Below are 144,179 nucleotides of genomic sequence, written 5' to 3' on the forward strand. Positions count from 1 at the left end.
GTGTGGATATGTTGGGTCTGGCCCTGCTGCCAATCCCATGCTCTGGATAAGCCAGGAGGGCTCCCGGTTGATCAACATCTTGCGCATGTGTGCTCATGCCCGGAACCCTCTATTCCCTCTGCCTGGAAAGCCCTTCCCTCCTGATCCAGTTCGTGAACTCGGGCTCATCCGGCCTTGTCCAAGTCAAATGCCTCCTCCCTTCTGGATTCACTGAGCCAAAACTGAGCACCCCTTTCTTGGCCCCAGGAAGTGTTTGGCTTATACTTCCAGTTTTGCTCATTTCATCGCCTTGCACGGGGATCGACTTGCTTTCGCCTTTCTTACCCTCTAGCGTCTGTGGGTTTCGAGGCGGGTGTGGTGTGCTGGTCAGCATGTGATCCTCACTCCACTCTGGCCTCGGCTCACCCCGAGTCAGCAGATGGCCTTGATCATAGCAACAAATGTTGGCTGAAAATGAAAAAAAGTGAAACTCCTCATTTGGGTTTATAGAAACAACTCCCTCCTCCAGGTGTAGCCGTTTCTCCCTTGGCTTCTCACTCCCGGGTTCTTGAGATTTAGAGGCACTGCTGGTCCCACTAATGGGACTCGAGTGGGCTCATCGGGTGGGGAAAATCAAAGGAGGCTCTAATCTAGAGCCCCGCCCTGGAAATGCAGTGAGTGGGTGAAGTAGTGGCCCCGACAAGCTTTGTCCAAGTCGTAATCCCCGGAACCTGTGAATTTCACTTTATTTGGAAACAGGGTCTTTTCAGATGTAATTAAGGTAAGGATGTTGAGGTGTGATCATCCTAGACTTGGGTGCATCCTAAATATAATGACAGACGTCCTTATAAGAGACAGAAAAGGAGAAGACACACACACAGCCGCAGGTGTGAAGGTCGTGTGAAGACAGAGGCAGAAACTGGAGTAATGCTGTCACCAGCTTAGAAATGCCAGGAGCAGCCAGAAGCCGGGTGAGGGAGGCTCCTTTGCTGGAGCCTCCAGAGGGAGGCCTCCCTGCTGGCACCTTGATTTCAGACTCTGGCCTCCAGAACTGGGGGAGAAAAAATATATGTTGTTTTAAGCCAGCAAGCTCGTGGTAAGTTGTTGTGGCAACCCTAGGAAATTAACCTAGATTTGCCAGTCTTCAAGGATCCCATATATGAACATAACACAAGCCAGCTGAGATATGATAGGAAAGCTCAGTGGAATTGTAGTCCTAGGCTTGTCGTGAAGAATCAAAACCCCAGGGGGCTTTGGGAACATTTCCAACTATTCAGACAGAGCGGTGCTGTCGTTTCTATTTGCGTGTTTTGGAAATAATTTAAAGAATTATTGAAATAGTGAAATAATCCCAATTAAATAAGATGTCATTTTCACCCACCAAATTGACAAATATGAACAGAGAATGTAATACCTCGTACTTACAGGATGTGGGAAAAAAGTAAAATTTTATATTCACTGTAGGGGTTCTAAATTTCCTGAATGTGTCAAAGGATAGAGAAGAAACTTAAAAGGTACATATTCTTTGACCATTTAGTTCTGTTTCTCTGAATTTATGCTAAAGATATAAATAAAAATTAAATTCAATGTTATTCATTATAGCATTATATGTAATAGTGGAACATTAGAAACAACTTGTATCTTGAGACTGGACTGGTTAAATATGTATTTGTATACATGAACAAAAATGGAAAAGTGCAGTCTTCAAATTTAGGTTCTAGAGACATTTCTTGAGGAAATGTTTGTGACAAAATGATAAGCAGAAAAAGTACGATACATCCCATTATTCAATATGATCTGATTTACCTAAAATATATGCATAGGAAAAAGACTGCAAGTTTTGTGGTTATTTCTGAGTATTGAGATTGAAGCTGGTTTTTGTTTGTTCCATACCTATTTTTGAGAAAACTCTAAAAAAAAAAAAAACAGGTAGTGTTTTGGTAACCAAGAGAAACAGTAAATAGAACTTTAAATAGTGCTTGAAGTTTTAGATTTTATTATGATCTTTTAGGGGTTATAGTTGATCTCCCTTTAGACAAAAGTGCCTATGCTCAGAATTCCAAAAGGCACTTTGAATTAAAAAAAAAATGATTCACATGTGGGGAACTGAATCCTAGCTTAAACCTGTACAGCTGTCACTTGACCCAGTTGGAAAGACACAAAAAGCCTCACGCAAAACATAGCAGACATGTCCACGGTCTCTGGTCCCTCCCGTTCTGCACAGAGTGGTTCCTGGCAGAACAGAGAAGTTCCTCTGCTGCCCTTGGAGGCATATGGAGTCAGTGCCCACCAGGCTTGGGCTACAGCCCTGCCTTTACAGCTCACCTGGATCTAAGTCTTCCCTTTGCTGGCTATTCAGAGGAAGCTCTACTTCCAACCTGCCACTGCAGGAGGGGGCAAGGCCAGCAGGTGGGACCTGGAGCCAAGCAAGAATTCATTTTCTTGGCCTTTGTCGTAGCCTGGCCTGAGCCTAGGGCTGGGGTGGCCAGATCATGGGGGCCCTGGGGCTCCTAATCCTCTGTTCCTCTGCACCTGCTCCCTAGGAGCACTTGTGCTGTGCTCTCAGAGTGACCAGATGTCCCAGTTTACCCAGGGGCAGTCCTAGGGTAATCATGACCCTAGTATAATAATTAACAGTGTCCCCTCTGACTCTGCAATTTGGATGACGAATTAAATCATGATACAAAGAACAATACTAATTACTACCATTAATTGAGCACACACTATGTGCCAAACACCTTACACACAGATTTAGTTCATTCTTCCAACTGTCTCATCACTAGACTCTAGTGGATATCTCACAGTCACCTCTAGTCAGTGTGTCCCCAGCTAACCCCGTCCTGCTCCCTTACCCTCCCACCCTGCTCCTCTTCCTGGGTCTTCTCTGCCGGCACACGGCACCACCACGTTCCCGGGCGCCCAAGCTGGTAAAATGATGTCATCCTTGATGACTTCCTTCCTTCCACTGCTAATCAGCCCCCAGGTCCCAGTGATTCTGTCTCCTTAATATCATGCTGTACTCTAGCCACACCAACCTTTCGAATTTCATCTCTAGTGACTTTAACCTTCAACCACAGGGCTCTGGCACATGCTATTCCCTTGCCTCCTTCTGCACAATTAACTCCTACAAATAATGGCTTTCAGCTCAGTCAACTCAATCTCTGATTCTGGAAGAGTTATCCTGTTAAATAGACCACATCACACTTTATATTCCTTTCATGACCTTTGTGTGTTTATTTGGATACCGTCAGTGGCCCCCACTACATTGTGAGCTTGTGAAAGGGGGAACTGTGTCTATCTTGTTCTCTGTAGAATCCTTGGGGCTAAACACCGCATCTGGCAAATGACAGGTTCTCAGGAAGTATTTATTGAAAGAATACATGCTTGCATGTGTCCATTTTTCTCTGTTCCTTTGTGCCTGCTGCTGTCCAGGTGCCTGGCTCTAGGCAGTGGCCTCTAGTGGATCTTCAATGGCTCCCTACCGTTCCTGGGCTAAGTAGGGCCCAAATTCTTAAACAGAGGCCTTTTGTTCTGGCTCAGCTCTCTATGGATGGGCCAGCTATCTCCCATCTGTGACTCTCAGCATAGGAATACACGTTTTCATCCCATCCATACCTGGCTAACTCCTCTTTCAGATCTCAGCTTGAAGGTCATGTTTCCTGGGAGGGCTCCATGCTCAGGTGGGGTCAGACACCATCTCATGCTCTCACGGCCCTCTCTGCTTACTCCACCCCCGGGTAGTCACAGGGTATTGGCTCTTATTTTTGTTCTCCATCAGACTCTTCAGGTCTGGTGCATTCAAGGTGTATTCAGGTTTCCAGCACAGTCTTTATGACATGTGAGGAAATCAAAAAACATTTGTGCAATGAGTGAATTTTCCCTGTTTTAAAGATAAGAAATTCCCAGTGAAGAAAGGGGAAGCCCCTTGATGAATACACAAGTTCAAACCCAGGACAGTATCATACTGTAATGGGCTGAATTGTGTCCCTCCCACCCCAATCCTTCAAATTCCTATGTTGAAATGCTAACCCCCAGGGCCTCAGAATATGACTGTGTTTGGAGATAAGGCCTTTAAAGAGGTGGTTAAGTTAAAGTGGGGTTGTTGGGATGGGCTCTAATCCAATATAATTCGTGTCTTTATAAAACGAGATTAGGACACTGATACACACAGAGGGAAGACCGTGTGGCTAGCGGTGAGAGGACAGCTGTCTGTAAGGCAAAAAGACAGCCTCAGAGGGAACCAGTCCTGCTGACACCTTGATCTGAGACTTCCAGCCTCTACACTTGTGAGAAAATAAATTAAGCCACTTAGTCTGTGGTATTTTGTTATGGCAGCCCTAACAGACTAATGTTCATGCCTACAAACTTTCCCTACTATGCCACATTTTCATTGTTTAGAGCAGAAAAATTCTGTGAATCACATATGCAATTTAAAATGTTAATATATAAATTTAAAAAAAGCAGGAATTTAATTTCGTATCTTTTATTTCATCTAATAAATACAAAATATGATCATTTTAACATGCAATCTAACATGCAAGACATTATTAGTAGAATGTTTTACATTCCTTTTTTCATACTAAGTCTTTGGAATCCGGTGTGTATTTTATATTTATAGCACATATCATGCAGATTAGCTGCATTCAGTTGCTTAATAGCCACACGGGACCACCGTATTGGACATCACAGGTGTAGATAATCCCTTCCTTTCTATACATCAACTTTATTGTGATAATATGTGATCATTGTAAACAATTCAAAAAAGTTCAGCCTGTCTGCTTGGGTGTCTGCTTGGGAATGTCATTCCTGGAAATTTCTTCTTTGCTTTGATGAGAGTGAGTCTAATAGGTGGGTGAGCTGTTCTTCAAAGGATTAAGTTATTTGGGTGTTTTGGCCATTACTTTCCTGCCTTGCATTAGATTGTGAACAATTGATTCAAAATATGCTGTGCTTCCAAAGAAGGCCTCTTTGCCTCTCATCCCCTCAAAACCACGCGTCTCCTGGCTCGGTTGGAAATCCTAAGGCAACGGGATGGCACAGTGGGCATTCATCCTTCACACGGGCCACTGCCTGGGTCTAGTGTGGATGATTGCTGCTGCTGAATTTGGACCAAACACTTGTCTGGCCCAGGGCAGGTCTGGTCACTCCAGATCATTCCCAGCTGCTGGTTCCTGACTCATGGAACTGAGTACTTTTGTGACTCTGAAGGGTAACTGTGGGCAGGGTACCCACCATGCTACCTTGAAACACCTTGCTGAGCTTTCCTTTGTGCTGGACCAGAACACACCCCACAGACGCAGTTCAGCGACTGCAAAGAGCAGAGACTCAGGGCATCAGGTAGTTATCCCCAGACCTACGAGCTGTCCCTGTGCTGTTCCTGAGGGCATACGTCAGCATGCTGCGGCTCAGTGGCAGACAGCGTTCTATGCATCACAGACCTGCTTTTGAATCCTGCTCTGACAGGTGCTAACTCTATGATTTTGAAGGCTGCATTCACTTCTCTAGGCCTCATCTGTTAAATAAGAATATATACAATAATGCCTATTTTACTGGGCTTTGCAATATAGTTCTGATAGTTTACAACTCCTTAGGGCTTATGAACCATACAACGCTTAGTGTATTGCCTGTATGTAGGAAGCTGTCAGCAAAGGAAAAGAACCAGGCACGCAGTCCATGTCAGACAGCACAGGACTTTTCCTTTGCTGAGTGGGTCCTTAAGTTGAAAATGGCAGAAAACCATTGTATTAACTTAGTACAATCCTGTCCTGAGGGGAGGATTGATTACAAGGGCCCAGGGCTGTTTTACACAAGGCAGCCTGGCCTCTGGGAGGGACAGGGACCACTTGGGGAGCACTTTGGGACCTGGGGAGCACCCTCTCTCTGTCTCCCATCTCTGCTCCCATGCCTCTTGCCTCCTCTTTCTGCGGATCAGCCACATGGTGGGTGTGCAGTGTGTCTGCAAAGCAAAGCACCGCAGGTTCTCTAGAAATCAGCTGGACAACTTCCAGTATAAATGGCAACTGGCTAGCTGAGCTGTCCCTGGCACCTCCGCTCTTCCTTTCCGATTAACTTCTCTAAGGAAGACATAGAAACAACACAGCCTGAACATCGTGAAAGTGGACACACTTTCTCCTTATCCCCCTCTTTGCATTGGCTTAGAGACACAACACCTGCAGCAACTAAAATACTGCACAAGCCCCTCTCATGTCTGTGAGCGGCGCTTCTGAAGTCGGCCACCTCTTGCTACTCTCTGTATTTTTTGGAGATTCTATTCTTTATAAAATGATAGGGTAGAAAGTTGGTGCCATACCACATGGATCCTGGGAGGAATAGAAGTTGTGTAGACGAGGATAACAACAAAGAGAAACTGGGTAGCAGGGTCTGTTAGACACTATAGATTTTAATGAATTCTGTTGGCTTCAAATGTTGGGGCAGAAGGCAGTGGAAGGCGGAGGACATTCCACCTCAGGAGAGCAGAAGGCTGAAAAAATGCATAACAATTTAAATCCCTTCCCCTAACACACAAATAAATACTAAATTCTCTGTGTAATTGTAGGGTCAAGAAGTTTAAAACATCTTCTCTCAAAGAAAATACCAGGCTTATGCATTTTCACTGGTGAATTCTTCCAATATTTAAGGAACAAATGACACTAATCTTACACAAACTCTTCCAGAAAATAGAGGAGGAAACACTTCTCAGTTTTTTTTATGATACTCATTTATGAAATCATAATACCAAAACAAAATCTGAAAGACATTGCAAAAAGAGGAAAAAAGGAAGGAAGGAGGGAGGGAAGGAGAGAGAAAAGGAAGGAAGGAAGGGAGGGAGGGAGGGAGGGAGGGGGCAGGGAGGGAGGGAGGGAATTACTGACTAAAGGCAAAACTAATCTATGGTGAAAAAAAAATAGGAATAGTGACTGGCTCAGCCAGGAGGGGATGGGCATTGGCGAGGGGCATGAGGGAATTTTCTGGGATGATGCAATGTTTATATCTTGATAGAGGTTTGCGTACACAAGGATGCATTTGTCAAAACTTGGCAAATATACAGTTAAGATTTGTGTCTTCATTATATGTAAATTTTATCTCAGAAGAAAAAATCTAAACAAATATTGAGCTCTAGTTAATTATATGTATTTTGAAATGTTTAGGGACATGTGTATTGTACATGCAATTTAATTTCAAGTACATCAAAAAAAATCAAGATGGACTGATGGATGGATAGATGGACAGATACATAATAAAGTAAGTAAAGTGTTAATGGTAGAGTCTATACAAGGGCTCACTATAACATTCTTTCAACTTTTTGTATATCTGAAACTTTGTTATAAAATGTTGGGAAAAGTTAAAATCCAAATCTGCACTAACTGAGAAATATGAAACAAAAAGGACAAATAGAAAGACAACTGTATATTAAGTTGGAAAGATTATATGTTGCAATACTGTTAGTCACATGAATTCATATATTTAACATAGTTTGGAATTTTGACTTTCAATGTGATTCTGAATGACATTAGGATATAATGTAATTATAAGAAAAAGAAGTAAGAATGTTATTAAAATGTATTTTATGTTTTAGCAGTTAAAACAATATGGCATTATGCCCCAATACAGTGCCATGGAATACAAAGGATAGTCTTGAATCACAGTGTAGAATGCCTATGAGCTTAAGAGAAGATGAAAGAAAAGTTAATTATTTGGAAAGGGATGAATTTTTCAATAAATGTTGGAATGAAATCAAATTAGAATGTAGTTCACATCATCTCTCAAATTAAATTATAGATGGATTAAAGAGTTAATTTTGAAAAATGCAGGCAGTTTTTTCTTTGCATGGTTAGAGACCCAAATTTAACTTACCATAGCATTGTGAAAAATTGGGATTGCTGATAAAAAAAACTAAAATAATGTATAGTAAATTTTTAACTGATTTTCAGATGGTGAAAGATCTCCTAAGCCCAATAGCAAGGGGGGAAACTCAAAGGATAAGAACAATGTATTTGAACATTTTAAAAAGAGAATTTCTGTGTCTTTAAAAATATAAGCAACAATAAAGAAAAAGTCAAAATTGGGAAAACACTGGCAATAACTATAGCAGAAAGGATTACTATCTTTAATAGACATTGGGATCTTTCAAAATCATGAAAAAAAAAAGAAAAACCTAAAGAAAAATGGTCACGGGACTTGCACATGTGATTTGCTGAAGCCTATGAGGCAATATTCTACTTAATTTTTCTTTGAACGTGGAACTGCTCTAAAAACATAGGATCTATTGAAAGAATTCTCTAAAAGGCAATAAACTTGCAAAAATCCCTCCTTATTACTGAAATTTTATGTCAAATGAAAGGTACAATTTTGTTTCACATTGACAGAGATAGAAAAGCACTTTGAGATACTTTCATTAAATGTGTTTCCCTTGCTTTGCTGCTAAGGATGGTGCTGTGGTGAGAATTCTCAAATGTCTGTGCAAATTTCTGATTATTTCCTTAGTATAGTTGTGTGTGTGTTGATGGTGTTTTATTGATGCTGTTTATTTAAGTTCTTTGGCAAGCAAGTAATATTTCATTATATAAGTATCTTTAAGATGTTTGAAATGGTACCTAATACATTAAAAGACTGCCACATGCAAAAGACAGAAGATGCATGAAAATATAAATAGTGGGTATCACTGAATGATATGATTATGGAGGTTTTCTATTGTCTTCCTATGGTTTTTCTTAATTTCCTAACAATCTAAGAAAAATAATTTAAAAAACATAAGAGATACTCAGGTCACTGATTTCAATTGGCTTCTATTTCAGCACTTGGTATAGTGCCCAGCACATAGTAGGTACCTGATATACTTTTAAAAACAGCTTATTGAGATATAATTCACATACTGCACAATTCAGTGATTTCTCAGTCCACTCACAGTTATGTGCAGCCAATCTCACAGTTAATCTGAGAACATTTTCATCACCTCAAAAAGGAACCCTGTACGTACACTTCAAATATCACTCCCCTTGCTCCCCAGCCCTTAGCAACCATTGATTTACTTTCCATCTCTGGAGAAATGCCTATTATGATCATTACACATAAATGGAATGATATAATCTTTTGTGTTTGGCTTCTTTCACTTACCATAATGTTTTTAAAGTTCATCCATGTTGTGGCACGTCCCAGTATTTCATTCCTTTATTTTAATGGCTGAATAGTAGCCCATTGTATGGATATGCCACACTTTGTTCACTTTGTTTATCCATCAGCACTTGATGGTTGTTCGGTTGTTTTCACCTTTTGGCTATTATGAATAATTATGCTATAAATGCTTGTGTAAAAGTTTTTTTTGTGTGGACATATGTGCGTACTTCTCTTGGTTATGTATCTAGGAGTGGCTGACTTGTTGCAATCAAGGCTATGGAAGTAGATGTGAAGGGGTGTCTCACTGTGGTTTTGATTTGCATTTCCCTAATGACTAATGAGGTTGCACGTTTTTTCATGGGCTTACTGGCCATTTGTGTATCTTCTCTGTAGTAATGTCTATGCAAATCTTTTGCCCATTTTTAAAATTGGGTTATTTGTCTTTTTATGATTGGGTTTTAAGGGTTCTTTTATGTTCTAGTACAAGTACCTTATCAGATATTTGATTTGAAAATATTTTCTTATTCTGTGGGTTGCCTTTCCGCTTCTGTGATAATGTCTTTAGAAGCACAAAAGTTTCTAATTTTGATGAAGTTTAATTTATGTACTTTTCTCTTTTGTTGCTGGTGCTTTTGGAAAATGGGAGTCCTCCAACTGTGTCCTTTTTCAAGATTTTTTCCTGGCTATTCTGGGAACCTTGCAATTACATGTGGATTTTAGAATTGGTTTGTCAAGTTCTATGAAGAAGCTAGTTGGGATTCTAATAAAGATTGCTTTGAATCTATTGCTCAGTTTGGGGATTATCACCATCTTAACAGTATTAAATCTTCCAATCCATGAACATGGAATGTTTTTCCAAATCTATAGGCTTCTTTCAGCAATATTTTACAGTTTTCAGAGTACAAGTTTGGCATGTCTTTTGTTAAATTTATTCCTAAGTGTATTATTCTTTATGCAAATAGATTATAAATAGAATTGTTTTTAAAATTTTATTTTTGGATTGTTCATCAAAGTGTACAGAAATACAGTTGATTTTTGTATATTGACTTTGTATTCCTCAACCTTGCACAACTCATTTATTAGTTCTAATAGTTTTTGTGGCTTTATTAAGATTTTCTCTATATAAGATGATGACACCTATGAACACAGATAGTTTTACTTCTTCCTTCCCAATCTGAATTATCTTTATTTCTTTCCTTCCCTTATTGCCTTGGCTAGAACTTCTAGTACAGTATTGAATAAAAGTGCTGAAGGTGGACATCCTTATCTCGTTCCTGATCTTAGGGGAAAAGTATCTAGTATTTCACCATCAAGTATGATCTTACTTGTGGGTTTTCATAGATGCACTTTATTATGTTAAAGAAGTCCCCTTCTGTTCCTAGTTTGTTAAGTTTTTTTTTTTATCATGCAAGGGTGTTCGATTTTGCCAAATATTTTTTTCTGTACCTATTGAGAGGGTCATGTGGTTTTTGTTTTTTTTATTCTATTGATGATAGTATATTATTACATTAACTGATTTTCAGATGTTATCAATACACTTTTGTTGAATGTGTGTTATGCTAAGAGGTACATTTGGAAATGAAATTGAACCCCCTATGTGGTCTCAGGGGTACAGGCTGCCTGTGGCTGTTTTTTGAGGAGGGCTGCCCTACCCCAGTCTACACAAGCCCTTCCTTAGTTCTCTTTTCAGTGCCGACGCAGGGCCATGAACCAGTCAAGTCCAAACTTAACACCTTCAGTCAGGTAGACATGTTTCAGATTAATTAGGGGCCTCAGTCAATTTAGCTCGTAGGCTGTAATTATAAGCACCTAAGACCTGCAATTTCTCTTTTAATTAAAATAAACAATGTGGAGGGACTGACATCACATTAGGGCAACCAGTGTGCAAGGCATAGGTAATTACACCAAAGCTGAGCCTCTCGCTGTGAAGAAGTCCGTTGGGACCCACGGTGGCGCCCTGGGCCTGGCCATCCTGGTGAGTGCTAATTACCTGCTGCCAGCCACAGCTCAAACCGGACGGGTGGGTTGGTTGTAGTGATGACGTTAGAACATGCTCCTTTCAAGTTGGAACAGAGCTGTGACCTCTGGGGCATCTGTGTGTGTATGTGTGTTACATATGTTATGTCTCTCTAAATGCACTTGCCTATATTGTACCTCCACGCACATATGCAATGAGATGAAAAACTCTTATTTTAACTGCTGGTTTTAGAAATGCTCTTGGGGAGGGAGTTAACCCTTCTTACAAAAGCAATGGTTCACTTGGAGAAGGTAAAACGTATCTTAACTGCTGAACCTTAGAAATGACAGGTATTTGGGGATGGGGTAGCAGGGAAAAGGGAAGTGGTAAGAAAGAGTGGAAAGGAGCAGGGCCTTGAACATGGCAGGAGGTTAAAGTCTGAGAAAAAGGTGGCCAGCGAGAAACAGTGGCCCGAGTGGTTCAAGGACATGTAAGAACTAGATATGTAATACCTAGTTTAAAATGGTGTGCACTGTATGCTGTAAACTCCCTCTGACATTGCAAACCTTCAGTAAAATCATCAGGACACACCCATGCTTTATATAGGTGACTTTTTTTGGGTGGGAATGAAGATCAAGGAAGAAAGATTTAATTCTACATTTGAGTAGGGTGCAAGAGGTCATATGTGAGAAAGTGAATCCAGAAGAACAGGGAGCCAGAAGAGACCAAAAGTTGTGAGTCTCTGGGACTTTTCAGAAATTTTGTTCTGGTATTTGGACTTCCCAAAGCATATAGGAGAAAAGTATACATTTCTTTTAGAAAATAAATCTCATCATGGTAATGCTACCATTTGAAACCTTCCAATGGCTTCCATTGCCTTCATGATAAAATATAAACTTAGTTAAATGACCCCCCAAAATGTCCAGTCATAATCCCTGAAATCCATAAATGTTTTAATTTTTTTATAGGTATTTTGTTCCTCTCGCTTTTGTTTTTTTCTCTAAAAGAATCTTTGCAAGATGTGATTCAATTAAGGATATGGAGATAGGAGATTATCCTGGATTATCTTGAAGGGCTGTAAACACAGTCACATGCTTCCTTATTAGAGGAGGGAGAGGGAGATGATACCCACACTCACAGAAGACGAGAACGCGGACGGAGGAGGAGAAGCAATGCGACTGTGGAGGCAGAGGCTGGAGCGATGCGGTGGAGCTCAAGGAATGCCAGATGCCATCAGGAGTTGGAAGAGGTAAGGAATGGATTTTCCTCTAGAGTCCCTGGAGGGAGTGAAGCCTTGCTAACACTGGTGTTTACCCAATAAAGCTGATTTTGGATTTCTGGCCTCTAGAACTGTGAAGGAATAAATTACTGTTGTTTTAAGCTACCTGGTTTGGAAAACTAAATAAATGGCTTCACCAGAGCCTTCTGGAGCTGGCCCATGCCTTTCTCTCTAACTGGCCACCTGCTAGTCTCTAGGTCTTCATCTCCGACGCACTTCTCCAAACACACACACTCCACACTCCAGTCGTACCTTGTATGTGCCAAACTCCCCACCTGGAACACGCTTCCAGTCTCCACCAACCCTGAGAGATGGGGCATGCTAGACATTTACTGTTGAGGAGACTGAGCATGCAGGCAGGACCATGCTCCCCAGAGCAGTGCTAAGCAGGTCTCTGAGTTGGTGCCCTCCCTGGGCTCCACGATAGTTCCATCTTGCTCACTTTATCTTGTTGAGGCTCCATGTCAGTGTAGGTTGGGAAACCCCAGCTGTCTCACCTTTGACCTTACCAAGTATCTTCAGATTGATACCTTCTTGAGCATAGTGGAATGAATGTCAGCTTTGGTATAGGACAGACTCCATCACAAGGCTGTCTTTGCTGCTTACCTGCTGTGTGACATTGTGGAAATTGGCTTTCTGAAGCTCAGTTCTCTCTTCTGCAAAATGGGGCTTACAGATGTGAGCTTTGAGGATTGTTGATGTCTTTAACATGTGTTTATGGAGCCCCACTCTATGTGGACCAGCTTGGGTCCACACCTTCGTGATTTACTTAGGATATATATCAGGGACAGTAAAATGAGTCCTGGAGCAGGTACCTTCTCCCCAGAGGTTCCCTTTTCTCTAGGAGGCCAAATCTGGTTCTTGAGCCCATTTCTTAAGGAAATTCACCCAGGGGGCAGTTTGGGCCCCAAAGGAGGCAAAGCAGGCAGGGTGTGCGGCCGAGTATGCAGGCAGTGGCTTGGTTTGGGAGCAGCCTTTACCTCCCACTCATGCCATAGCCCAGACTCCAAAGGCTGGGAGGCAGCATCCCGTGCAGAAAGGAGGGTTTGTAAGTACTGCAGGAAGGTGGGTGTAATAAATGAGGTCTGGATCTTTTTCTTGGACCCATAATACATAACAGAGGGCAGAAGGGAGTGCACATGAGTTCTGAATAGGCACATCCATGTGTAAATGCATGCATTCACAATCCACCCGAGGAGCCACCACATCTGCAGACATACATGGGCACATGGCTCTGTGTACACTCACTCATGAGGTGCATTCTTTATTGCATTCTTGTTTGTTATTTCAGAATCATATTATGTCCTCTTCCCATAAATGGACGTTTGGAAAAAATGATGAGGAAATTAAGGCTCAGAGACGTGAGTTCCTTCATCAAGGTCACACAGCCTTCATGTGGTGGAATCAAGCTTAAGGTCCAAGATTCTAAAATGTTGCCACCAAATCAGGCTGCCTTTTTACACACACACACACACACACACACACACACACACACACACACACACACACACCCATTTACCCAGCAAGTCATCACAGTGGGACAGTTTTGAGCATGGACTCCAGTCAAATTCTAGCTTTGCCACATTTTAATTATGTGACCTTGAGCAAGTAATTTTACCTTTGCAAGCCTCAGTTTCCTCATCTGTACAATGGGGATACTAATATAATTTGTTTCACAGGGCTGTAGTGAACATTAAATGGGATAATGAATGTAGGGTTCATGGCATCTTGCCCATCATGTAGCAAGTGCTCAATAAATGCTTATTTTTACTATGTGGCAGGCACCTCACTGGGCACTGGGGATCCTCACCAAATCAAGTGGCTTTTTTAGGAATTCAACTGAAATATTGCTTTAAATATTACTTGAAAGGCTGTAAACTGCTCAGCAGGCAACGGTTCTGAAAAGGCTTAAGGACAGAGCCCCTTAGTGTTGTTGAAATCCCCTCCAGGATCTGCTGTTAGGGGATCCTTTTCTATCTACCACCCCCACTCCATACCCATACCCAGCTCGCTTCCAGGTCTGGGCAGCCTTGGAGAAATGAGCTGCATGGCACACAGGGCAGGCTCCTCGCCAGCACATGGACAAGAGGGCCAGTCCTTGCTCATCTCATCCCAGAATCTGTACAAGCTGCTACAAGCTCACAGAGGGCAGGAGACAGCAGCGACCCAGATGCTTCTGTGGTTTGTCTGGACAGAATGTCTCCTTTGCCAGGATTGAGCTGTCTGTTCCCTGGGGCTGCATCCAGGTCTGAGGAACCAGGATCTGCCATGCTAGGCAGCCTATGCCCCTGTCCTGTCCTACAAGCTCCCCTCTAGCCCCAGCCTCCAGAGGAAGGTTATCACTGCTCATGGTGGCAATCTGAGCTCCTTTACACCCACAAAGGGGTTTTATGATAACCCCTACCTCACTGGGTTGTCACGAAAATTAGGTGAGATAATGCATGAAACGTGTGTTTTTTTTGCACATAAAAAGTGCCTTGAAAGTATATTATTACTGTCATTGTCACGGTTACTGACACCACCATCATCATTATCACTTAGATCCTGAAGGCAGCTACCCTGGGATTAGATCCAGTCACTAGGCAAGTGACACCAGGCTAGTAATAGTTTTGCCTCAGTTTCTTTTCATGCAAATGGGCTGCTCTTTTTGAAGCTTCCTCCCTCCAACCTCATTAAAAAATCTCAGAATCTCTTGATGAACAATTTTAATAGCTACCCTTGGGAAGTTGGGCATGTGACCTTATTTCTTTTAACTCATGTTTCCTTATCAAATGAATGAGGCAAATATAAGAATTCAGTCACAGTGCAATTGAGAGGATCAGAGAAAGACAACAAATGGAAATTGCCTTGCATACTGCCTAGCCTGCAGTAGGTGTTCATAAATGTCTGCACTGGGTCAACAGGCCCACCTTCTGTGATTGTTAGCAGCAGGCTGGGAAGGTCAGTGTGTTTGCCCAAGCACTGTGAAAGCGGAAGCAGAAAGACGTCTCGTCTTTACCTGTCTTTCCACAGCTGGCCTTTGATTACCTTTTGGTCTACGAGGGGGAGCTCTGTAGAGCGGGTCCTGGTTTTCTTAGACTCTTGGGAAGTTTCCTCAATCTCTTTTGTGGGAAACTCCTTCTCAAGTCATGTGTAACTGATGGTGCTTTCCAGAATTCCATACTTCGCCAATTTTTCTTTTTACGAAGACATTTCTTGCATTTGTGATGCTCACTCACCTCTCTGTCCTAGCCATCCCCAAGGCATCATCTGCGGGCCTGAGCTAACTCTTGAACTCTGGACCTAAATATCCAACTATCTGCTGAAAACCTGTTCTTGGACGTACCAGAGGAAACTCACACCTGACACTCCCAAACTTGACTCACCGTCTTCTCCTTAAGCCTGCTCCATCCTCCGTCTTCTATGCCTCAGTGATGGCACTACCATCCACAGATCTGTCCAAGTCAGAAGTCTACGGATCATCCTGTACTCTTTCGCCTTGTATTACATACAGACTGTTTGTTCTTCCTCCCTCCTTCCCTTCCTTCTTCCTGTCCACTTAGTAAGAATTTCTGTATTTATTGAGTATCTGCTGCTGTGTGTCCATCACTGCACTAGTTGTTGAGCTGCTAGGTCATTAAGTCCTTGTAATAGTACCCCTAAATGTTTAAGAATGGGGATATCCTGCATCTCAGTTGCAAATGACAGAATATATACCTAGGAAGAAAATATATTGAGTAGCTCCCAGAACTAATGGGCAAGATGGAGAAACTGGCTTGAGGTTAAGCTTCTAAGCATCCAAAACCATGTTGAAAATATGGCTTAATGGTGAAACGGCCACTTCCATTGCTGAAGCTGTCACTGTATACTAAATACCAGAAACCTGACTTAATTGCAAACCACTGCTGTTCCCAGCACCCATGTGGCCCCTGGGCTGGCAATTTGATTTGGCAGCCTTGCTGCCCTAAAAGCTGAACTACACTAGCAAAACTACACGTGAACCCCAGACAGAGCCAGGCCTCTTCCCAACTGGAGCACCTAACCGATGAAGGCTGATCATGTCCTTGTGGCATAGTGTCATGGGAGTCTAGAAATTATTTGAGTTCTAACTTCTGCCTTAGAGATAGGAACTTAATATGTCAAATTTCCCCCAAATTGCAAAAGACTGAAAAAAGTGACGGGAAGAACCTCATGAAAAAATGACTAACTTCTAGCATAGGGCTTTATCTTGTCCCTCCATTATCACTGCTGCCGCCCCAGGCCCACTTCATCATCTCTCACCCATCTCACCCTGGCCAGTCCTCTCTCTGGCTGTTGGAGCATTTTTATCTGGCACTGTCTGATCAGTGTCTTTCTTTGGCTCCTCACTGTCCTAGCACTTTGGCAACCCAGTGGGGTCCTTCACCATCTGTCCTTTATATAGTTCCTAGACCTCATCCTCTGAAAACTGTAACAGCCATTAGATGACAGTTTCTTGATAAGGTTTAGAGAATGGTAACTCCGTTTATGGACCTAACATAACATAGAGTCCCCATGGAGGGTGGGGGAGATCCTGTTGTCTGGGGCGCATAAGGTACATACCTGTGGCTGGCCTGGAGGTGACTTAAATGAGGGCTTTTCGAACTTCCTCCACTGGGCGGAAGTCTCAACTCGAGGTTTAGCAAATCTGGATGGTGATCCACTGAGCAGGGCCCCTCCTAATGCCCCTGAGGCTTTGGAGAATGGAGTCTGTTTCCTTCTCCCTCTCATTCATGTCTTAACTCTCTAGCTGGGCCCTGGCACTCCCCCGACCCCCAAGCCAGCCTGATGTAATTGCACCTGACCAGCCAGGAAGGCAGTGAGACACGAGGGGACAGGTGGGGAGAGGGACTGGAGAGAGCTCATCACCTGCTAAGCATGGGCCACCAACCTAAATTAGGAGAGGATGAATAATTGTTTCATGACCCGAGTCATGATTACAGAGTGTGATCTCACCCTCCACAACAGCAGAGTCAGAGCAGCAGGGAAATGTCCAAAAGATGAGCTTTCCTTGTATTAACAAGGGGAGAATGTGAGGTCAGAGGGAGCCATGTGCCGGCTGCCATTCTGCAGGGAGTGACATGTGTCAGGTTTACTGGGTTTGGAACAGCCACACCAGTCAGCCCAGGCTCTGCAGGCCCTCTCACCCTGCCCTGCCCAGACTTGGTCAATCCTTGATCCATGGCAACCAGGCCTGGAAGTGCATTCTGAACCTCAGCCCTGCTCTGGATGTTTTCCTTATTCCTCAGCCTCTCAGGCCTGGTGTGTGTATTCCTGCAATGCTTATACCCCCTATGCTTTAGACTATGTGTGTGCCTTTTCTTCAGCTTAGCTTCTGCCTCAGTTTCCCCACCCAGTTCTTTTCTGACTTAGGTCTGTGATAAAATCTAACTAGAGTCCTTACACTCTCAGGCTGTCCAATGGATCGTTTTAAAGAATGAGTCATATTTCTTCTTAGGTCCTATTCTGATGTTGCAGATGTTTTTTTCTGTTCCTTATAAACTTTTACAGTTTTAGCAGTTAGGTTGTGATCAGTTATTAAGTTAATTTTATATGTGTGGTGTGAGGCAAGGACCAAGATTCCTCTTCTTTTTATTTATTTATTTATTTTGCCTGTACGTCCAAATATTCCAGCACTATTTCTCATCAGATTACCTTAGCATATCGGTCAAGTCAACTGGCCATATACATGTGGGTTTATTTCTAAATCCCCCACTGTGTTCATTGATCTATATGTCTGACCTTACTTTGATACTACACTGTCCAGATCACAGTAGCTTTTAGTAAATCTTGAAATCAGGTTGTGTGACTGTTCCAAAATGTTCTTTTATAAAATTGTTTTGGACCTTCTGGGCCCTTTGCATGTCCACATACATTTTAGAATCAGTTGTCAATCTCTTTGGAAAAAAACCTGTTGGGATTTTGATTGGGATTATATTGAAATTATAGATCAGTTAGGGGTAAATTCCCATTTGGACAATTCTGACCCTCCCAATCCAGGAACATGTTTTCCTGTTTATTTCTTTATTTTCTTTCAGCAAAGCTTTAAAATGTTAACTGTACAGTTCTTGTACATATTTTGTTAAATTCATCCCTAAGTATTTCACAGTAGTAAAATTTATCCCTAAGTAGTTTATGATGATATTGTAAACGGCAGCTCCCAGTTCTTTGCTGATGGTACATAGAAATGCAATTGATTTCTGTATTTTGACTGTGTATGCTGTCATCTTGCTAAACTCAGTTCTACCAGCATTTTTTACAGATTCTTTAGTATTGTCTCCATTTCTTCACCTATCACCTGGGGATAATGTGAGTGTTCCTATATCACAGGGCTGTTGTGGAGACTGAATAAGATAATACACTTAGAGGATTGTCCCAATTCCTGGCACATATTAAACAATAGTAACAAAACTGATAATACCTTTAATCTTTACTACAGACAAAACGAATCTGGGCTGTTACACGTAGATTAGGGGTTACTCTTGGGAGGCCACAGCGACCAGAAAACCATGGGGTGGTGGCTTCTGGGATGCCAGGTGTATTCTGTCTCTTGATTTGGTTGCTGGTTACACAGATGTGTTTGGATGTGAAAACCAGTGAGCTACGTCCTTATATCTGTGCATTTTTCTTCATTACACTTCAACAAAAAGTAAAATCACTGTCAAGGGACTAAAGGTTCTGAGCTCTCATGGTGAATCTGCCTCTTGACACGGCTTCTCCTGTTTAAGCCCGTGAGCTGATGTTCCTCTCATCCCCATTTATAGAAGACGACACAGAGTCGCCGAAAGATGGAGCCGCTTGTTCAAGCTCACAGAGTGTGTAGTAAAGGTTGGTGTCACTCGGTTCTTGCCCCTTAGCCACTACACCGTAGGGCCGCCTTGAGTTAGAATATGGTTGGAAGGCAGGTAAAACCCTTAGTTCCTGGACTGAGGTGTGGCTGATGGATTTGCCTTCCCCGGGCCACACGGTTCTGGGCAGTGCAGTGGGGCAGGGGCCCACGGGGGCCTGGGAAGACCCTGCCCGGCCAGCTGGTCTTCCTCACGGCTGAGCTGGTGGCTCAGAACCCCTCCTCTTCTCCCCCTCCCCCACCACACAAACACTGCATAATTGCCTGGGTTGGACCGGTGGACAGGGGGCAGGCAAGGGGACGTTTATTTTTCATTAAAGGGTCAGAATGAGATTATGGGAGGTGGTGCCAGCAGGGGGGAGCTGCCTCAGAAAATGTGCTGACTGGCCCAACCTTATCAGGCCGAAACACATGTTTCTGGTAGCTTCTGCCACTTATCCTAGCCTCACTTTCTTTGGCCTAAAGTATTAATATTGCCAGTCTTGCCAGGGCTCTAGAGATGATGGCATGAGCTATTGGGGGTGGGGTGGGGGGTGGGAGTGAGAGAAGCAGGAAACCGGAGTTCATGTTTTCCTTCTTTCACTCAGAAGGTAGATTTGAGCAAACCTCTTATACCTCCCTGGGCCTCAGTTTCTTCATCTGAAAGTGGGGACACATTGCTTATGGTGTAGGGCTGTCAAGCAGAGCCAACTTTGTGATAGATATTAAGCACCCAGAGAAGCCCGGGGCACACTAAATGCTCAAGGAAACTCACAGTGTTGTTAAACTATAAAATATTGTTAAAGCAGTTTTGCCCTTCTCCCAGTCCTGCATCACCATGTTGCCTGTCCCTTGTGAGATGGCTCTTGGCTGTTCCCTTCCAGAAAGCTCACTTGGGCACTTTGCACAGACCCATACCACGTCTACACAGCCTATAATATGTGAGTGAGATGCAGAAGTTGTTTCTTCTGTGGGCAAAGTGGTGACAAACAGCCTCCCTGACTGAATTGGGCAGGCATCAGGATCTCTATCGCTCACCCGACCCTGCACCCCAGGATCCAGTCCTGTCCAAGATGGCAGCCGTCTTGCTGGCCACCACTGTGCTAGATGTAGGAAGGGCGAAAAAGAGAGACAGGAAGGATCTCTACTCACAGCTGGGACTTTGCTCTCATTCTTCCTTGGGTGATGAAGGCCAGGAGAACACCGAGGGCTGGGTGTGGGGCTTCAAATGGCCCCCTTGGCCCAACACTCTTAGTGAAGCTAAATCTCTAAGTCCACAAATAAAGTGAGAATGGACTGCCAAGTGGACGCCAACCTCCAATTTTCTGCTCTCTCCTTGGTGACACATGTAGATAGGCTGAAGCAGGCTGGGTCCATACCTGGACCTGCCCTCTTCTTCTCATGATCCCTCACAGGTCATGCCTCCTCTCAACTCCATGTCTTTGCACCTGCAGTTCTTTAGCTCATTCTACTTGGGACATGCTTCCATTTTCCACTTCCCTCCCATGTTGTCTAATGGAATGTCTCAAGGTGGACACATTCCTCCATTCCCTGACCCCGCTGGTCTAGCTCAAACACCTCTTCTCTGTGACTCTGTGGCCCCTCCACTTCATCATAGTAGAATGCACTGTAAGTCCTGGATGCTTGTATCTCCTCTCCCGTTAGACTACCAACTCTCATTTATTATTATACCCCCAGTATCTGACACAAGGTAGGTGATCAACAAATACTTGTTATATGAGTGAATGTCCAATGTGGACAGTCAAAGCATGCTTTCATATATAAGATTTGAGGCACCGAACTCAGATATCCTTAAGTACAAACTGGAGAGACTCTGCATTTTAGGACTTTAGGAAGACAAGAATGATAGCAGAGAATACTGAGCCCATATTCTAGAATGAGAAACCTTGATGGATAACTTGAGGATATAGAGTAGAAAAAGCTATGTAAGATATACTATGGGATAGTATGTGACCTCCCATTTCACCTTCACTATGTACCTGGTGAAAATTCAAGACTAGGAACAGCTAAGAGAATGGGTTACATCCGGTTCTTCTTGGAGATACATCTGACTTCCTTCTGAAGAGATGTTGTTCTTCTATGTGTTGCTGCTTGCAGAAAATTTTCAGCTTCTGTTTATGTTCTTGTCCCAAATTTCTTTTATGGGCCATCAGTGATAATCCTCAATATTCCTAAGGAGCTTTACCTCCTCTAATATACCCTGGAAAATGCCTACCCTGGCTTTTTATTTAATGGAATCCATCCCTCTGCTCAGAACTACACCTATGACTCATAACTTGGACTTCTAAACTCCCTGTGGTCCATCTATGATTAGAGTTGTTATAGAAAAGTAATGATGGGATGTTCTAGTCTGCTAACCTCTCTGGTAGGAAAATTAACCTGAAGGTTTGAGCTGAAAATGGATTTCCCTACTGGGTGGGAAATCGGCCTCCCTGGTATTCAGGGAACTCCTTTAACTGTTCTCCTTTCCCACACTCACGTGGAGGCTGATTCTAATTATTTACATACTCTTGGCCTTCTTCTTCCTTATGTCTGTGGCAAGTAGTCTGATTGGCTGATAGGCATTCATTCTACCAGGTTGACAAATCCTGAACTATGTGCTAAGGATAGTAAGGCAAGACTCCAGATATTGTTTTTGAGTTTAAAGTCCAGAAAGAAAAAATTTAAATTAATAAGAATAAATGGGAGTTGATTTAATGGAGAATAAAGAAAATGGAAATCCAGGAAGCAGGTGCAAAGGAACTGCGGTGTAAAAGTACCTGACATATTGGATCTAGTAGACACTCAAAGGGCAGAACTCTGGGGAACCTGGGATAAGTGATGGCTGAAAGGCTGAAAGTCAGACTGGGGCCGGGGTCTTGAATACTCTGCCATGGGTCTTGTACATGGAACAGAGCCCTGAGAGCTGTGCATGAGAAGGCGAGAAGCAGGGCAAGACCAGAGACAGGGATGTCAAAGGGGGAGCTGAGAAAATGCCCACCCAGTGACAGCTGTCAGGGAGGATTGTCACTACACAAGCTAGTTTCAAGGAAGGTCACTTTTGCAAAAACAAGTTTGGATTCCCTCTTTGAGTTTCTTTCTCATGATCATTGAATAACCCCCAAAAGCCTGCCCAGCAGTCACTTAATGCATATTAAATTCACAGTCTTTTGGCCTTAGGGAGGAAGGGACCACAGTCTATGGGGTCCCATGGAAGGTGATAATATTCACCTTTTCTCTACCCTAGTAAGATAGGCAGAGAAATCCTATCCTACTAGGACTGTGCCTCATTCCAGGAGCTTCTGAATGAGCTTCAGGAACTGCAGACCCTTTGGTTTCTGAACTAGGCCAGTGGCACCTAGTTGCATGGGCAGAGAAACTCTGAAAATGTTCTGCTCATTAAGATATTTTAATCAAACTCAGAAAATTGAGTCACACTGATGTGGTTACCTGGGTTTCTACCGACCTTGAGTAAAATCCTTCTAATCTGGTGGCCTCAGTTTCTCCACCTGAAAATACAGAAAACAAAAGGAAGTCTAAGGGCCTTCTATCGTTATTTGTCTGGGAGTTCTAAGCTCAAGACTCCTAGACTCGCCCCCCACAGGGCTGGTAACTGGCAGCCTGACTCTCATGAGCAACCCACCGGCATTGGCTTACCGTGCTGCTGAAGTCAACTTTGGGCCAGCTCACTGGCGATGTGCATATTTGTTGACTAAGGGGGCATACAAGTTAGGCTCTAGAGAGCTTTTAGGCAGAGATTTTATAAATGTGATGAGGATACAGGCTGTACTTTCACTCATCACTGGAAAAGAAAACAAGGAATAGGGTTATATGCAGATAGTTGATTATGAAAACTTGGCCAGGGAACTGGGTGTGGCTTCCAATACTCAGGAGATGGACATTTACCCTTGGGTATCTTTCATTTTAATTCCTGATTTTCACTTTGTAATCATTCCTTAAATTTCAGTGTTTCCTGGATTCTCTCTTAGTTCCCATCCATTCCGGAATCCTCCCTATGGGCTCCAACTCAGTGGAGACCCTTTCCAGGCCGGACTTTACTCCTGACTTTTGAATGTGTTCCCCATTTTGGGAGCCTCCTCTTCTATGTCCTGCAGCTCCTTGAACTTGACGAGTCCCAGCTTGAATTGATCCTCTTTCTTGCCTGACTTGCTTCTCTTCCTCTGTTCCCTGTTTCAGGAATGACACCATTCCCCACCCAGTCACCATGGCTACAACCTGGCAGTCATTCTGGGCTCTTCCCCAACCCTCACGTTCTGCTTTCTTGTCCCTGAAATGCAGCTAGAGTCTCCCCTGCTCTCTCCTACCAGTGCCTCCTTGCCCAAGTTCAGTTCTGACTCCCTTCATCTCCTACTGGATAACTACAGTAGCCTCCTTCCATTTAGTTTCTCACCCACCAGTCACCTTCTCTTCTACTTTGACTTTCCCTCTGCTGCTACAGGGATTTCCTGAAGACCCAGTCTGGCCATGTTTCTCTCATGCTTGAGATACTATATAAGGTTTTCATGGTTTATAGAATAAAGTTCAAGTTTCCTAGTCTGACATGAACTCTGCTGCGAGAGACCGTCTGATGTTTCCTGGGTACACCTTGTTTTTTCAAAGCTCTCTGCTTTTCCACATGTTGATCCTGTGGCTTGGTTTGCCCGTCCTCCAAATGACCTTGTTGATCTTTGATCCCTGTTGACCTCTCAAGCCTTCTCACTCTCTGTCTACCTCTGTGCCACTTTTGCTGTTGGCACCCAAGGTAGTCACCTCATCCCCAAACAGCCTCCGGGGGTAGGTATGTCAATCTACTCGAAGGCTTTTGAGGGGGCCAATGAACCTCTCACCAATGGCTTCTCTTGCATCTGATGGGTGTGTGATGGGCTCTTCTGGGTTGGTCCTAAACCATGTGGACAGGGGATGGGCATTTCTTGTGTGGATGGGGCCCCTCATCTGTGCTCTCTGCTCGTGCTTGTGAGCAGAAGGCAGTCCATGTGGTCAATACTGACAGAAGTCATGTTCTAGAAATGCAGTGATTATGGCTGAAAGAGTTCCAGATATGATTGGATGATGTGATTTTTCCACCTGTGGGTTTTAACATTCCAAATTTTATGAATTTGACATAACTGGAAAATGAATGATCGTTCACATTTTTTCTGCATATTCTGGGTAAGCCTGGCATTTGTGATCTTCATCAATGAAGCTTAGTAACAACCTTTGAGTCATTGGAAGCCAGTATTCATTAAGTGGCACAATTGATGAGGCAGCAGGTGGGTAATGATGTAACCAGCATTAACAAATTCTATTAGGGATCTGCAAAGGCATAGGGATCTATACTGTCTCCAAATAAGCAGCTTCTGAAATGCCACGTCATTGGGAGGAAATGCAGCATTCCTAGTTTATTTATCATGGTGGGAGATTTATAACTAGCCAGAAGTGGTGTATTTGACAGTAAAGAACACAAAGAGATGATTCCTAGACATGAATAGGAAAAGACTGTGCCTGGACCCTAAGAAAAACTTTACACGCACTATTGGATAATAAACAAGTACATAATTACCTCTTCTTTACCCATTAGTCTAAGTCTTCACTGATAAATCACTATGCCTCATGTGGGCCTATGAATTTTAAAATATATTTTTAATTCAATTGATTATTTGTCAGGCCCCACACAAACAATTTGCTCAGGGCCCCACACGTTCTAAGGATGGATCTGTTCTAGAGGATGACTTTATATATATTTTGAAATGTCCCTGGCTCCCCAGAGGGAACATCATGTGCCACATAGTCTTTATTTTATATTGGACTATCTCAGAGAGCTCTCCAAATGTGGTGGATATCTGTCCATCTGTTTTTAAGTGATGTGATAGCAGGAATTCAGACACACAGACAAAACCCTTATGTTCACTGAAGGGAAAACGCCCAAGATAAACTCAATAAAGGCAGGTCCACAAGGGACCTCCACAAAGATACCCACCTGTGTAGCTCTAAGATGGCAAGTAGCTATAATTATCCTAATTCTACAGATAAAGCTCACACTGTTAATGAGAGATGTAGGTGGGATTCAAGTCCTTGTGAATCTGATTCCAGCATCCATGTTATTTCCATTGTATAATCCTGATATGGATGAACTAGAAAGAAATGTGGTTCCATAGGGTCACCTCTGATGGGTTTGTGTTTTCAAAACACAAATACTAAGAAAAGCCACACAGCCAAACACCTGGGGAAATGGCCTGTGTTTGTAAGAACTGTGTCCGAAAGGCTAAACTTCAGAAGAGCTAAGGCCTTTGCAAAACCACTGAAAATTAAGAAAAGGGTTTTTACTATGCTGTTTGGAGACAGATGGCAGGGAAGAAAGGAGTGTCCACAGTGTAGCTAGGATGGTGCAGTGTTGACAGTTATCAGAGAGAATTGAGAGAGCTGCTCAATTCATCAAGGCAAAAGCCTTTAATCTGGAAAGATTGAAATTCAAGATAAGAGAAAGGCAAAAGGCACACCTCACTGCTCTTAATTAATTCAAGTCTCCAATCCCACATGAATTACAGCCCAGGGTCCTGAAAGGACTTGCAGAAGTTTTTGTGCAATCCCTGTCAGTCTTATTTGAAGAACAGTGGAGGGAGGGAGATGCCAGAAGACTGGGAATGGGCACGTCTTGTCTTGATTTTCAAAACCTGGGTTCTAGAAATTATGGGCTGGAAGCCAGTCTCTGGCAATGAACTAGAAGTGATTATTTAACTGGTGTAAGGGTTATGTGCACTCAGAAGAGGAAGTGGGACTCAGTTTGGAGCCATCATAGATTTACAAAGAATTAGTAATTCTAAAACATCATTATTGCTCTCTTGGAAACTAAGCTTCCTGGATTAGTGCTGTGAATTGTTGTTATCAATTTTCATCTCTCCACCATTTGGACTAATTTGGGGAAGTTCTCTCTTTAATGGGTCTTGGTGAGATGTGTAACCTGTCAACCATTAAACTGAAGCTGTCACATGCTCAATTTCCCAGCTTCCCTTGCAGTGAGGACACTGGCAGAATCATTTATCCAGGCTGATCTCCAAGGAGGTCTCCAGTGACAAGGTATGGCCGGCAGAATAATGGCCCTCTAAAGATGTCCACATCCTAATCCCTAAGAACTGTAAATATGTTAGGTCACATGGCAAAGGGAAATTAAGGTTGCGGGTAGAATTAAAGGTGCTAATGAATGGTTGGTCAAGCTGATCAAGTTGTCTAGGATGCTCCAGGTGGGACTAATGTAATCACATGGGTCCTTAAAAATGGAAGGAGGAGGCAGAAGAGCCAGAGGAGGGGATGTGATGATGGAAGTAGGGTCCAAGAGATACTATATTGCTAGGATTTGAAGGTGGAGAAACGGGCCATGAGCTAAGGATTGTGGATGGTTTTTAGCGGCTGAATAAAGCAAGGAAACATTCTCCTTTACAGCCTCCAGGAGGAAGGAAGCCCTGTCCAAACCACAATTTCAGCCTATTGATATCTGTTTTGAATGTCTTACCTACAGAACTGTAAGAAAATAAATTTTTGTTGCTTAAGCCATTAAGTTTGTTACAGCAGCAACAGGAAACTCATGTGCACTCTATGTGTCTCTGCAATTGACTCTTCTAATGGTGCACTTTCTTAATGACATAGATGGCTAGTTTTCAGTGTAGACAGGGCAGAGTCCTAAGGTTCCAAGAGGGTGCCTTACGGGCTACCAAGAAGAGGAGTTGGGAAGGGAATGACAGAGAGAATGGGACTCTGGGACACCCTACCCATGCTACCATCAGAGCAATATTTCTATTGCTTTTCTCTATTTTGAATACTGGGATTCTAGGAAAAATTTTTGAAAGCCATCATTGACATCATAGTAAAGGTATTAATTATGATAACAAAAGATAATATTTTGCATGTTTACATAGACCAGGCACCATGCTTAGTAGTTTATATATATTATTTAGTCCTCATAATAGTTGTAAGAAGTAGGTATCATCTTTGCAGATGGGGAAACTGAGCCTCAGAGAAGTTAGTCACTCAACCAACTTGTAAGTGGCACAGATGGTACTTTAACTTGGGTGGTCTGAATCTAGAACTGGCTGTCTTAGGCAAATGGATCTAACATTTGATTGAAAAGAGCTATTTGAAGTATTGTACTGATGATATAGTTCAGAATCTAAACTTACTTTGTATGGTAGAAGATATTTGTTTCGGAAAGAGACAAAATCCTGCATTTGGGATCAAAATTGCAATAACATCAAAGCATAGGTATTTCAAGGGAATTAATCAGTTATTTGAAGGTTTGTTTGCAATGGGAAGAAGATCCCCACCTTCTGTGTGTATTACAAATATAAGATTCTAGACCCTATGATAAAAAAGTCCTTTACACAACAGAATGGGCTGCCTTGTTATTGCCAGCTCCCTGTCATTGGTAAACAGCCAGGAAAAGATTGCATTTGTGGTGGTGAGGAATTGATCTAAGGTCCCTTTAAAATGTAAGATTTAAAAATTTAAGGGTTATTGTGCTTAGGGCCAAATGTTAGGAAGTCTTAATGCTTAGCTTAAGTAACCCCAGCTTCCCTAGACTGACCAGGCAAAGGAAATCATAGACTGATATATTCTACTTCAGCAGGAGACACCCAACCAATGGAACTTGGATTTTATCCTAGAGGAAAAGGGAATCTGTAGCAAGTGCTTAAGCAGCAACCCGATATGAACAGATTTGCATTTTTGAGGGGCAAGTATAAGAGAGGAGGCAAAATTGGATCAGCAAGAGCAGCTATTAAAAAGCCCTAAGTGAGAGAAACATATTTCTAGGCCAGAGCAGACAGTCAGAAGACATGGGCTAAGAAGGGAGAGGAGAGGGTGGAGTACAGGACAACACCCAGGGGAGAGCTGGGCTGGGTGGAGCTGTCCAGAACGGGCGGTGCTAGTGCCTGCAGGCTGCAGGTACTCCAGGGCACAGAGAAGGACCACAGGGAAGATTGTTGGGGAGGAGCCCCGTGGGAAATGGGTCATAGACTTGATTGACTCCACAAATGGGTTAGTCAGAAGTGGGTCAGGAGCCGGAGTGGGTCTAGCCTCAAGACAGGCAGAGCCTTATAATCCCTACCCAGCCTGTGATTTGGGGACCAGGTGAGGACAAACAGGAACTCGGCCATAGCATAAGCCTGCCTCTGAGTGGGATGTGGGCTTCTGGGTGGGCTGGATGCAGCTGAGAGATGCTGCCTGGTTGTTAATCCCACTGACCAGGAGTCCCACACCACTACCACCCTACTCCTCAATGAATGTATTTACCAGACATGAAGGAAAAAACACAATTCTGGGAGATTATAGTTCTTTCCAGAAAGCACTCCCCAGCCACCACCTACCTCCCTGTGGCCTTCAGACTAAACCAGTTCACTCTCTCCAGGAATCCAAACACCTCCACCTGTTACTCTAGGACACTCATGTTCCCCACAGCTAGTGATTTAATCTGTTAGTCTTTTAACTCTATGTCATTGACACTCTAGCTCTCCTTTCCCACACATGAAACTGTCTGGGCCTCAGTTTCTTTGTCTGCAAAATGAAGGTATTAGTAATAACCTTTACTATATTGAGAGATATTGTATACAAAATTCTTAGTACATAGTGCGCACTCACTATGAGATAGTTGTTGCCAGAGATAAGACAATAAAAAAAAATAATGAGGAGCCTACTTTTCACTGGATCAGGTGATACCGACAAGCTATGACCAGACTTTGTGGGGAGGAGAACTGGGAGAAGACAGAGGCATAAACATGGAAGCAATATCAGGAGCACAGGGAACCATAGTCAAGAGGGGGCAGGGTAATAGTTTAGAGTGTTCGAAGGCCAGAGGATAAGGGGTGGCCTATGACCACATGTCCAGATGCACCTGCTCATATGTCTTCTGGCCGCTGAGTCTGATACCCAGGTAATCTAAGTGCTGGACTCAGGACAAGTCAGCATAGATGTGTATGTCTAAGTGACTCTCTACAGTCACCTGGAGAGTCTGGAAAACCCAGTTCCATTTCTAGATTTTGCCACTTACACACCATGTGACTCTGTACCATCCGCTTCCCCTCTCTCCATGTAAATGTCTTCAGCTGTAAAATTAAGGGGCTTGGTCATGTTGTCGCAATGGTCCTTCTTAACTCTGACATTCTGGGACACTCTAATTGAGCATTCTTCTTGTCAAATAAATAAGTCAAAGAGAATGTCAGTTGTTGATGACCTTCTCTGAGGGCCTACAATATGCCAGGTCATGGATTAGGCATTTTTATATTCATAGATGGATTTTATTTTTATCAAGGGGTTTATTATAATCAAGGGATTCTGAGACCTACATTGATAACATTAACAGCATACCATCACCTCTATTTCTTTTCATGTCTTATTGCATTGGTTGAATAGTATCACCTTCCTATTGCTCTTAAAACTTCTTAACATTGATTTCCATTTTCTTTCTACCTCAAGTTGCCTCAGGAAACTCCCCTCTTGATTCTATCTACCATTCTTCTTTTGTTTGTGATATTCCCAGGGGGACAGGTCTTACCTGTTCAATATGTCACAACACATTTCTCGGCATTGTCAGGCTGTTGGTAGTGCCATAATTCTGGGTGTTTTGAATCAGTTTCCTGTTAGTACACAGAAGACTGGAATCAGGAATAACTCTCATGGGGTGATGCTGACAAAATCGGATTGGAGACAGAGATCATTCAAGCAGGCTGGGATCCAGCAGACAGTAACAATAATAATAGTTAACATTACTTGAGCATACATTCCAGGCACTGGTTAACCCAATGGTTCTCAAGCAGGAATGATGTCAGGGAACTCTTGGCAATGTCCAGAGATACTTTTAGTTGTCACAACTGAGGGGGAAGTGTGCTACTGGCATCTAGTGGGTGGAGGCTAGGAATTCTACTAAATGTCCTTTAGTGCACAGAATACCCCCACACAACAAAGAATTATTCAGCCTGAAATTGCTCTAGTGCTGAGGTTGAGAAATTTTAGGCTGAACCCTCCATGTACATTATCTCATTTATTCATCAAACCAACCATATGAAGCAGATGCTATTATTATTATTATTATTATTATCCCTATTTATAGTTGGGGAAACCGCAGATTAGACACATGAAGCAATTTGCCCAAGTTTGCCAAGCTAGAACGTGACAGAGCTAGGCTATGAGCCCAAGTTTGGCTGACTCCAAACCCTGTGCATTTGATTACTTTGTTGGGAACTAAAAATTTGGGCCAGATGAGCATGTAGGTCAGGACAAGGAGTATGGTCCAGAGACTGATTCTCAGAGGTATCTGAGGAGCCCGGGGCCCCCTGAGGCCCAGTAAGCACTGAGTCTTGCTGCCATTGCAAGAGAACCAGCAAGCCCAGCTCCTGCCTGCTGGGGGCAGGTCTCCTGGGCTCCTTGGATCAACCTGGGGAGCTGTTCTTGATTCTTCTCATTTGTGACAGGGAAGGCAGAGATACCATACCAGTAACCTCAGCATCATGGTCCCACGGCAGTGACCTCTGCAGCTTTCGACTCAAGTGTAGGGAGGAGGCTGGCTGACAGCTGGTGGCACATGCTCACAGCCAAGTGAGAGATGTGACAACTGGCCAGAAGTCAGGTCTCCTCCTCCGATTTTATCTGCAAACACACTCAGAATATCAGTGTAGCAGGGAGTTGACAGATGCATGGATGCGGGCCTGGCACATAGTAGGCCCCTGATAATGAGTGAATGAATAAATCAAGTGGGTGAATGAATACATCTATGAGGTCAAACCCTGGAATACAGTGAAAGGGCTGGGCATAGGTCAAAGAGGGGAAGGCAAAGCTAGGTCCGTGGGGTGAGGCTTTGGTGGATGGGATAGTGCCAAGTCCTCCAAAGGAGCCAGCAGAGCAGCTGCTGGAGTGGCGTTTTCTAGAACTTAAGCCACAGGAGACTGTGGGCACGTCTGACTCCAAGCACCTTAGGGGCTTGACTACTTTTTGAACTGCATCACTGGAATGCTTTGGCAGCCAGGCCTTAAATTCAGTGACCTACAGACCCGGGAGCAGCCGAGCCTGGAGCATCCCCCCCAGAACCTCCCCTGGGTAAGGACTGAGGGTATAGATGCACTGAGGAATTTAGTTTATTGTTCTTGAGGTGGAAATGATTCGCAGTATTCTGGTTTCCCCTTTCTAGGTCTTTTTGAATACTATATTTATCCAGACAAACTGCCTTCATGGAATCCGAGAAACCAGCTCAAGGCACATAAGGGATCTTTGTTGTTTTTTTCCTCTTTGGAGGAAAGGGGAGGAGGGGACAAGGGGAGAAAAGGAACCGAAATTCACTGATGGTTTATTTTGGGTTGAGTGCTTTTCATGGTTACATTAGGGAGGTGGCAGAGTGCCTGCCTCAAAGCATGGTGCCAGGCAGACCTGGGTCACCAGAGATTTGGGTAGCTGTCCTAACCTCCTGAAACCTCAGTTTACTCATTGGTAAAATGGGGGCAATATTTGCACCTACTTTCTAGAGTTGTGATGAAGATTTAATGACATAATTTGCAAGATGTTCTTAGCCTAGCAGCTGCCACAGAATAAGTGCTCACTTATCAACCTGCATTATTGATACTTAAAATTTGTCACTCCCATCCACCCTGGAAGGTGGGACTTATTGTGTCTATTTTACATGTGAGAAAGCCAAAGCTTGGGGGGGTGGTTATCATGGTGTACCTTTGCTCTCCATTCCCCTGGCAAGTCTGCCGATTTCCGAGGCCAGCTCAGGTAAGTCCTCTGTCTGTGTAAGCCAGGAGCCTCGACTTACCCTCAACTTCGACTGCAGCGTAGGCTGAGCACCTGGGCAGAGTCAACAGCCCCACCACACCATGGGTCCATGAGGACAGGCTCTGAGCCCAGAGGGTCCTTCTCTGCTGTGATACCAGTGCTGAGCAGAAGGCTTGGTACATGATGAAAGCTGAGCACATCAGCTGACTGATAGGTAACTAAAGGTCATTTGGCTCAGTGGTCTGAAGCTGGTTTTGTTTCTTTCTCATAGTGTGTGTGTGTGTGTGTGTGTGTGTGTGTGTGTGTGCGTGTTCTTTCTTGAGAGTGATGAATAAAGTGGGTGGCTGGTACATCCTTTAGATGTTAGTGGGTCTCTTCTCTTTTGCATAGTGACAATGGTTAACCTGGCCTAGTTTCCTTCTCCTGGCTGCCCACCTCTCTCCACCAATTTCTACACAACCTAAGATTTCCAAAGAGAGGAAGTAAATGTGTCATCTTTCTACAAGGGATTGGGAGTCAATCATGCACTTCTTCAAGGGATTGGGAGTCAATCATGCACTTCTTTGGTACAGACATAGGTAAATCACAACAGATCTTTGCAAGTTACAGGGATGCAATGGCTGATTTCAGCATAGGGTTCTGAATCTCTCAACTCTATTTCCTTCCTTCACTTTTTACTCCTAGCTCATCCAATTCTCCCATATCCCAGAAGGATTGCTAAAAAAGGGGCCTTGGCCAGCTCATGGTTGGTGAGCCCAACTGCATAGACTAGCTATTCCACTTACCTGCACAGATGTGGTAGGAACAGTTCTATTGAGTCAGAGTGGCATCTACCTTTATTCTGATCAAACACACGTCTTTCTTTTATAATTTTTAATAATGTCATTCATCTTTCTACTGACTCATTTGACCAACTTTTATTGAGCATACTATTTTAGATGCTGGAGATACACAGAAAATAAGGCAGATGGAGTCTCTGCTTTCATGCAGACTGCTCTCCAGCTGGGGGGACGAACATGCAAACAAAGTAATTTTCAGTGACATTAGGAAAGGAGCTGTTAAGGAGGGACATTTGAGGGGAGAGCGATGGATGAGCCAGACCCATCTGGGTAGCAAAAGGCTGGCTGGCGGTTGTGGGAGCATCCACAAACAGGTCCTGGGCATGCAGACTTGAGGGACAGAAAGGAGGCTAGTCTCCCAGCTCCGGAAGCAAGGGGTCAAGGGGCAGGAGACGGCATTGTGGAGACCATAGAGGTTGGATTGTACAGGCTGTGGTGTATTTTGTTCTAAGTGCACTGGCAAATCACTGAAGGTTTTAAAGCAGGAGAATGATCTGCCCTGATGTGTCACCTAAAAAGGTCACTCTGGTACGCACACACAGTGGAATATTATTCACCATAAAAAAAAATCTTGCCATTTGCAGCAACATGGATGGATCTACAGGGTATTATGCTCAGTGAAATAAGCCAGGAGGAGAAAGACAAAGACCATATGATTTCAGTTATTTGTGGAATATAAAAACAAAGTAAAGCAGAATGAACAAAGCAGCAATAGACTCATAGACACCGAGAAGTGATTGGTGGTTACCATGGCGGAGGGTTGGGGTTGGTGGGTAGGAGGTTGAGGGGGACAAAGGGACACAAAAATTCCCAATCATAATGTAAGTCGGCCATGGGGATAGTAGTAAAGCATGCGGAACATAGTCAATGATTCTGTAACATCTTCCTATGTTGACAGACAGTAGCTGTAGGATTTTATAATAAGGATAACTGTTGAAACAATGTGTTGTACACTTGAAACTAATTTAAGATTGTATATCAACTATACTTCATTTAAAAAAAAGACACCAGTAAGAACATGACAATGCAGGCAACAGTTTGGGAGAAAATATTCACAACACATGTATCTGATAAAGGACCTGAGTCCAGGATATGTAAAGAATGGTGACAAGGTCAATAATAAAAAGATAACCAATTTAAAAACTGGGCAAAAAACTTGAAAATACATTTCACAAAGTAATTAATATACAAGTGGCCACGAAGCTTATGAAAAGGTGTGATGCAAATTAAAAGCATGAGATACTATTCACTACACATTCCCAAGAAAAGCAAAAATTAAAGACAGGAACAATATCAGGTACTGGGTCAGAAATGAGCAACTGGGCCTCTTGCTCTGTGCTGGGAGGCGTATGAAGTGTACACCCCTCTGAACAGTTGTTTGCTTGCTCCTTATAAAGGTAAGCATGCAGCTATCCTATGCCTAGCGGTTCCACGCCTGGCTATTTCCCCAAGAGAAATAAAAACATACACACAGAAAAGAATGGAAATGTTTCAGAGTAGTTTTTTATTCATAACAGTCCCAAACTGAAACAACATGAATGTCACCAACAGGTGAATGGATAAACAAATCGTGATAGTCACACAACAGACTCCTACTCAGCAATAAAAGGAACATGCTTTGATTCATCCAACTGCGTGGATGAATTTCAAAAATATTGCGTTGAACCAAAGAAGTCAGACACACACAAAAAACTTAGTGTGTGATTAATCTGAAGTTCTTCAGTGGCCAAAATGATCTATGAGGGCTGAATTAAGAGCAGTGTTTGCCGTTGGGGAGTGGGGACCGATGGGGAAACTCACTGGGGTGCGGCAGTTTGGCATCTTGTTGGGATGTTGGCTTCCCAGGTACACACATTTGTTAAACCTCATGAAACTCTTTGCTTCAGATACCTGTGCCTTTTTTTTTTTTTTTTTTTACTGTTTGTAACTTTTACCTCAAGCAAAAGAACAAATACTGGTTAACACACATACACACAAGATCACTCTGGCTACTGTGTGGGAAAGGGATTGTTGGAGGGCCAAGCGTAGAAGTAAGGAGGGACTGAGGCCTGGCCCGAGATGGCCATCGCCTCTCTCAAGCCTTTCTTCTCTGTGCCTATGTGGGTGACAGATGTCCCATGCCCAGAGGGATTCTATGATTAGTTCTGTCATCCATTGCTCACCATAGCTACCACTATGGGTATTTCCCAAACCTAAGAAGAGCAAACAGAGTATTTCTCTGCATTAAACAATCTGTAAGTGTTATTTCTCTTCTCTTTTGAGATTTTTTTTTATTTCTTTGCCAACTTAATCATTGATCAGTGGTTGGCATGTTGAGGAAGAAGAGGCGGCAGGGCTTGGTGGTGGTTGGGTCTGGGGGAAGCCAGAGAAGCAGGTGGGGAGAATTCCAAGTTCCCTTGCTTGAATGGTGGGGAGCTGGCAGTGATGCAACAATGACTTATTATTTCATGAAGTTCCTTGTTTCTGTATTTTATAAAATAAATCAGAAAGGCATTGTTGTAAATTGCTTTTCACTCCTCCTGTATCTTGATCCTTTTGAAATGGATCTTTGAAGTTTCTACCAACAAAAGATGGAGTCTGTTTCCTCACCCTCATCCCAATTCTTTGAATTGGGACTGGCCTGTGACTGGCTCTGAACAGCACAAGTGGGGATTGTGATGGCAGGCCAGGTTCAAGACAGGCCTTGTGGGCTGGGACATTCTCTCAGAACCTTGCCCAGCCATCATGTGAACAAGGCTAGCCTGCCAGATGAGGAGAGACCCTGTGGAGCAGAATAAGTTTTCCTCTGAGGCTATCCTAGACCAGCCAGCCCTCAGCTGACAAGCGTCTGGCTGAAGATCCCAGTGGCTGAGCCCAGCCAAGGGGAGCTGCCCAACTGAGACCAGCCCAAGTTGCTACCCACAGAGTCCTGAGCTAGAAAAATGACTCTTGTTTTAAGCCACTAAGCTCTTGGGTGGCCTGTTGGACAGCGAAAGTGAAATGGTAGTTATTTATGAAGTAGATGTAAAGGTAAAATCAGCCTGGGAGGTGTGTGCTGCCATCACTACGTAAGCTTGACTGTGGGTGCCCCTGGGGATTAAATTAGAATGAGAAAGCCTCCCGAGAAACCTTCTCATAAAGTTCTCAGAATATTTTGTTCAAGGAACCATTCAAGTGTTTATTTTTCCCAGAAAATTAATTTCTCCTCCTTGATGACCTTAGTCCTTAATCCTGTCACAATGGGGATGTGCTATATTTGAAGACACATAGGTGACCAACTGTCCTGGTTTGTTTGAGACTCTCCTGGTTCTGGCCCTGAACGTGCCCCATCCTGGGAAACCCTGCAGTCTCAGGCAAACCGGGACCATGGGTCACCCTGCGTCCACCTGTTGCTTTGCTGTTCGCAGGTCAGCTGCACACTCTTTCACCTGCTGGCTTCTGATGGCAGCTAGGCTGTACTGTTGCCCATTCTATGTCCAGTGGACCAGAGGTCCAGCAAGTGTGAAGTGCCCACTCAGGATCCCCCACCTGGGGAGAGGAGTTGAACCCCAGGCAGCCTCATGCTCATACCTGGGTCTATTCCTTCACACCCGCTGTTTTGGGGCAGTTCCACCAATGCTATGACAGGGCCGTGAAGTAAGGGGCTGCATCTCAGACACATGCTGGCACCAACACCTCTCCATTTTGATCCTTTACAGACATATCCTTTAAGGAGAGAAGAGCCCGTGGCTTACTCTGAAGCTCGCTGTTTGTGGAGAGGTGACTCAGGCCACTGCCAAGCCTGACCAGCCCTCTGAGGCCAGAAGAGCTGCCCCGTCAGATCCACAAATGGCAGTGCAGATGAGATTCTGTTCCAGAGAAAGACTTCAGAGAAGCCAGAAGAAGATGAGGCAGGGGAGAGGGTAGGGACAGGAATAGAGAACCGGTTTCATCACTTTCAGAAACCTTGATGATGCTTTATCGTGAACTCTTTGTTTTTTTTTTTTAAATGTATTTTTTCATACATTCAGAATTCCAAACTGCCGAAAATTTCCTTCCATGATGAGTCGCATTCAGAACAAAAACGTGCGGCCTGATTTGTCTTTCCATGAAATCAAAGGCACTGTTCTGAAGAGACTGCGTTTGCCACACAAAGGTAGCAGCTGTTTGCTGAGATGAGAACGGCAGAAGCGTTCACACATTCACTCTTGGGAGCAATTCAGTTTTTGAAAAGAGAAACAGTTTTGTGTCATCCTGTGACACACAGAAGCTTCTGGTACTGGCCTTGGAGTCACTGCTTGGGTGGGGCGTTGGCTGAAGGTGGGCTTGTGAACCTGGTTCCACGCTCTGCAGAGTAAGACCGGACGGAAGCTCAGGCTCGGTAGGTGGGACCAGTCGAGTGATCAAGTGCTCACTGAGCACCTAGTGTCCACCCGGAGCGACGTTCAGTCCTGGAGGTCAGGGCGCTACAATCTTAATTCTTGCCCTCAAAGAGTTTTTAGTTTTAGGCTTCCTAGACTCGCAAATTTAGAAAGCTGATTCTAAAGCTGAACTAGTTTTTAACTCCCCAAATGCATTTCCCTTCCCTCAGTTCCCTCCTCTTGACCCCCTGTGCTGGAGATCTGACAGCCTCCCAGATTCCCCTCATCCCTGGAGAAAATCAGTCACAGAGTCCTGCGTATTCTACCTCCTACATATGGAAGCCGAAGCCCATTCTCTCCTTCCATACACAACGCAGCTTTAATCCCTTCTCCTCTCGCCCATCCCCCAGAAACATCCTTGTCTCATGTCCCGCACTGTTTGGTGATGATCCGCTCACAGGTCACGTGGGAGCTACTGGGGGCTGGGGTGAGCTTTGCTTTTTCAGCAGCTAGCACAGGGGCTGGCATCTATTTGGGTTCATTAATTTTCTTGAATGAATGAAGAAACAAGGATGTCAGTGATGGGATCTCGCTTAACCACATCCCACCATGCCATTTAGCCCCTCTGTTTCTGTTGGTGCAGGCCTTATTACTATTATTATTATTATTTTTAGCTTGGCAACTCGTATTCATCCTTCAAGACCCAGCACCATGTTAACTCCTTCAGGAAGCCTTCCTTGACAGCCTCAGCCTATGTGCTTCCACAGCGCCCTGCACTTTTGCACATCAGAATGAATACTTCAATGATTATAACATCTGATTTCTTGTTTGTCTCTGGGTTTGTCTCAGGGATGGCAAGTAGGTTTAATTTCACAGTTCTGTTCTGCCTGATGTTGCTGCCTGAAGCAGTGTTGAGCTGTTGGGCTGGATTCTGAGGGTGCCTTTTCAACATTATGTTCATATGTTTCAGTGTAGCAGAGGGAGTAAGCCCATTTCCTCAGCAGAAGTAAATCTACAGAACATGACATCAGTGATAAAAGGCAACCATGCAGACAGGCATGTGTGGTCAGTCTGCTGGCTGATGCGGTTTCTGGCACATTAAGCTGGGTCAGTGAAGAGAGGCTGAAGCTTATTGATCCCAGGCCTGCATGGGGAAGGTGCTGGAAGCCGTCCTCTAGCTTCTGCTCTGTTCCCATGCTGGATGGCTGATAAGAGAGGACATTCTCTTGATTCACAGCTTACTTGGTGCTGGGCAGGTGCTAATCACCCAGTGCTGTACTCTGATAATTATGGGAGTAGACTGGTTTTAGAAAAATTGGGTTGGAATCCCTATCCCATCACTTCCAGGTATATGATTTGGGGCCAATTATTAGCTTCTTGAAGCCCTAGTTTCCTAAAAAGGGAAAGGAGACTCATTATGAAGGTCAGTCTTTGTTGGGTCCTGCATATGAGCCGGGTGTGGTGTGTTTTTGTTATCTCACCTAATCTTCAAAGCCACGCGAGGCAGGTGCCATCTGCCAGCCCCAATGTGACAGGTGAGAAACTGAGGCTCAGAGTGCCTGGTAACGTGTCCACGGTCACTCAGCTCGAAAGGCTCCAGTCTGGATGGAAACCCAGATGGCCTGACTTCACATCCAATACTCTATTCATCACTTTATAATAAGGAATTTTGTAAGGATTACATGAATTAATTTTTTAAATGGGGCCCTAAATGCTCAGTAAGTGATAATTTCGAAAAACACCTTAAGAACACTTTATTGAGTATGCAAAATGGAGACTCTCATTCCAAAAAACGCACAAAGCGCTCCCAGTGTTTTGAACAAAAAGTATCGCAAGATGAGGATAATTAATTTTTATACAACAAACATCAAGGAGCAAAAAACTGGCTCTTTATAAAGAATATGAAAATTGACCATCTTCAGACTTTTCCTTTGCCCTCCAAAGTGGAGGCACCTTTACGAGGTTTTGCAGAAGCAAGATTGAGACTTAGGAATTTTTGGAGACTTCGTTGTAAAGGAATAGGTAGACATTCTCTGAGGTCCAAGGACTCAGAATAGACTCACACTAGAGATACGACAAATGAGCATTAGGAATGTGGGAATGAGGAGTTCTGGTAGAAAAGGGCATATAATTCTTTCTGTTTAAACCTAAACCCAGCTGGAAGCCATATTGAACTTGAACTTGAGAGAAGCTCTGCTTCTCTCTTCTGCTTCTGCAACTTCACTTAGATCAAGAAATATATCTCCCTATTATTTTTATCTGTTCCTTAATACAGGTATATCATTTAGTTCAGGGAAATAGGCATCAGCAGGCCCGGAGTGGCTAGTGGACTTGCCCAGGGTCCCATAATTACTGCGTGGTGGTGTGGGGTTCCTCCTGAGTTCTCCCAGACACAACATTTGACGACCCTGGGGTCCACCACACCTGAGCAGAATTGGAACTAGATGGGCCTCTGCATCCGTGCCACTGTTTCCCCCAGCTGCCTGGGTTTTCTGTGGTTTAGGGGCAAGGGGCTTCATCACAAGGCCTCTGTAAGGCCCCTGCCCTCACTCCAGTGCTTCCTTCTGGGCAGTAGAATGAGGCTGCCAGTCGTGGCTTGAGGGTCCCTGCAAAGTTGCACTACAGAGCAGACGCTAAGCCTTCCCAGGGCCACACCCGGGCCCAGAACCTTCCTGCCTGCCACTTTTCTTTAGGGAAGTCCCTCAGATCCTTGGTCAGAAAACCAAGAGCGGGCAAGCCTTCCTCTTTCAAGATAGCCCTCTCCATTGGCCAGAAGGCCAAGACGACGGGAAAGGCTGTGGCAGAAAGGGCCTTGACAAGTCACACTCATGGCTCCGGCCTTGCTTTTTTTAGAACAGGAGCTCTTTCCCATGGTTAGGGGAGAAGTCAGACTTTCCTGTTCCTCTTGAGCTGGGCGTGAAGCAATCCTCACCCCTGATGTTGACACCAGGCCAAACCCCCAGACCTTCTCTCTGGGCCTGGCTCCTTGGACTGCTGAGCTCTGACCTTTCCAACAAGAAAATGACCAACTGGCCAGGGGGTCCAAAGCAGCAAGAACTGTGCATGGCCTTAGAGGAGAGGGAGAGGAGCAGGAGAGAGGCAGGGACCCAGACCTTGGTGTCCCCAGCTCCACTGCGTGTTGGCTGGGAGACCTTGGACAAGATGCTTAACCTCTCTGAATCTCAGTCTCTCCACCAGGAAATATGCACAAAGGGGTTGTTTTTAGGAAAAAGAAGATCTATGTGGAAAGCTTAGTGTAGGGCTTGACATACAGTAATCCCTTGGTAGACATTACTTACTCTCAAAGTTATTTAAGGTTGCCCCTGAATCTTTAGTTTCAACAGTCATCTGAACACATGGTATATGTGAGTAAGGATTGCATGGGTCCTGGGGGGCTCTGGAGTCAATGAGAGTTGGGTTCATGTCCCAGTTCCCCCACTTCCCAGCAAGTAGTGCGACCTTGCGAGAGTTAATGCTCTTCTCTGAGCTTGGTGTCTCATCTTCCGCTTTCTTTGCTGGCTTCTTGTTGATGGGTGCTGGGGGGATGCAGTGAACTAATGTATGTATAGGACATACATACGTACAGGGACCCAGCAGATGCTGAATACTTGTTCCCATCAGTAGGAAGGAATCAAGTCAGGTCCATTCAGTGGATGGCCTGAACCTCTGTGGGTGTGACCACCATCAAATATGTGATGATGGGCCACTCCTCTGGCCTGCTATGTGTGGTGGAGGAATTCCAATGGGAAAATTAAGGTCAAAGGGACTTTCTTGGGTTGATCATTCCCTTTATCATACGCTCAAAGCCTGGCACAAAGCCTGGTGTATTTGGGGCCCTTGATACATATTTGTCAAGTTAAAGAGGTTGTGTTAATGCCAACACAGTTTTGTACAGGCAAGGTTGGCTCCATGGGCAGGGCTCCTGCTTGGAAGGGCCCTGTGCTTGGTATAATGCTCTGCTTTTGCCATCTTAAAACTCGTAATACTTTTGGAAAAAGGGTCTTTCCTTTCCATTCTGCACTGGGTCCCACAAATTAAGTGGCAGGTCTTGTATACAGGCAAATATACTTAGAAGAGAATCCAAGCTCCCTAAGCCGACTGCCAGGTGCTGCTTGACCCGCCCCTGCTGCCTTGCTGAGCTCTGTGGCCATGCCCCACCATGTCCTGGTCTCCATCCAGCCAGGATGCTCCTTTAATAGGCCAAGCCCCCAGCCCCCTCCCAGTTCATCCCATGGTTGACTTCTGTCATTATTCTTGTCCCTACTCCTAAGTCACCTCCACAGAGCGGTCTGCCCTGACTACCCTTCTAGCCACTCCTTTGATTAGCCTGATTTATACCATTCATAGCTTCATATTGCTCAGAATGATACTTCTTCCTGAAATTGGCTTGTTTGCTTACTTGCTGACTTGTTTATTTTGTTTCCCAATAGACTAACTCAATGAAGGCAGCCATCTTCCTGTCGTGTTCTCTGTCTTGTTCCCAAAGCATTGCATACGCCTTGGTGCTCGGTCGGTGCTCAGTAAATACTTACTGACTGAAGAATGGATGGAGTTGGCAGTGTTGGGTTTTCCTCTCCCAAGGCTGATCTGCTGGGGCTCTCTCAGACGGGAAAGTGAAAGCTGAGTTGCCACTGTACACATGAGGTGGGGGTGAGAATGGCTGTGTGGGTCCACAGCCTCTGCCGCTGAGCAAGGAGGCCACAGGCCCACATTCTCCTGACAACAGAGGCTGATCTACTGGGTTAGGTCCCCCTGCACTGGTGTCCACTTTCACACGGGGAATCAGAAAGGTCTGAAGCTGGTATGAACCAAGAGATGGGGAATCAGAGATTGATAGCAATGGAAATATTGGATTAGGGACCATTTAATCTAATGCCCCATTCTGCAGAGAAGAATACTGAGGGCCAGAGAGAGGAATAAACTATTCTGTAACAATAGCAATAATAACAAAAAGCAAATGCAAAACAAAGCAAAACAAACCAACCAATCAAACAAAAAGAAAAAAAACACCATGAGAGGCAGCATAGCATACAAGTATGATGTGAAGTGATTTAACATTTATAAAGTGCTTGGGACAGTTCCTGCCACCAAGAGATCTTTCTGTTTCAGGAAATTTGCAAGCCCCTTATTCATATCATTTCATTTAATTCTCCCAGCAACCTATAATGATTTATTCCCATTTTACAGATGACAAATTGAAGTCCTAAGCTAGAGTACAGAGGAGCTGGGAGGGGACCCCAGGCTGGGTGAAGGGCCTGGTTCTTAGCTACCACCTCCTATTGCCGCAGTTATGGGTAGAGCTGTCTTGGCATCTCTGTGCTCTTTGCCAGTACCAGGCAGGGGACTAGCCTGAGTGGGAAATGCTTCTGATTCACATCTGCTCTGCTGGGAAGCCACCTTAGTCATTGGCTCATTCATGCTGCAATCATCCTCTGCCTTCTGCCTTGTACAGGGTGCCATGCTGGGCACTGCAGACAGACAGGTAAAGTCAGGCATGTCTGTGTGTTAGGGTAGCAGCCAGGAGGGGCTGGCAGAAGGTGGGTCACACACTGGGGAGCCAATAGGCACAGGCTTGTCGAGTTTGCCGCTCCTCCTGGGGCCCTTGCCCACCCCAGTGTGGAGGTACAGCTGGCACGGGGGTCATGAATGGCTGGGATTCCAGATATGTCTGAGAAGACCAGGCCTGCTCAGCTCTCCCGTGCCAAGTTCCACAAGGAGGGCTGGAAAGGAGAACTCTGCAGGCTCCTGATGTGTCTGAGAGGTGTGCTTTGTGGGCACCAGCCAGGCTGTGTGGAGAAGTACAGCCCCAGCAGAGGTTGTCCCTGGTAGATCCCCAAAGCCTTCAGGAGTGACTCCAGACTGGTCTTTCCTACCACACGGCCTGGTTTCTTCTGTCAGGAACCTATGGCCTGTTCTGCTCCCCATACCCTGTTGGGAGCACCCCAGAAAGCCCTGTGGGCCCATTGTGGGTCCTCAAGGTGAGTGTTCTCTCTCGGGGGCACGAGAAAGATGCCCAACCCTATGACACCCATTGACCTCACTTACCCATTCATTCACGCATTTATACATTCATTCAATAAATATTTATTGAATTTCTATTATGGGCTGGGCATTGTGCTGGGCTCTGAAGACACAGCTGAGAATAAATCCATCAGAGCCTCTACCCTATGGAGCCCTTGTTCTCAAGGGCATAAATGCAGTACAGCAAGGAGAAAAAATCATTACACATCTTAAAAGGTACATGGAGGGAAAGAACAGGCTGATATCAAGTGGTTTTGGAGCTGACTCATCAGCTCAGGAGAGAAAACTTAAAAATTCAAAGTTTTGTGAGCTGGTTGTTAAACACAGTGTGGGTAAATCTGTAATATTTCCAGAATATCTTGCCTGGCTTTAGTGCATCTGCATATCAACAGGCATTCTTCAGGGGTGGAGGATAGTAGTTTATCCCCATATCAATGGGTAATTACCTGGGCAACTGAGAGCTTATCTGAACCTGAGAGGTTAGGGGGAGGTCTTGCTTGCTTCTGCTGGAGCAGGAGAGAAGAAAGTCCCCAGATCGCGGTTTGTAAGCAATAAATGGGTTTTGAACTTTATTTCTCCTTTGACTGATTTCAGTTACAGAGGTATTTTAGCCTGGGATTTCCTTTCCCCGGAGTTACACACAGTCATTTTGGAAAAATGAATTATTCAAATGGGAAATTAAATATATTGTATTAAAATAAAAAAAAATGAAATGCATCACTTCTTAATTATTTTCCTATGATCTATGCTTTTGAGGTTATTGTTCCCTGTTGTATCCATATAGTGGAAATATCCCCTGATAGTATGTCACTGTGTTTCTCTCCCCAGCTCCGTGTCAGTGACCTCACGCTGTCAGCCTGACATTGACCCTGGTGGGAGTCACTACAGCATGAAAACTGGAAAAGGCAACAAATCAGAGCTTTCCTTTTTCCTTAAGAGCTGGTTGTTAAGCATTTACCAGCACACTGCTGGGCTATGTAAGGGTGTAGTGGGATTGGATGGCAGGGAGGGTGGGCAGGGGAGTGCTCCCTGAGGAGGGCGTGCTTTTGCTGAGACCTGGAGGGTGAGGAGGCATTGACCACATAGCCTGGCCATGGAGTTTCATGCAGAGGGAAGAACCCCCAGGGAGGCCTTGAGGTGTGGTTGTTTCCAGGACTGGGAAGGAGCTGGCCGTGCATGAATACAGGCAGCTGTGGGGTGGTGTGTGAGGGGGAGCGGGAGGGAGAGGAAGTTGGAAAAATAGGCAGGGGCTTCTGCATTTTATTTCAAGTGCAGCGAGAAGCCATAGGAAGGCTAGCAGATGCCTCAGGCTCTGCCCCATCTATTCTGATTCTGGGGTAGATTGCTGTCTGGCTCCCACTCTCAGGGTGCTTCCTGTCCCAGGGCTTTCCCCAGAGCTACAGGGGGCAGGGGGGCAGGATATGAACTCTCTTGGGGCCACCTTCAGTCAGCGGGGATGGAAAGTGGGGATAAACGGCTCCAGCCTCCTGGTTTGCCAATGGGACATTCTCGGAGGCCTTCTGCATACTTCTCAGAGGTTCTGGTTCACTCAAGCCCCTTGACCTCCATAACGATCTCAGTAATGTCTGCTTTGATTGGCTCTCCCCTTCCCGGTCCCTGCTCCTGCTCCTGATTCCTGGGATTACCCCCAAAGTCAACTGCCTTTGCCAAAGTCCTTGTCTCAAGCTCTGCTTTAGGGGGGCCCCAAACTAAGAGGAGGAGTTGTATGAGGTGATGTGAACATAGTGGGCACAGATTGGGCAACTTGGGATTGGGATGGAGGAGCCACTTCTGCCCCTTGGCTCCTCCTAGCCATGCCGAGGGCCCTGGATTTTTCCTTCTGGGTCCCTTATCCCAGGCCCCAGAATTAGTTCTGATTTAGGGACCCCTGGTCCCTTTGCTGAGAGCCTGAGTATGTCCAGGAGGTGATTCGAACCCAGCACCGTGGTGTGGGGACAGTCCCGAAGCCTCAGTGTGTCCATTAAGACACCATGCCTGGGGTCGATCGCCCTAGGCTGGCACCTCACCTGCTGCTCTGTCTTCTCCTGAGAGGTCCTCATTTTGTCTTTCCACCTTCTGCTGCCAGGCTGCTGCCCAGATCCGATGGTGTGGCCAGCTCTCTGGGAGTTCCTACGTAGCAGCATGGCACAGACCACGTGCTTGAATTAGGCTGGGCTGCTTGGACCTAGATCCTGTAGGTCCCTCAGAGCCTCTGCCGTGGGAGCTAGCCCCACCCCCTTGGGCCACCCTGGGTCAAACAGGACACCTAACTGCCACTCCTCAGGGGTCAGGTCAGTACCAGCATCAGCAGCGCTCCTCTCCCTCAGCAGGTGGGCCACAAGATGAATCCTACCTCACCAGGCTGAGCTGGGACCCAGGGCAGTGCGGCGTCTCTGCCGTGTCTTGTGTGCTTAGGACCCTCCATACACCCCTGTCTGAATCACTCCCTGCTTGGTCCCCCAGAAGGCCACCTCCTTCTCCGAATGCCCCTTCACTCTGCACCCCCGGACCTAGGCCCTCCTTCAGGACACAGATCAGCCGAGGCAGCAGACCCCACTCCTCCCAGGACGTTCTTCTCTGGCTGTGTGCCTGGGAAAGCGGCCCATCCTCCCTCCCTCTCCCCTGGGGGCCTGGCTCCCTTCCTCACTGTCAGCCCCTCCTGCTGCTCCCTTCTGAAGCTCTCCAGAACATTCTGACTCACCCTCTGACTCAGGTGGACTCTATTTCTGTTCCCACGTCCTTCTCCCCGACAGGCTTGAGACCACAGCTGTCACGTCTGGCTGTGTGCTGAGGAGGGAACAGCAGGGCTCCTGGGTGCTTATGCATGTGTGTGCATGTGAGTGAAAGGTGGACGGCAACCCTCCCATGGGGAGCTGGGGAGGGTGGCCCTCCTATTCCTTCCCCGCCTTCTACCCCGCCAACCCCTCAAGAGCAGAGAAACTTCCTCAAAGCCACCTGGAGGGCTGAGCATGGGGTAGCCACAAAGAGTGCCACCCTGATCTTCACAACGTGACTGCATTATCCAAGGTGATTTTTAGCAAAGAGAGTCCAAGTTGATGATCACATTGTCCAAACTCTGAATCTGAATCTCCACATACAGACCTAGGAGTTGAAGCCCACCCCTCACTTGATACTTTGAGCCTAAAAGAGTCTCAGATTGGCTAAGTACCACATCTGAAGCTACCCAGCAAGCAGCAGAAGAGCTAGATTTGGATCATAACTAATTCATGGCCTCAGTTGATATCAGTTTCCCGTTCTCTCTTCTTGTTGATTCCCAGCAGGAGCCCCCAGCACCTCTAGGCCCTTGCTTTCCTGGATGGTGGCCATCAGCTACATGTGGCCACTGAGCACTTAAAATGTGATGAGTCAGGACTGAGAGGTGCTGTAAGTGTAAAATGCAGCTTGGGATTCAAAGATCTAAGTATAAAAAATAATGGAAATTATCTCATTGTTAAGTTTTTATATTGACTGCATGTTGAAATGGTAACATTTTGGATTAAATAAAACATGATTCAAGTTAATTTCACTTGTTTCTTTTTAAAATGTGCCTACTAGTGAATTTTAAATTTTGTATGTAATTTGAATATGTAATGGATCGTGTTTCTGGCTCACATTGTGTTTCTGTTGGGGTTGACTAACCCTTGGGCCAAATTTGCCCTGTTACCTGTTTATATAAGTAAAGTCTTATGGAAACATAATCAGATTCATTCATTTATATAGTATCCACCAGTGACTTTGCTTTATAGTAGCAGAGTCAACTATTTGTGACAAAGACCCTTTGACCCCCAAAACCTGAAATATTGACTCTCCAGCCCTTTACAGAAAAATTTTGCCAACTCTTGCATAGGACCATCAATGTCATGAGGGCAGGGATTATGAACTTGACACAGAGTGATAAATACTAGTTGAGTGAATGAATGAATGAATGAATGACTTGATTAATTTTGGGGAGTAACTTTGTTGGAATTCCAGGCAGAGGGAATAGTGTATGCCAAGAAATAGCACTGAGTGAGCCACTGATGGGGGTGTTGGGGATGGCCCGTCACAGGAAATTTGCTGACCTTCACTCTAGATGCTCAGGCAGCTTCCTTCGTGATCCCTTGCCTTGTGCTTTTCTTTCTCGGGCAACCTCCATTCTGTCCGCACAGACCCCAGCTCCGAAATCTTCAATAGCCGGGCCATTGCCTGTAGGATGAAGCCCAGCTCCTTAGCACTGCCTTGCCGTCCTCCCACGCCGCCCTGCCTAGCTCTTGAGCCCCAGTTCTCTGCTATCTCCCCTCCTGGGGCTGCTCCTACACGTGCCCCACCCCTTCTGGTCTTCGTGCCTTTCTTCATACTCCTCTGCCTGGAAACCTCTCCTTGATCTCTGGAGTCAAATATCCACCCTTTGAGGCTCAGCTCCAATATTTTGAGACACGATGTGGCGTTATGCCAGTTTTACAGTTTCTTTTAAATAATTGTTACTGTAAGATAAATGATAGGTGGGAGTCAGTTCCCACAGCACTTTGTTATCTTTTTTTTTTTTTTTTTTTACTGAAGCACTAATAATTTCCAGCAGAAAACCTCACCTTTTTTTAACCTAGTACTTAGAGTGTACACCTTGTTCAGCTCTCTCCGTGTATGTCTTTTGTAATGTGAACACCTTTATAAAACAGGTGCTATTGTGCAGATGAGGAAACAGACGTGGAGATGTGATGCAAGAATGGTGAGTGGTGATCCTGAAATTCAAATTCAGATTAGTTGGACTCCAGAACCCAAAGTCTTAGTCTAAGCTCTGTGCTCTTTCTTGGGGCTATTTCTTATTCAGCCAGGCCTGGGGGCCCTGGTTTCCTCCTGTAAGGACTCCCACCCCAGCTCCTAGAATCAGTCCTGACTGGGGACAGCCTAGTACCTGCTCTGAAGCCTGAGTGTGTTAGCCAAGAAGAAGTCAAATCCAGAAGCACATGCGGGGACCCCTCTAGAATTCACTATCTGTTCATTGAGTCTCCATTCTTACAGGTCCAGGGCACAGAGGTAAGTGTAAATTAACTCTTTGCTCATTTTTGGGTTTTGATTTAAAGGTGACCTCCTCAAGGAAGTCCTCCAAGATTGCTCAGACCAGCCTAGATCCCGGATATATGTTCTTGAGCACTCAGATCTTCTCCTTCCATAGCTCTCATCACATCTAAGATTTTTTTTTGCTGTTGTCGTTATGCCTTCTTTATCATTTGTTTCCTGTATGAGACTGTAAGCTTCATGAGGGCAGGGGCTTTGTTTCCTGCTGTATTTCCAGAACCTTTCTCAGTGCCTGCCGCATATGAGGTGCACAGTGACTACTGGAATGGATGCATGGAACTCCTCTTGTTCTCCCCACCTGGGTATCAGCCTCCCTAATCTCCAAATCCACAGGGAAGCGGAAGAGTGTGTGTTTCTGCTCCTTCCCCACTCCTCCCCCTATGACTTGTGTGGAAGACGCTGGTATGTGTTCAAGGAGACTGAGAGATTGATGATCGTGAAGCTGGTAATGCCTGATTAATGTAAAATGGGGGTACATCACAGAATTCAAGAGAGAAAGCCACAGGTAGGAAACCCGTCCCACCGTGCATCTTCTGGGGTCACAGCTTGTGACTGATGGCCCAGCTGAAGGAGGGGGAGTGGGCAGGTCCCCTGGCCCAAGACAGACTTGTGGTAGGGCTGTGAGCCAGATGACTCGGAACCCTGATCCTGCCCCCAGGCAGTTCCTGGAAGCTTGAATGGTAATCATGTGGCAGCTCCAAGGAGGGGCTTAAAGACTGATCCCAAGCATAGCCACAGGACCTCCCCCACTCCTCTCCCTGCTGCTGCCTCAGTGGGTGCAGCTTGAGGATTTTGGTTTGCCCTGGTTCAGAGAGGCAGTGACAGGTAAGGCCCACAGCAGGTGGAATTTTATGTGCCCTTCTCATCCTCAGACATCTGACTGGTAGACATCTAGGGTCCCCAAGAACCAGGTCTCATGTGCATGCCTGGTGCCAGGGTGACCAACTAACTCTTTCGGTTTGCTTGGGACTGACCTATTTTTAAATCTCAGAGTTCCCCTACCCAGAGACTCCCTCAGCCCAGGGCAAACTACGATAGTGGGTCACCCTACCTTGGTGACCCTTGCTGTTAAGAGATTAGCTTCAGCGCCTGACGTCACATCACTGGATGCTGCCCATGTCTTCATTTGGGCACAAGGCTCAGGGGTTGAGCTAGGACAGGGGACAGGGAGCAGCCAGCTCCGGTCTGTGAATCTGGCCGGACCACAGGGACTGGTGTCAGCTCTTGCCGACCTAGTGATAAAGTCCAGGGGAAGTTTTCCCAAGGCTCCTGAGGCTGGGGGCCCAAGGGGTCTGGTCTACTGGACTGTGATGGTGGCCACATAAAGCTGGCCCGGGTTATGGGACATACATGGTCATACAGAGCACAGTAAGCTTGATCTGAGTATATGGTAGAAATACAATGCAAGCTGTATATGCAATTTAAATTTCCTAGTAGCTATATTTAAAAAAGAAACAGGTGAAATGAATTTTAACAATGTCTTCCACTTAACCCAATTATCCAAAACATCATTTCAACAGGTAATCAATATAAAATTTATTGAGATTTTTATATATTTTTTTCATTAAAAATGTTGAAAATCCATTGTGTGTTTTATACTTTCAGCACATCTCAATTTGGACCAACCGCATTTCAAATGCTCACTGGTTACATGTGGGTGGAATCGGACAGAGCAGAATGAGGCCCTTTTACAGCAGGGGACAGGGATCTTTATTCAGACAGGGCTCATGATGTCTTAGCGGGTCCATTTGAGGGGATACAGGGTCCTGGAAGATGAAGGTTTACCTGCCATTTCGGTCGTTGGTCGCCCCCGTGTGATACTGAAACTTTCTGGGGTTACTGTTTAGGGGCTGCAGGTGCCTTGGGGGAAGGGCGGTTTGTCATAGCTCATCTTTGTAGGGCAGCCAAACCACAAGGAGGGATGTCCACAGGTGTGGCTGGGGAGCGGCTCTTTCTACCCTGGGAGAAGGTGTATAGTCAGTCTGCAAGTCGCCAGGAGCCTGAGCCTTAATCCTATGGAGCAAGCTTCAAACAGGCCCTAAAGAGGTTCCTGCTGGGAGCTGGTGACCACCCTTTCCACCATCTTTTCACCCTGGAGGGACAGGTTGTGGAATGCATACCAGGTCTGGGTCTCATTTTAGAATCCAGTGAGCTCCAGTGCTTCCTAAGGATTGTTTTGCAAATGTTGATCTCAGAATAATGCTTCTTTGGTTTCTGAAAGTCATGGTTCCTTCCTTCAGGAAAATGGACACCCCAAAATATTCACACACTTTTAAGTGCAACTGTAGAGGAACAGAGGCACCCCGAAGTATTCTTTGCACTCTAGATTAAGCATTCTCACGTCTCCCCTTACCAAATGCCCTCCCTCTCTTTTCCTTCTTTCTTTATTTCTATTTCTTTCTCTTTTCCTTCCTTCCTGCCTCCCTTCTTGCCTTCTTTCTCTTCCTCTTTCCCCTTTTCTTCTTCTCCAGCTCCCCAGCCTCAGAAGAATATTCATTCATTTAGGGCCCTTTGATTCACGAGTCTGAAAGGTACAGTTTCTGTGGATCTATGAGCTTTTCAGGGACCTATGGAAATCACTCAGATCCGAATAAGTAAAAAAAAAAAAAATTGCAGAGAATGAGAATGAACATTTAACTAAATGTATATGAAACATAACATTATAAAAACTAGCTCAGTCTGACTCTTATAGCAATGTGAAAATTACACTTGGTGTAGGATGTGAATATATTTTAAAGTGGTTTTCATCATGTGGACTGGGAGTGCCTCCAAAAGGAAGGGGGCTAGGGGCGTCCAACATTTTAAAAGTAACTGCACAATGAACTGATACCTGATATTGAGAGGAACTCATTTGCAAAAACAGCGAAGAAAGTGGGAGAGGACACAGGAAGAGAAGAGTAGAAGAGTTGGTGTATTTAGTAATGAGGACTAGCATTGCATTAATTTTTTGCAAAAAAATGATTGTGGGTAATATATACATGTGTGGTAGCAGAAGAACGGCCCTCTAAAAGGAAGGCTCACATCCTAATTTCTGCAACGGGTGATATGTTACCTTATAAGACAAAAGGTACTTTGCAAATGTGATTTAGTTAATGACCTTGAAATGAGAGATTATCCTGAATTATCTGGGTGGGCCCAGTGTAAATACATAAATCCTTAAAACTGGAGAGGCTTCCCTGGCTATAGTCAGCGGTAGATGTGAATAGGGAAGAAGGGTCAGACATAGGCAACATTGTTGGCTTTGAAGATGGAAGGACTGTGAGACAAACATGTGCCCACCTGCAGGAGCTGGAAAAAGCAAAAACTGGATTCTTTCCTAGTGGCCCTGGAAAGGAGCACAGCTCTGCAGACACCTTGACTAAATCCCTGGGAGACCCATCAGACTTCTAACCCACAGAACTCTAAGATAATAAATATGTATTATTTAGCTACTAAGTTGGTAGTAATTTGTTATACCAGCAAGAGCAAATTAGCATAATGTGTTTGGGTCCACAGAGCAGGCAGCTTTTATTGAATGTTTTCTATGCACCCAGCACTTTGTGCATGTGACCTTGCTTAATTTTCATAACACCTCAATGAAGTGGTTACCATTAACATCCCCTATTAGAGACGTAGTCTTAGAGAGGGTAAGGTAACAGAGCCTGCGAGAGAAAGAAGTGGGATTTGAACACTGTTCCTAGTCTCTGCTATACCTAGAGTCACTCACATCTGGAGTAAAAACTCTTCTTAATTTTTTGGTCTCCAGTCCCAGATGATTGTGATAAAGTCTACCTTTATCTAGCCTGTGAGGAGAAGATGTCTACAAGACATGAGAATGTGACAGCTCTTTAGGACGATGTTCTGTAGAACTTGAGGAAGCACCTCCTTTCTCATAAATTGTCTGCACGACCACATGCTTTGGAACACAGAGAAGCATCTCTTTTCACATAACCAATTACAGAACTAATTACAAACTGCTTTTATCTGTTCATTAAGGTAGATATAATTGAGGCAACATTTTGTTAAACTAGTTTGAGTGTGTGCTTTAGAGTAATAATTACTACTTTTATTTCTTCGAGACTCTTTCTAATTTGTCTTGGCTTCATCTCTTGTTCTCTCTTGCTCTCTGTTCTCCACCACAAACACTCTGATCCCTCTGTCCTGCACCCCTGCCACTTTCCTCCTTATTCTCTACTGATCGTTCAGCTGTCCTCTTGAATCTCTCCTCCTCAGGGAGGCCTCCCTGATGCCCCGGTCTGGAGGAACCCTCTGGTGGCATTCCTGCAATGTACTGTACCTTCTCCTTATTCAGTTTAGTGCTCTCACCAATAGGCACACTTGTCACCTGCTTTGTCCACTCTGCTCCCAGCATCATGAAGCCAGGGCCTCATGTCTGTACCACTTCCCACTGTGTCCCAAGGGCCCAAAGCAATACTTGGCACATGGTAATGTTTAATAAATACCAATGGATTGATTCGAGATAGATTTGGACTGGTCTTTGCTCCTTACCGACCACTGTTGGGGTCAATTGGGTGCAATTTCTGTCCACACCCCCACCTCCTCCTCCTCTTGTTTTGTGAATGTGTACATGCACACAGGTGCCTCTGTACAAGTACATGCATGCATGCACACAGACAATGAGCAATGTCTTTTTCACAGGCCCTGTTTGCCTTTGGCCAGAGCAGCTTGTTCATAGGCCTGGCTTCTGGATTGGTCCACAGGGAGAAAGGGGACTCCATGCTGCTCAAGAGAGATGCACTGTCTTCTGGGAGTATCTACCTTCTGGGCATTATCTGTGCACCTGTCAATTGCCTCTGTCTCTGACCAGCCCCTTGTGGGAGGCCTCCTTTCCCCAGGAACTCACAGCCTGTTACTCCATTTCTGCCATTCCTGTGGGCTGAAGCTGAGACCTGGGAGCCGGAGGCTGAGGCCATGCCTCCTTCCCTCCCTCTACCCTACAGGTTTCTTTGGTAGGTTCCCTCCTTTCACTGTCTCCAGGAAGTCTTCCGGACTTTCATGACTGCTGCCCAGACAGCACCCAGCCATGGGCATGAGACCAAGCTGAAGTCCCAAAGGGGGCCTGGCCTCTGGACCACCGCCCTTTGGAGCAACCCTGAGTGGTCATTGCACAACCGGCTGTGAAATCTGCACCATGGGGTTTAAGAACCTTGACTATGGAACCTTGGCTTTTAGAACCCGATTTAGCCCACGGTGATGTTCTCTCGTGTCCCTGTTCCTAACCTGCCTCAGCTCACCCCACTTCATGCCCTGCATTGGCCTTTGCGTTGAACCTTGCCCCTTCCTGGGGCCCATGGTCTGCTCCACCTACTGCCCAGACCAATGAGAGACCAGAAAAGGGTAGTCTGCAGGGTGGGGGTGGAAATCTCTTCACACCTAAAGGCAGAATTGCTACAGCCCCTCAGTGCTCCAGAACAGCGGCTTCCTGAACCGCAGTGGGAGGCCGGGGCTGGGCCAGCTGCCATTCCTGCTTAGCTCCTTAGCCTGCCTCTTCTGCTTCTCCAGAACCCCGCGTCCAGACCATTCCCCTCAGCAGCCCTGCCCCTCTATTCTCCTTCCAAGATCTGCAGAGAATGTCAGTTAAGACTTTCAGAGTCCACAGACTTGGGTTCAGTGCTTCGCTGTTTGACTTTGGACACATGACTTCGCCTCTTTGGACCTGTTTCCTCATCTGTAAAATGGGTTTAACAATCCCTTCCTCTCAGGGTTGTCATGCGAATGAAATAAGGCAATGCACCTATTGAACACATTTTTGGGCACCTACTATGTGACAGTGAGCAGTGTACTGGGATGACAGTAGCGATTAAGACAGAGCCTGGTTGGCAGGTTACAATCTAAAGGTGGAGATAGAAAAAGCTCACCCTCCCCGCCACAGTGGTACCCCAACAAACAGCCATAAAGCCACTGCATGTTGGATAGTGCTGAGAAGCAAGCACGCAGGATGCAGTGATGGAATAACAGGTGAGGTGTCCTTAGGCAGGGTGGGGAGGGAAAGCTGCACTTGGAGATGGTATTAAGAGAACCCTGGAGGATGAGAAGGGGTCTGGGACTGGGAGCAAGGGGCGTCCGAACAATAATGCTCTGAAAGCAGGAAAGAGTCAGGTGGGTGTATAGATCCCAGCGGGGCCTTTTGTGGCATGGGCATGACAAGCCTTGGAAGGCACAAAGCTAGACTGGGGAACGGCAAGCATAAGACAAAACGTACTGGCTCCTGTGGGTCCATGGCCCTCACAGTGTGGCCCCTAGATAGGCAGTGCCAGTGTCACCTGAGAGCCTGCTGGAAATGCGCATCCCCGAGCTGCACCCCAGGCCCATGGGGCCCCTCAGGTGACTGACAGCACGTGCTGGTTTGGGAATCTCTGCCAAAGAGGGCGTGTTTCCCCTCCCTCCCCACCCCCACCCCCGTGTGAGAGGAAACTGTTAGAGGGCTTTAATCAGGGGAGGGGGTGTGGGAGCAGGATATGATCTGATTCACTGATTTTAACAGATTCCTCTGGCTGCAGGGTGGTGGGAATCTGGAGTCCAAGTTCAGCTGCTGTCACCTAATGACTGGAGTTAGCACCATCTTCATCTTGCTAGTCCAGTCTCATGTCCTGCTGCCCCCACTTCCACTCTGAATGACGATCAGGCAGCCACACTGATGCCTACCCAAAGCCCCTTTCTGGGGGCCTCCACTTGCAGGGATTGCACAGTGTAGGGCCAAGAGGCTGGACCTTGGTTTTATATAGAGCTGTGTTTGAGCAACTTCCCTACAGGAAGACTGGGGAGTGAAATGCAGCCAACACTTGCCAGGGGGAAGGTAGGAGCTATGCCCTCCAGCACTCTTGAGGCCATGTGGGAGGTCCACCTGCCCTGTGGTCGCTCCCATGGACAGTCTTCAGTGGCCGGCCCAGGGGTCCTCACACTCCTGGCCCTTCCCACTACCAGCCTCCCTGAGGCCCCAAGTTTGGGAGCCTGTTGTAGGGTGTCCAGCCCTGTCTAGCTCCTGAACTTGTGGTCAAGAAGCCACAGCCCTCATGCTCTCAGCACACCCACTCCCAATGGGCAAATTTCAATAGATTATTTAGGTAAAAATGGCTAAAATACCAAGAAAATCAGGCAAAACAGCTGAAATACTCAGACATGCAAAACCAAACTCCTGAGCTGTTGGAAAGTTCTGGCAAAATAGTTGAAATACATAGGGAACTCAGATAAAGTTGCTTTACTCAGGTGAGCAGTCAGCGTGGGCAGAACAGATGGGGGCTGGAGTCTGTCTCCTGGGTGGGAACTGGCTGTGCTGTGCAACCCTGCCTTTCAGAACCATCATTTCCAGTTCTGCAGAGTAGGGGCAGTCACACCCACCTTGTAGGGTTTTGGTGGAAATACTAAAATGCGCAAAGTGACTGGCAGAGAGCAGGCACATAGTGAGTGCCTTCCTCTTGATCAGTTACAGCTACACACCTGTTACAGTTCCCATTGCTGGGTAACAAACCACCCCATGCTTCATGGTTTCAAACACAACTGTTTCATTATGCTCGGGGATTCTGCAGGCTGGGAATTCGGAGAGGGCAAAACAAAAATGGCTTGACTCTGCATCCTTATGTCTGAGACCTCAGCTGGGAAGGCTGCAAGGTCTGGACGCCACTTGATTGGCGCTGGAGAATCCGATACCCTGATTGGCTCCTTTCATGTACCTGGTGTCTTGGCAGGATGGCCGGAAGCTGGATTCAGCGGGGACTGCACATTTGCACTCTGGTGTGTTCCTCACATGGTGGCACAGTGTTCCAGAGAATGAGATGGAGACTGCATGGTATTTTATGACAAGCCTTGGAAGGCACAAGGCATTATGTCTGTCATTCCCTATGGATTGAAAGAGTCACGAGCCAACCCAGATTCAAGGAGAGGGAGCACAGGCTTCATCGCTCAGTGGGAACAGTGCCAAGGACGTTCAGAGGAAACAGTGTCAAAGACTTTGTGGCCATGCTTTAAATCCGACACACTGATGAGCCTTCCAGACGAAAGTGGGTGATGACCAGGCCTGCCCCTCAGTCAGGCCTAGGCTCCCAGCCCCTATGGTGAGTGAGAGGGAGGCTCCTTTCAGATGCTGTAGATGCAAAACCGTCAGTTCTCTGTAAGCCTCAGAATTTACCTAACCTTGACCTGTGACCTGAGGAGGGGCATGGAGTCCATTTTCCCTTGGCGTGAAGAGGTCGGCTGAGCTGGGGAAGGATGGACAACATCCTCCATGCTCTCCTTGCCGAGCATTTAAAAAGCAGTAATAAATAGATGAGAGCCTGGGAGGTGTGATTGATTTGTTTTATGAATCAGAGAAGAGGCTGTAACTCATGCAAGATTAGGGCTGAAGTAAGTTGAACGGCTCTTGCATTACACGTGGAGATTAATGGCTTATCACATGAGGGCCCATCGTTAACCCAGCTCACCCACAGGGAGTTTAATAGTAGGGCCATATATGGGCTGGCTTTTAATTCTTGAATAAACGCTCCTGGCTTGTGTGCAGTGCTGATTCTCACCACTGAGCACCACCTGCTTGGTTGAAGGTATGAGGGGAGCATGTTCCTCTTGCAGGAAAGGGCTAAGGATTCCCAGGATGCCCATTTCCTTCTTGCCCTGGTTTTTTTTTTTTCTCAAAGCCGTGAGCAGAATTTCCCAGGAAGGCCAAGGGGTGATGCCGCTTCTATTACTACCACTGGCTAACACTCATTCAGTGTTCCAGGTCCTGTGCTGAGGGCTTTGCAGAGTCTCACTGAAATCACAAGGCAACTGCACGAGGAAGGCATGAGTGAATCCATTTCACAGATGAGGACGTGGGCTGGAGGCGGCATGGACTCATGGAGGGAGCCTGGGTTGGAATCACGGGGACCCGGTTTGAATCCGGATGGAATCCATGGTTCCTTCGTCAGTGTGCTTATTATCATGCAGCTGCGGTTGCCTTGTCCATAAAGTGGACAGTGTAGGTCCTATGTCCAGGTGCTCTGTGGACCGCACAATCACAGTGCCTCGCCCTTAGGAGGTACTCATTGGGAAGTCCGCCTGGAGGCTGCTGAGGACAAGAAAGGGACAGTGGAGGGAAAGGCCACCATGTACTTCCAAAACAAACCTGGCACCTGTGGTGACTCTGGCACCATACCTAGGAGGGTCAAAGTCGAGTTCCATGGGGTCGGCCTGGGAGGCTGAGGAGGTCCAGCCTGGAGAAGGACGAGGCTGGGCTCTAGACTTGACCGTGATGCAAAGTGTCAGCCTAAGAGCGCCTGACGGCACTTGTTCCAGAATGTGGCCAGAGGGATTCAGGACGGCATCTCCAGTTGCTAACTCAGCTTTACTTTCTGTTGTCTGTCTTCACCAGGGAGGCCGCTGTTGGAGGTCCCAGCTGAGCCTGCATGAGGGCTGGAGTCACTTGTGTGGCTGGTGGGCACCCAGCGAGACCCCTGGGGAGCCCTTGACCATCCTTGCCTCGATCTGATTGCCCATTTTCAAGTCTCAGCTTTGCTTCCTCTCCCCTGAGCAGCAGACCTCTTGCCTGATGGGATTAGAGCCTGTGCCTGTCTCTGCCATCACACAGAGTCCCAGCTGTCGGCCTGTATCCCGCTGACTTAGGTAGGTGGAACTCTAAGCTTTCTATCCACTTGCTCCCTGGACTTTGTACTCACAAGAAGACCTTATTAATTTTTATGGCTGCCCATAACCCACCTGAATCCTCCTCATTGCTTGGAAATCTGTTTGCCACTGGAACCAACCCAGGTTACCACTCATAAGCTTGACTCACTGAATCCTGATACTAAAGATAGGGGACACCACTAAAGCTTGTTGATTAACGTTAGGACAAATTGAGACATGCCCCCTTCTCACAGTGGGAATCATAATGCTGACATTGATTGCCCAGCTCTTTACATTTTCCACATGTGATAATTTTCCCACTGAATGCATCCCCATCTTCCCTCAGGCTTTATTGCCTTATTCTTTAATGTCCCCCCATTTCTTACTTTATTTCTACATAGCACTCAAACCCTTCTACTTTATAATATACATATTTGTTTTAACTGCCCATCTCTCCAACCCACTCAAGGACACAAACTCAAGGACAAGGATTTTTGTTTGGTGCGTATATTGCTATATCCTCCACCTTAGTACCTGACACACAGTAGGCGCTCAATCAATTCAATGGCATTGATTAGATGGATAACTACTTATGAGTTTTCAGAGGATTGGATCTTGCAGATGTCTGACTCCCACCCCCAGGCCCCTGTTGCGGTCTTGCCTGGCTCAGGCACACTGATCCCTGGGCAGCTCAGCACGGGCTTGTTGACCTAACCTCGTCATTCAACTTTGCTCCCTGGATTCAGTCTTGGCCTCTGGCCCAGGCTTTCCAGGAAATCCAAAGCCAGCTGTTCTCAGTCTTGACTTTGCTGTTCCTGAGCAATCTCCCACACTCCCTGGGCTCTCGCTCCTCTGTGTGGCAGATGCACGAATGGCCGATTGTATTGGGTCCGTCATCAGTCCTATGGCCCCACAGCAGGTCTTCAGTTGGTCAGTCAACAAGTGCTTCCTACAGGCCACTGGAACTCTGGAGCCACACCGCCTGGGTTCAAGATCTAGTTCTGCCATATATATTAGCTCTGCGGGCAACCTTTCTGAACCTCAGTGTTTCATTATACAATGGACATAATAATGCTTGTTGGAAACTTGGTGAGATGAAGTTTGAAAGGCAAAATTGACTTGACATACAGTAAGTGCCCAATAAATGTTAGATATTGTTGCTCTTAGGTCAGGTACTGGGCTGGTTAGGAGGCTAGAAATGAATGAGACAGAGTCTGAGGCTCCAAAGGACTCACACTCCAGAGGGAGAGGCTGACAAATTTCCAGGAAATTAGTGTAATGTGTTTGGAGCTGTGATGGCAGAAACACAGGGTACTGTGGCACCAGTCAGGAGGGACACCTAACCCAGCCAAGGTCAAGGGCAGGAAGCTACAGAAGACCTCCTAGGACAAGTAATACCTGAGTAATGAATGTGTCTTGGCCAGGTTGAAAGGTGTATGTATTAGTTATCTATGACTGGGTAACAAATTATCCCAAACATAGACCTGTAAAACCCAAAAATTTATCCTCACAGTCTTATGGGTCAGGAGTCAGAGCATGTATTACCTGAATCCACTGGCTCAGGGTCTCTCACAAGGATGCATTTAGGGTGTTGACTGGTTCTCAGGTTTCATCTGAAGGCTCACCTGGGGGAGTTTGCTTTTCCAAGTTCCCTCCTGTTGATATGGGCAGGATTCAATTCCTCATGCACTGCTGGATGGGGCACCTCAGCTCCTCCTGGGACAGAGGCCTCCCCCAGTTCCCTGTCTCATGGGTCTTTCTACAACATGGAAATGAGTTTCCAACAGACCAAGAAAGCAAGAAAGGATTAACAAGGTAGAGGCCAGCGTCTTTTTGTAACCTAATCTGAGAAGTGACATCCCATCACTTTGCCCAGGAGAAGCAGGTTACTAGGTCCAGTCCACACTCACAAGGAAGAGTTATACCAGGGCAAGGATATCAGAAGGCAGGTCACTGGGAGTCATTTTAGCACCTGCCTACCACAGTAGGGAAGTTTCTTACAGGAAAAATAAACACTGTGCAAAGACACAGAAGGGTGAACCTGCCTGGTGTGTTTGGGAAAGGCAAGTGGCTCCGGAGGAGCAGCCCGTAGGAGAATGCTGTGAATATGTGACCACTGGAAGAGGTGGCAGATGGCACTGGGGAGGAAGGGGAGGCCCAGGAAGAGCCTTGAGACCCTGTATAGAATTCTTCTTTAGTTGTAAAATGATGGGGAGCTACTGAGATGCCTCGAGGAGGGGAGTGACATGCAGCAGAAGCATCTGCCTGGGGTTTTGTGCTTTTCCACGTGGTCTTCAGTGTTTGGGCTGATGCTTCATCAAGAGATTAAAGACTGAACAAGAGGTCGCATCTCAGGTGTGACCAGCCCACTTTTCTATGTACTTAGAGCTTTGTGTTGTGGGTTCTATCCCCTGACCCCAATTTTGTCTCAACTGACACATGACACTGTTCTTGTCAAACCCCCTGTGACATGCTTTGCAGGCAATCACGGTGTGTCAGGCAGGTCCCTGCTGAACAGCGAGTGAAAGGGGGTGAGGACAAAGGTGAATCAGATGAGAGCAGGGCAGACCTGCCACACCCCTTGGGTCAACCAAAAGTGTTAGTAAAATCGTTAACATTTATAGAGGACTCACCTGTATCAGGCACTATGTTAAGACCTTTAAAAACCTTGTCTCCTCTAATTCTCAACCAACCTCCTGGCTTGGCACTATTATTGTCCCTTACAGATGCCTAGCAGATAGTCTGAGAGGTGACACAGCTGGTGATTGGCATAGCTAGGGCTTGGACCCAGGTAGAGCCCAGGGTGTCAGATGCTGCTAGCCAGCCATCTGACCACCCTGTGGACACGTGAATATTTTGCATTTTTGCCCTTTGTCTTATTAACCATCATGTAAATATAAACTCATTGTACATCTAAAAATAATGAAGGTAAGAAAATAAAAACTAACAACATACAATCAAAAATACAGAGACAATGTGATGCTGCTTTAATTTTTTTTTAATATCCTATTTCTCCAGCAAAATAGTGATGCCTGACACATTGTCTCTCTGGCCTGTGGGATTATGCAAGGCTTCTGGTTGATTTTAGTTTCCCAAGGAGGTAATGAACCATGGGTCCATGGCACAGAGCTTGCTGGACTTCTGACCCTTATCAGCTGTGCGATTCTTGGAGAAGTCAAACTCTTTGCAGCATGTGCTGTCAGCGTGCCAACTTCATTCTCCCAAATCCCTTTCCCATTTTTGTACATACCAGCCAACAGCCAGCAAGTGTGCCCTCTGGCTGCAGGAACTTCCTTAGCCTTTGTGCCTGGAGAGCGGAAACTGGAAACGACTGCTGGGAGCAGGGGTTATACATTCTGTAGCTTGTCCCCCCATTAGGACGACTCTGAGGTGCGACACTATTTGCGCAGATTCCCCGCGGGACCGAGCCAGACTCAGGCTCCAAGGACCTTTGCTTCAGAGTGTCCCCAGGCTGACCTCTTTTCCTCCCTGGCCCATTCCTCACTACCCCACCACTTCTTCCTGGGAATGCTATCAACCACCTTTGTCTCAGATAAACCAAAATGGATAGACATTTTATAAGATGCCTGGCCAATACTCTCCCAAAATGTCAAGGTCAAGTAAGACAAAAAAAGACATAGGGGAAATTTCTGCTTCCAGGAGACTAAAGAGACATGGAGATTAAATACAATGCATGATCCTGGGTGGGCTCTTGAACCAGGAAAAAGGGAAAAAGAAGTAGTTTATAAAAGACATTATTGGGACAATTGACAAAATTTGAATATAGACTGTGTAGGTAATAGTATTGTAACAGTGTTAAATTTCATGTAAAAAAATGTCCTTGGTCTTAGGACATAAACACTGAAACAGATAGTGGTAAAGCTGCAGGATGTCGCCAACTTACTTTCCAACCACTCATAAAAGAGAGAGAGAGAGAGAAAGAGAGAGAGGGAGGGAGAATAAAGCAAAGACAGTAGACCAAAACGTAACAACTGGCAAGTCTGGATAGAAGATATGTAGGAGTTTCTTATATTGCTATTGCAACTTTCCTTTAGGTTTAAAATTGTATACAAATAAAAGGAAGCTTTGTCTTAGGGTCTGCTTCCAGGGAACCCAGCCTAAGTCCCTCTCTGAGTCTTGGTTTCTCCAGTTGCTAAGTACAGATAGTGGTCTTTACCTGACCAGGCTGCGGCCGGGATTAAAGCAGTCTGTGTCTGACACAAGCCTGGCACAATGATCAGAGACTCTATCTCCCCTTCTCATTAGTTAGCCACGCATTCTGAAGCGTGGGCTTTGGGAGGCCTGCAGAGAGCTCCCGACACATATTGCAGGGGCCTCAGAGAAACAAGAGAAACACACTGTTGTTCCCAGTTATCTCTCTGTGTCCACCCTCACTCACTCTGCTTAGCTGGTCTCTTTGCAGAACCCTTCCCTGTCTGCAGCTGTGGTCAGTGATTTTTGTAGATTAAAAGAAACTCCAGGGGGGAGAAGCTTTTCCTGGGGAGATCAAAGAGTCAACTTAACATAAAAGAAACCGTATAAAACTCTATATATTAGGAACAAAACAAAACAAAAATACTCAACCCCGGAGCGTGATCCATATGTCAGAGTTGATAAGTCCGAACTTCCGTGATCTGCTCTATAGAGTTGCCAACTGAGGCAGGAATGTTGCCTTGTCCAGAAAAGGCAACCGCATAAAAGGGAGATTTTTATGGACTTTGGCACAAGGATGAGGCAGGAACCGTATGTCCAGGGCTTTGTGAGGAATCTCTAGGACTGATGTGGTTTCTTCTACCCTTACTTTTAATCAGTTACTGTATAAGTCAGAGTTCAACCAGAGCAGTAGAACTAGTAGGAGATAGGCGTTAAGACTTATTGCAAGGAATTGGCTGATGTGTTGGTGGGGACTGGCTTGGCAAGTCCGACATTTATAGGGTGGGCTGCTACTCTCAGGCATGGCTGAGGCTGCTACCTACAAGCAGAATTTCTTCTTCAGAGAAAGCTTAGCTCTGTTCTTGAGACCTTTCAGCTGATTGAATCAGACCCACCGAAGTTATACAGAACAATCTCCACACCTAATAAAGTCAACTAATTATGGACTTCGATCACTTCAACAAAATACCTTCACAGCAACTTGTAGATTACTGTTTGATTACATGACTGGGAACTGTAGCCTAACCAATTTGACAGGTAAAACTGGCCATCACAGTCACCAAAACCAGTTGGTGCCACCTCCTGACACCTTCAGAATCCCCCGCCTTCTTTCCATCCCCCTCTACAAGCCCCAAGGTCAATTGTTCCTCTCTGGTGTTCCAGGACCATAACATGGTGCTCAAGCTATGGTCTCCAGTTCAATCCAGTGTGGCATACAGGTCAGAAACCGCTTGGTTCTCCCCACTGGCTACGGGATAAATACCCAAATCCTAAACTGAGCAGTTACCACCTTTCATTCTGTCCTAAAGCCCCAAGCCACGCTGACTTGCTCATCTCTTTCATGCCTTTCCTTCTGCACATAGTGATAATGGCTGACATTTCTTGGATGCTTGCTAGTTCCCAGGTACTGTGTAAAGTACTTTGCCATAGATTATCTAATTTAATAACCAGAGCAATTGTATTTTGCGGATGGGGAGACTGAGGCATGGAGCAATTAGAGTAACCTGTCTCTGTCACAACGGTAGTAAATGACCTAACCTAGAATCGCACAGAGTGACTCTACTAGTCCATGGCTTTGAGTACTGCATTATGCTGCCTCTCTGAATGTCCTCTTCTCATTTGTTCAGTGATCTTCTACTTATCCTTCAAAGCCCACCTCAAATGTCACCTCTTCTCTGAAGTCTTTCAAATTTCATAGAGTTTGCAACCCTCTTTTGGGCCTCCATAGCTCTTGGCTGCTGTATTTTCAATGCCCTCCACTGAAGTGCTAACTTGGCTGCATTCTCCTCCCACTTGTGAGCTCCGCAAGGAGAAGGAGTGTGTTGGCCCATTTCTGGCCCATTTCTGACAGCCGTGAATGTTGTCAAAGCATCAGCTTCTCTGGGGATTTATTGATATCTCTCTCAAGACCCACCTAATGGCTAGCAGGGCTGACAGTCCTCAATTACTCTGCTCTTCTGTTTATATCAGTGCATTCCTGCTACTAAATTAGATGTTGAATCCTCATCCTCTCAACTGACATTGCAGTGGAATGGTGATGGCTAATAGCACACTGCAAACTGAAGTGTCTGGCTGATTAACAAAGGCATGGCTGTAGGTGCTTCCTACTTGAAGAAGCTAGGTAACTGCTTCCACCATCTACTTTATCTCAGCTTTATTTCCTCAATGTCTCAATGGCTCAAAATTCAAACAATTATTATTTGGTGCCAAAGCAGTTGCCTGGCAGGTTGTGAGAGTCTAAGCATCGGTTGGCCTGGTGCTTGGTGGTGTGCTTATCTGGGGGCGTTTGGGCATCTTTGGGGTGGTTGCAAGGACTCTAACTTGCATGAGACCTTGAGGTGCCTTCTAGGATCATGGCAAGCAGAGGCTGTAGTGCACCAGGACTAAGTTTCCTGGATATGGGTGTCAAATCCTATGGTGAGCTTTTTAGATCCAGATGTTTATAGATTAAAAATATAAATTAATAGATTCACTTTGAGGTAGGCAAGCTGCCAGATGCCCAAGCTGAGTGTTAATAGGAGGAGATACTTGGCTGTCAGCCAATCTTGGGTCCAAGTCCCCAAGACCGCAGATGCAAGGCTGTTAGATTTTGCCCAAAGTGAGGAATGCCCCCTTGTTTGATGGAGCATCCAAAAATGTGTCCCCTTGGTGGGAATGTGGTCCTCCTCAATTAAGGAAGAACATCATCACGGGGATGAAAACAAGAGCCTAATGTGCGCACTCTGACAAGGAGCAGAGGCGTGAGGTCAAGACGGCAGGCGCGTTAAGGCCAGTGTCACAATTAGCCTCCCATCTATGAGCACAGCTAGTCATTGCAGAAAGATTTTAAGGGTGGTCACCCCAGACTCTAAGGGGGGAAAGAGAAATCTAAGTCCTTGCAGTCCTCATTATTCTGCTTGGTGGCTGCAGAGGACATATCCCCACTGCAGCTATGACTGGCCTGCCCGGGACTTGGATTCCCCACCCCGCCTCCACCTCCCTGGAGCCCTCCTCCTGGAAACTGCGTGGCTTCTCCGCACTGGGAACTTCCCAAGGGTGGTGACTGTCTCAGCCATCTGTGTCATCCTGACATCCAGGACAGGGCTTGGCTCATCACTGGTACCCAATAAATGTTTGATGAGGGAAAATCAGGCACAGATCATAGACAAGGCACAGTTGCTTCATCCTTACAGACGAGATGATTAGCTAAGATCTTCTGTCATTTCACTTACAGGCAGATTGAGCTAAATGTCCTCAAGGCAGTGAAGAAATTGGCACCATCTAATTAATTTTATTGTGTCGGCAATCATGCTAATGATAAGAATTCTCCTTCACCCCCCAAAATTCTGGTTTGGGTGTCCAACAAGGATATTTGCCAATTCTCCTTTTTGCTCTGTACTCTGTGGATGTGGCCTTGATCCTGGAGAGCAATGGTACAGAGGTGAGTTTGGGAATCTGAATTGGTTAGATGGCTACTCTGACTACTAGTCAGATGGTCTGGATGGTGGATTAATTGGAGGGCTGTGAGAAGAACATGAAACTTTGGGCCAAAAAACTGAGTCTCATCATGACTTACTATCACGTGGTTTTGGGTAAATCCTGAGCCTAGGTGTTCACATCTGGAAGGTGTGGATAGTAGTAATTATTACATAGCATTATTCAGAATATTAAGAAACTATAGGAATGATCCTGAGAGAAGGAGTTCAGGCTGACGGAGGAGAGAGGTAGTAATCAAACAATTGATCTTCAACACCTGTATCCTGGCAGAGGTCAGTCCAACGCCCACTGGGGCACCTTAATTACTTAGTCATACCCTGTGCCTCTCAGACTGCAGGGCAGAGGGGCTGTGATGGTTTATGTTCATGATCTCGGCATCTCACAGTCCTTGTCCTGAGTGGATCTTGGCTTGAGCTCTGCAGTCCTATCAGCAGGTGATAGCAAAACATTTCTTTGGATGTAAGGCCCCCCACACATGTGAATTTGGGCCCTAAAGCACGTTAGCCACAGGAAATAGGAAACGATAGCTTTCAGGATGCTGCATCTAAATGGACACAGTGGGCACTGGCTTTTGGACACTTGGTGGAAACATATACTTTGCTTCTAATGATCAAAACCCATCTCCCTCTACTAAACCATGTGGAAAAGTTCATTTAAACACTGTGACCATGTTCAAGATGGAGGGTTCAAATGGTAAAAGGGGTCAAGGTAGAGGCCAGGACGCAAGGTGGCTGGTTTGCTCTGTGGGATCCTTCCCCCTGCCCAAAGGGAATGAGGTTGATTCTAACTGGGAACAGTCCTTGTGCCTGGGAGTAGGGTCAAGCTGAGGGGTGGCCCTTGAGCCCATGGGGAAGGGATGTGCGTGGGTGGGCACTAAGAGCTGGGGTGAAGTGTCACATGACCTATGCCAGCTCACCTGGCCTCTCTCGTGCCTCAGTTTCCTCATTTGAGATCATGGTGCTGAGTTGTACTTAGTGAAAGAAAACAAAGGGATGGCTGTAAAATTCTTTGATTACACAAATCACTAAATAATAGCATTTAATTATTTATAACGTGTTTTGAGATCCCGGGATGAAAGCAATGTAGGCGGCAGCATGTTATTAACTGGTTGTCAGCAACCTTTGTTCAGGTTATGGACTTAATTACTACATTAATTGGATACGGTGGTGGAGAGGAGTGAGGGATGCCCCATCCCCGATCCCTTCCTGTCCACTCCCCTGCTCTGCCCAGCCAGCCCCAGGGGGGAAAGTTTGCCCACTTGTTGTGAACCCGTTTCCTTATCTGCGGTCCTTCCTTCCGGAGCACCTGGCCTGCGCTCGCTGTGGTCGTCACTCAAGAGGGCGTTGTGGACGAGGGCTTTCTGGGGTTGATGAGGCTGCTCTCTGCTGTCCCTGTGTATCAATCACCAGCTCTAATTAGACTGTAAACGTCCCTTTTTTCCCTCTAAGCTTGTTGCAGGTCACGTGGCTGATATGTAAATCTCAGCCCCTGGAGCAGTTTAATGGCAGAGGTGACCACAGGTAGTAACTCAGGCTTCCCTGTAAATGGAAAATAAAAACAACAACCCATTACGGATGATGGTAGTTCTGCAACCTGCACGGCACGTCGTAAACTTGAGCTATTGCCTTTGTGCATGGCTGGGGACAGGCGCAGAGTGGGCTCCAGGTGGCGGGAGAGCAGATTTGCAACCTGCCATTTCCAGGTTGTCTCTTACTCTCTGTCCTGGCCCAGCCCAGCCACCAGGTGCAGGAGAACTTCACCCTGCCCTCCCCAGCAGGCAGGAAGTGGATCTCAGCAGGCGGGAGGGGCCCGCACTGGCCAGTGAATCTTCCTACTTTCGTTCTGAAGCTGCTGTGCGTCCTGGGAATGACCCTCTCTGATTTGTGCCATCAGTTTTAGGCAGTGTGACAGAGCGGAAATGCAAGCGCCGTGAACGTGAAGTTTGCTTATGTCAGTTACTGGTGGTGTACCAGCATCTAGAGGCATCCTAGTGTATAATAGGTGCTCAATAAAGATTTTTTTCTTGAATGAAGAAATGAATGAATAAGCAAAGTGTCTGGGCTTGGGAACTTGGCTCTGAATCCCAGCTCTGCTGCTCACTACCAGTAGTAAAGTGGCAAGTTACTTAACCTCTCTGGACCTCAGTTTCCCCCTCTGTAAAATGGAGCTCAAGTGCCTGGGTAGTTGAGAGGGTTAAAACAGATGACATTTCCAATCATGCGCATATTACTTCAGAATGACAAATGAGGATTTATCAAGAGGTTAAGAGGTTTGCCAAAGTTTTCAAAGGGTGGGAAATGCTGGAGGGCGAAGCCTGGCATCTTGAGCCACTCAGATTTAGCGCTCTTCGTGGTTCTAAGCGACGTCACAGGTATCAGAGCGGATTTGGTTATTCTCTTCTCCTCCCCTGGGGGATTTGAGAGTCCTCAGAACCTGCTCAGATGTGATGTCCACTTCAGCAGGGGTTGTTGAGGTCCGTGAGCAGCCGGGCTTGCCCTGGGCATGAGAGTGGATAAAGCCCAGCCCCTGTCCTCAAGGAGCGTCCAGGCTGGAAGAGGACAAAGAGGCAGTGAAAATGGCAGCGGGGTAGGGACAGATCATCAGGGTGTCACATACAGGCCTTTGGGGGAACTCACAGCCAGGTCTTGGGGTGCCTGGAAAAGCCTCACAAAGGACAGGATGCAAGATGAGTCATAAACAATGAGAAGAAATGCTTCTCTGGTGAAGGGAGTGGAGTATTAGTGACAGAAATAAGAGGGCATGATTTCAAAGTGTGAATATGGATGGAGCCTTCACGGACTGATGAATGGTTTGGTATAGAAGGAGTAATGTAATGAGGTAAATGTAAATGGAAGAGTAGAAGACCAACCTGGGCCAGATAATATAGGACTTGTAGGTTATTCTAAAGATGTACTTTTTCTTAAGGGCACTGGCAGAGCCACAGAGGATTGTAAGCAGGAGAATGACATGACCATTTTGATTTGATAAGATTACTTTGACTTACTGGTGAATGAAAAAAAGACTTCAAAACTAGGCACAGTAAACTCAGATTAAGCTGCAAATAAAGTTAACTGGGGGACATGCCTCGCCCTCTGCATACGTAACCTTGTTTACCCTCCTATGCAGCAATAGAGCAAGGCAAGCCAGGAGTGACAGCAGCCGCCAGACATTGGAAGCGGCAGGCAAGGATCCTTCTCTAGAGTTGTACATGGGGGCATGGCCATGCCAACATCTTGCTTTGGACTCCTGGACTCCAGAATGGTGAGAGAATACATTTCTGTTATTTTAAGCCAACCAGTTTATGGTTATTTTTTATGACAACCTTAGGAAACCAGTATACCTTCAACAACAGCTGATGAAGAAGATGCCACCTTTCAGAAAACTGATTCTAGCAGAGACAGAGGGAAGTACCCATGGTTTATCACCTAGCAAGTGCTGGACCTGGGATTCACAGTCAGGTTTATCTGAGACCAAGCCCACTCTCTCTCCATTATACTGCTGAGGGCTTTGTGTGCAGCCCTGCTGGGAAAGATGTTAGCCATGTGTGGGAGCACCAGGTCTGGAAGGTGAAGACAGATGCAAATTAGAAACTCATTTGAAGCCACTAGGAACCATTTGCCCAGCTTGAGGGACACTAGGGTCACTGCTCCTTCATTTCTTCCCATCAGTCACTTGAGTCCCCACCTATGTTTTAGCATAAATCCCCCAATTCCAAGGAGCAGCTGGGGTCTTGTTTGGTCAGCAGGGGGCCCATTCTGTGCAGGACTAGAAATTCTGACCAATGCAGTGGAGTATCATCCTGGGCCTGTCCACATGGTGTTGCTATTGAACACCAGTCTTGCACCGCCCAGGGAGCCTGGTGCTCTGCAGTAGTGAGGTCCTTGTAGGCCTAAATCCCTGCACAGCTCACAGAGATGGACTGCAGGTGTGATCCAGAATGGGCCAGGGCAAGCAGGTTTTCATTACGTAAGACCTCAGCGGTTGCATCCGGAAGCTTTTATGTGGGATAAGGTAGGTTGTCTCTAAAACCGTTACTGAAATAGTCTTCCTGATCTGAGGTTACAGGAGCTTCATGACCTCCTCCATACCGGGAGAGGGATGATGGGAAGGTGTTTAACCAGATATGGGGAGACCAGTTGGGGGTCTGGTTACTCCCACAGGGAGGCCTTCTTCACCCCTAGATTTACATTAGGGCCCCTCCATTATAACCACACATGATGTTCTGAGCTTTAATTTTATTGTACCTATCATATCTGTAATCACATGTTTATCTGTGTGATTATTTGTATCATGTTTGCCCCACATGACCCCTGAAGTGGGAACCCCATAAGGGTAGCTACCAAGAACGTGTTCCCACTCTGTCTTCTCAAGGCCTGGTACAGTCTGGCATATAAGGAGAATTTGGCAACTGTGAATACACTATCAGACGCAGCAGTTCAAATCTCAGCTCCGTCGTGAACTATCTTGGTTGTGAGATCTGGGGCTAGTTGTTTAATCTCTTTAAGCTTCTGTTTCTCCAACTGAAAAGAGGAAATAAAAATATACCCACTTCAAAGGGATGTTGAGAGGATTGAATAACATAAAAGCATGGAAAACACAGCACTATTTCTGGCGCAGAGCAAATACTCACTGTACAGTGATTTTAAACCTTTGATTTCCCTTCCTCCTCCCTCCCTTCCATCCTCCACCCTCTCACTGCTCACCTTCTACTCTCTCAGAGTTTTGTGTGTGTATATGTGTGTATGTGCATGTTTGTGTGCGTTTGTCTATATATGTATGAGTGTTTTGTATGGGTGCATATGTATGTGTGTGCTTGTGTGTCTTTGTGTAAAAGTATATATGTATATGTGCATTGGGTGCATATGCATATTTGTGTATGCATGTATGAGTGATTTTGTGTGTGTGCATGTGTGTGTCTGTGTCTCATATATGTGTATGTGTTTGTGTATGCATGCATGTACATGTGGCTTGTGTGTTTATGTGTGTGTGTATGTATATGTATATGTGTATGTTCACATGTGCACCACCAGCACAAGAGACTCTTGCCTTAAGGACTAGGACTGTGCTACCAGTTCGGGGCCCCCACTTCCTTGGGAGGCTGGGCACCGAGAGGGTATGTAAGGACGGAGAAGCAAGCCCTCAGAGCTGGCCTGAGGTGGTAGCTCCACTCCCATGAGCCACCTGCAGGGGAGGAAACCTCTTGTGCTGAGGGTCCATCTTTTACCTGCATCATAGCTCCTGGCCCCTAGGCTTGGCACAGTGGGATCATGGAAGGGAGAGAACAGGGTAGGGTAAGCAGGCTTCCTTTATGCCCACCCTTAGGAATTGCTGAAGGACAGTTATCAGGGAGACCCTGGGGATGCTACCCTCTAGTGACCTTGGCAGTTGTTAAGCTCTTGGTGCCTCAGTTTTGTTTCTGTAAAATGGACATTTTTTGAGTTAATTGTAGAAAAGAAAGTCTTAAACACAAACATACTCAGGCCAGGTAGCCAAAGAGTGAAGCAGGCTCATTTCAGGAAAGAATTCTGTGGGGAAAATATCCTGACTTAAAAGGGACAGATGTTTTTCAGCTCCAGCCAACTGATACTATGTGAGAAGCTGAACTCAGAACTTCCAGTTTTCCAATGATTCAGGGGAAGGAAAAAATCTGGACTTTTACATGAACTCCTGCAAATTTTCATGTTGGCAAAGCATTCAGATTTTCTTAAAACATTCTATGTGGCATCAATAAAACATCTCTATGTTCCAGATATGGTGATCAGGTCAATACTTTGCTATGAACACATACTAAACACTAAATAACACATATATTTTCAGATTGAGTGCAGAAAGAAGATGTGGGGGGTGGAATGTAGTGGGAATAGTCCAGAGAGCTCAAGGGGCAGGCAGTGAAAGCATAGATCAAGTTGTGGGAATGTGTCTGGCCTCTGGCCCCAGGACACACCCAGTGCCCCATCTCTGTTGATGTAGGTCAACTAGCCCACTGCCTCAATGGTGGGATATTAAAGGTCATGGCTGCAGGGTCTGAATCCTCAGAGGGTAGGATGGACTCCTGTCCTTCCCTCACCATCACTGAGCTGCCGGATAGGGTGTCTTCAGAATGAAGGGGTTCAATTGAGAGGGGAAGATATTCTTGAGCTGTTTGGTCTGACATCTGACCTGGCTAAGCCAGATGGCACGGCACACCCTGGTTCACAGATGCCATCCAGGTCCTTATGAGGCGGGTGCAGTGCGGGGAGGTGGGGGTGTGGTCAGTGAGCTCAGCTGCCGGCCCACCAAGATGCTCTCTTTCAAATGCATCTCAGTTAGTGTCCAGGGAGCTGTAAGTGCCCTGGGCATATGACTTCAACTTCCTGAGTCTCTGTTTCTCCAGCTGTGAAATGGGGATAATAAACCTGGCCCTCAAGGTTGCTGGATTATCTGGTACACTCATTTTTTTCTTTCCCCCTGGCTTGCACTTGCCAGTGTTCTGCAAAACTGATTACCACGCTTGCTTTTCCTCCAAGAAAGGGGACTTCCAAGCTTTTGAACAGCCCACCTGAGTCTGGCCCTGCTCCTTCTTCCAGAGGCCACTTCTGGACCTGAAGAGGAAAGGCCCAAGAGCTCTTTGGCCTTGGAAACCTTTATTCACACAGTTATCTATCTGTTGATATGTGTGACATCCACACACTCACTGCTGAAGAGTTTAGGCTTCTTCAGATGTAGGATTGGCAGGGAGAGATGCAGTGGTTGAAGTTAACATGGAAATGGGGAAAAACTTCAGCAAAGAGAAGCTGTGATGGGAACAGGTGGAATGTAAATGAATTAAGTTGAAAATACTTTTTTGAGCTTATGTTATGATTCTAGACACCTGGGATATGGTGAACAAGATAAATGTGGTCTGTGATCCACTCCTAGAGTCCACAAGCCACGAAGGAAGACAGGCACTGAGCAGAAATGACAGATGTGGAGAAAGCTACAAGGGGAAGTTCAGTTATGGGGATGAAGACAAGGAAATCTAGCAGAGCCTGGTGCAGTTTCCACAATGAAGCAGTCTGGGGTTTTTAATAGTAATAATAATAATGACTAATAATTACCGAGGGCCCACTATCTGCCAGGCATTTTGCATGCGTGATCTCATCGAATCCCCAGGACAAGCCACTGAAATACATTTTTTAAAGAAACCATTGCTCTAGGAGGTGAAGTAATGCCCGTAGTTACGTGGCTGCCCCATGGTGAAGTCAGATTTGGGTTCAAGACCTCATGGGTGTACAGGGCACAGACCCAGGGAGCTCTGGGCTTCAGCTGGTCCTGCTTGGAGGCTGGCAACCTAAGTGACACCAACATGGAACCTGAAGCCTCCCTTCTATTCTCTTCCTCAAAGGCATGAGCAGGTTCTCTTAAGGCAGGAGGATCAACCCTGGAAGAGGAGATATAACTGCAGGAAAGACAGACACACAGACAGGCAATGAGGAAGGACTATTTCCATCTCTTCTCCATTCTTCAGCAATGCAGAAGCTCTGGATCCATTCAAACATCCTGGGAGGGTATTTCTCTAGGAGGCTCATGCCATCTATTGGGCAGCTCTCCCATGGGCGTTTCCAACTTTCCCTTTCTCTTTGGTGTCTGTTGAGGCTGAGGAGGTGCCTGAGGTCTATTCCTCTGAAGAGAGAGGGATGAAAGAAATTGTCTGGTGTCCAGTTCTCTGCACTGCCACCCTGAGCTTCATGGACTGTCCCAGAGACCAGCCCTTGAACTCAGTGAGCCAATGAGAAGGGAGCGTATGTTCGAGGGCCTTCTGACACTCAGGCAATGCCAGAGGCCCAGGGAGGAGAAGGAACTGATCTGTGGTATAAGCTTTTCCAGACTTACGGATAGCATGAAGCTGGACCATTAGAAGGGTACGTGGTGTTGGAAGTTATCTTTTTTCCAGACTCTCTAGAGATGCTTGCCTGTGTGTCTATGGCAAATGTGCCCTGCTGGGATTTGAGCTTCCAGGCAGAGTGAGGGTTGGACAAATTTTTACTGGGCCTGGTTGAACTTGGGCTGTGAGAACAAGAGGCGCAAAGGCACATGTTTAGAAGCAAACTGGATAACTCCTCTGTGTTTCCGTATGTTCATTTTTCTTTTTAACTTCTGTTTTCCATATTCGGCCAGAAGTGGTCAGAACTGAAAGTGCTGGCAGCCAGGAGTGAGGCTAACCGCTCCATGGAAGAGCGTCCCACCTCAGACTGACCAGGGTGAGATTTGGGTGCTGGCTCAGCTGGTGAAGTCTTCACAAGACAGCCCAAATGTAGCATATTCAACAAGAATGGATGGACACTTTTTATATGCCAGGAAAATGGAAATTGTTCTGGGAAATTGAGATTCAAAGATGGTGAAGACCTGGCCATCCCTGATCTCTCAGGACCTTCAGAACTGATGCCAAAAAGAATACATAATCAAATAAGATATCCTAACATAAAGACTTAAAACAAGGCTTTATAGTAAAATTGTGTTTACAGAGAGGAATGAATAGTTCTAGGTTAGGGAAGGTGTTGGGGGTAAGCTTCAAGAGCTTCATTTAAACTCGAAAAAGTGTGTAACCTGGATAAATTTTGACATCCCACATGGCTCAGTCTGATTTTGGTGTTGTAACACAAGAGATGGTGAAAAAAGTAAACATCAGTTTTGTCTAATTAGTTTCTGGAGAAGTGGTAAATGGAGAGGGCTGTTCTTATAAATGTCTTCCCTTTTATTTTCCCTACTCAGTATCTTTTACATGGAGACTCCTGCAAAATCCCTCTGTTTTCCAATCTTAACCCTCAATACCATGAGCTTCTCCTACTGTCAGTATTCCTGTATTTTCAAAAAATATTTCTCCCCCATATTACCTATGTCTACATTCTATAGGCATTTCAATGAAGGATATTTCCCTGATTCTGTTTCCTAAGGAAGTAGGAAGGGGTGAAGATTCTGCAAACTCATATTTTAATGATTTCTATTCCTGCAGTTGAATGGGGCTTCACTAAGGAGGTAACGGAGGCCAAGGGCGCCCTGGCAAAGGGAGACCCCGTATAAAGTCTTGGAAGCCTGAAAGAAAACACTGCACTTGGGTGTGAACAGAGCTGGGAGTGCTCATGAGGAAGTAGGAGAGAGATAAGGCTGGAGAGGTTAAAAGGAGCTGGATTATGAATGACTTTGAAGCTGATGACTAGGAGTCTGGACTTAGCCCAAGAGTAATGGAATTCACTAAAGGTTTTCTGTTTGTTTTGAATTTGGATAAGATGGAATCAATTCTGCATTCTAAGAAGATGATCGTGGTGGCTTTTAGTCAGGTTGCGTTGGATGTGAGGAGAGGCCAGTAGCCAGAAAACCTGTCAGGAAACTTGTAAATGACTGGGCAGTAAGACCTACATTGGTGCGACTGTGAGATGGGAAGGAGGGAAAGGATTTCAAGGTGGAATGGGCGGGGGAACGGCTTCACAAGCTCACCAGCATTCACTCATTTGTCAAGCTGCTTGTGGAAGAAGGTATCAAGCACAGCATGCATGGATGCTCTATGCCTCAACACCCAATCTGTGTGCACAGTAGGGTGATTGCACCTACAATTAAAACAAGTCCAGGCATGGGAGCCTCTTTATGAAGAAATGGACCAGTGGATTCAGAGCAAGCATTTGGGTGGGGCTTATCCCCATTTCCAGTTTTCCTGGCCACTTCCAAGACTGACTGGTCCTCAAGGACCAACCTGGCAGTACTACCCTCTTTCCCAATCCACTGCTCCTCCCTGCTTGGCTTGAAATTTAGGTGGAGGCCATAAGACTTCTTTCCCAGGGTGCATTCAAGAGAGTGGGGAGGAAGAGACATGGCCTTCAGAGGCAGACATATTAGGACTCAATTCCAGACTCCACTAGGCTTGATGAGTCAGTTTACCTCTGAGAGCTTCCTCATGCATAAAATAGAAAAGTGTGCCTGTCTTAAAAGGTGGTGAAATTATGACATAAAACCCTTAACTGTGTGCTTGGCACATAGTGGGTGCTCAATAAATGCTCCAAGTCATTTTCAAGTGGAAAAGTAACTATGGTAACTGTTAAAATGCCCATTCTTATTGTAGATGAGGACATTGAGGTTCAGAGAATATTTACATCTATCTTTATCTATCTATCTATCATCTATCTATCATCATCTATCAAGCAAACACTAGCAATGGAATTTGGTTTGCAGTGTCTTATAGTTGGAAAATTGCCTCACTTCAAGCTGGATTTTGACAGTTCTAAAGAACTTCCAGAACCTAGGTATCCCCAGGATGATGACGCATAACACTTTAGTTGACCAAAGGCCTTGGATGTTGGATTCTAAGGGCTGCCACAGGAAGTTTGTGTCTCCGAGCATCATAACTATCTGCTGTCCTCTTGGCTAGAGCCACTGGTCCCCTCAACAGCAGGTTCTTCATAAACCTCCTTCTTCACAGCCCATCATAACATGGCTCACCATGGTCTTAGGAGGAGCTGGAACCAAACTCCTCTGTGGAAAGTCTGTTGTACTGTCCAGGAAGAAGAGCAGGGGAGCAGGAAGGAGCCACACCCCACCCTTCAATGGGAGCCTCTAGAGCCCTCAGTGGCACAGCCATCAGCCTGGGGAACTGAATGGAATGAAGGTGGCCTTGGGGATGCTTTCCCCTCTGCCATGAGGGCCAACTGAACCCTCCGAGGTTGTATTAGTAAAGGGTTTTAGATCTTACAGGCATTTAACTTATACAATTCTGCCTTGAAAAAAAAAGAAGAGAGGAAAACAAAAATTTAAATACACAGATGATTTTAACCATATATCTGCGCAGTGAGTATAGGCACAGAGTGAGCCTGTGTGGGGAGAGGTTAATCTGCTAGCTGGGTGTCCGCTTCTGTACACGAGTGCCTGAATGCCTTGCAGCACCAACTGTGATTCTGATGGCGAAAGATTTGAATGTTTTTGTGCAACATTTTCCTGAGTGCACATCTGTGTTATCTTTTAGTGCTCAAGGGAAGAGATGATGGTGATTTGTTAATATTGGAGAAAAAATCTGGCTTTGTGGGTAGATTGAGGGAAGGTCTGTGAGTCCCCAGTATGCATCCGATGTCAGGGATTAATGGTGGGTGCCAGAATCTAGTTCTTTTCTCCTTATGGGTACACGTAAGTCTGAACAATTTTGTGTTTGGGTGGGGCCAGGTGACAGGTTCTAACTAATGAGTGATGTGTGTTACTACTGGGTCAAAATATTTAATTGCCATGGCAAGAACCTCCAGAGTTGTCTCTTTCCTAGCTGGTGGCTTTGTAAGCCTAGGATCCTGAGTGACTATGACAAATGGAACCTCCCTGCCTGTCTGTGAGAAACAGGTGGTACTGAATGAGGGAGAAACCTTTGGGCTTTATCTGATATTTGGGGGCTTGCTTGTTACACCAGCATCACCCAGTGATCCTGATTGAGACATATTTTAAAGGGATTTTTGGTTACTCGTGATGGCCCCTTTATGATGTAACTTTAGAATCTGGTGGCTCCACTTGAGTAGCAGCAGGTGCCGTTTATAGAACCTGATTGCTGAAGCACAGTCTCGGTGCTTCACACACACACTATCTCATTAAATTCTTACCATGATTACATGAGACTGATACAGTAATTTCCATTTTGTAGATGAGGAAATGAATGTACAGTGGTTAGATACTTTGTTCAAATTCACAATGGCAGAGAAGGATTCAAAGTCAGGATTTTCTTATACCAAAGCGAGTGAACTCTATTATATCACCTTGTAGCTTTAGAGTTCTGGCCCCCAAGAGAGAGTGCTAGGCAGCTAGGGGCTGGGTAAGGTTTGGGCTTAGCCTCCCTGGTGCCAGCCCAGACCCTGCAGTGTGCCAAGCCTCCAAGCGCCTCCACTTACCCCACACCCCCTCCTACACTAATGATATTTACTCTCACCACCCTAGCAGGGTGTTCCACTGCCTAATTACTGTTTAGAAACCTCTGAGGGTGGAAAACATGATGTTCGGTGCTTAATGGTTAAGGGATTCATGTCAAATCTTGAACACTTTGGGAATCTTGGGAATCGTTGGTGCAGGGCAGGGATGCCAGGGGTTCAGACCAGGGAAGGTACATTGTATCCTAGGGGGTAGGGGCAGAGGTTCCGGCAGTGTCTGCTCAGGCTAACGTCAAAAATTCTTGTATTATCTAGGTCATGTGGTGGTGGGACTGTCGTTTGCCATTGTCACTCCTAAATCCCTCATTTCTGCTGTATTACAAATCACACGGTAACCCATTTATTGAGTGTTCACTATGGGCCAAGAGCCTGTTTGGTAACCTGCTAGTTGTAATCTCATTTGTTCTTCATCATGTGAGGTGGGCTCCTGTCTGCATTCGGAATCTGAGGCTTACAGGGAGAAGTGACTTGTTCAAGGGTGCACAGGTGGTGGGTGGCAGATCTGAATCCAGGTCTGTGTCTCCCAGCCTGAACTCTTGCTCCCCAAGCATCCATCTGTCTCCTTCGAATGAAGTCTGGAAAAACAAAAGTATCTTTGGAGTCACCATGACATGACTCTGAGACCTCAAACGGCGTGCCTATGCCTTTTAATCTGTCTGAATTATGGTACGCACTTCTCTAAGGTGGGAATTGTGGGAATACTTGCGTGTGTGTTCATACATATATATACACATGTATATAACATACTAAAAATGGCTGTCTTTCCTGAAGATTCTCAGGCACAGCTTTGGAAGGTGGTTCAGTAATGATCCTCTCTACCCCAGACTTAGGAAGTCATCACTCTCTTGAATATCCCCCAAGATGGGATGCTCACCACCTCTCAAGGCAGCTCTTTGTCTCAGGGAGCTTTACCTGAGTAAAGGTGAAGCCAGAGGAGCAGACCTTATCCCCAGAGGATGGAGGAAGAAGAGGAGGAGGAGAGGTGGGCATTTAATGGTTGCGTCCTGGTGGGTGTCGAGGGGCCACACCTGTGATGGTGATGACTGGTTGGTGATAATGGAACATTTTCCTAATTGGCATTAATGACACCATTTGGTCTGGACACCCACCTCCTGCTCTCTCTCCTGCCACACCTGGCTGAGTCTCTGCTCCGCATGGGAACAGCTGGCCTGCAGATACCCAGCTTGTCCGGCCAACACCACTTGGTCCTAGAAGCTGGGGCAAAGGGTGTGCCTGGGGTCTGGGCCCTTTCAGACCCAGACAAGGCTCTGGTCTCCCTTGCTCTGAGTACGAGTAAAAGTTTGCTTTTCTTCCAAAGCTAGATGGTTGTTTTCAGAGGGTATAGGCCTCCCAAGGCCCAGATAGTGGTGTGGACCAGAAATCACTCCTCACTGGGACTTCTCATGACTCCCAGGGGCTAGAGGCTGACTGTCAGCCAACCCACGGGCTGTATGGAGACAGAGAGAGGCAGAGACTTACAGAGACCCACAGGCAGAGGGAGGCACAGAGAGTCAGAATGAGAAATAGGGAGACGCAGAAGGAAGTAGGGAGGGAAGGGGGAAGACGGGCAGGAAGGAAACCATAGTGTATATTTTCACAGACGTCATTCTTCTGGGGAAGCGGAATATCCTCAGGTACCTCTCCTCCTTCCTCTCTCCCTCTCTTCACTCTGCCCTGGTTATGCAGAGACTCGTAAGGACTAGGGGACAGCAGGGAAGAACAGTTCCAGTTTTGCCACTTAGCTGAGTCACTTCAGGCAAGTGTCTTGGCATCTCTGATATAATCTTAGCTGTAAAATGGAGATCTGCCATGCCCTGGTGGTCACGTGTGTGTACTGGGGGCAGGGGAGGGTGTGGTGACACCCATGCCTCTTTTGGCTGGAAAAGCAGAGGAACGCTTTCTCCCACGTGAGGGTTCTGATGCTCTGACTTGCGGCCCAGGCCAGAGTGTGGCCAGCTTAGGGCTCCTGTTGTGCGGCCCTGTAGCCTGGTGGGGGAGGCAGAAGGGGTGGTCAAGTGCCCCTTCCCTGGTTCTCCTGCCCTCCCCCTGGCCTCTCACTGTCCTCTGACCTGGTCTGACCATGATTCGGGCCATGCAAGGTCTGTGTGGTCATCAATGTGTCCCTTCTTTATGGGCCGCAGTCTTTCCAGATGCAGCGGGAAGCAGTGGTCGTGTAGGTCTGTCATCCAGGTCTGAGCCTGCTTCCCGCAGGTGAGCTCTACCTGCTGGTGGGGAGGGAGAGGCGGCCCAGTGCCTCTGGCCTTGGAGCTCATGGTTGAGGGAAACAGATCTTAAACACATAGTCACACCCATTATGCAAGTTCGAACCATGTTGGATACCATGAAGGAAAAACATGAGATTCTATAAATTATTATAACTGGGTGACTCAGCTTAGATTGAGATTTAGTATAAAAGGAATCCCCAAGGAAATGACAGCTCACCTAAGACATGAAGGATGAGTAAAAGCAGTCAGCAATGAAGAAAGAGTGTTCTAGGTAGAAGGAACAGCATGGGGAAAAGTCCTGGGGTGGGAAAGACTTAGGAGTATTTGAGAACTCTGCTAAGAGTCCACGTATTATTTCATTTGCTCCAAATAAAGCTCCAGGAGGTGAGTGCTGTTACTACCCCCTGGCAAAGACAGGAAAACCCAGAGTCAGGTAGGTATATGGGATGCGTATTGTAGTCAAGATTTATTCCTATCTCCTTCTACACTTTCCCTGGGTCTCAGGGATGAGAATTCCAGCAATGGCACTGCACAGATTCCCTAGCTCCAGAGTTGTCTGTGTGGGGACTTTGTTTTCTCTGTGATGTGGACTCAGGTAAGATGCAGAAGGCTGGAGGGCCCCAGAAAGCCATTCTTTCTTTCAAGCAATGATGGCAGACATGTGAGCCTCTGGGCCCATTAACTGCCCCAGACCTGCACAGAGGGCAGCGGGGACGGCCAGCAGTGGTTTCCTGTAACCCCCTGATCTCTGCAGCTGGAGGAAATTGTTGACTTTGGACCACAGACATACAGCGAATCTAAACTCTATGGCAAACTCTCACTCTCTCTCCTCTGACTCTTCCAAAGGTTTTGTAAACCCCCTGCTCTCTGAATTAAACCCCTTTCTGCCTGAGTTGCCCGGATCTCTGTATTTGGGACTGTGTCCTGGATGACATGCAGGAGATAGGAAACTTGCCCGAGACCACAGGCTAGCAAGTGGTGTGACTGGGAGTGAAATCAGGTGTGTCTGATTCCAGGAATTGCACTCATTAAAAAAAAATTTAATTATTTTTCTACTTAAAAAAAATTATTTTTATTAACCATTAAAAAAAAAGTCATACATAGGATTACTTACATCTTGGAAAGGTAAAATACACATGGACATAAAATCTACCATCTTAACCATTTTTAAGTTTATAGCTCAGTGGCATTGAGTACATTCACACTTGCGTGCAGCCATCACCACCTCCCATCTCCAGAACCCTCTTCACCTCCCCAAACTGAAAATCTGTGTGCTTGAAACACTAATTTCCTGTTTCCTTCTCCCTTAGCTCCTAGCAACCACCACTCTACTTTCTTTCTCTATGAATTTCTTTAAGTACTTCACATAAGTGGAATCATACAGTATTTGTCTTTTTGTGTTTGGCTTATTTCACTTAGCAAAATGTCCTCAAGGCTTATCCATCTTGAAGTATGTGTCAGAATTCCTTCCTTTTTAAGGCTGGATAATATTCCATTTGATGAAGAGAACACATTTTGCTGATCTGTTCATCTGTTGATGGACACCGGGGTTGTTTCCACACGTTAGCTGTTGTGAGTAGTGCTGTTATGAACATGGGTGCACAACAGGGTCTGATGCTTAATGTAACTATCATGTAATTTCTAGCTGCTTGGACGTTTCCATTTCACATCAACCTGAAGGTGTGTTATCACTGTCACACCTTTGAGGCTGATGAACGGGACGTTGTTTTCCCAAAGCTTAGATGCAGTATTATCAATCTTTCCTTGCAAAACCAGGCTGTCTTCCCACCCTTCTCAAGAGCTCATGAGTTAGATCGACTCATCAGGCTGAAGAGGCTGAGCAGGGGAGGTGAGGGAGTGGGTGAGGCCTTTGGGTAGTTTTGGGAGCCAAGATGCTAGCAGCCGATTTCTGAGCCCAAGAGGCAGAAGCAAGAGGCACTGCCCTTCTCTGCTCAAAAGCTGGCTTAGGACACTTCCTATCTGACAGGTGGGCTGTGTACTAGGAAACCACAGGTGGGTCTGGAGTGAGTCCTGCTCCTTAGCATGATGACCATGTTACTTTGGGTCTTTGTATTATTACTAGATTTCTGCTTTTACTGTACTTTACCCCCAGTTCCCAAAGGCTGGGACTTCACTCTGGGTTCTTTGATACATTAAATTTGTTCAAATCATTCATTCACCTGTACAATACCTACTAATCAAGTTTGGGTGTGAGTTCAGCACTTGAGATGGAAGAGCAAACAGGCAGATATGATCACGACCTTTTGAATATGACTTTACAGCAGGAGAGGCTCAGAATAAGCTAAGCAGACAAATCCATACATAGGATTACTTACAACACTGGCAAGTGCCATGAAGAAAATAAAGCAGGGTTGTAATGTATAGAATGATTGGGTGCAGTGTGTGTGTGTGTGTGTGTGTGTGTGTCTGGGGGTGGGGCATTAGGATATACCTCTCTGAGTCTGAGGACAGGACACCTGAAATGAGATCTGAGTGATGAGGTGCCAGCCTTTCAAGGACCTGGGGGAGGGCATTCTATGCACAGGGAACAGCAGGTACAAGGGCCACGAGGCAGGAAGAAGCTTGGTGTGTTTGTGAAATCGAAAGACAACCTGTGGTTCTCCTCAACTAGTGCTATTCTAGCAGGACATAAGAGTTGAACCAAATGCTGCCTGCCTTGATGACTTGCTGAAGATGGAAGCAGCTCCCCATGCTCTGCTCCTGACCATATCTAGTTTCCCCAGCTTCTCCTCCTAGCCATGTCTCCTTATGTCTCCCTTCACTGCTCTATTTCCAGCTTGCACCATGGCTGAGTCCAAGAAGCTAAAGACCTCCTCTTGAACACAAGCTGCTATTTGATCTTAAGATCAGAGAATATTCCCCAGACAGAGGGCTGTCTATGTGGCATGCCTTGGGGCACATGGCATTTGGCCCCTCTTTTACCCATACTTGATAGATCGGACAAGGCCAAATTGGTGTTGACAAATACTTCATTCATTCCTAAATAGTTAATTGAGCACCACCATCAATAGAAATAAGAATAAGAACATACTGACAGTAAATGAGGAATAAGTTAACCAGGGAGATATTTTTTTAGTGTACTTACCTGGGATCTGGGGTTCAGGCAAGAATTTAAGGAGGAAGTGATATATAAGTTGAAACCTGAAAGATGAGTAGGAATTACCTGGTAAAGGGACTCACGAGAAAGAGAAGTATTCCAAGGTCTGGAAACTGCATGTGCAAAGGCCCTGGGGTGGGAGAAAGCATGAGGCACTTGGGGATCCACAGGACATTTAGACTGACTTGAGGGTGTTTGTAAAGGAGTAAAGGAGGACGTGTGTGTAAGAATCTGACTGGGAGGTCCTCTAGACTGTAGGGTTCAGATTCTTCAGGTTCTTGTCCACTATGTTTTTTGTTTACTTTTTTTTTTTTATTGTATAATTCTCCTCTAGAGAGCGAGGTCAATTTCTGAGGTAAATTATTGCAGAGGAGGAGCAAAGATGGTTGACTGACTTTCTCCTGTGCTTTGCCTTCACAAGGAAAGTCCCCTTAATTCTGACTCTGGTTCTCCTCCCTCAGATGCCTGTCCCTGTCTACATGTCTCCTGCTTTTCTAGTTTCTCAAGCAGTCACCTTTATGTTCTTCTTAGGAAAACTTCACATGAGTTTTCTACTGTGTGAGTTACTAGCTACAGGTCTCAGGCTTGGATGGAAAGACCCCGGTTGTAAAGAGAATGATCGGAGGAAGACAGCATGGAGGGTGAGAGCCTAGTGAGAGGGCATTGCCCTCGTCCAAGTGTGGGGTAGCAGCGGAGTGGGTGAAAAGAGGTGGCTAGCTTTGAGAGATCTTTGGATCTTTTGGATGGTTTGATTGTGTCTTAGATGAACCGATGGGTGGACACACACACAGTAAGAAGAACTCTGGCAGAGGAGGTCTGGAGCCCACTGAGGTCAAGGCATGGAACTCCAACCACAAGCTGTACGACCTTGGGCAAGTCGCTTACCCCTGACCTTCTGTTTCTTCTGTAAAGAGGTGATGTGATCAGTACCTCCCTCATAGGGTGACTGTGAGGATGAAATGAGTAACAATTTAGGGCTGTGATTGGCACATGCCAGCTCTATCACTGTTGGTTAAATATGTTCTGATACATTTCAACAAACACATGGCTATTATAGGTCTGAAGTCCAGGAAGCAGACCTGGGCTGAAGGCAGAGATGGGAGATTTGTTTTCCTGGGTGATTGCTCCTGCCTACAGGGTAAATATTTGCAAGGTTAATGCCAAAGCATTTAAGAGATTCAACTCCTCACAGATAGTTTCAGATTCTTTGGAAGAACTTATTTGCATTCAAACAATTAATATGTCAATTGCAAACAAAGCTATTCTCCTCCTCAGAGCTGCCTGGGGGGACTAGTTGTTGGTAGCACTTCAGTATTTAGTTTGAGTTGTGGTTTGTGTTCTGGAGCAATAAAACTGCAGTCCATTTACAAAAAGATGCAATTCACTTTTCCTTATTCTGACTGGTCTGGCTTTCCATTAGCTTGGATTAATGGAATGTCTGGAATCACTCTTAACTCACTTGCATTTTGGTCTGAATGCCAGGTTGCTGGGCTCTGAGATGGGAGTGGGGACACGTTCCTCTGTAGTTTGAAGTCCTGGGGTGGTGCCTGATTAAATTAAGATGATACACTTATGAGTCCTCCTAACCAGGCTTTGGGCTCAACATTTCTCCCATCCAAAGAGTCTAGTTGAACAAGAAGAATTAAGCAAGAGTGATAGTGAGAGAGGAATGCAGTGGGCAGGAAGATGGATCACCACCAACGAATCCATCCCATCAGCTATCTGCTGCTGTGTGAAGTACCGCCCCCATTTTAGTGCCTTAGAGCACCCACGTACATGACTGGGAAGCTTTCCTGCTGGTCCTTGCGTTCCTGTGGCTCTGTTTCAGCTGGGGCCAGGGCTCAGCTGGGGCCAGGGTTCAGCTGGGCTTCCTGGGCATCTCTCCAAGACCTAGGTCTTCCTGACCTTCCTCCCGGCAAAGCAGTCTTGAAAGGAAAAGAGGGGTTGCGAACTCAACAGTCCAAGCATTTTTATTGCTAAACCTGAGAGGGACCCCTCTGTTCTGGCGAGCAGAACAAAGAAGGTGTCTCTTACAGGCTAAGAGGCTTTTTATGGCGGGCTTTTTGAGGGACGGGTCAGGGAAAAGATGGGCTTGTGGCTTGCTGACGTGTCCTCTGGAGAATGCTGGGTAGGATGAAACCTAGGTCTCTCTGAGATGGTGGGTGTGCTTATTCAAAAAGGCAGTTCTTCTGTCCAGATTCTGTCAAGTCTCATTGACCAAAACAAATCACATGTCCAGTCTCTGAGTCAGTGTGGGTGCACAGATGACACAGTGTGGATTCTGAGAAGGGGGACTCGTTGGGGGTCACTGCTGTGAGGATATACCTCCACAGCTATGCAGCATTTCAAAGATTTATAACTGTGGGTTCCCTGTAACTTTGAATATGGATGAAGAAGATGCTGAAATAATCCTAATACTCTTATTAATAATGTATACCATTTTATATGTTACTCAGTCCAGGGGCTTAAACAGTGCATTCAGGAATTTAATTGCTCAACAATTCTGTGGAGTCAGTACCACTCCCATTTTGTGGGTGAGGAAACTGAGGCTCAGAAAGGTGAAGTCCGTTTCTCTAGGTGTACCTAGTGGCTGTAATTCCTTCTGAAGTGGCAGAAGCAAGCAGCACAAGAAGCAGGCCCTGCCTCCTCCCACCCTGGTGAAGAGATCTTTGGACAAAGCTAAACCACATTTCCAAAGGAAGTGCTCCCCTTTGTTGAAAGGTAAGCAACTTTCACTAAACAGCAACTTCATGGGCTGAACGTCAGTGAATCAGAAACACGAGGTTGATGTTTGTCTTCATCTGCACAGGGGTTTGGCAGTCCCCAAGTTCCCTTGGCAAGCAGGATTCGGGCTCTGCCAAAACCTGGAGGTCTAGCATAACAGCGTGGACCTTCGGGTCAGGCCAGGCCTCCAGCCTTCCTGACGCTCAACTCAGAGTCCCTGACTCTTGTGGCTTCTCTTGCTGCTGCTCCTTACCCTTGAGCCCCAAGGACAGAACAGCAGGAGGGGTCTCCGCAGCCTTGTCCCATGTGGGAGAAGGAGCACGGTTTCCTGGAGTGCTGTCAGAGGTGCCAGGAAGCCCAAGCATCGGAAGTGGTGGTGGCGGCAGGACCCGCCTGCGGGGCATGCTGTCGGGAATAAGCTCGGAGTGAGGAGGAGCGTGGCCCAGCAGGAGGAAGGCAACCTTGCCTGCTTCCTTTAGGATCGTGGGCTGTAATTCTGAGAAAAAACAGCTTTCAGGCTGAAAGAGTTTGGGACAGACCTGGTTAATCGGGATTTTTTGTAGTTGCAGACCTTCTCAGAAGCTTTCATCTGACAGTCCGAGACTGGGTGGCAGGACCGTAGCAGATTCAGGCTTCTCTGACAGAGGAGCAGTATGCTGGGTGTTTTGTGGGACTGTTGTTCTACAGGATGCACTGCAAGGATACTAAGGGTGATGCTCCGTGACTGCAAGCATCTCACCTGTTTTATTCCTATCTCTGGAGTCTAGTACAGCATCTGGCTCTAAGTGGCCAGTAAATAGTAGATAAATAAGAATGCAGGACACGCACTGCTTCCTTTCCCTTCTTCCACCGCATTTCCTTGCTCCCTTCTTCTCTCCCTCCCTTACTTCTGTCTTCCTTCCAAGTATTTACCAGGACAAGCTCTGTGCTAAATCTTAGGGCATATAAGAAGAACAAAACAGGTCTGCTGTTAATTACTTAATTACAACTTTTGACTGCAGGTGGCTGGGTGCTTGTACCCAGTAACAGGAGAAGGGGAGCTGCCGAGAGCTACCAGGCCCCCAGAGGACCCGAGAGAAGCCCCCATAGCAGGCTGGCTGTGGGTCAGGCATGGTCAGAACCTCCTTTCTCCCTTTATTACCCTTCACGTCCTGTTGTTCCAAAGACCCAAGAAGCCCAGACCTGGCAAAGGAGGCCCCCAGCTGGCCTTGCGTGTGGCTGCGGAAGCCCCGGGACCGGCCTGTGGGCTCTGGGGGAGCAGGCTACAGTCACCTTGCTCAGCCAGGCACCTCCAGTTTCTGGCAGGGTGATGATGACTTGGACTTGGACACGTCACTGCTGTTGATGGAGACTCAGTTTCCTCACCTGTAATATAGGGCAGCAACCTCTGCCTTGCAGAAATGCACAGGACTTGAACACAGGGCCTAGCCCAGCGCCCTGCACACTGTGGAGGCTCAGTGTTGGGGGGAAGCCCTTGAACTTCTGTTGCCACACAGTGTTGACCTAATGAATATTGGCTAATGAATATTGGTTGAGTGATGAATCCCGGGGACAATGCTGATTTAGGGCACAGGTGCGCATCCAGAGGCGAGAAAGGGGTGGTGGCCAGAGTTCTGGGATGTTCCAGAGTCTTGGTCCCGGTCCCGGCTCTGAGGCTGCAGATGCCCGCCCCTACAGGGGCTGCAGAACGTCACTTCTAGCCTCCCTAAGGCTAACGCTGAGGTTGCCGCTCAGCCAATGCTCTCCTCCTCCTTTAAGAACCAACTCTTCTTCCAGGGATCTGGAAAAATCTCTTGGCCGCATAGGGAGCCTTGCAGGAGCACCCAAGGAAAACAGGGTTGTTCTCTCTGAAGGGAGAAAGCTGTGGGGTTTAGAGTAACCAACTTGCTCTCCATTACCTGAGCGCTGCAGGTTTGAGAGACTTGCCGGGAACTCTGGGGCCTTCCTAACCCCACAGGGGCCTTAAATGCCCGCATCTGGTGGTGTCAGGGGTTGGTTTTACTGATGGTGGAGCTGAACGCCCCTTGCTGGATTCAGGGCTAGGATATGAAAGTGTGCAGACGGTCAACACTGTGTGGCGACAGAAGTGTGGAAACCTGCTTCAGACCATGGAGAATGTGGTATCTATGAGAAAGGGGGGTTCAAGGGCTTCCCCCCAACACTGAGCCTCCACAGTGTGCAGGGCGCTGGGCTAGGCCCTGTGTTCAAGTCCCGTGCATTCCTGCAAGGCAGAGGTTGCTGCCCTATATTACAGGTGAGGAAACTGAGTCTCCATCAACAGCAGTGACGTGTCCAAGTCCAAGTTGCTGAAATAGGGTTTGAAATGAGGTGTGGTCAATCTGAAGTGCAGGTGATTTTCAGACAGCCCTCTGCCTCCTGGGATCAGAAAGGTGTGTGTTCTCCAGGATGGCCTCCCATTGGTATTGGAAGGGGAAGACCCAGGGAGAGATGTGGAGGGTATGTGACCAAAAAGCTATGGGGCAACAGGGAAGAGTAAAGTAATTTCTTTGTTCAGATAATACTTAACATCTACTCTGGTCTAAATGCTGGGGATCCAGCAGAAAGAAACCCAGCCCTTGACTTCAGAGACTCCAGAAGGTGAGTCAGATATTTTTCAAGTATTACACAAATAAATGTAATTGCATGTGTGAACAGTGCTCTCAAGGAGAAATAGAGGCACTAAAAGGTATTCTAAGAGGGCTCTAGCATGGTCAAGGAGACCAAGGTAGCTTCCCTTGAGAAAGGAATGCTTCAGCTGAGATCTCAGACAAGAGTGGGAATTAGCAAAGTAGTGTGAGTGTGGAAGGGGAGGGGCATGAAATATTCCAGAGAGCATCAAACGCATATGCAAAGGCCCTGGGGCAGAAGAGGTCCTGGTGTTCTCTGAAGAGTGGAGAGCAAAAGGCTGGGTGGTGTCTTGAAGATGAAGCATAGGAAGTCAATGAAATATCTTAGTCAAAGGAGGGGACATGACTGTATTTGCATCTGGAAGAAAGTCCCCTAATTCCTGTGTAGGAGGATGTGTTTCCTCCCAGCTGCTGAGAATAAGCTTGGCAAGAGAGGCCTGGGGACTCATAGGCAAGCCAGTTCTGCTTGCCAGGCTTCAGTTTCCCCCTCTCTACGGTGAGTTTGGACTCAGTGGTCGGTCATTTCCATCTAGTGCATATACTCTGTCACCCTTCCTCACCCTCTATGCTGCCTCTCAACAGGACACTCAGTATTGTGGCAAAGGAAGTTTTTGTCTTTCTCTTGTATCATTTCACACCAACCCTTGGAAAATGAGTACGTGCATGTGGGCACATATCTGTAAATACTTGGAAAAGAGATAAGAAAGGCAATCTCAGGAGGGCCACGCAGTGATAACCATTAAAGCCAAACACAGGTGCCTGTGTGCAGAGATTCTATCACTTGGCATCAACCTTCAGGAACTACCTGCATGTGGGCAAAGGAGGAGTGTAGGCAGATAATCATTTTAATATTGTTTATAAACTGAACAACCTGGGGCCGACTTAAAAGATACATACAGTCTGAAAGTAAGTATGGAAATGTCTCCCCTCCCCACACCCAGGCTTTGCTATGAACTTGGGTGTAATATATATACATACCATACAAAGAACAGAGGTTTGCCAGAGAAATCCTTAACTGGTTAGCGTGGTTGTCTCCGGAAGGGGACCAGGATTGTTAGGTGATAGCTGTCAGTGGGGACCCTTACCTTCTCTGTACTATTCTAATATTTTTTAAAAGAAGAAAGCATTAGCACACTTCTTATGTGACTTAAAATTAATACAAAAACAAGACAGGGTCCTGGAAGGTACTCAGGAAAACACTGGCCACATTTACTGCCACAGAGGGTGTGCGGTGAGGGCTGTAGAGTGGTTTCCGATTTCTAGTTTTCTATATTTCATAGTCTTTACATTTTTTTGTAATGAGAATATATTTACACATGCATGGTGCAATAAAAAAAAAAAAAGGAAAAAGGAAGTAGTTCTTCCAATTTCGGTCTCTAAGCTAGTTCAGCAGCTAGGAACACTCAGGGGGAACTGAGGCCCAGGCAGTACATGTGACTGCAAGTGAGCTGCCCTGAGTCAGTGGGTGAGGGGAGAAAAGGCCATCCCCAGCTCCTGTGTCATCACGTGATCCCAGAGCATAGCAAACTGGCTTGTTTTGCAACCCAGGCAGGCCCTTTAACCACAAGCCTGCTGGCTGGCCCCATGTGGGGGGGGATGATGCCAACCCTCTTCCCTCGATGAGTCATGCTTCTTCCCGCAATAGCTGGGGGAGGATGTGGAGGAGCTGGGCTCTGGGGTAGAGGCTACTGCCCATAGGCCCTGCCAGGCTGGGTGCCCTGAAGGGTGATGGGCCCCAGGGACCCGCAGGGAAGTCCCTGATGTGGCTGCCGCTCTCAGATGTAGATTAACACAACCACGGACATCTGCTTAGACCACCACAGCTAGTGCCTGTGTGCTGATGGTGAGGAGCGGGAACTTTCAGGGGCTTCCAATGAACCCTGAGTAATGCATATTCTGTCCACAGCATGTGCTCAGGCATCAGGATAACTTACAAGGCAGGGATTGCTGGCCCTGTGGTATAGATGGGGACACTGGGCCTCAATAGAGGTAAGTGACTTGTCCAATGTCTAAGGTCCCAGCTGATAAGTGGCTGAAATGGGGTTTGAAACTAGGTGTGGCTAAATCCAAAGCCCCGATGGCTTCCATCGCACTCTAGCTGGTTCCTTTGGTCAGAAAGGTGTGTGCTTACAGGTATGTGAGCACTTCTGGTTGGTCACACTCTCAGGTTTGCTGGTGGAAGGGGAAGGACAGGGAGGAAAAGTGGGTGGTGTTCTGAGCTGGCAGCAAGGATAATATGTACTATTTCTGAGCACTTCTCTGCCAGGTGCTAGATTAAGCACTTCATAGTTTTGTGCTCCTTACTCCCTTCAATAACTGGTGAAGCAATTATCTTTGTTTTGCAGGTGGGCACACTGAAGCGCATAGAGTGAAATGACTATCTAACCACACAGCTAGCAAGAGGAGGTAAGGATCAAAACCAGGTCTGTCTGGTTCCAAAACCGAGCCTCTGCAGTTACCCACAAGCCCCTCTTCCTGCAGGCACATGCTCTCTGTGGGACCCAGCTCTCAGCTCTTGAATCTGCAGTCTGACTCTTGTCCACCAGACAAGTCCCCCTTCATGTTTCAATGCTCCATGGGACATCACCTCCTCCAGGAAGCCTTCCTCAGCTCCACAGCAAGGGGTTCTCACTGTGTCCCCACAGCTCCCTGACTACCTGACCCTTCAATCATGTTTTCACATCCAGAGATTAGTGTAGTGGTTACACCATGAGCTTTATCGACCCATAGTTTTGGGTTTGAATCCTGAATGGTCTGGGTAATGTTGCTTTCTCTTAGTTCCACCTGTAAAATGGTGACTCTAATGTCTGTTTCTCTGTGTTGTTGTAGGGATTAAGAGAAATACTTGTGTTTAGTGCTGAGCACAGGGACTGAGGCACAAGAGCATGTTAATATCATTACCCACCTAGTCTAGCCCAGCCAGGCTCAGCAGATGACTGGCTGGGGAAAGTGGGCAAAAAGGTACCAACTGGGACCTTAGACCTTGGACAAGTCACTTACCTCTATTGAGGCTCAGTGTCCCCATCTATACCACAGGGCCTTGTGGCTGCCCTAATCCCATTGTGAGGGTCTGATTTGAAGCTCTAAGTCTGCCCATGATTTATTTTCTATTTTATTTATTTTTTATTTATTACTATTATTATTATTATTATTTATTTATTAAGGTATCATTGATATACAATTTTATGCTCAGACTTCACATGAGCAACATTGTGGTTACTAGATAGCCCCTATTATCAAGTTCCCACCATATACCCCATTACGGTCACTGTCCATCAGCATAGTAAGATGCTATAGAGTTACTACTTGTCTTCTGTGTGTTGTACTGCCTTCCCTGTGCCCCCCCTATACTATGTGTGCTAATTATAATGCCCCTTAATCCTCTTATCCCTCCCTTCCCACCCACCCTCCCAAGTCCCTTTCCCTTTGGTAACTGTTAGTCCATTCTTGGGTTCTGTGAGTCTGCTGCTGTTTTGTTCCTTCAGTTTTTTCTTTATTGTTATACTCCACAGATGAGTGAAATCATGAGGTACTAGTCTTTCTCCACCTGGCTTATTTCACCGAGCATAATACTCTCCAGCTCCATCCATGTTGTTGCAAATGGTAGGATTTGTTTTCTTCTTATGGATGAATAATATTCTATTGTGTATATGTACCACATCTTCTTTATCCATTCATCTACTGATGGACACTTAGGTTGCTTCCATTTCTTGGCTATTGCATATGTCTTTTTGAATCTGGGATCCTGTATTCTTAGGGTAAATTCCTAGGAGTGGAATTCCTCGGCTGAATGGTACTTCTATTTTGAGCTTTTTGAGGAGCCTCCATGTTGTTTTCCACAATAGTTGAACTAGCTTACATTCCCACCAGCAGTTTAGGAGGATTCGCCTTTCTCCTCAGCCTCACCAGCATTTGCTGTTGTTTGTCTTTTGGATGGTGGCCATCCTAACTGGTGTGAGGTGATAGCTCATTGTGATTTTAATTTGCATTTCTTTGATGATTAGCATCTTTTCACGTGCCTGTTTCTGCCCATGATTTGTAACTCAGTTCCCTGAATATATCATTCCACCTTCTAGAGAGGGTGCTGACTTGCACCCAGGTCTACAGGTGCAGAGGAGGGATTAGGAGATGAGCTGAGCAAATTCCTAAACCAAAACTCACATATAAAGTAATGGGAGGAGTACACATGCATTTAAAAAAAATGATTGTTCTTAATTCCATCCAAAAGGAATTAAAATGAATTCTATCAACCAACTAAGGAAAAAAAAATCATATTTAATGTCTAATGCTGGTGGGGTTGGGTTGAAAAATCATACACACAAAGTTCCTTGTGACCATCCAAATTCTTACAAACTTTGGGGATAATATGCTAATCTATTGTCACACCCTGTTACTTATCCTGAGAAAATAACCTTCAAGAAAGGACTAGGTATAAGCAGAGATGTTTATGGTATCAGTATCTCTCACTACAAAAATCTGGTTAACCCTTGAAAGAACATTAGTAGGAGACTGGTAAGTCAAATCCTGGTCATCAATGTAATTGTTAACAATGTCAATGACAAAGTTCTCAAAGAAACACAAGATGTGTATTACACAATTACCTGGAAAGCAGAATGTGACCGGGCATTTATTCTATGAGTGCAATTACATTAAATTTGGAACTGTAAATTTACTCTATAAATGCAACTATGCATAAATGTAAATTTACTCTATAAATGCTACTATGCATAAATGTGGGAGAGGGCAGGAACGTCAAAGGAAAAAAAAGAGAGAGTTGTGGTGGGGTGCGCTGTGTATTGCCGTATTGCCTCCGATGCTATTGTCCGATTGAGTCATATTCCTGGGTCACCCTATAAGTGACTGGGAAAGTCCCCTGACTTTGGGATTTCAAACCCAGTGTCCTTCCCACCCAGCTGTCCAGCATTTCTCTGCATCTCCTGCAGCCAGGCCACCCCAGAGATCTCCATTACAGCCTCCATGCCAGCCTCAAGGAACACGTACATGTAATGGCCTCTGTTCTGGCTCCAGAAAGCTGACTGACCTTCACCAGCACTCTGGGAGGCCCAAGCACTCTGCTCTGGTCTGGAAGGTTCCCCCAGAGTGCCTTCCAATGGCTAGTCTTGCAAAATGGCTCTTGAGAGCACTTTCCATAGAGACAAGGAGACTTGCGCAGAAGGGAGGCTATGTTCGTCCTAATGGGGTGATGGGAGCCCCACTGAGTTAGGGACTCTTGTTGCCTGAGGAGCACACATGGGTATCATGCACTTTGGCTCACAGGACCATTCCCAACTTAAGACAAAGCAAAATCATGGATGGAACCGTTTCTGTCTGCAAGGAAGACTGGGGTGGGTGGGGGATGCTTAGAGCAGGGTGGAAAATGCTCAGCTCCCCAGCCACACTCTTCCCAGGGTCCTGTTTGGTCTGGCTGATGCCCGTAGGCCTTGGATACAGATGCCTGCCCATTGCTGCCACCCTGGTCTCCACCACAGGTCCTGAGAACAGGCTTGCATTGCCAACTGACACCCAACCCTGCAACAAAGTCATGATCTTTCCACCTGGGTAACCTGAATAGCCAGAGAGGAGTTCTTGGGAATGATTTGCTCTTCTTGCCATTCACTCACTCACTCATTCATTCATTCATTCATTCATCTGTTCCTTAGTTGTTAAGTCCCACGTACTCTAAGCCAGACACTATTCTAGGCCCTGAGGATACGGTAAGACAATGGTGGCTCTGGGAAGGGATAATAGACAAATGAATAATAAAAAGCTAAGAAATTCTGTAAAAGAAATCAGCTAGGTGTCTTTTTCTGATGGAGAACAATGGGCTGGTGCAAGACAGACCTACATTGCATGGGGTGACCACTGGAGACTCTGCTGAGGAGGTATTGCTTCAGCCAAGGGCGGAAAGCTGGGCCAAGAGTCCTCTAGGCATAAGGAAGAGCAGAGCAAAGGCCGGGGGCAGCAGGCACGGGGTGCTGGGGGCACGCTGGACATCCCAGCCTGCCCTTCTCCCTGTCCTTTATCCTGTCTCTCTCTCTCTCTCTCCCCCAATCTCATTGGTCATCTGGTCTCTATCCCGTTCTGGTTCTTGATTTACTTAGTCTTGAGCCTGGCCCGTCTCTGTCCCCGCTCTCTCCTGCTGCTGGCTCTGTCGGCTTCCCGCCCCCGCCAACTCTGCGCCACCTTCCCTCAGCCTTGGCCGTTTTCCTGTCTCCCTCCTGTGTCCCTAGAGCCTTGGTCTCTCCCTCTCCCTCTCGGTCTCTGCCTGGCTGTGGCTCCATGCTCTCCCCTTTCCGCGCCCCTGCCCCTTGTCTCTCCTGTTCCTGCTGGGAAGCCTGTCTGATCGATATCGCTACTGACAGCCCAAGTCTCCACGTCATTCCCACGGTGCCTTGCTGGGAGGTGTTAAGCGGCAGGGTTTTGTCTGTACCTCAGAGAGACAGGGGTTCTTAAACAAATACATACATTCTCAGAAATCCAAGTGATTGTATTTCTCCATTGAACCGTTATGGCGTTGAGTAGTGTCAGGCTTCCCCGGTGCCTGCGGGGGAATCAGAGTGAGTGGCTGTGGAGGGGGACGAGGAGGAGGGGGCAGAAATGGTCCCGGTGGGGGTGCCGCCCGAGCCTGGGCTCCACGGGCCTGACAAAGGGGCTAATTTGTGGAAAGGAAAGAGATTATTTTTTCTTGGGGAGTCAGAGACACACTTCATGCTGCCAAGTGTGTCACCTCTTCTGTGAAGCCTTCCTGGCCACCTCCCGTACCCGTCTAGCAGTGGCAGTTCACCCTCTCTGCCTGCGCTTTACCCTGTTCAGGATATCTAGAACAGCACTGGGAACTCTGAGGGACTTTACCGGCCTGAAGATTCCTCTTCCCACTGGACATGACCTCGGTGGAAACAATGATCATAGGGTCCTCACTTTCACACCCACCGTGGCCAGCTGGTATCCTGTCTGGCCAAGCCCGTTTCCTATGAAATGCTCCTAGCGGGTCTATGCAAGTGACACAGGGTGGAGGACCCCTGATATGCTTTGGAAAAGTGCCTCAGTTTCCTCTTCTCTAAAACAAGGGCATCAGTAAACCAGGCAGGTGACGCGCTGGCCCACTAGAGCAGATCAGAGATACTGTTAAGCTTGCTACCAGCGTCCGTCACCATCAGCAATATCATTCACTGCTCAGACTCGGGCACCACACAGTGAACTGGTCGTAGGATCCTCTTTGCTGTGCGTGAGAGGATAGGATGATGTTTGGTGCAAGGTTATGATGTCTGTAAACTTTTTTATTCTCCTGAATGTATTCTCCTTGGGTCTCTGTCCTGAGATATTTGAAGCACTCAGGGGCATGCCTTGGCATAACAGAGTGCTAGTTCTTCCCTTTCTTTCTGTTTGTCTGCTTTGTCTGGGAAGACCCTTCTGCTGTGTGGCTCCTTCCTTACCTCCTGGCGGGCCCAGCACCTGATTCCTGGCCTCGCCAGGAACAGGTGGGGCTGGACAGCCCCCTTTTAACTTGCCAGAGTTGCTCATCCTTGCCTGCCCTGACCATTTGACACAGTGGTCTCAAATGCTCGATTTGATTCTAGGACTTTTCAATCCCTTCTCGCTGAGTCTAAGCTTCCCCGAGTATAAGATGGGAGAATGGTTTAGCTTAGATGTGAAGAGTAAGTGAGATAGCCCATGAGACGTGCACTGAGTCTCTTGGTCAACAACTTAGTTCTCTGTCCTCACCTGAGCATGAACTCTTCAGGGGCGAAGCTCCCTCTGATCCATCTTTGAAGACCTAGAACCAGGCTGTCCAGTATGGTAGCCAAGAAACACAAGAGGCTGTTGAGCACTTGAAATGCGGCCAGTTTGACTGGGCTGAGGTGCAAGGGTAAAATACACACTGGGTTTTGAAGACTTAAGATGAAAAGAAGAATAGAAAATAACTGGTTAGTACTTTCATATTGATTACACATTCAAATGAGAATATTTTGAATATAATGAGTTAAATACAGTCACTGAAAAATTGCTACATGGTATTAATATTTTATATTAAAAGTATATGAAATATAGTAAAACACTCATACTGTCTCATAAAAAACAGTTGTTAACTAGTGTGTTTATAATTTAAATTGGTTTCATGTGTTTATTTTTGATTTTTTAATAGGGCTATTCAAAAATGTAAAATTAGTTAGGGGCTCATATTATAGTTCTTTTGGACAGTGCTGTTTTAGAAATAGCGAAGAACCTTCTTAGCACAGATGGACAGATGAAGGAAAAATGAAACTAAATGAATGGGTAGATCCATAAATTAATACATGGATACATGAACAGATGGACACAGATGAATAGATAGATGAATGAACAGAAGGATGGGTAGATGGGGTGGGTGAAAGGAAGAAGGAATGGAATTGATGGTGGATGGAAAGAAAGGTTAGAGATAAGAAAGGATAAATTGGTGGATGAATAAATTACTAAAAAGATTAAATAAGTAAGCATGTAAGTTCAAAAATAAATCCATAGCTATAGAAAGAATAGACACCTCGGGAACCAGGACTTGACTTTGACCAGAAGGCTTGTTCTTCTTTGTGGCTCCTGAAGTGTAAGCCTGTGACCAAGAAAAAAAGTTTACCCTTGCTCTTGGGGAATTTATTATTTTAATTGTTAGCCTTCATCAGAGCTTATTGGAATTTTTTCCCCCTTGGACAGTTTATCACTTGTAAATTATTTGTCACATCGTTGTAATTCTATCCAGATCCTTAACTTTCTAATCATGCATCTTTTATGGGGTCTCCTTTAAAGAAGCACTATAATTACGTGCCAAGGGTCCCAGTAAATTTTATCAGGCCATAAAATATTATACTTTAATTATTTGGAAGGGGAAGAAAGGCAAATGTTCCCTCTGCAAGGCTGGTGATCAATACTGCAGGGCTCACGACAGCTCAGGCCCCTCTGATGCCCGCCTCTTTGTGGCGTCCCAGAAAGCTTGTGCTTCCCGCCCCAGAGTCAGCACAGAGTAGGGGCCCCAGGGGACTGATGCATCCTTCTTGATTCTTTGGCGGAGGCTGGGCCAAAGGAAACTCGTATGTATACATCCTTGAAGTGGTCTTGTTATGCCCAGCAAGTCCAAGAGGTGGCTCGGGAGGATGCAATTATGTCACCACTGCACAGACAGGAAACTTAGAAGTAAAGGGCAATTAGAGATGGGATTCTGACTTAGCTCTTCCGACTTCCTGGCAGACATTTTTCCTCGCCACACCACACCTGCTTTTATGAACCCATATGCTTAATGGGTTGGGGCTCTTATATTTTCAAGAATTTGCAAGTAGAAATTCTATGGCACTACAGCTTTGCATCCAACATTTTAGTCATTGAAATGAATAGCTTAGTTAGGCTCCCACTATGCACCAGGCCCTGGTGCTGGAGGGAAGCAAGAAACACAAGAAACAGCATTGACAAGTTTCTGAGGCTTGTGGTCAAATCTTCATGTCGGTCATGGAAATTGCACCTGTGGTAGGTGCCAAGGAGAGGGGCTTTGCAAACTTAAAACCAGGGCCTTTTAATGAGTTGGAGAGGTCAGAGAAGGCTTTACTATGGAAATAAGTCATCTGAGATCAGGAGGATAAGTAGGAATTAACTAGGCAAAAAGAGGAGGAGGAAGTATTCTAGGTAGAGGGAAGAGCATATGCCAAGGGCATGTGGTAGGAAGGCCTGGAAAATAACCCAGGGAGGCCAGAGCAGAGTTACCAATGGGTGACTGTGATATGAGATGGAGGGGGTCTCAGGAACCACATAACAACCCTGGTGGGTCATGTTAGGGCTTTTGATTTCTATCTTAACAGCATTGATGATTCAGGCAAAGGTTTAAGTGAGCAAAAGGAGGTTTTGGCCCATGTAGGCAAGGGAAGACTCAGCCCAGGAGCAGAGAGGAGCAGTGATCTCGTGCTGGATGGGTGTCAGGAGATGTGTTTAAGCATGGGGGTAAGTTCACGAAGAGGAGGAAGGCAGAGGATAATGACTCATTCCCACTCAGCCCTTCGGTCTTGGCTTCGATGTCATTTCCTTGGGGAGACCTCTCCTGACCCACCGTTGGGCCAGATCCTCCACCCCCAAGTGGTGGTCCCCACCCTTCACTTCCCCTTTCACAACACACAACACTGTTACTGCCACGTCTTACTTAATGGCCTCTTCCGCTCGCTCCATGCAGGCTCCGTCCATGCAGGGGTAGGGAGTGTCTTAGTCGCTTCTGGTTACCCAGTCCCAACTCGGGACCAACTGGCAGGCAATACACAGAGCAAATGAGTGAATGGGATACTGGGGGGGATGGAGTTTATAAGGGGCACGTCTCCTTCAGCCTCTTCTCCATGATTGCTTCTCCCTGTCTCTCCCTCCTCCCCTCCCTTATCTACTTCCTTTTATTGTCCTAAGGCTGAACTTCAAAATCCTTGCCCAGGGGCTTGCATCTGAAGGAAGTAATGGACATATGACTAAATTCTTAGCTCTGGATCTTAAATGGTAATTTCCCCAGAAAGGGTTGTGATGTGTATATTCATTGCACAGATGAACGACCTCGATTCAAAAGGTAAGATGACTTGGCGAAGACTTCTCAGAAGACGATGACAGAGCAATTTGTGAAACTCCTCCATGTCACCCCCTTAGAGTGACACATTTTGTTACTGGGTTTTCTGCTAAATCTCAGGGTGAACGCTTGGTGAACCCTGAGGTTTTTCCGGGCCTGGTGAAATCCTCACCAAACTTTTCTGACCAAAGAAAGTTGTATTAAAGAAAATTGTATTAATATAGTATTAATATTGTAATAATAATACTTATGTTAATGGTAGCTAGCATTTATGCCATTAACTTTCCAATCCTTCAGAGCAGAGATCTGCAGTCTATAGCCCACAGGCCAATCCTGCTTTGTAAAAAAGGTTTTATTGGAACACAGCCATGCCAATTTGTTTACATATGTCTGTATCTGCTTTCTTGCTGCCATGGCAGAATTGAGTAGATGTGACTAATAAAATGTATAGTCCTCAGAACCCAAAATATTCACTATCTGGCCCCTGGCAGATAAGGTTTGCCAATCTCTACTTTATGTTCATTATTGTGACATGATATATTATTACTATCTCCATTTTACAGATAAAGAAACTAAGGTTCAGAGAGGACCTTCAAGCAATTTGCTTGAAGTTTCAGAGAGACTGGAACTCAGAGATTCCGTCTTCCAAACCTGTGATGTTTCTTTGTATGCTCTCCTGGAAGTGCCAGTGCCAGTCCAACTTTGGGGGAGAAGGCAGGAGACTGATTCCTCATAGATTCCAGAACCCCCAAAACAGAATACTTCAGTAGCATTTTGTTTTTGGGAAAATGCTCTGATTATTTATTGTTACATAAAGGTAACCCCTAATGGGTAATGGAAAACAATAGTAATCATCTACTTTGCTCCCAAATGTGCAATCTGAGCACGGTTTGGAAGGAACAGCTGTCCTCCACACAACACCAGCTGAGGATCCACCTCTGAGATGACTCGCACACGTGGCTGGTGAGTTGGTTCTGGCTCCCGATTCCTCTCTGCAGGAGTCTCTCCTCAGTGTGTCTTGGGCTTCCTCACAGCATGGTGGCTGGATCCCAAGACTGAGCATCCTAAGAGACAGGAGATGGAATATGACAATTTCTTAAGGCCCGGAAATGGCAATGGTCCACTTCTGCTATGTGTTATTGATCCAGGTGTCGTAAACCTGCCTAGATTCAAAGGAGCTAGAGATCCACCTCTAAATGGGAGAAGTGTCCAAGAATTTGGGGGCCATATTTTTAAAATCCCACAGCAAATATTCATATTCATCTCAGTGTTCCCTTGGACCATCGTTTTGATCCATCATATCCTACCCCTGATAATTGCATGTTCAAACTAGGGGACCCTAGGAGAATGAAAAGGTGTTATAAATAGTAGTACCAGGCAAAGACTGCAATACAGAACTGTCCCAGACAAACCAGGTATGTAGTCATCCTATCCCAAGGGCAAAGATTAATGCCTTCTTGATGTCCATAAGTCATCTTGGGAAGGTTATATCAGCACCATTGTGTTCTGTTTAAGAAATTTTTGATAAATTGTTTAAAATTAAAGAGAAAGATGTTTTCCCTGGATGAGAAATCTTCAGTTATCTGAAAAACTTATTTAAATAGAATTTCAGCTTCCCAGAGTCTTCCCATTAACTGTACTGCTCCTGTGAGATGTGCCACCCTCAGACACAGAGCTGTCCTGGAAGCACCAGGCTGTGGCTGCCCTGGGACCCCTTGCTGAGTGTCCTCTCTGGGTTCAGCTCTGCACTAGATTCTGGAAAAGCAGTGATGGGAAGAGCACGGTCTCGACCTCTAGGCACTTACAACTTACCAGGCAAGATAGCACAGTCAACAGGTCATTGCAATGCTGGGTGATAAGGGCCATCAGAGAGGTGGAAACCAGGTATTGTGGAGACAGTGAAAACAGGAAGATGGAAAATTCCAGGAAGATTCCACAGAAGAGGTAACATTCAAGTTTGGTGACTTATTTATTTTTTCATTACTTATTGTATTCAGGCACCTTGTTAAGTATTTTATGTATATCATTTCATTTAACATTTAGAAAATCCCTGGAAGATGGAAATTACTACCACCCCCATTTTTCAGATGAGGAAACTGAGGCTGAAAGTCATGAAATAGCTTACCTAAGTGTATACAAGTAGCTAGTAGCAGAAGTGGAAAAGGTGCTGGGGATAGAGGGAGGAAGGATGAGTAGAAGTTTCTAAAGCCTCAAGGAAAGAGAGGGCATTTTAGGCAGGGGCCCAGCAGGTGTAAAGACAGGTATGTGGAATAGGGTTGGGAAGCCTGTGGCACCATTGGCTGTTCGGTGCCTGGAGCAATGGGGCCCTGGCTGGGAAGCAGTTTTGCAATGTGGGGACCTGTGTCTTCCCTCACAGCACTGAGGCTCCTTCTGAGTGGTGAAGCCAGGAACAGCATGGGATATGTGATATAGTCAGCACCAGCCATCTTGAACTTAGGCCCCTTTCTGTTCTACATCCGGAAGCATCACCCAGGGGTTGCTTAGAAACAGAGCATCTCAGGCCTCTCCTTAGACCTACTGAATCAGAGCTGCATTTTAACAGATCCCAGGTGGTTCATGTACACATGGAAGTTTGGGAGCATTGATCTGGCACAACTACCATTCACAAATTTTATAACTTCATTCCATGTTTGCTCACCATCAAGATCTTCCACTGATAGTTTTCCATTTGGAAAACCTGAGCAATGGCATACAAAAGATTTTGGGGCACGTAAGGGGTCAGTAGTATCAATAACTGCAATCCATCCATTAGCTTTTCTTCTCTGGATTGTTCTAGTGAATGCAGCCTGGACCCTCTGCAATGGGCCCAGACACAGCACTGGTTCCCGCCCACCCACTCCCCAAATGCTGACAAAGTCAGCTCAGTGGCACAAGGCTGTGGGCTCTTGGTCGGCACCACGGGTCACAGCCCTCATACTCTGAGGGTCCTTCATGTGATGGACTGGCTGCTAGTCCCTGGGGCAGGTACAGAGATGAACCGATCCTTACCCTGTCCAGCTCACAGAATGACTGACCAAGACTGAAAGGGAATGTGACATGGATGCTTTCCCAGGGCAGGGGCTTGTTCTGTGGGGTTGGGAGCCCAGGGCCTGAATTCAATCCCTTTGTAGTCATGTTCCCTGCCCACTAGGAGACGCTCAGTGGCAAGTGGGGGCAGACACTATGTGTGTATGTGTGTGCATGTGTGTGTGTGAGAGCACGTGTAAATCTTAAAGTTCCAGGATGCAGAGACATTGGCCCTTACCTTTTCCTCCTGGCGCTCAGCAAGCCTGAGCTACCTCCTGAAGTCAGAAAGGGTGGTGCTGCTTAGAAAGAACATTCCCATCTTTCCTTCTCTCCTTGATCATTCCATGAGCACTGCCCTGCCCTGCCAGCCTGTGCTGGCCTCTGGGATGAGCAAGGAGAACTGGTCTCTGACCTGCAGAAACTGGCAACCCAGGGAAAGGGAGGAGGAGAGACCAGCAAAAGGATGGATGAGGCCGGGACAATGTTTTAAAGGCCCTGAGGAAGGAGGAAGGAGTCTCCTGTTCTAGCTGGAAGAAAGCTCTGCCACTCTCCATCCATGTCTTTGAGCAAGTGTCACAGCCGCTTGGGTCCTTCAAGTCTTAGCGCATGTTGGAGTGATGCTAACTTCCCCTTTCAGAGTTTGGATGAAGACAGGATAGGGCATGTGGAAGCGCCCAGCTCTGGATGTAGCATGTGGCTGGTATTGATAGACTCCTTGCCCTCAGGCTCTAAGCCAGGCCAACCTCCTGGCTCACCAGGGGTAATTAATGGAAGGGACTGGTTTCATTCCACAAACCACACTTGCCCTGAGCTCCTCCCTGTCTTGCAGGGAAGTGACCTTCCTCACGTGCTGAGAGGACGCATGTGATGATTGCATGCCCCAGGCAACCAAAGGGATCTTGCAAACTCATGATTCCCTCATACAGAGGAATGAAAGGGAGAGAGGAAGTGGGGGCTCCTCCTTGTTGCATGTTCTGCATGGCTCTGCTTGCTTTGGAGTTTGAAGGCCTTCTTGGGGAGATGGATTCCCGGTGGTTCAAGGACTTGCCTGGAAAGTCTTTCTCTCCTTTTCCTTCTCCTCCTCCTTCTCCTTTCCTCTTTAATAACATACCTTCTATGTCCTTCCTTGAACTGTCTCCCACAGCAGGTAACCCTCAGAAAACAGGGAACCCCTCTAGGCTCCCCTGCATGTGGTGGGAGGGCTGGGCAGCTGATGGAGTGCATGGGGCAGAGCAAAAGGCATGAGGCTGGGTCACAGAACTCACAGAAGTTTCAGAGACCTGGAACATACCATCAGTGGGGGTTAGGACACTAGAGGAGGTGAGTAAGTCACCCTTTCTCCCATTGGCCAGACTGTACTTATTCTTGAATACTCAGCTTAGGGACTTTCCCCATGAGACTCTGTTTTTCTTGACATCCCCCAAGGTCTTCAGTTTCAGCTGAAGGTGATGACTAACCCCTCCCTGGCAGCACCCAGGACGCTGCTGTCCTTTGAAAAGAGTGTGAGTTGGTGCATTTCTGCATTGTGGCTCAGCCTCCTGCCCCTGTAACTGCCTGGTGTGACTCTTGCTGTGCACTCTTATGGGGCCCACACTGACGCATGCTGTCCTGCACCCTGCCGCTGTGTGTTCATTGACTTTCATTGCTCCACACACTTTCAAACACCCATGTGCAGGCACCTGCACCCCCGGGCTCACACTTCCCTCGGCAAGCTTGTCTCACCCACTGACTCCATTAGGGAGCTTTAGTGCCTGAGTCCCAGGTGTTTGCAGACCTGACATTGGCAGTGACTGAGTAGGCCTTTGGTGACACTTCCATAAAACCTCATAAATCGCTCCTGTGCAATGTTGCATGTGCATTTTTATTTTCCTCCATAAATAACACATTCTTATTTTCTGAGAGCTCCAGCCTTGGCTGAGAGCCTGGCCAAGGGGGCCACTTTCTGTACATTTGGCCAGGATGGAGACAGGAATGGACAGGAATTGAGACCACTCTGTCAGTTGTTTGAGACCTAAGACATCACTGGGGATCTGGGAGAATGGAGGCCTCATTTGGATGGGACATTAAGGGTCATCGTGTCCAGCTACAAATTACAGCCTTCTCCTTGTAAGCCATTTCCCTTTTCACTTGCTTATGTGTTCCATCTCAATTCTTTTACTGAGGTTTTAGGTAAGGGGCACTATTAAGCCTGTTTTTCAGACATGGAAGCTGAGGTTCAGAGAAATTCAGTGATGCTCAGGGCCAGGGCCTGGGAATCTGCATTGAAACAATGCCCCAGCTCACTCTGAAGGAGGTGGTTTTGATCACATTTTGAGAATGAAGGTCTTTTGTGATTATGACTTGGGTCTCAGGGTATAAACTAACTATATTCTCCCCTTTCTTAAAAGAAAAACACCTTGGAAATAATAACTTTGAAGATGTAAAGAACAATTCCAAGGACAAACAGTTTTTACCCAGAGACTTGGTGGCACTTAAAGCTCTACCTTCGGGGCAGACCCTTCTGAGAGGCTGGCAGGTCCTGGGCTGCGCGCTGCCTCCCGCGGCCAGGGCACCTGTTGCCTTTGCTGGCTTCGCTATGACTTTGATGTACTGCTGTCTTGCCCTCTTTAAAAAATAATTCCATTACTTACAAGCTGATCAATCTTAACCCCTTACAAAGCTGTTGTAGCAGGCTATTCTTATCTCCATTTTACAGACTGGGAAGCTGAATGCCAAGGTCAAGTTTCACTGCCAATAACATGGCAGGGCCTGGGTTACAGACCCAGCTTCCTGACTTCTAGTAGGGCTTATTCTCTGCTACACAATATTGCCCATTCACTGCTCTTTACTTGATATTAGGGGGGTTGGCAGTTGGTAAGCTTCCAGGGGCCAGTGGGGGGTATGTGAGGAGTCCCAAGGTGAATGAGATCTCATGGAGTGGAGAGAAGGCAGTAACAGGGCTCAGGGATCAAGGCAGGGATGGGAGGGTCTCTCACTCAGTGCTACCCTATTTTGTGCCATCAAGTCATACTCATTAGGTACTGTGTCAGGAGCAGAGTGGTAAAATGTACAACAAAGGAAAGGCCTTTTCTCAGAGGCTTTTAAAGCTAAAAGCTTGGCTAAGGTGGAAGAGATGGAGGGTTAGAGTGCACATCATGGCTTTGATTTGGTATTCTGGGAGGTCCATTACCTAAAGGAGCCATCAATAGTCCAGGACGGTAGAGAGGAGAAAGACATGGGCCGCAGGGGAGATCTGATGAACCTGCTTCTCTCTGTGGGTCCCCCAAATCATGCCATCAGCAAGTGGGACTAGGCAAGTTCTTGCCTCTGGGGAATGCCCACTGTGGGGGGGTGTCTGAGCAGATAGATGCACATGCAGATTCTATGCTCGTATTTAGATGCTTCCAGAATACACCTGGAGGAAGGTATCAACATGATCCTGACTCTTCTGACCCAGCCATGCACAGCCATTGGCCCTGGGCACTCCAGCCTGTTTTCAGAAGTCCCAGTTCTCCCTGACTCCTCGCAGCCTTGCTCCCTACTACGACTCGTTTTGCTCGTAGGCTCACAGCACAGTGAGTCGTAACCCAGGAGTCTCTTGGAGTCTCCAGTTGTGAAACTGAAAGATGTTCATTCAATTTTCTAATTGTTATTATTGCATCATTGCAAAATGTATGTTTATTTCATATGAAGCCTCTTTATTCATCTGTAAATTAATATAATGCATTTTTAGTTAATTATCTTGTGGTTTGAGGTAGACACTCATATCATGAACAAATTCATAATTTTGTTTTTTCTTTAATAATAGTTTCACTTCAATTTTTTCTTGCCTTATTGCTTTGACTAGAATTTCTAGAGCAATTATTAGTGCCAATGTTTTAAGGGACATTCTCGTCTTGTTCTTTTTTTTAATAGCAGTGTTATTTATACATTGCCACTAAGTATGAAATTGACTACCATTTTGAGATACATACTTAAATCGTGCTGTTTTAGGCTCAGATCTTCTTATTCCTTATGTTCTATAAATTGTTTTAAAAGAATGGGCATCAAATTTACCAATTACTTCCTCATATTTATCAAGATGATTGCATTTTAGTGGACCTGCTGCATATATTCGTAATGTTTTCCCTAGCATTAAATAATCTCTTTAGTACTGAATGTAAATAACTATGTTTTTGTATTTCAATGAATTAGATTTGCGGGTGTGCTTTGAGAATTTCTGCAACAATCTTTAAAAGCAATATTGATGTATAGTTCTGATATTAATATAGTACATGCACCCTGAAATAAAAGAAAATACATCAAACCGTTGGAGACAGCTTTGCAAACAAACTGCTACAAATATGTTACAGTTAAAAATAAAAAAATATAGATTATAAAAAGAAAAAAAATAGGGTAAAACCCAGGGCTGATAAGGATATGGCACAAGATGGACTCTTACGCATTGCTGATAGGCCTATTAAAAGTCTAATAAAACAGTGATTTGACAATGTATTTAATGAGTGATAAAAAGTTAATAGACTTTGCCCTAGTTTTTCTATACCTTGGAATTTATCCTAAGGAAATAATCAGGGTTCCACACACACACAGATTATGTGCAAAGATTTTCATGCATAGTATTATTTGTAAGTGAACAGTTAAACAAAATGTAAATGTCAAATATTAGAAGAACTGATGACAGCACCTCCATATGATGGAATACTTTATAAACACTAAAGGCATGTTTGAGGATATGAAATAAAGTTTAAAGAGTGGGATTTGTGTGTGTTCATTATGATTCTAATTTTGAAACTTGACTGTATTCCCATATATATTGCATTGCATTGTATTATACACACACACACACATATACAATACAATCACCTATATATATATATAGTACTATATAAGCATAGTAATGGTTGATTATTTCTTGGCAGTGATTTGGTTTCTGGTGGTTTTATATTTTTTTTACAATGATTACTAAAGCCACAGGTACCAGATGGGGCCATCTTGCCACTTTGAACAACATGGAGTCAGCTGTAACTCCCATCTCATGGCCTGGGGAAATTTCTGTGACTTGGGGGGCTTTCTCACCATCACCACTGATAGGGACTCCTTATCTTTGGAATTCTGGCCTGTCCAGTCCTTTGTGGTACTTCTTGTTACTCTGCCCTGACATCTGGGTGGATGCATGGTGCCCAGCCCCTTCTCTTTTATTTCTACTTCCAATCCTCCCCTAAACTTTCTGGGATATGAATTCGTTGCATGTGCCAGACTTTTACCAAAGACCTGTGGATCATGGAGATGGGGTGTTGTCCTATACCATACAGAAGAAAAATAAGTCCCATATTAATCCAGAGGTACTTAGAGATTTTTTTGTTTGTTTGTTTCATAGACCCTATTGTGAAAACTGTAGACCTCTTCCAAGTATAATGTTTGGAAACGCTTTTGACAAAATAGGGAGGGTTACAAAGGAAATGAGTTATATTAAAATAAAGTTATCAAATATTTAAGTAAAAACAAATTTATGATACAGTGATGCATGTGCTTCTGTGTCAGAAAATGAGTGTAGTGTCAAAATAGTGAGAAGCATAAATGACATTCTGAGAAATAAACTAAAACTGTAATTGAAAATATCTGTGATTGTACTGATTACAAAGCTACAAAAACTGCTAATACTACTGTAATGGGTAGTCTACATTCAGAATTGCAGAAAATGATAATTTTCAGGAAGAGATCGATGAACGTAACGATGTCATTTCCCCCTCATCTCCGTTCAAGGATCGCCTGAATTCTATCTGTGGACCAGTGGGATCTCCAGGTCCTGGGCGAGGAACCCTTGTGTTAGGCATCCTGTTCTGCAACAGCATGCCATGATAAGCCCCATCTCTTTCCATATTACTTTCTTCTTTCTCCTTTTCTCCCTTCCCGATTTGTTCTGGGAAGGTTGAACTACTCACATTATTAATTTGAGTGATTTTGAAATCTCTGTTTCCTAATTTTGAATTAGTTCTTGCCTTTTCATTGACTGTCCACAACCCATTGGGGTGTCTTCAGCCAAAAAACTGGTCATCTACTCCTTCTACTCCACACTCAGGGAGTATTTGTCTTGTGTGAGGCATTGCTCTGCAGAAGGCATTACTTCTTTTTATTTTCACAAATGGGAAGCTTCCCCAAAATCACGCAGCTAGCAGGCTGCAGAGCCCATTCTCGTAACTGCTAGACTGTTCTGCTTTCCTTTTGTGGCATCCAGGAGAAGATGAAATTGAGCTATTCAGGTCTCTTTTTTCATAGGATTGGCCATCTTTAAAAGGTAATTCTCATCTCAGAATAGCATTTTGTTTCCTTTGGTGCATTTCTGCATCTTCCGCAAGAGGCATTGGTTTTGTTGTCTGCCCTGCCTCCTGCTCCCCTGGGAGCTGCTAGGAGAGAGCCCGTGCACAGGGCGGGTGAGAACCAGGGCAAGCACCCCAAGAGAAGCGGGGGGGGGGGAGGGGACGGGGTGCGACTGGGCTTCCTGGTTCCAGTCTCTTCTGAAGCCTGCCTGGAGGCTGTGCTTTGGATTCTGTACGGCTTTATTGTCAGAGACCCCTTTAGGCACAAGCTGGCTTCAGTGGGTTTCTGCTACTTGGAACCAAAGTGTTTAATAGAGAAATAGTAGGCGTGCATTCCTTTTAAAATCAGAAAGAGAACACATACTATTAGTGGCATAACCCATTGCGGGAAAGGAGTTACTGTTCTCCTGCAGGCTCCAGAGGTTGCCCCCTTCTAGCCAGAGTAGAAATGATGGGAATGGTGGTGGACATGTTTTGAGGAAGAAGGCGCATGAAGGTGACTGCTACAAAGGTCCTCTCCTCTGGGTCTCAGATCACCAACGGGGACAACGTCCTTCTCCGTGTTTCTGCTATATTCAGACTCATGTGCACTCCAGTCTTAGTCATCCTTGTGAAGACAGAAGAGCCCTTTTACTGTGAATACTTCCTTGTCAAATTCATCTTTCCATATTCCCACCCCTTTGAAGTACTGCAGAGTAGAGGCCCTCTTGGTATCTGCTGGAACTATGAACCCAAGGAAAAGACCAAATGCTTTTGGTACTTGGTGGATCATGATGCTGGTGAGGGCGGTGCCTCCCGTCTAGATCTGTAACTGTTAAGCCAGCCTCCTCTCTCTCCCACCAAAAATGCTGGCCCATAAAGGAAACTTCCTGCACCCTATCAGTGTTGGAAGCGGTTGTCTCAGATTGTTTTCCCTTGTTGCAAACCTGGCCGGATCCTGATTCTTCTCGACTTGAAGCTTGCATTTAGTCTCCTTGGTATGAAGTGCCTACCTTTCCTTAAGGGATCTGGCTTCATCTTCTGCCACCTTTTGGCTGACTTGCATAGGAGCCCACAGTGAGCCCTTAGAGTCTCAAGCCCAGGCTCTGGCTTGCCAGCTGATATGAAATGCCAATCTGGAGTGTATTTGAGGTGTGGCTTGGTCACATAGACCATGTGCCAAGGATGGTTGTTTTGGTCAGAATTCTTTCATTTTCAAGTGAAAGGAACCCAACTCAAACCAGTGTAAGAAAAACAGGCAACATTTTGGCATAAGTAACTAAAATACAGGCCAGGTTAGATCCCAGGGGTCCAATTTCATCAGGGTTCCTCTTCTTCCCTTCCATCTGACTTACTGACCTACTTAAGGAAGCTCTCTTTACCTGGTGGTGGTGAAGGATCTCCAGCAGTTTTAGACTTCCCCAGTCCTAGTGAGAAAATAAAAAGCACAGCTATCTTTCCCAGTATCTGTAGAACAAAGATATTTGAGTCTTGGGGCCACATTTTGGACAATGTGGATCCCCAGGAAGGGAAAAGGGAGAGGAAAAGAGTGTGATGGGAAGATCCAGGCAACAGGTGACCCACTGTGGTGGGGGCGGCCAGAAGGATAATGATTGAGGGGAAGATGAGCAGTGCAATGACAGGTGTGAGGGACACAGGGTGCTGTGGTCCGGGTCATGGAGGTGGTGATGCTGGTTGTGGGGGTGGTGGGGTGTGGGTGATTGTGGGTGAGGTGGCGTAGATATTCCTTCTTGCTTCAGGTCCTTCGAATTCCAAGACCATAATCCGGCAGGATGGTGCCTCCAACCCCGTTGGTGTTGACATATGATTTCCTGTGGTTCTTGCTTCTGAGGGCAGAGAGAGCTACACATTTGTCCTAGAAGAAATTCAATGGTTTCTGAGTCAGCAAGCTCCCCAGGCTTGTGGAAACAGGTCACATGGTATCTCAGAAACGTACCTATGTATATTAGCAGAAAACCAGAGCAAAACAAGCTTCCACCACCAGGATGGCAGGAAATGTGGTCAGCTTTCTTTGAGCACCGAGGGGGGTGAAGCCAGGATGAAAGGTCATTGGCTTTTACTAATGAAGAGGTCCAGAAACTGCTGATTTAAAGGATAATAATAAAAAAGCACCCTGGGGGACATTTTATTGCACTTAGAAATGTCCAATTTCATCCTTCATATGAAAAATGAAAAAAAAGAACATTTTGATTTTCATAAAAGCCAATAGATGAATATAAAAAGAAAAAGTTCCCAGCCAAGAGCTCAGCCAGAGTTGTGTTCACGAGTGTGCCTGAGCTAACTCCTCCGGCCTCATGGGAGCCTCTGCGTTTGGCACACAGACCCCTTGTTCTGTAAAAACTATTTCAGGAACACTTTGAAAAGGCTGCCCAGTGATGGCTGCCTCATTTGGGATTTATTATAATATCATTAGGAGGGGTTATATCATTTGGTATAATGTCAGACACATTGTAGCCTGTGGTTTTATGATGCGGACAAATATCACACTCAAGAATAAGACGGCTCTGAGCAAATCAGTTCCATGTGGGTCCTACTGTAAATAGGAATTTTCCCTTCTGCTGCGGGAAGACAGATTTTGATCTGCATCCGGCCTCTGACCTTCTATCCTGCAGGGTCTTTCTCTTCTGGATCTCCTCCCTCATGAGCCCCTGGGGCTTAGAAGAGAGGGAATTCTGAAAGACCCTCAAATCTACTTAATAGGGAGAAGGTGCTTGTCTGGGAAAGCAGGAGAGAAGGGGATTAGCTTTTATCCAGTGCTTGCCATGTGTCTGAACCAGTGCTGGGTTTTTCTACCTGTATCACCTCACTTCATCCTCACCACCAATCTACAGAGTCAGTAGATATCACACAGCTGTTTTACAAAGAAATGCTGAGACTTGATGTGATAAGTCTGGAGACTTCGAGTCTATAAACTAATAAGAGGGGATAGGGTTTTGAGGTGTATCTGATTCCAAAGCTTGTGACCTCTCATGCTACACCTCAGTGTCTGCATGTTCATGGACAAACTGATGGTGGGAGGGAAGGGGGAAAGACATGTGATGCAAGTTGTATTTAGAGAAAAATCTGATCATTTAAGAAGCAAAGCATGCTATCACCTCCTTGGAAACGACTTGGCAGTTTCTAATGAAGTGAAGTATCTGCCTCCCTACGACTCAGCAATGTCATTCTGGAGAGAAATGAGTACATATGTCCATAGAATGACTTGTACAAGAATGTTCATGACAACTGTTTCATAACAGGCAGGAGCTGAAAACAACCCAATGCTCATCAGGTGGAAAATGAATAAATGAATTGTGGTATGCTCACATAATAAGATGATAGCACTGCAAGGAAAAAATAATAAACTGATAGATACAACAATATGGATTGGCCTCAAAAATGTCATGTGGAACTAAAGAAGACAGACACAACATAATACATGTTTCCAGGTATTGGAATTTTAAGAATGAGGACAATTAAACAAAGCTAAGAGAAGTTACATAGTGTGTCCATCTGGGTAAGAGGTATTGCCTGGGAAGAAGGAGAAAACTTTCTGATGCTAGAGAAATTTTCCATACTTCGACTTGGGTGGGTGTTACATGGGTTTATAATAGGTGAAAATTCATTGAGTTGTATATTTAAGATTTTACCATTGATAGACTAAACCTTGATCAAAGGCAGAAAATAGTTTCATAGAAAAATGAGGAGAAAGTAGTCAAACATGTGATTCCCAATTATTTTTTTTTAAATGGCCATGTAGTTAATTTTGAGTGTATTCATGAAAATAAAGTAGTATGGAAATGTGGAAAGATACCTGTTATGCTCTAATACTAGATGTTGGGTGATCAAAGAGAATGACTACAGGAATGTTTGATTTACTTCTAGTGCTTCTTAATGTGGAAAATGAGGTGTCATTCTCTCCCCTTGATAAGTTATAATATGCATCTCAAATGCCCCCTGCCCATTTTCCTTTCTTCTTCCTCCTATGTCTGCTATCACATCCACGCTTCGTGGAGGGCAACAGAACAAGGGATTTTAGGTGGAAAGAAGAAAGAGGAAAAGGAAGAGCAAACCATGTTCATTCTGGTGTTAAAATATAACGAAGTAGTTTGCATAGTTTCTTTTTACATTTTTTCAGAAGAGATCTTGTAGGCCAACCCATCAATTGGCATGGCAACCTATTTATTTCTGCAAACAATGACAGTCAAAATGACAGTGTTAGTTTATTTGAACAGACATGTGTCAAATTCCCTCAGAAGAACAATGCCAGGATGTTATGCTGGCACGTGCTATTGAGGAATGCAAACATGATTTTATTACTGTCCCTCTAAGGAGGGCACTTACACATTGGCATGGTGTCTAGAATACTTTTCCCACTGACACTGGTAATCTCCAGGGTCTTGGGGAAGCCTGGGAGAGAACAATTCTCAAGTTGAGCCTGTGTAGACAGATATTCTGAGAAGTTTAGATAGCTCTTCTACACTGTCTTTTGTCATGACATAGTTGTTCAGCTCCTTGCTTCTCTTTATGAGACCCTGGATTATTTGGGCCAAGCCTCTGTTACCCTGAATTCCCTCTGCTTTGGTTGCCAGAGCATAACTGTGCTATAGCCAATTTCTGGAGCCTGCCTTTGGCTTACCTGCCCTTCTGTGTGGGTGGAGCTAATGATCCTAATATCTGGCTCATGGCATCTTATTTTGCAGGGATGGTTGCCCTGAATATACAAGGGAGAATACACAATACTGAGTACATGAGGCAAACAGGTCAGGCAAGTGGAAAAAGAATTGTTTGAGGTGGAAATGCCAATGAATCTTGGATTAAACTCCATGTTCTCTTCCTTCTCTCTGTGAACCGTGACATGTTCTCCACTTCTGTAGTTGAAGAAAAAGTGAGTGCACAGTTTATGTGATTGCTGGTGGGGAGTAAGTTGTCTGGCCTGGCATAAAAAGGAGGACAGAAGAGCCAATTGCTGACCTCAGCGACGTATGCCTAATTCCTAGTGCAAGGCTTGGCCTGGTAATGGGATCTTGGTCACAATTACTCATGGATGCTCATGGTTATCTGGACAGGACCCACACCCTCCCTGTTTATGGCAGGAAGTCATATGAGGCCCAAAGATGTGAAACTCATAAAGTCTTTCTCTGTGTCTAAGTCTGTGAATGCTATTAGTCTGTGCAGCAGGAGGATAACAGGGCCAATGTTGTGTTTGTTTTTTTTCTTAATTTAAACCCTCAGACTTTAATTTCACTCTGTTCCTTATAAAACAGTTGTTTTCTCAGCTACATTGGGCCACTTAAATTTTTAGTCTGCTGAGTTTTAAATACTATCCGAATGCTTTAATGTTTTCTTTCATGCACAGTGGTCATTCTTGGCTTACATAGTTAATTCTACAAATAGTTATTGAGTACTTAGTATATGCTAGGCATGGGCCTAGGCCATGGGAACAAAGAAACAAAGGAAGCAAAATTCCTAAGATTACAGGTCTTGCAGTCTAGTGGGGAGACCAGACAATGGAAGAGTAAACAAATGCTCAATGCCAGCTAATGAGATGTGGAGAAGATGGGTCACGAGGTATGACTATGGTTAGATAAGGAAAGGAGTTGCTCATCCAATAACCCAATGGTCCTCCATGTGTTTATAAAGAGTGGTAGACTTTAGAAATGGCCTGACAGTAGGGGCACCAAGAGGGAGCTCATGTCAGAACATCATGAGCTGCTTCTGAGTAGACATTAGATAACCCACTTATTTAAAATATCCTTGGAAACATCACTGGCTGCTCCACAGACAACACAAGTCCAGCCTCCCGGGATCCTGATAGCTTTTTCAATCCTTTCCCCCTTCTCCATCTCTCCTCCTTATATACCCGACTTCATGGATTGCTCGTGGAATTCCCACATTCCTCTCGTATGTTGTGCAGAAAGGTTTGGCTGTCCCTGCCTCCAACTCTACTCCAGTCAATATATCCTCAGCAGGACAAGGGATTTCTGTTCAATGTGACACATTTTCTTTAGACAGCACAGTGCCTAGAGAGAGAAAAACACAGAGAATCACCCTGTGTTTAAATCGTGTACAGATGCTGAGACAGTGTCTTCTGCTATGTTTGTCTAGAGGTGAGTCTAGCCTGCATCCTCATGAAGGGACAGGAATGAATCTTATGGATCAGAATCACCCAATGAAGAGAAGAGGCAGACCCCACAATAGGACATGGAAATCTGGAAGGTGGACCTCAAACCAGAGGGAATCCCTCTTGGGCTCAGATATTCTGGATGTGTTCAAAGGCTTCCAGGAATAGAGGTCTATGTTCTCTCTGGGGGTGTAGCCCATGCCTACACGGATTGGCAGCCTGGAGAGGCTTCTGCAAGGAGGGAACACACACAGCCAAAGAGCCACAGCTAGAAGTCAGCTTCCAGTGGCCCCATGTGACAAGTCTGTTCTCTGAGAATGTTCGGTAAGGGTTCCACTTTACTGAGGAAGACAATTGAGCATTCAGCAGGCATATCCCCTTTGACCCAACTCTGCTTTTAGAAATGTGAGCTAAAGACTTACTTACATATGGCATAAGGACAAGGATTAGTTATTGAATTCGTGTTTATCAACCAGATCACTGGAAACAACCTCAATGAATAGAATTGGGAGCTTTTTAAGTTTAAGAAATGATTCATTATAGATGCCTAGAGTCGTAATCATTGAAAGGAATGAAGGCACCGTTCATGGGCTGATGTGGAATCATACTCGAGATCTGTTGTTGAGTGGAGGAACTGGGAGCATGGTACATGCATTAGGCTTTGTAGAGGCAGTCTTGCACAAATATTTCCATGGAGAACCCTTCATGGGAATTAGCGTTAGATTGAGCTGAGTCTCCTTGCTGGGCATGGGCCCTCCTGACCTGGGTGTTCTGGTTCCCTGTGAACTGTTGTGTCAGTACCTGGCATGGTTCCTGGCACATAGTAGGTCCTCGTTTTTGCCAGAACTCCTCCAAAGATGGGGCTCACCCTTGCACTTTTCCCTTGCTGGGTGGTTCCAATTTTCAGGTGAGACCTGATCTTGAGCCCCTCTGCCTCTTTTTAACCCCAGCAGGACTCCTGGCTTGGCTCTGAGTGGGGTCACTCATGTGGGGAGTGTAAGTACCTCGGCTGGATGTGTGGATTCTCAGCCTGGTCTTCCAGATTCTCAGTAGCTCTGACACTGACTCCAAAGCTGAGAAGACCTTCCACAATTTGGACATAGGTTTTACATGTAGGGCGTGTCAGCTGGGCACCGCTGCTAACGTTTTCCAAGGTCTCTGAATGCTGACACCTCTACCTCTGTGGTGAGTCCTTCATTAGTATGTTCTTGGCCTCCTCCTTTAGTTCTGGCAAGTTGGGGGCATAGATCTTTAGAAAGGCTTATCTGTCTCCACGTTTAAGGCTGTTGGCCATTTCAGCTTTGTTTCGTGTATTTTCATTAATTGTTACTCTCGTGTGCCTGTGCCCAGAGGTAATTCTTTTCTTTTTTCTCCCCACAAAGAGCAAGCTTAAGAAAAATCAAATAAATAAATACTAATGAACAGGGAAGTGAGGCCCTGTGAGGTTAATTGAGTTTCTGGGGCTGCAAGGTGGCCTGGGGGTGGTTGCCGGCCCTGGGAGGGAGCTGGTCCAGCCACCTCCTCTGTGCTCTGACCATTTTGCCATTTTACTACCTGAATAAGTGGCTGCTTAGTAGCAAGGATATAAATGGAATTAAGTTTTTCTACAACTTATTGGGTCTTTTTCCACTTAGGAATATTGATTTTTCTCTCCACTCAGCCTGGGATGGAGCTGAATGGATGAGTATCTCTGGGTCTGAACACCAGGCTGCTGGGGGTGGTGCCTAACTGCGTGAATGCCAATGGCTGTGGTGGTCTCCACGAGCCCACAGCCTCAGTGGGATGGCCTGAGTATGTAAAAGCTCTGAGATACCATAAAAACCTGGCCCAGTTTATACCTGGGAGGAGGAAGTTATGCCGCACATGTTTTGCTGCCCTAATCACACCATTGCTTTAATGAGATACAAAATCGTGCCAGTTTCACAATTCTGATATATATCAGGGCTTAATTATATGTACAGGATGGCATATTCGACTGGGTACATGAACATGGAGCAGAGAGTTTCATTTTACACGCTCCCCTCACTTTCCCCAGCAAAGGGCATCCAGACCTTTGTGGCTTATGGGTCTGGTGGAGTATCAGGTCCACACTGACCCTTCCTGGCTTCCAAAATAACGAGGAAACACTGGAACCTCATGACTAGAGAGCTGAGGAGAGTGAGTCAATAAAAACGAACATGATAAAAATATCGTGGGTTTGATAGCCCGTGCAAACACATCTGGCTTCCATTTGCAGGGATTTTCTCATTTGTTAAATGACCAAAAATAAATAAATAAATAAAAGGAGCTAATAAAAATTCTGTGGTTAAAGGTCTTTTAAAAAGTACTAGGAAAGCAAGTTCAGAGTCATTGCTGCATTTGTTACTGATTATGGGCAAAAATGGGGACAGCTATTGACCCTTGTGACTTGGATCTGGATATGCTGACAATCTTCAGGGACCTGGTGTGTTTTGCTTTCTGTATGCCTGTGGGACTTGGGCGGGGGGACAGGGAGGGAGAGGGCCATGCTGGGCCCCTGTTTTACTGTATGAAAGGTGTTGTGAAGGTCATTGTTGCATTCTGGGGGACCCACTTCAGGAAATGTCTCCAGTTGTCAAAAGCATGCCACCTTGTTGAGGGGGAGTGTGCAAAGAGAGAAGGAAAAGAAGGACAGATGAGGCTGTCTGCCATGTCTCAGGTCTTGCATTAGGTGTAGGGTGGCAGGCCAAAGGTGACCCCACTCCACTGGGAAGCAGAACGGCAGCTGTTTTTAGGGACACTCTTTTCCACCTGGAACTACCTAATGACTCCCAGAAACATGTGCGCAGCCCAAGTCTGGGTAGAAGGAAACTCTTTGTTCATGCTCTGAGATACAGACTTTAGGGAGGAAAACTCATCTGCCTTTGGGCAAGCTGTCTCATACAGACCTGGTACCAAGCTGTTTTCCCTTCCATTTGTCAGTTCATTCACTCAGTCAGTCAGTCAGTCAGTCAGTCAGTCAGTCAGTCAGTCACTCTTTCATTCATTCATTCATACTTCCTGTCACCCTGTAATATGTGCCTGCCCAAAGGCCCTTGGAATACAAAATGACGAAAACCTAATCCTGCCATCAGGAATTGTGTAGCCCAATGGCTATAGGAAAATATATAATTGTATGAACTTGTGGTAGGTAGTATCCTGAGTTTCACAGAGGCAGGTGTAATAAATATTGCATGGGTGGGAAAGATTTTGCAAAGGAGATGATGCTTAAAGTAGCAAAAGAAATTCACCAGGGAGATATGTTGGAGAAAAAGATCATTTCTGGTGAAGGGATTTAGGTCAAAAAAGGCAAAGAAGCCTGAAATGATCAAGGGTTTTGAGAGGTCTGCAGATTGACCACATGTAAACTGATTATCAAGGAAGTGTCTTGATCGTTTGATCCATTCAATTAAGTAAATGTTTTTTGATTCCCCACAAGTGTGTGGTGTCCTTCGTGATGGTGGGGGTAAATGGAGACTAATAGTCAATAGTCTAGAAGAGTCAGAAGCTTGCAGCTCTCCTGTATGAGGCATACAGTGGTTAATGCAAGGGACATGCACAAGAAGGTAACTGCAGGCAACAGAGGAGACACCACATGCTGGATAAGCAGTCCAGGGAGGCTCCCGGAAGGAAAAAGGTTGAGTTAGAATGGGGTCTTTGAAGTTTGGAGATGGAAGACATCCTCCTAGGCAGAGGATTATGTATGGACAAAAGCATGGAAGATAGGCTATCTGAGATTATTTCCACTATCAAATGCCAGTTTACCTTCTAAAACCATCTCTAAATTAGGTTAGGCATCAGAATGCTCTGGGGGATTAAACAGAAATTTCTGGGAATTTCCTCCAGAAATGCAGATTTTTGAGTAGACAATATTCCCATTTACTCCTCAGGGGATTTTGATGTCCAGGACACAGGTGGGATTCCATCTGATTGGGGAGAAAGGACAGGCTTTGGGCTTACACAGACATCAAATCAGGCATTTGCTTCCTAATCATTTTGTCATTTTGGGCAATATGCTCGATTGCTATTATTCTCACATTCCTTGTTTTTAAAAGGTAATAATAAAAATACAGAGAAGTAGTAGTGAAAATAAATGAGGTGATATTAGTCAAACTGCTAACATAATTTCTGGCCAAAAGTACTTGGTGGGTAAATCTGTTTTCTTCCTCCCTTGGTTTAGTCAAAATGACATTGTCTTCTGGGGAAGTAAAAATGCCCATGAGGCATAATTCTTGTCCCCAAGAAAGTACGAGTCACAGACATGCAGGGCATTTGTGTTCTGGAATAAAGAGCAAAGCACGAAGAAGACTCCTGGACCTTCAACATCGTTTTCTTGCCTTAAATAATGCCCAGAATTCTCCAAAGACACCCTTTAAATATAGCATTAAAAAGCCTTTGTGTCTAGTGAATATACAGATACCCCTGAAGAATGTTAGTGGATGAAGCCCGTATGAACTCACACCATAGTCAGAATTAGCAAAGTAGTGGTTGAGTGCTAATACGATGGAGAACTGTCAACTTCCCAGGCTTGTAAGGTGATGGTCTAAGTCCCATGCTTTAAAAATAACAGCTCTGTGATGCTCTGCAGAGGCAGGCTGTTTGGCTATGCCCTGAACAACTCTGGGAGGAGCCAACCTCATAGTCTAGGATGTGAATGGCAGCTCCTAAGGCTGCACAGTGCATATCCTACCCAACTGTCTATGGAGGTCCTACTTAAGGGGTTCTGTAAACTTTATTTGGGAAGGAGGGTAAGTTGCTGGCAAGAAGATGAAGCTATGGGTCCTCACTTGCCTTCAGAAAAGCCCGGTGATATACAATGTCATTCTATGGAAGGTTTTCTTTAAAGATAAAAACAGGTATAAGTCTCTCTATGTTGTGACTGGGGAACCAAGGTTGCACTGGGAGAATGGGACAGAGCTGGACAAGGAATCCAGGGCATGGGGGCAGGACAGGGAGTGCTCCATGCCAGTAGGGTGCCGGGCGGGAAGAGGAGGCTCTGGCCAGGGCGGAGTCCCGGAAAGGACAACCTTGTCACAGGCGGAGCCTTAGGAGTGCCTCTGGAGAAGCTCAGTGGCCTCTGCTAACCAAGGGTGGCCGCAATCACAGCATTTAAGGCCTGACATTCAGCCGGAGGAGCAGCTAACGGAGGCCTTCCCGGGCCTGAGCTCAGGCCTCGGAGCTGAGTTGCTCATCAAGGCCAGGGAGAGGCTTTGAAGAATCTACTTCCTCTTTTCCTGCTGGGTTATGAGAAACGGAGAAAGAAGGGCCCCAGGAGCTAGGAAGACAGGCTGAGGCAGCCCTTGAAGGGAAAGGAAAGCAAGAGCAAGGGCAGGGGTGGGTGGGACGGGGCTGTCCCTCCTGCCGCCTCCTCTCTGACCTTCCAGCTACCGGTACCTCTTGAGGCTCATGGAGAGCCCGGGACTGTGCCTGGGCAGGAGCCCGAGCCGGGCCTGCAGCTGGCCTGCCAGACTTGGGCAACCCCTGGCCTGCCTGTGGGTCTGAGTCCCTCATCCCAGGGCTGTCCTGGGAAGCAGAGATGAGGGAGGCCAGCCGAGAGCACTTGTGGGCAGCAATGACTTCAGTGCTTGTCCCCAAAATAAATGCACCACAGACAAGACAATGTGGTCAGGGGCTGAGGACTTACTGTAAATACCAGCCTGGGGCTTCCTATTTCTGTTCCTATGACTCCCTGGGGGGCAGGCCCTGGCCAACCCCTGCCGCTGCCCTCTCTTCTCTCTGCCAAGTCCAAGGAAAAGCCTTGTGCTGGACATTCCTTGTCTCACTGTCCCAGGGAGCCCTTTAGGGGCTTGGAGCAGGGTCCCTACCTCCCAGGTGAGCTTAGACACAGAGTCTCACTTTCCCCAAGAAAGGGGTGCAAACTATAAGTGTTAGCTGTGTGTGCACATATTCTTCTATGCAAGCCCCAGGACGAGCCCCAAACACTGGGAACAAAGAATAAAGTCTATGGTGCACCGAGTGTCTCCCCCGCACTGTGTTAAGGTTTTATAGTCTTCCCCATAGTCATAGGATATAAATCTTACTCCTCTACTCATTTTATAGATTAGAAAATCAAGGCAAGAACATTAAGGTGCTTGCCCAAGAGTAACCCATCAGTAAGCCAGAAGTTCAGTCCAGGCATCCTGGCTCTAGTGCCACATTTCCTAACTCCTGCACCTTGCAGGGGAGATAGTAGTGGCCTCATTCTGTGAGAAGAGAGGGGAAATTATTTGTTGAAGGGCATGCGGCTAATGAGCAGGAGTGGTGGATTTGAATCCAAGTTCAGCTGACTCCGAAGGTCCTCCCACTGCGCTGCGGCACCTCCTAGAGGCGGTAGGCAGCATGCCTTTGAAGCCTCTCTTCTGACCGCTTCCCAGCTTCTGGGCTTGCAGCTGCCGCCCATACTCTACATGAGGCAGAGGCTCCATCAGCATTCACGCCCACCCTCACGGAGCCCTTGGGTTTGAGCGAGTTTGCTGTTTCCAAGGGGAGAAGGCCCTTGCCTTTGGGGGGCTGCCCCGGTTATAGTGTCTCCTGCCTTTAGATCCCCTGGTACTCCCAAGGTATATCTCAGAGTCCTTGCACCCCTGGGTAGGCAAGCTACATTTGTGAACTAAGTCCCGCCAGGAAATCTCAGCATGGATTCAGAGGGTGTCTGGCCCACCCAGGTGTCTGGGTATGTATCCTGTCCTATTCATTGCATCAGCTTAGAAGGGAAAACCAGGAAGTCAGGCATTTTCTTCCTAAGGGAGAATGGTTTATAGGATTGCATACAGGGAAAGAAGAGATGGTGGTCTGAACTGACCACTTAGAACAACAATTAAGTGCTAGGTCATTCCTTTCAAGGAGATATGCTGAGGCCAAGGGTTGGGGGGTCATAATACCTTCCTGCCCTCTGAGGCATTCAATGAGATACAGGGTTATTGACAATGTGTTGCTTTCTGCAGATAACAGAACTGTGACATTTCATCCGGTTTACCTCTTTGCCTTGTCTACTGAGATGCTCATAACTCATATTTGTACTCAACTGATATAACTTTCCGAGAAGTTGTTGAGATATTTCTATTCCATCCATCCTCTATGTACTGGTTCCTTTTTTTTGTTGTTGTGGGCAAGTGTCCTAAAACACTTTTGTTTTATCTGAACTCATTATTATAAATCACCTGGTATTCAGATTCAGATAAAATATTGCATGATTCTACTTATATGAGGATTTAAAAATAGTCAAACTCACAGAAGCAAAGAACAGAACAGTGGCTACCAGAGGCTGAAATGGAGAGCATTAATGAACAGGTACAAAATTTCGCATATGCTAAGATGAATACATTTTAGAGAACTGCTGTCCAGTGTTGTGCCTATAGACAACAATGTTGCTTAAAATCTCCTTAGAGGGTAGATCTCATGGTAAGTATTCTTATAAAAATCACAAAAGTTTGTGACTAGTATGTGCCAAGGGCCATACAGTTTAAGTTTTCATTCACTACCCATTCATCATGTGTCTATTTATCCTCAAATATTTGTTGAGCACCCACCAAATACTGAATTGCCATTCTCAGAGCTGGGAATATTTTAGTGAACAAGACAGAGAAGGACCCTGATTCTCTGGGGCCCAACATATAGTGTGGGATTCAGTAAAACATTAAACAAATCAAATGCACCCAGACACACACACACATGTGCATGTGTGTACACTCCCATATAGTGGGACGAGCTGCTGTGAAGTACTGTGGGAAAAATGGTAGAGGAATGGAGTTAGAGTGTCTGGGTCATAGGGCAGGGAGGTGAGGGCTTTGCTTTTTTTAGTTAGGATCTCCAGAGACACTCAGATGAGAGGTGAGCAGAGATGGGAACAAATAAATTACAGGCATGTGATAATGGGGGGAAATGCAGGCAGTGCCTGTAAACTTTATAACAGCTTGTGAAGCATTATCAGCTTCAGTAGCTTTTAAAAATTAATCATTTTTTTTATAGAGGAGGAGTCTGAAGCTAAAGCTTGGGACCCAGGACTGTGTTATTTCCATGAGAGCAAGACACTACGGTGGTTAAAGGTATAGAGTTGTGTCTAGACCTACCTAGTTTTGAATTTCAGCTCCCCTACTTACCAGCCAGGTGAACTTGAGCAAGTTGGAATCTCTCTTGTGCCTTAGTTTCCTTATGAATAAAATGGGGATAAAAATAGTTCCTACCTCATTGGAATGTTATGAAGACAAAGAGCTTGGCTCAATGTCTGGCCCCTGGTTGGGGCTCAGTAAATGTAAGTAAGCAATTGTTATGTAGTAGTGCCTGTCATCCGTCCAAGGAGATAGCGACGGACACCTAAGTCAACCAGTGGGCTAGTTGAAAATGACGTCTGATGGCCTGCTGGGTAACTGCTTGATCCCTTTCCTCTCTGCCGTGGGTTCAGGGAGACTGACTTGGCAGTGGCAAAGGGCTTCTTGTGTGCTGGGACAAGCAGTCTTGAATGTGGCTGGAACAGCCATTCTATGTCCCTTGGGTCTCTGTTAGTGGAGTTGGACGGCAGCCCTCGTCCTGGAGCATTTGGAGGTGGTGAGGGGGCCGTGGGGTAACCCAGTGAGGGATGGAAGAGTGGGCCAAAGAGCAACTTGTCTTTCCTAAAAATTGTGCAATTAGAAACCTGAATCCCATCCTTCACCAGCCAGCATCTTTCTTCAGGAGCCTCAAGACAGGGAAATGCACGTGGGAGGCAGAGCAAACTGTAGTTAAGCTAAAGGACCTGCAGCTTTTGCCCTGAATGGCCATGAAGGTCCTCTGTGAGCATGTGTTAAGGAGAATGATTTTTGCTTCAAATCGAGGCCTCAATGACTTCCTTTCTTGCTGACTCTGAGGCTCATTCTCAGAGGTCATTGCTTCACTGTGAGATAAGGCCCCAATGTCCAGCTATAAGGAGGAGATAGCACAAGAGACAGCCCAGTTGCCCAATGCAGGGACAGAGAGGGTGACCTGCTAGGTCTGGTTTCCTTGGGACTTTCCTGGTGTTAGCACTGGAACTCCCAGGTAAACTGGGGTGGTTTATCGCCCTGGAGGCAGAGCTGATTGTCTGAATGACCTTTGTGTCCTTAGATAAGCATGCTGCCAGGCTTCACTCCAACATCCTGAATCCAAATCTCTGGGAGTGAGATCCAGGAATCTGTCTTTTTTTCCAAGTCCCCCCTCTTCCCCAAACCTGTGCTTCTAAGAAGCCAGTCCACTGTCAGGTGAAATGGTGGTTGAGAATAACCCCAACCTGCTACCAGTCATTGTGAGTCCTGCCCAGAAGCAGTACAGAGCATATCCCCAGGGTGAACCTTCTCAGGGAGGAATGGTGGGGGAGGAGGTGGGAAGAAGCTCTGAAGGACTCCTGTCCTGAGACCAGGACTGGTGGGGCTGGGAAAGTCGGGTGTGGCCTCTCAAGCTTATATTGCCAGATAATATTTAGAGGGGCAAGAAATAGGGTTTTCTGTTGTCCCCTGTATGTGTATCTGCAGCTTTCTGCAAGGAGCATCCTCTGATAGAAGCTCTAAGAAATGACAGGGCATTTTTGGAGTTCCTTCATTCATTCATTTTCTCATTCATGGACGCATGCATTCCTTATTCACCAGGCATTTATTGGACGCCTGCTTCATGCCAGGTGCTGTTCCCATCTCTGGGATACCACGGCGAGTACCAAGGTTGCTCCCTTGCGGAGCTGCAAGTTTGGAAGGGTCTGAGAAGCAACAGGAAGCTGGTGCGTGACTTTGGGGTGTTTTCCAGATCTGCTCTTTACCCTTCCCCACTGACCTCGGTGCTCCAGGAGGCTGTCACCTCGAGAGGGAGGGGCTTCTTCTCTCTCTGCCCCGTCTGAATTGGCCAGTGGAGGTGAGATCAGGTGATCAGAGAGAGTGGGGGTGGAGTCTATTTCTATGCCAAAGGAACAACATCAAATTTGTTACTGTGTCAGTGAGGTAGGCAAAACCATGTGTTGACTATTAAGAAATGTAAATAGTTAACATATTGGAAAAATCATCTCAATTGCAATGAAATAAATTACAAGTAAATGAAAAATGGGGGTCTAATTTTTGCTCTCTTAAAGCCTGTTATGGAAGGTGCTGTGTCAGGGCGTTACTTGGGGCAATGTGTCAAGACCCTCAAAATTTTTATTTTTAGGGATCAAACCGTTCTTTTGTTAAGAGTTTCTGTTTAAGGAAATATTCTGAAGCATGAAGATTTATGGATAAAGATGTTCATCACGGGATTATTTAATAGTGACAAATTGGGAATGGTATAAATATTCTACAAAAAAATCTTGGCTAAAGAAATCATGCTGTCTCTGGAAGGAAAGTGGTCAAGTACATAGTGTCTGATAAAAACGGATCTGTTCACACACTGTCACAGGGCTCAGATGTTGACCCATTCATCTTCCCAGTGGAAACTTTGTGAGAGAGAAGCATGTAGGAAGTGCTCAATGAACATGAACTTTTATAGATTAAAAAAAATCATTTTTTGTAGAAAGGCTGTTGTATAACTATTAAAAAAAAGAATACTTTTGAGGAGTATTAAATATGTAAAGGTGTTCATAGTATAACATAAAGACTAGCAATAAGCAAAAACCAGAATTTGGAATTTAGGTGTGGAATAATCCTCATTATTTAAGCATGAAGGACATACGCTGAAATGATAGGGTTTGTAGCTGGATGGTAATGATTACTGCTGATTTAAATTTATTATTTAAAATAGATCTTTATTAACTTGCTCCTTTCCCCTTCCGTCTGTGTAAGGAAGTAGACAGGTGACAGCAAAAAGAGAAAATGTCCCGCAGTATCACATTGTGCCTTGCAGACATCTTCTGCTGACACTGACAAAGAACAAAAAAGAAAAGTGACGTGTGAGCCTAGTTCTCGATTTAAAACAGCATAAGGTGCAGAAACAAAACTGAAAGTCTTCCTTCCCATCCACAAGCCTCCCAAATGAAACCATTGATAATAAATCCTTTTGATTCATTGCAGAATATATGCATATGCCAGCAGATGCAAGTCCTTCTCAAATAAGCCTGTATTGATTTTATAATCAGAAAATTGTAGCATCCACACATTTGAAATGTAGGCGTTTTTATTGTCAATCCCTAGAGTGGCAGACTGGGGTCCTGACCAGATTGGGGAGGATTGGGGGTACCTTAGGCACCACTGCTTGCGGGGTGGAAGTGGGGTCCCAGAATCAATGCAGTGGCCACTGGCCTGGGATCTAAAGGTCTAGGATGGATGGGCTCTGGAACTCATGTATCTCCTGTGCCTCAGTTTTCCCATCAGAGGAATGCTATAGATCTGAGCACTGGACATCTTACTTTGGAGCAACAACCAGCATTAAAACACCGATATCGATCCCCAAGTTCAAAATTGCTGGTTGCTGTTGTGTCTCCGTGAGCACGGTTACTGGCCACTTATTAATATGCTTGAAACCCGTGGCTTAGGTCCTTCCCAAAGACTTAAACACCCTTGATACCTCCTCATCCCTTATCTCCTCCATCTGCTCCCAGAATTCTCACCTCTCCTTAAAACCACACTGAGCTTGTTGTGTTTTCTTTGAGTTTTCCTGATGGCCCCCCCTTAGCCTAGTCCAACTTCCTTAGAATTTGGGTCATCGATTGCACAAAAAAACAGGGAACCATGGGGTGGAACACTCATATTGGGCAATACATACAAGGTTCATAAAATTAACTGGAAGCTCTTTCTCTTGATGCAGTTCCCTACTCAATGAACTCATGTGACTTTTGGATAAGTCACTCATGCTCTCAAAGCTTCCGTTTGTTCCATGTGCAAAAAGAGAACAGTCTATTGTCTTTGGTACCAAGCAATCCAGAATGGGTCAATGCTAGAGAAACTTCCATTGCCTGAGTACAGAGGGGGGACATTGTGGGGAGTTGACAGCAGTGTTTGAAACCTGAAGTCCCTGGCTATAGGTGGGGGGTTGAGGAATTTCACTAGAATGCTTGCAATCAGCAAGCCAGAACAAAATGGCTGGGGGAGTCTGCTCTGAGGTCCCATTAAGGATTTGGTGCCAAGGTTTCATCCACAAACTCATGAAGTTCATGCTTTTCTTTGGAGTGTGTACATAGCACAGGATTCAAGGTCAGAAAGATTGCAGTGGGATCTTGCTCTTTACTCACCTGCTAAATGACCTTGGAAAACTCTCACATTGCCAGGTTTCAGAGTCTTCGTCTGTAACACGGGCACAATCTTCCTGCCTTCTCTGGACAGCTGTTGTGACAATAAGACGAAATCACTGCAGCAAAAGTGCCTTGCAAACACCACGATGTTAGCATAATGTAAGGTGTGTTCTGAGTTCAGGGATTAGAAAATGAGCTCTGTGATGGTGGGAATGGAAAAATCCCTTTGTTCACTTATTTTTTTTTTTCATGAAACATGTAAACAGTCTTCATTATGCATCACATAGCCTTCTAAGTACTTGACAAATATTAACACATTTAAATTTCCCAAGTGGAAAAAATACAACTATTGTCCCTGTTTTCCAGATGAGACAAGTGTGGCACAGCTGTTAAGTAACTTGTTCAAGGCCATACAACCACTAAGGGGCAGGATTAGATCCCAGGTCACCTAGGTCCAGAGCCCCTAGGCTCTTAATTACTCATGCGGTCTTCTTTGCTTGTGGTGTTTGGTATAGTCAAGATAACATGAGACTTAGAACAGGATCCTTGAGTATCTGAGCCCTGCCATTTGCCTGTGTGATCTTGGGAAATTTAATTAAGTTCTCTGAGCCTTGACTTCCTTATCTATGAATTGGGAATAAAAATGTCTACATCACACAATTTTTGCAGAGGGTAAATTGAGGCACACTGTCTGGTCCATGTGGGCCTCGTGAGGGTGCACAGGAAATGTGGGTTAGATTCACATGCCAGGCCTAATCCGAACCCGGTCTCAGTTATAATCTTGGCTACCCACTCGTGTTAGATTTCCCATGCTCTACCTTCCTTCTTCCCAGAGTGACTGCCTGTCTGTGCCACACCCTTCAGAGCATGCGGGACCCTGTCCATACCAGCCCTGCCCCTCTCCGGGGCCTACCCTGCAGATGGGAGTAGGGAACCTCTGTTCATATGCCTGAACTCATTCAACAGTTACAGTTTCTCAGGCCCAAGAGCCTGGTTAGAATCCTATTTCTTTTGGGCGCTGAATAGCAAACATGGCCCCACACTTTTATGTCCACCTCCCCTTCCAAAAACTAGCCAGTTAATTTTAGGGTTGGAGAGAGGCTCTGAGGAGGGCCTGCCCACGTGGGGTTAAGGTTACCAGCAGCCTCTGCCTCTGGCCAGACTCGCTGGGAACGGCAGCAGCCACTTCCCGAAGCTCAGTGGGGGCAGGAGCATGGCCAGGGCAGTGGGCAGGGGCTGGGCACAACATTTCCAAGATGTTGGGAGCCCCGCCTGGAAGACCAGACACACAGCCCACGGCTTGTGCAAAAGAGGCTGTGCTTTTCTTTGAGTGTAGCCTGGAAGGGTTATACTTCTCATACCATTTTAACTATAGAAATGGCCTGACATTTACTACTGCGAAAAACTGACCAAGGTCTGCCCTACTGAGGCCCCTTTAAAGGATCAATGCTGACAGATTATCTTGATAGTAAGGATAAAAAGTCCAGTCACAATTCTTTAATCTCCATAAGAGGTATCACAAAGAGTGTATTGATTTTTTTAAAGAAAAGAAATAGGAAGAAGTATGGACCAATTAAGAAGAAAACGAACAGTTTATTGCCCTCCAAGCTTTAAGGCAAATAGAGAGTAGAAAAACACTTACTTTTTCTCCTATATTAAGACATAATAATTAGGCAACTACATAAATAACCTTATAATTAAAACATGAGACAGGCTGGCATTTGCTCAGTTTTCTGCCCTCGATCATAAAGATCAGCACCTGGTTTTTTTGTTTTGCAAATCTTTTCTCCGTTTTCTGGCTGTTCTAAAAAGGATCTTTTCCTCTCTCTCTCTCTTGCTTTGAGGGGGTCTAAATGTAAGCTCATCATCTCACCTGTTTGCAATTTTGCTGTTGAATGAGCTCTAGGAGAACCTGTTCATTGATGTGATTCCCTGTCCTCTCCTTGCCTGAAAGATCAGAAAAGATAGAGCACAGGTCATTTTTGTTTATGATTGAATTCCAGCACCTCATTCAGGTCCTGTCACAGAGCACATGTTTCCAAAAGACTTTCTGAATGTTGAGTAAACGCATGAGTGAAGACACAATTCATTCATTCAACATATTTTCACTGAGGGCCTGCCATGTGTCAGGGGCCTTGGGTGAGCACGAACTCTATGCGTTATTCTCTACAGTAATGATGAGAAGTTCTTTGGGGAAGCATTTATTAAAAGAAGATACTGAGAAGTTCCAGGACTGGAACACTAAAACAATGACAGCATTTTTCACTGAGGTAGAAACTAAAAACAAGCAAAATATTGGAGGGCTGACCTGTGTATGTGGGTTGTGAGTCTGTGCCTCAAAATTGCTTGTTGAATACCTAAATAAATGTGTCCCTCCCAGCGCAGGGTTTACCTATTGTTCACTGAATGCTTTCTCACGCTGAGAATCACACCTGACACATGGCAGACCCTCAGTGAAAATACGTTGAATGAATAAATTGTGTCTTCACTCATTTACTCAACATTCAGAAAGTCTTTTGGAAACATGTGCTCTGTGACAGGACCTGAATGAGGTGCTGGAATTCAATCATAAACAAAAATGACCCAGGCTCTGTCTTTTCTGATCTCGCAGGCAAGGAGAGGACAGGGAATCAAATGCGCTGCCAACGCCACGTTGTAAGTGATAAGGTAGGGGGCCAACGCCACGTTGTAAGTGATAAGGTAGGGGGCCTGGGGGCACTGGCTTGGAAGATAGGGTAGGATGTCTCACCCACGTCTGTGGACTGAACGAATACTGGAGAGGTAAAGATAGGACAGATGGAGCCCTAGGGGTCCTAGGGGATGAAAGAGGATGTCCAGCAATAGCAAACGAGAGAAAGCAAGCGGCGGGGAGTAATGAGGATGCCATACCCAGGGTGAGAACCAGGGAGTGTGAGATGGAGCTGGAGGAATACCAGAGGCCAAACCGTTTACAGCCTCAGAAAAGATTTGGATTTAACCTTATGGGTGGCATGAAGCCATCGATGGGTTTCCAGGGGACCAACACAGGCAAATTCTTGTTTTGGATTGGATTCTCTGGTTGCTGTGCATAGGATGGACTTACAGGGGCGACCACAGGCTAAGAGGTGGCTGGGAGACACTCCTATAAGCCAGGGAGACATGGTGGGGAGCTGGGGAGAGCAGGGGAGGCTGTGGGCTGGAAGAACTCAGGGACCCATGAGAGATTCAGAAGGCAGGATTGACCAGGGTTGGGGGTGAAGGAGTGCAGTAGTGGTGGGTGACTCTGAGGGTTCTCGTTGGGTCAACGGGGTAGATTGTTTGAAATAGTTCAAGTGCAGTGTGGGTAAAAGAAATTAACGTAAGGTCTGTACGTGTGGGGAGATGGCAAGGTTCACGGTGCCTTGAAATAATTCCTCAGTTTACTTTGAAGGCACGTGGGTGAGAAGGAGGAAGAAAGTGGATTTAAAAAGTTGTGCTGGCAGTGCATATCAGCACGCATAGCCCTGTGGATAAAGGGAGTGGATTGGTGTCCTGGGTTGTGCAAACTGGTTGTCTGCGTTGTTAGAATTCAAGGACTTTTATCCAAATCTCCATATGACCCTGGAGGAATCATTTAAAATATTCTCTTGGAAAGTCTCTGATGCTACGAATGCTGGTCCTCTTTTGGTGGCTGAGAGCAGACTGGGTGAGAAAGGAGTTGGGCTGATGTTATTTTTCAGCACACTGGCCTCCTGGCTTTACGGATCTTTAGATGTCATCACTGCTGTGCTCACAGGGCTTTCTTTCCTCTCATTCTGGTAATTTGGAAAGTGTAATATTATGGGGCATGGTATCAATGTTGTGTAAGGAATAGTCTCACATTTAGAATTTACTCATCTACTCATTTATTCCTTTATCTACCTATTTACCCTCGTACTAGTCAAGTGGTTTTGGACTGTAGTTGAGGTTTCTGATGTAATTCGACTTGGGTGAGACCCAGACACTGCTGTTTTATTAAAGCTCTCGAAGTGACTCTCACATGTAGCTTAGATTGAGATGCAGGGTTCCATGGGAATATGGAATGCATCACTTTCATTTCTGCTACATATCCAGTGCCTCTGTGTCTGGCACATACACAGCACTCAATAAACATTTGTAGAACATATTAATTTAATCATGAAGATATCAAATGTTTATTATGCATGTCAGGTTTTGCCCAATTGATGGTGAAGATTATCTTGTGTCATTTTCCACAGGCAACCATCAGGTACCATGGTTCAGGAAATTAATTACTAGTGACTCACATGCTGGAATGAGGTTTGGATATGTCATTCTTTAACCTCTCTAGTACTATCTTCTCAGGTACTTTGCCCTATCCAGTCACGAGGCCTCATGACTGCCCATGATTGGGGACCGATTCTTGACCCAGAGGGAGAAGCATGGTGCTTCTTGGCTGGGGAAGATGTCTGTCCCTGTGCTAGGACCTGATGAACACCTTTCAGGTGCCACACCTGGTCTCGCCATCATCTAGAACTAAGGTTTAAGGTCCTGGGCTTCGAATCTGCAAGCCCAGAGACCACCCTCTCTGCTCTCCTTTTTCTTTTGATTTTCTGCCTTTGCAAAGTCTTGCCGACACCTTACTTATTCCTTGCTTCCAGCCCTCTTACTGAGTCCCCTTTGCTGTGGGTGGAGACTATCCGGAGTTCCAACTTTCCCAAGAATGGAGATGGCTGCCACAGTTCCCTTGACCCACACGAGTGTCTAGCTGATGCAGCATGAGTTGATTTCACCTGACTCTGATTACCTGTCCTGTGCCCCTTCCTTATATTGCCAAGAGATTTCCTAACAGATACGTAGCCCCGTGATTCAGGCAATTATTCACGTATTCCCCCACATCATTAGTTTTATGGAACACTGCCAGGGGGCATATTTTTCTTTCCCAGGACTCCAGAGAATAAAGGAAATAGAACTCTTACCATGAGGTCATATTAAAGAGTTTATCTCTCAGAAAATGCCCCACAGCACTTTTATAAAACCTCACTTAGAGAGATGGCATTTAGGAAAATACTTATTCTTACCTCACCTGCTGCCATGGTCTTCTGCCTTCCAGGCCTCCTGCCTTCCAGGCCATGGCTTTAAAAACTGTTTCTATAGTATCTACAGACCATAAAGGGGTGCCTGTGGTCAATGCAGGGCGGCCATGGTTCATACTGGGTCCTGCTGGGTTTAGGTAGAATGACTATATAATTTAAGCACCCAAACCAGGATGAATTTTGGGAGGGAGAAGGGTGCTGTTATTAATTATATTGGGATAACAGGTATCAATCAGGACTGTCAAGGCCCACTGGGATGTATGATTACCCTAGACTTAGGGTAAACCTACCACTTACTGAGCTTTCCCTCCATGGGTCTGGCTGATAGAGTCAAAATACAATGAATATCAGATTATCACTCAAAGTAGTGGTTTTCTCAGCTGAAGTGGAGAACAAAGGGTGATGGGGTGTATCAGCTAGCTCTTGATGCAACAGTGCTGCATAACAAAGCACCCCAAAACTCTTAAAGCAGCAATCATTTGTTCTCTCTCTTTTACCTGGGGGGTCAGTTAATCTAGTTTGGGGCTGAAGCAAAGCTACAGATGAGGTCCAGCTCTGCTTCACATGTCTCTCCTTCACCACGGGCCAGTGGGCCTGTTGGGGAATGCTCTTCTCATGGCAGTGGCAGAAACAGTGTGGAAGCACATGAGTGGCAATGTGTGCTGCCTCCCAAAAGCAGGTCTTAGATCTGGCACTCTGTCTTTTCCACCCATGTTCCACTGATCAAAGCAAATCCCATGGACAAGCCCAAACTCAGCGGGGCTGGGAAATATGCTGTGTTTTCAGTGATAAGTGTACCAAAGGCACATACAAAGGGCAGGAGTAAAGAATTGGGAGCAACAGTGCAATCTATCAGAAGGAGCATTAGGTTGGGTGGGTGGTCCCACTCCCCAGGCCTTCATGGGTGGGCTGCTTGAGTTTACTCAGCCAAATGCAGGCTGAGAAGCAAAAGTAAAGAGATTGCAGGCCAGTTTAGTCTGCTCGAGATAGGATGCAGAGAGGTGGGCTCAGTCTTACTGAGAAAGTGAACATCTGAAGAGCAGAGAGTACAAGAGGGAGAGATGAATTGACCCTCATGGTTCAGAAGAGCAATCCTGCTCTGTTAAATATGGTGCAATGGATGGACTCTTCCCGTTCACAGATCAGATCAATAACTTTTCTGCCCACAGAATGGGAGCCATGAGAGGGCAGAGAGAATAGCAAGTGTTCATGCCCACACTGGTCCTTGTGACGTGGGGGAAGCAGAAACTCTAAGCCAATTAAAAAGCTCTGGGAGAATGAGTTGGGTGGGGTTCAGGTTCAGAGAAGGGCAGGTTGAGAGGCATTCGAAGAAGGGGACTTCAGTTGGAAGGAGGTGTTCCCGCCTCACAGGCAGTTTCTGTGGGATGTGCATTGGTCCTCAGCACAACGCCAGTTCACAGTGTGCTGGTGGGGACTGGCCTTCCCAATCCTTTGCTTCCATAGTTCCCTTTGGACCAGTTCTGCTGTGGTGCCCCTGTAAGCCTAAGTCACCTCCTGCAGTGTCCCCTCCCCCTGCCTGAAGTGTCAGGCCCTGAGCCTCCGCCAACCTGCTGTCAGAGCCCTGCGTGGTCTCCTCTCGGGTAGGTGATGACGGAGAGTGAAATCTTGTTAATCAGGCAAACTAATCATGCTGATTAGACCTAGTTCAATAACGGATCACCCCTCCCAGGGAACCTCCTGTTTAATGTTTAAGCCAATTAAAAAGCTCTGGGGGAATGAGTTGGGTGGGGTTCAGGTTCAGAGGAGGGCAGGTTGAAGGGAGGCATTTGGAGAAGGGGACTTCAAGGCCAAAATCATCCCACTCCACAAACGACAAGGTGCTGTTCGGTGCTCCGGGGTGACTGAGACACCAGTGGTGTTGATCATGAGAATGGAGTGTCCCAGGTCTTCAGAGCAGCCAGCAGGGATGAGTCACGGCCAGCAAATCCTGTAGATTCTTCACCATCCCCTTGTCTCCACCCCTGCTGTCATTTCCCCTGGTTCACATCGCATCTTCTCTAACTTGGGTTCTTGCAATGACTTCCTGGCTTGTCAGCCTGACTTTGCTTTCTACTCCCCTACATATTATAGCTAGAATGGCCTTTTATTTTTTTTGTTATTTACATAGTTAGGAAAAACGTCAAAAAAAAATACAGAAAAGTGCATGGATATTATAGCTAATGCCCATATATTTGCTAGACTAAATCGACAAATGTTAATTTTCTGCCATATTTTATTGATTACCTATATGTATCATCTATTGACCTATCTATTCATCCTTTTGTAAAACACAGTATACATATGGCAAAGTGCACATACCATAATTGTACAGCTGTTGAATGTTCACAAAGTGAAAACATAGTCATGCAACCAGCACCAAAAAGAAACAGAACATTACCAGCCTCCCCTTTCCCCTCCATCTCATGATTCTGCCTCCTGCAACCCCACAAAAGGGAACCATTATCCTGAGTCTAACAACATAGATTGGTTTGCCTATTTTTCAGCTTTATGTAAATGCAGTCACACAATATGGGCCCTTCACATGTTGTAGTTACTTTGAATCTTCCCTTTTCAGAAAGACATTTTTAAAGGTAAGTGTGAAGTCCCTGTGTTTAATTCTTCCAATTCTTTTTCCTTCCTCAAAGGCAGCACACATCGTAAGTGTGATACATATTCAGTTCATGTCTTTATATGTTTACGTATGTGCATAACACTTGGTTTGGATGTGCTTCGTTTTTATTTAAGTAACTGGTTTCACACTGTAAAAAAGTTTTGCCAATTCCTTCCTTCACAGAGGGAGCTTTCTAAACCACACAGTGGTTACATGACTCCCTTTCCTTTTTCATTGCTTTTTAACATGTTCCAGACTGTTGGTTCGTGGAAGTAGGGGCAATGCTTAATGCCTTTTGCATCCTGTGAGTCTAACACTGTGCCTGATGCTTTATAAAAATGTTCAGGGTGAATGAATGAATGAATGAATGAATGAATAGAAGAACAAAAGCTCTCCATGTTATGATGACCTTAAAAATCCAGAACCAATACTCCTTCTTTTGCTGACTCCCTTTTTGAGGAGGTGTTCCTCTTTTTACTTCTTTTTTCTTTTTGACTGCTTTGTCAATGTCTGCCTATGAAACTCCCCAAAGGATTAAGTCCATCAGCAAGCCCTGCACAGCAATCTGACTTTAGACAATGTTCCTTCAGAAGAGGCGGACATTTCAGAGCTGTGTAAGACTACTGTAGCTTGGCTCCGAATCTCTTTTCCCAGAAAAGTGTTCTTCCTAGGGTTTCCCTTGCTCTAAACACAGAATTATCATGGAGGTTTAAGGAGGTTACAGTGTTAGATTTGCATCTCTACAGATTGATGAAACATCAAGCATCTTCTGATTTAGACAGCCCTGGTCTTTCAGTAGAATTCTGTTAGTTCCTTGAGGGTCTTCTGGGGTGATGGGACAGCGGCAGCTGGGTAGCTGTTAGATGTCCTGAAGGGGAAATCTCAAGGCAGTGTAGGGCAGTGCAAAAGCGTGACCAGCCTTACTATTGCTGATTGTTCCCAAGACCCAAAAGCCTCATCTTCAGGACTCAACCCTTCCAGGTCCTCCCCTCACTCAGAAGAGTTTCCATGCTCATGGAAGAATGCCCATTTTAGATTTTGAACAGAATCTTGGTTATTTGACTGGCTAGATGATTTGGATAAGCCCATGACCTCTCCAACACCCAGTGTCCTTAGCTGGGCTGTGGACACTGTACTACTTATTTCACAGATTTGTTGGGAGAATTATGCTATGTATGGTAAAGGATGTGACAGTGTCTGTCTCCTAGATAGCACTGATGATATTTTTCTACTTGTGTATTTACATAGACAAAATGCTAAAAAGAAATGCAAGATGTGTTAATACACCTATATGCATATTATATATGCTTTTACTGTTCTGACTTTCTCTCTAAATGTTTTATCATAGCATTTTCCAATCTCATTGAAAACACCTGCTCCACATTGCTTTTGATAGTTGCATAATATTCTAACATCTGGTTGTACTGTAAGTATACCTAACCATCCCATGTGTGGGCCTTTTGTTTATTTTGAATTTTTATCAAGGGAGTTCTGAGACCAGCTCAGCCTGATTTTGCTTTTTTAGTCATTTGCAAACAATGTGTTTTTCATTATTTTGCTTTCCTTTGTTTTGTTTTTTTATGCCTAGGATTCTTATAATTTATTTTTTTCCTTGTTGTCAAGATGTGGGTTTCTTTTTTATCAATTATGGTTGGTGCAGCATATACCATTTTGTTTTGCAATCTTACACCTTTTTTTTTCTTTTTAGTTCCGGAACATTCTACTATAGAGTTGATTGGTGTTTCAGTGTCATTACTTTTTTGAAGACTTTTTTAGGAACATGTCTTTTTTCTTTTTGTAAATTGGACCACTTTTCTCTTTTCCTCATACATGCCATCTGTTTGCTCATTATTTTCAACTCTAGATTCTAAAAGAAATATTTCAAATTTACTATTTCTCTGAAACTCAGTTTTCTGCAGTATAAATTCTGCTCTTTATTACTGCTAATGTAACTTGTGATTCTAAGAGTGCATTTATAGTTTCTTTGCCTGCTTTGGTATCTCATCCAGACTTTTCTTTATGTTAGTGTGCATCTCTCTTTTGCATTTTGTCTAATTTTTCAACTCCTTTCCCTATCTCTATGCCATGTTTTTTTTTTTTTGCGATTTATGGAGAAGAAATATATGTACTTTCTAAGATTTTATTCTTTTTTTTTTAAGCAAACAAATGTACAGGTATGCCTTTTCTCTACATCTTTAGAGAGACCATTATGTTAGAGCAGTCTTTGGCAAACTGTGGTCCATAGGCCAAATCTGACCCATTCCCTGTTTTTGTAAATAAAGCTTTATTGGAATACAGCCATACTTGCTCATTTATATATTGCCTATGGCCGCTTGTTTTCACACTGCACTGTAATTATGACAGAGGTGCATCTAAGTCACAAGGAGCAGCGGTAAGGAGGAAGCCAGAGTAACAAAAATGGCCTGACCTCACTTTCTGGTCCAAGGGAGACATGCTGGGGCCTCCCAATAGCTGAAGTCAACCAGAAACCAGACAAAGATTCTTTTATAATACCCCTAGTAGAGATTGGCTTCCTCGGGGCACAGCCTCGAGTGAGGAAGAATGAATAAGTGAAAGACATCAGCCCTGGGTGTTTATGTTTGTAGGCTTGAGGTCACAGCTGTCCAAGAGAACTCTCTATAACGATGGGAATGTTCTGTACCTATGATAATATGTTAGCCTCTAGCCACAAGGACCTGCTGAACAGTGAACTTGTGGCCATGGACTTAGCAACTGAATGTTTGATTTTATTTAATTTTAGTTAATTTAAATTTAAATAGCCACCTAGAGCTAGTGCTACCACACTGGATGGATTTCTCTTGTCCTGTAGGCACTGACAACAGTGCACTTTGTTGGACAGTCCTAAGATCATTTTTCCCCTGGTTCTCTGATTATGAAACAAGTACATGTCTGGATATTCTGAGGTAGTCTTGCTCTCTCTCTTTCCTTCTAGAAGTTGTATCTGTGAACTCACAACATGTAAGAAACATTACTTCCAGCCTCCTTTGACTACTTTGTCCGCACAGTCTCACCTTGGGCCCCTTGCCCTTCCCCCTCCGGTGAAGTCTCCACAAATGTCGAAGACCAGACCTGGGGGTTTCAAGGAAAATGACTTTAGAATGCTCTTTAAGCCTATGGCAAGGAGTCTTTTTTCTTAATCAGCAAAAATCTGGGGTCTTGGCCTGTGAATAGGGGCTTGATGGTGCTTGTCAGCGAGGATACTCTGCTTTAAAAGTCAAGATGCGCCATCAAGAATTATTTGACTTTTTCAGTTCTCTTACATGACTATAGTTAGTAAAACTTTCCTTCAAAATTTGAGACTGGGTTAACTATGATTCTTAGCTCTGAGTTTTAGTGGGGAGCTGGGAGAGGTCATACCAGAGATGGATATGTGGATTCTATTAACCCCAGACCCTCTCCTTCCCATTTTTTCTTTATGACTGTTACTGTTGGTGCTGAAAGCAGATCATGATTTTGAATATGCATAATCTTAGCTCTGATGCAAAATTAATACCAATTGCTTGATTTTCACACCAAGCCATTAATTACTATTTATTTTACATTTGCATTCACAGGTATCTGTGGAGGGAAATTAGCATACTCTGTTGTTAGACCATTATTAAAATGACAGTTGGGAAAATATTTGAAAAATATTGTCTTTCCTTCTGTTTTCCTCTCTGTGTTGCCGTTATTATTTTTTATCTTCTTGGTAACTTACATTTGTTGCCCAATTTTGACATTCTGCATAAGTAATAGAAACCATTCTGGGATATTAGTACTTGCAACACAATTCACAGTATTGGAACTGGGGCTTCCTAATGGCTTTTGGCATTTGTGGGCAAACAAGCTGTACAGGTCAAGGCATTTAAAGCTGGTGAATCAGAGGCACCTGTGAAATAATCTTTTGTTGCTTAAATCTTTGGAAAGGCACATCCGATACATTTTGCTGGGTGCCTCCTGCAGTTGGATCTGCCTGAGGCTGGATTGAAAAGGGCAAGTGAAGGAAAATCATGGTCTTTTCATGATCGTGCAGCAAAGAATCCTGAAATTAGAGTTAGACCCCCAGGATTCATGTGACCTGATGATGCCACCGAGTAGCTGAAGAAACCTGGACAAGTCACCTTATTTTCTTATCTGTGATAATGGACCTCACCCCGGTGTGTCATGGCAAAGCCCAAATGAAGTGAAGCACCTTGTCAGCTCTGGAGGACCATGCACATTTGACAGGTGCCTGCAGCTGCAGTTGCCAGTTTTGTTATCTAATCCTGTCTTTTCCTGTGATGGTGAGATTTGTCTCCACTGTTATGGGCGCCCACCCTCCTACGGCCAGACCACCCACTGCAGAATCCGAGAGGCAGCCCTGGTATGAGTGGACTCTACCAGCCATGCTTCCCTGCTTCTGCGTGAAGGTTTCCTCTGTGATCACAAGCAGCTCAGTTAAGGAAGACAGTCTTTCTAGATACAGGAGAGCCTTTAATTTTTTTCATCAATATGAGTCAAAATCAATTAATTAAACCAGTACAGTTCTTGAACATCTACTCTGCTAGGTGCAGGGTGTTACAGTTTAGTATAGCTCAGGATGTGTGCATTTTCCCCAATGCTGGGAAGATACATTGGTTGATGATGAATTGATTGGTCCATTCACTGAACAACTCCGTGTTGAGATGCTTGTGAACTGAGTCCTGTGAGAGATACTGATGATTTGAAAGTGAATAGAATAAAATCCTTATCCTCAGAGTCACCAAACTCTTTATATGCTGTGCATACAAATCTCCTGTGGAGCTGGTCACACATTCAGAGTTCAAGATGCCCCAAGAGATTATGATCATACATCTGGATATTGAATCTGCAGTTTGCATAAGTTCCTGGGTGGTAGAGAACAACCTGAAAATACTGCTATGGGGAATCACATGTTGTCGGAGACTCAAGCACACACACACATATGTGACTAACTCAGTGTGGGAGAACCCGAAGATGCTTCTCCGAGTTGGCAATCCGCTGTTCAGGAGAAACATGCTCCCGCTCCACCTGGTTTCTCAGCTCCTCCCACATTCCATCAAGATTTTCTGGTCCCCAGTGGTGAAACAGAGGTAGTTTATTTCTTCACAACCCTGAAGTTCCAATAAGAAAAATAAAATCCACTCCTCTATTATAAATATGCATACTTTTACATGGAAAAATTCAGATAATATTATTATGCATTTTACCATAAGTCTGGCCTCCTTATTGGTAAATATTTTTGGAAAGAAAACCACCTTGAATTGCTGTGTTGCAGCATTTCCCGCTCTCCTGGCCCACTACCCTTCATGTAACTAATACATTATTTTTGGATATAATTTTAACAATGCCTATCTAGTGATAAGTGCACATTCCAGGCATGATCTCAGTTAACATTTGCAGCGAGTTCATAAAGTGAGTATTATAATCATTACCATTTTACAGCTTATACAACCTAGGCTTGGAGATTCAGGTGTCCCGCCAGTAATTCAGTGATGATACTTCCAATTTTCCACTCTTGCCAGTGGCACTGAAATGTTCGTCTTTCAGTTCATCTTTCAGGCCAGTTGTAAACCTTTGGCCACATGCTTCATTATCCCCAGAAGGGGATACCTGTGTGACTCTGTGCCCCATCTAGACAGACTCCGTTCCCTGAACTTTTCTGCTCTCTCTGTTGCCCTCATTGCCCCAGGAGCCCTGAGCTTCCAATGCTCCACTGTGCCGCGCCCTCCCCTCCCTGCTTTTCTGTGACTACCTTCCTGCCACGGATAGAGGGACGTGAGCTGGGGCTTCTGGGATCCCCCTTCTCAGTCACCGATGTCTCCTGAGGTCTCTTTGGGCAGCGTCATGTAAAGGCCAATAAGGTCAGGTGAGGGTGACGCTGTGACAAGGTGTCAGCACTATGGCTGTACCTGGATTGTGACAGGCACCTGGGCATCTTTCTCTGTGACCCCTGCATGATGACTGACACACAGCATCAGTCACCAGAATGATAGGGCTGAAGGCAGCTGTGAGGAAGCCCCCCAGGCCTCCTGCCCCATGAGCCCCTGGGACACTGTCAGAGGGGACACCTTGAGGGGGACGCAGCAAAAGCGGGGCTGCTGGTGTAGAGTAAGCACAGAGTTGATGCTGGACTACCTGCTGCCTTCCTGGGGCTGCTGTCTCCTGAAGGACAATTGAGGATATTTGTAGGCTCAGGGGTCTCCAACTTCTGGAGGCCACATCCTACATCATCAAAATCATTTTAAAATGCACTCACACCTCAGATTAAGTATGCAAGTTGAGCTGCATTTGTGTACTTGCTTTATGCATTATTTTGCAGGCATGTAATGTACATTTTAAAATTTATGTTTTACATGTTTTCCTAATGATCTGTTGAGGCCATATTTTTTAAGTCTTAATATTTTTGGAGGCCCTTGAATAAGCCCCTAAGCACTGGGTCTATAATGCCCAATATAAAACAGCCGTGCCCTCTTGTGAACTAAGAAATAGATCCACTGGCTTATCTGAGACCCACTTGCAAACCCTCCCTGTGGGACCTTCTCTCCTCAGACCCCTCCTCCATGCTTCAGGGGCACCCGATTCCTTCAGCAGGTAGGGACAGTTCACACCTACTTGCTAATGTCTGTCTCCTCTGCCAGAATGTGAGTGGGGGAGACTCTCTCTCATGTTTAACTCCAGTGGCTCAGCAATGGTGCCAAGTGGTACATAGCAGGACCTCAACAAATGCCCATTGAATGCATGGGAGAAAAAGAGAAAGACATCCTAGGGAATGTCTCTAAATCAGGGGTTTTCAAAATGTGGTGTCCGGACCAGTAGCATGAGCATCAGCTAGCAATTTGCTGGAAGTGCAAATTCTCTGCCTCTTACCCCAGACCTACTGAGTCAGAAGCTCTGGACTGGTACCTCCTTGCAGGTAATGCCAATGCACTCCAAAGCTGGAGAACCAGGCTCTAGACAGGGGCTTCTCAAACTGTAATGTGCACACACATCACCTAAGGATCTATGAAAACGCACATTCTGATTTGGTATGTTTGGGATCAACCTGAGGTTCTGCATGTCTAACAAGCTCCCGGGTGATGCCGATGCTGGTCCATGCAGCACACTTTGAGTATAGTAAGGCTCTAGACTACTCCAGTCCAAGGTCTAGTGTATTCATTGCCAGGCAGGGAGAAGGAAATCTACACTTGGCAAGTGGTATCTATTCTCTGAGCCTCAGTTTCCTCATATGTCACGTGATGCTTATTTCATGAGCTTATTATCATGGATGAATGAGACCATATATATTCATCTTCACAGTGCTTGGAGCATAATAAGTGCATGATCAATGTTTTCTCTTCCCTCTACCCTGCCTGCACAACTTCTCATCAATTCTTTTTCCTTCTCATTCAGGTATTAAATCTCTTAAATACAAAGACTCCACTTTTATCCTTCTGAAGCCAGCCAATAAAAGTAGTTCTTTGAAATACTGACAGTAAGTAATGAGAAAAGCCTTTAAACTATCTTCCGATTTTTCCTATAATCATTTAGGATTTGACAAACAGGGTAAAAAAGGATGGGATGAATTCACAAGAGGTGAGGGTTAGGACTAGCAGCAAAGAGGTTCTTTTGGCAAGCTGGGGCCCAGGGAAGCCAAGCTAAGAGAACACCCGTGTGGTTGGGAGCCAACAGCTGTTTACTGGGCACGGACTGTACGCCACGGTGCCCAGTGTTTGCATGCACAGCCTCCCTGGGATGCTGGGGAGGAACGGAATGTGGGGGCCTCCGAACATTTTCCTAATGCGATCATTTGTCTTCCTGCAAGACAGACCCTCATTTGGACTTGGCTGGGGATTGTGTGGGCAGGGGAGGCCTGGGTGTAGGGAGAGGAAGTCAGCATGAAATTAATTCTCTGCCTCTTCTCTCTGGAATGTCAATAATGTGCTGAGGACAGTGGGGAGGGCAGTTGGCTGCCAGCCCCCTCCTCAACCCGGGCTCAGAGCCTCGGAGTCCTCCTGGCAGTTTGGGGGCTCCTAGGTCCCCAAGCCCATGACGTCCTGCTTCTCTGGTTTCCCCTTGGTTCTGGAGAACCACGTTATCCCTCCTGCTCCCAACATCCACCAGGAGCACTGCTAGGGTTTCCCTCATGATGACCCTCGCAGGCCACTGGGTGGGGCACTAGCCGCCAATAAAGGCCAGCTGAGCCTTTTCCAGATGGCAACATTTTGGCCAATCAGGGAGGCCAAGTGCCCGGCCCCTTGCCCAGGGCGCTCCACAGTCTCACCCTGATGTGCCATCTTGCTCCAGCCCAACTGCCCTACCACTTTTGAGACAGCCGCTGAACCGGGCCAGGTAACTTACCTGAGATCCCACAGGGCCTTTGTGGGGGTCCCATTCTCAAACACTCTGAAACTGCATGAAAACACTTCACACTGAGGTTTGTCTCACAGTCCCAAGAGCTTATGTTTACACAGCTTTATGGTAGGAAAAGGGCCTTAACAGGTTCCAGTCAAATGCTCTCACTCTGTGGGCAGGGCAACTGCCGTGCAGTGGGCTCAGGTAACTTAACTGAGATCCCACAGCCAGGTGGGCAGTGTAGACCAGTCCTGTATCTTAGACCAGTGCCTTTCCAGTTTCACCACGGGGGCAGGCACACCCAGCTCCAGCTTCTGGGGAACTCCGCTTGCCTCATTTGCGGGGGACTGATCATAGGTCGTCAAGCTTGAGCTTTACAGATATATGGCTGCAGCTGCTTTTCCCCTGATGATGTTTCTAGAAATGACCGAAAAGTCTATAGCATGCGGGGCACCACTCACCTGTGTGGAAGACAGTGTCCAGTGCTCTGGGCCGGGAAGCTCAGAGCTGACAGGTCAGGGAGAAGCTGATCACAAAGAGGGAGAGGATTTCCTGGGATGGTGGGAACCATAGGACTTTGTGGGATGGGGAGGCAGGGTGGGGATGCGGAGGGCCATTCTCGTTCGGCTTGGTGTCTACCACTGACATGGTGAGGGCTCTTCAAACTTGCATATACTAAGCACTATAAGATGCATATATGTATGCACCCCCCCCTACACACATGTGTCTATATAATTTTTCTATTGTAAAAGTAATACATGCTAATTGTAGATAGCTTGGAAAATACAGAAAACAAGAGAGAAAAGGAAAGTACCCATACTTTTGACACAAAGAGACAAATACTATTAACCTGATAGGTACATTCTATCTTTCTGTATGTTGTTTTACCCATTTGGGTTCCTAGTGATTCTGTCCTTTCATATCTTGGTTATTTCACTTAATGAGTACATTTCCCATGTTATTACAGAGTCTTTATCAACAGCTCCCCTTTGGGGTGCACGGTGCTTTGACATTGTTCGTGTAACTCTTCTATGATTATTAGACATTTGTTTCCAAAATTTTCACATGATAGTGTGGAAATAAAAACCATCTTTGTACCCAGAAATTTCTTATATAAATACCTAAGAATAAGGGTTATACCTCAATAGCTTATGAAGATTATCATGACATTAAGTTTCTTTTCAGAAAAGATTCCTAGAATTGGAGGACACAGTGATCAAAGGTTGGCCAAGTCCCTAAGGTGCTGCCAAATTACTTTGTAAAAGGATGGTTCCAGTTTTCCATTCCATCAGCCCTGTTTGTGGGGTACATGAAGGAGCACCTGAGTAGCTACTGAAGAGATGCCAGAGCCCAGGAGGGTGAGCTCAGAGGTCAGAACGTGTGGTCTGCATCACAGCACGTCCAGCATTCCAGGTGGACCGCCCAACGCAAGTCACTTGCTTCTGTGTGCCTTAGTTTTCTCATTTTTTGAATGAAAACGTTATAGGGGCCCCTCCATAGGGTTGCTTCAAGAGTTAAATGAGCTACTGCACACAACATGCTTAGAACAGTGTGCACAGTACATATTCAACAACAACTAATAGTGATAGTGACAAGCAAGGTCTCGAGCCAAGCCCTTGGCTCATGTCCTTAGCAGACGCACGGAGGCAGGGCTGACCCTGTGCTCAGATGGAGTCAGAGCCCACGCCCTCTCCTTGTACATTCTGCTGAACAAATTCTTATAATTTAATCATGACTTTTAATGTTTGAAATGGTGGCTTTTACATTTTACTGAAGTGCCATTGCCGGCCGCTCTGTGTTATACTCCCTGTTTATATTGCAGCGCAAATTATTCCTGGTGGAGAGCTTACACACTACACTTCCATTATTAATAGGGTTATGATTTTCCCCATTCCACTCTTATCTCTATTGCCCGTGTAATACATAATTCATGCTCACTCTCCTTCACTGGTCTCAGGGCCAGGGCACGGCGGTCTCTGGTATGCTGTGGAAGTAAAATGACCATGTCCCTAGTCTCAGCCTCTCCAAAGGTGCTCCCTGGAAGGACTCCCATACAGGGAAAAAGAAGCACTGGGCCATCTATAGTCAAAGCTTGTTCCCAATTCCTTCAGAGCTC

At 45.6% G+C, this 144,179-nt stretch overlaps 1 long non-coding RNA gene across 7 annotated transcripts; it reads left to right on the forward strand.

The window, feature by feature from the left end:
• The first annotated feature begins 47,637 nt into the window (after positions 1-47,637).
• On the forward strand, positions 47,638-106,268 carry LOC108390437 (uncharacterized). Of its 7 annotated transcripts, XR_012131342.1 has the most exons (9): positions 47,638-48,094; positions 57,477-57,727; positions 68,483-68,617; positions 85,183-85,326; positions 90,302-90,362; positions 91,469-91,559; positions 98,361-98,514; positions 99,075-99,474; positions 104,916-106,268. It is a non-coding gene; the product is annotated as an uncharacterized lncRNA (long non-coding RNA). The 7 variants fall into 7 exon arrangements; XR_012131346.1 differs by lacking the exon at positions 91,469-91,559 and having other exon boundaries at positions 98,361-98,447; XR_012131341.1 differs by lacking the exon at positions 91,469-91,559 and having other exon boundaries at positions 98,361-99,474.
• The last annotated feature ends 37,911 nt before the right edge of the window (positions 106,269-144,179 follow it).

This window comes from Manis javanica, chromosome 5 (genome assembly GCF_040802235.1).
Source record: "Manis javanica isolate MJ-LG chromosome 5, MJ_LKY, whole genome shotgun sequence".
Lineage (NCBI taxonomy): Eukaryota > Metazoa > Chordata > Mammalia > Pholidota > Manidae > Manis > Manis javanica.